Genomic DNA, 132,545 nt, shown 5'->3' with positions numbered 1-132,545 from the left:
CTCTCATAGCTGCTGAGGGTTTTACTGTGACGACGTTCGACATGCCTGGAATGTCAAGATCATCCAATGCACCGCCTGAAACATACCAAGATATCACGGCCCAAAAGCTCGCTACCATGGTGATAGGTCTAATGGACCAGTTGGACATTCAATATGCCACCTTTTGGGGCTGCAGTTCGGGCGCGTTGGCTGTGCTGGCGCTCTGCGCAGACTATCCGGAACGGGTGCGCAATGGATTACCACATGAAGCACCGACATGGCTCATGGGCCATCTTGCCGATCTTCTGGCTCAAGATGCCGACTCCATCGCGGCAACTATGGCGTTTCACTCCAAGGCCGCCTCGGGGAACCACGCGGCGTGGGATGGCCTTGGTGACGAGGTGCATGAGAGGCTGCGCAAGAATTATCCTCGCTGGGCACATGGCTATATCACCAAATTGACTCAGTCCGCGCCCATTAGCGATGAGGATCTACATAAGAGACCGATAGACTGGACCGTGGGCGCGGGAACTCCAACTTGGCAATTCTTCAACAATGTCGTTATCGCAACCAAAGCGGGCATTCCCATCAAAACTCTTCCGGGAAACCATTTTCCCTACATCTCACATCCAGAAGACATGGCCAAGTATCTTGTCGAAACAACCCGAAAGTATTTATAGTGGAAGAACCTTTACGTCGGTCAGCCTACGGCGTGGGAAGAGTTAGACTGTTAGAATGACTTGGTCTTAGATCCGAGTCAACCCGCTTTACTACATGTTTGAACTCTCATTTTAGAATGGTAGTGCTATGTCTATCGGGTAAAGCCTCGTCACTCAACATTGGGGCAGGGATAGATTTTCATGAATCATGTCTGATCGCATGATAATGAGACTGCTATTGATTCTCATCAGATACCTGGTCTTGAACAGAACAAAGCCGTCCCTCTGTCTCCGGGCTACCCCCATTTTTTCAACTGTGTGATCAGGCCCATCTGTAGAAAACGGTCGAGTCATGCCTCACGACCACTTGGAGAGCATTATTCGCATGGCTCGACCGCAGAGCCACGCTCGGGCGTACATTTTCCTCAAGCCCCTGGTTTTTGCTCTAGCTTGTGCAGCACGAGAGCCTCGCCTTTGCCTTGGCCGAGAAGGTGAGGCGCGTCGAGACGAACCGGGACTTGACTAGCAAATTCGTTGGTCTAAATGGCATCCATCTCGTTGGCTCTTGAGAAGGACTCACCTGGTAAGTTTGTCGTCACAGCTTCGGGAAAGACCAGCGGCAAGAATTGCCGGCACTGAGATCAATTAGCCTCTGTCGGTCTTATTGTGAAACTGTGAGCGCGCTCAGACATCACAAACTCACCTCCAAATGCCAGTGTGACTAGATAGAGAAGCTTATACGCGTCGGCGTAGACGTGCTTCGCTGCTGATGCGGCGGCCGCGAGAACACCTGGAGTAACGCCCTCGATGGCTTCCAGAGAAGCGGTGGAGCCGGAGATAAAAGCGACTGGGGGTCCGAGTTATTTATCCTGCTCCCAACGGTCCGGATTATGGCTTAGATGCCTACCAATGAATGCCTCGAGTTGGGACTTGGGCAGCCCTGCAGCCATCACGGCAGCTGCCAATTCCGGAGCCATATTGGCCTCGGTTTTGTTTCGAATGATCGAGCCGAAGATGGCTATGGCTATGGCACCGCCCGTGGCTCGGGAAGTGCCCATCAAGCTGTGCATTGGTTAGCTCAAGTCACTAATATACGCGCAACAAAGATGGTGATTAACCCTGTTGCTATGCCGATGTCACCGTCGGCGGCTCCAAACTGTAATTCCAGAATCCCGACCAGGCATGTCGCACCCACGAACGTGGCGGAAAACGCAAATAGGACGACCGCTCGTGCAGGTGTGTATGGGGTGGCCGATGAGACCGTTGCCATAAACGCCACCATGAGTGCGGTCATGGCAGTGAACTGGAACCTCGTGTGTTTGAATCTACTCCATGAATATCCCCCGATGGCCGCACCGACTACATAATGGTTTCTCAGTTCTGATGGAGCTTTGGCAGGTCGAGGATAACTTACTAGTGCTAGGACAGCCCCATGCTAGACTATACCATCCCACCGTTTGGGGGACGGTGGTGAAAAGCTGTTGAACCTCTGTAAACATGGTTAGTGCTATGTTACTAACAGGCAGCACTGCTTCTCAGTTACCTTGTGGCCAAAATACCGGAAGACCGATCAACTGTGTAAGTGTACACTGTCAGACTTCGGAAGCTCGCAGGAATCAAAGTACACCTACCAACATGCCCGAGGCAAGAGAGACGAACAAGGGCATACAGAACCCCCTAATATTCTTGAAAATCTGCGGTGGGAATAGCTTTGCGATCGTGTCGGGACTATAAGCCTCCCACAGTGGCAGCACCACAAGGCAACAGATAGCTACAGATCTCGGGTTAGAGGCCATTCACTTTTCTTTACCGTCGGATCTCACGTACCTCCCAGGACCAGAGGAGCTAGAACATTTGCACTTTTCCAGGAATAAGGGTTGTTTCCCCAGGAGATGCCGAGGAGAAAGGCGGTCAAACCGCCACCGAAAAGAACGAGGCCCACAAAATCGATTTCTTTGAACTGTTGCCATCGAGTCTTACCCTCTGGATGCAGGCCAAGGAAGTCTGGTGGCCAGTAGAAGACAGTAGTAAGAACCAGTGCGACGGAGTTGGCCATGATGCCCACGTAGAAGGCCCAACGCCAGTTCAAGTGGGCGACGAGGGCGTATGCTTCAAGTGATGCACCGTCAGTGTCTCTCGCTATCTTGCTTGTTTGACGAGGATGAAAAGGATTGGGCCATGTATGGCATACCTATCACCGAGCCGAAACAGGAGCCAGGGAGAGCTGCGCAATTCATGACCGCCAGGGTCTGTCCTCTCCACTTTTTGGGCACGATTTCTCCTGCGCAAGCGAACGCAAGAAGCTGAGCTCCAGCAGCAACACCCTAGCAGTCGTTAGTAGTGGTAGCGTCTACGCCGCTCCGTACCACCATACCGTCAGGGTAAATCCAGCAATGATAGCTGAGACTGCTTGTGCTCTGGACTCGAAGATTAGCTCTCAAACGAGTGATCTCGAGGGCGAGACGAAGGACCGACCGACTGGCCACAATACAACCTAGGAAATTCTCGTAAGAACAAACGACTAAGACAAGGTCTTATGTCGCACCCACCAATCAACCCAAGTGTGTTGCCAGCCAATATGAAATTTCTGCGTCCGAATATATCGCTGCAGCGACCGGCAATGGTTTGAAGGACCGCCGTCGCCAGTGACCAGGCTGTGGCTCCCCATGCGATCTGAGCCGAAGGCCCAATGTCCGCGTTGATGGTGAGGAGAATGGCCGAGGGAAGCGCAAAGGACAGAATGCATGCTTCGTAAGTGAAGGCAAGAGCCTAGTCGCAAGCATCACTTGTCAGAGTTGACCATCCCAGAAATTGACTGAATATACCCACGATAGCACCCAGCGCGGTACGCAGATCGATCTTCCGACCTTCAAACGCAGCCCTATAAAGCTCGAGACTTTGATTATGCGACTGAGTTGGGGCGATGGGCTTCTGATAAGCTGAATCGTGATCGGTGGACACAGTCTCAACATGATTGCCTTCAGCTTGAACGTCTTCTTTGAGGTTGGACATCTTCTGAGCAATAGTGCGAGGAATATCTCGGTGAGTGAAGAAGAAATGAGATTTCGAATTGAGAGTTACTGGCCGGGCTTACATGTTACCCTTGGGCGAACAAGCGACCGATGTCTACGAGTATTTAAGATCGAATATTCAACGCCGCCCTGGTGTTGAGCATTCCCTCCCCGTCTCGAGATTTCCCCAGGTCCCGCCTGGGGTTGCGGGCGAGATGCGGAGGGCACTAACCTATCTTTATCAGGTAACTTCATTTGGAAAATTGGCTCCTCTAGCTGACTGAACTTCATCCTCTACAAAAAATAGACTCCGAGGACCGATATATCCGTCGTTCAGGATGAAGTACATACATGATGTGTAACCACCAATCTCAGGCCTTTCCAGGTTTCCACCTCAGCGTCAACCGAGTTCCCAATCAGCTTTCAAACGAAGATTTATCCACATAAGTTCAAACTCAGTGTACGCACGTATGCTGCCACCGGTTAACGATGCCCCCGTCTGACCCCGCAAAATGCGGGCCGGTCGAGAACTTCCCAAAGAGCTTGCCGTGTAGGGTTGACCGACGAATAGCCGAATCAACTTGACCGTTACAGGCTCGAGGTGCGTCGGTTGATTTCAACCTACTTCCTACCGGACTGAAAGCTTTGCGAAGGAACACAATGTGACCGCGATCGCGTGTCACGCCGCATCGGAGCATCGCTGTGGCTTAGAGCATCACCTCGATCTTTGCTATTCTTCACCACGCGCGAAAATGCAACAACAGACTTCCCCTCACAGCCAAGTAAAGCGACGGACATGCCCTTACTGCTTCAAGGAGTTTGCAAAAAACGACCACTACAGTCGCCATCTCCGATCCCATACAAAAGAAAAGCCATTCCGCTGCAATATATGTGGGCACCACTACCCTCGCCGGTAAGCAGTCATCCGCAAATTGAGAGGATAGTCGTAGCAGGGATGGCTGACCTGGCACAGGGACACTCTGCTCCGCCATGTCAAAATTCACGAGAGAGAATCGGACCCACGAAGATGGCGACATGCGTTCGCAAACGATCACGGTGTGCAAGGGTCTCACCAACGCCATTCGCATTCAAATGGCACAAATCCCGCTAGTTTGCCTAATGTCTCAGAAGAGGTCGGCTTGGTAGACACGACGACCTCACTCCACATCCACCGAGCCTTGTCTGGCACGACGTTCAATTTGAAAACAGGTACCGACCTCCCCGCGTCATCACCTATTCGGGGCTCCCAAGAAGGCTCGAACCAAGTAATTTCCGAAATTGATGTCGGAAACATCAATGTTGATATCAGATCTCTTGCTGGCTCGATGTATTCGGAACCTACAGTAGCTCTGGGCACTGTGGGACAGAATCCAGACCTGGGAGTTTTCAATCAGTCTCACCAAAGCAGCAGTTGCAGTCCACTCACTATCGCGAGCGGCTTATGTGATATAGACTACTCTCTGGATACCTCGGACTGGCTTTTAGAGAATGAGTTGTTCGAGCTGTTCGACTTCAAAAACCTCCAATCAGGGTCGTTAGACGGGCAGGTTGCGAGTGATAGCGATGCTTCCCCTTGTGTCCGGGACCTCCGAGATGTATGGTACGTCCCGGTAGCGAAAATGGACTGCGATCTCGGGACGAATGCAACCGCGATATCTTCCAAGCAGGCAATCGATCTCAGAGGCGACATTGATGAGGCGTATCGCGCGGACATGGCAACCACACTACTACGCCCTGTCCGCAACGAGCCTCTGCCATCCATTGACCTCTTGGTAAGTGATTCTACATCAATCAAATTGCCGAAATCGTCTGAAGAGTTTGCAGAATGTTTGTATCCGTCTCTTCTTCACACGTATAAATGTGATGTTGCCCCTCGTCCATGGGCCGACATTCCGACCAACTCCAAATAACACTTTGCTGGTCCTGTCAATCTGTTCGGCGGGGACTCTGACAATGGACTCAGGCAATGCTGCCAAGGTGGGCTGCATGCTTTTCGAACGTGTCAACAAATCAGGCATGACCCTTCCTTGGGAAAGAATTGTTTCTCGGCAGCCAGAAATGGCGCGCAGTAACCTCAAGGTGGCGGCAATTGGGCAGATATTTGCTCTCCTATCGGGAGAGCCTGCCCATAGGATGATTGGAAATTCGTTCCACGGAGGCATGATAGCTGTAAGTGCAAACCAGGGAATCGAGAACAGAGACTGACAACGCTTTGATCTAGAGCGCCCGACATTTGAAGCTCTTTGATGACACGCCTCCTCTTGAGCTTCCTGATGACTTATCCCCAAGAGATCTTGATAAAGCATGGAGAGCCTGGGCGAGTGAAGAGGAGATGAAAAGGTAGTTATCGATGCAACAGTCAGCGTTATTGTGCCTAACATGTCATGTCCTCAGATACGCCATTATCCTGTACATTCAAGACGCTGAATTGGCCGCTTTGTTTCACCAAGAGCCCAATTTTCGCCACAACACCCGACCACTGCCCACCGCCTGCTCTGCGGAGTTGTTTACTGCACCAACGGCGGCGGCATGGGCTGCTAAATACAGAGCAATGCGGAAGCGAAAGGAAGGGCAGACCAACCTTCCATCCGAGCACATGGACGCAGACACCGATTCAGAAAGACCAGTACAAATTGATCATCGCCACCAACCAGATATGCTGAATGCCTACGCAATCCTTTCAGGCGTAGGAGCCTCTGTCTGCGAATTTCGACGTCTGGGTCTACTGTCATCGGATCTCAATAGGAAGCTGGGCGCCGACCTCGTCCAGTGGTACGCTTCTGCCAGAATTTCCTTCCACGCGAGCGAAGAATGCGGCACCCTGTCTGACCTTCCCGTCTCTTTAAGAATACTGTGGCACTACACATTCATATCGTTGACGGTCGATTTGAACACTCTCGAAGTCGCCGTGGGAAGGGAAGGGCCCAACAACATCGTCCCGGATCTCCACGAGTACGTCCGGTCGTGGATCTCGTCCTTGAACTCAAAGCGCTCTCTTTTCCACGCCTTGTATCTCCAAAACCTCGTCACCTCGACGAATTTGGGATCCTCGTCCGCCATCCATACGGCGAGGATACTGTTTTCTGCGGCTCTCTGCTGGTATTGCTACATTCTCTACCTTCCGTCCATGACGGTCGCAACTGATATGGCGGTGGTTGATTCAAACCCTGACGAGCTCCTGGAATATTTGGCACAGCTGCCGGAATCGCGGTTACTGTGCACGGAAAGCCGCTCCAGTCCGGCTTCGACCCTGTGGCACAAGACAATGACGGAGTTCCCGAAGATTCTGGGGGCGACGCCGACCGAAATGAAGGAGAACACTCTGTGTGTCATCGAATCCGCTCTTCGGGGTCTAGGCACTTGCGGTATATCAAGGCGCTTTGCAGACATCATCTACATCTTCATCTCGGGCGAGATGAACGGCTAACATTTTACCGTTACGCTGTTCGATTTGCGGTCCGAGAAATCCCATATCTTCGTGCTCGAAGTTGGTTAGACGCGGCTGACGGTGTCTAGCGTCAATTTTTCGCCAGCGTGATTATGCATAGGAATGACTTGAAAACTACGAACAAAAAAGTTGACCAATTCCGGTCTTTGGGCGAGATTTATTCTGTCCAGTACTCATGTTTGGAATCCTTTCTTGATCCTAAATCAAAGAGATGCACACGACCTCCAAAGCCCAAGTTCGCTTGATATCCTTCATCTCATGGCTTTCCCGCCCAGATATCTGACAGCCAATCCTCGGCCTTTGTCATGCGCAAATCTGGAAGCAGTTGATTCCATTCGTCGCCGATGCCGAAACCTCCGTTCAAAGCCGCCAGCAAGACGCCGGCCACTATCTGTTTGGCAAACGCCTCTCTCATTTCCGGTGGGATTGCCGGGTGATCGGCTGGGGGTAGCCACGAGGTGTTGAAACTGGCGTCCTCGAGTTGGGCTTTGGGGACTGCTTCAACAGTCATGGGGCCTGAAACCGGAAAGAAGGCTGAATTAGCAATGGGTCGGTACGCAGAAGAGGGTGAAAAATGGTAGAAGGAGGGATCCGATACCGCGCACCGACTCTGCAAGCTTCAAGAATTCCGAGTTCATGAATGCGTTGCCGCTGATCCCGCCCCTTTCTGGCCACGCGCCTTCATAGTCGATTGCCGCGACGACGACATTGACCATGTCCGCAACAGTCGTGAGAGTCAATGGAAAGTCGGCGTCGGCCGGGATGATTGCACGCCGGTGTTCCAAGTCCCACGGAGTACAAAATAGTTGAACGTGCCTGGTAGACGCGTGTGGAAAGCCCAGGTACTCCAAGAACAGACCTGGCTGGAAGAGGCAGTACTCCAGCACCTAAGGTGGCTGTATTAAGTACGTAATTTGATCAGCGGTGAGGATCGTTCATACCTTTTTGTCCTTGTTGACCTGCTGGAGATACTCGTGTACTCGATCCTTGCTTGCATAGAGTGGGTTGCCGCTGTTACTCCCTCTATGATCAGGACCAGAGTCAGTAAAAGTTTCGTATCTCAAGCGATACGAGCTGTGACGAACTTACAGTGCCCATTCACTAGGTGCAAACCTCCTCACGCCAGCGGATATACTGGCATCCACGAGATTCTTTTGCGCCGTGCCGTCTGGGTCCAGGTGGCTGACGATGAAAGAGAGCACCGTGTGCACGCCTTGCAAATGTTCGACAAGGCCGGCTTTGTCATTATAGTCGACTTGAACCGTCTCAACACCCGGAGGGCCGAGCTTGGAAGCGTCCTAGAGGTAGGTCTACAAGTTAGTGGGCTAGGAAGAATTTCTTGCACGGTGATAAGGGTTCGAGCAGCTCACGGAGCGACTGAATACGATGATCTCGTGCGATCCCTTTGCCACCAGCCCATCCAGGACTTCTCGCCCGACATCTCCCTTCAGATCAGCACTGATTGCAGGGTGAATGGTGAGATCCAATGGACTTACTGCCGGTGCCACCAGCGAGCGCGATCCGGACCATCCTGTCACTCGTAAACCTACAGTATTCTATCAGCCTGGACGAGCCTCCGGTGCTTATGGTGATTCTTCGACTTCAGTCGATATAAAGATTTTCATTTTAGTTTCTTGCTTTTGGTACCTAAAAGCTCCAGGCTTGGTCTTTGTAGTCGTCCCGCATGCAAAATACCATTTTCAGTAACCAGAGCGAACTAGTACACAAGCGGAAGGCCCCGGCGGGGTTGTTTCGTGAAGTAGTGAGTGGAGAGCTGCCTAATCGGGGATCTCGAAGGTGGGAAGGTTTCGACGCTCAGCAGCGTCGACTGACACTTGGTGAGAGGCGGGGGGAAATCGGAAACAATGATTCCTCCTCGATTTCCGCAATCTACCCCGATGAATACGGCGTCAAGTCGCTATGCAAGAAATTAACCCGCCGGTGCTTTTCGAGGCTTCAGAGCCACTATTGAATATATTGCAAGGTTCGCTGGTTGAATCTTGTTCGGCACTTTGGATGGATGTACGAAATGTATTATGTGAACAATTCGTCTTATCGAAAAGCATGAAGATTGATTCGTCCATCGAGGTAATGTTTCAGGGAGCTACAATGGCTGCACTTCGAAGTTAGATATTCAATGCCAATAGACACACTAGTCCACGCAGTCTTTCTGCTTCGCCCAAGCACTTTCTTATTGCCCACGTCAGATTTCAAACTTTTCGCCAACCAACTGCTCACTCAGTTTCCACAAATTTTCAGCATTGCTGCTGTCCTCGGCGTACTCGTACGTTGGCTCAACTTTGGTGTCGGCCAGGTAGGCCCCACTGTTCCCTTTGAGCCTGGGGTCCAAGGCCGCTATAAGCGTAGTAGAGATGCCCTGCTCGATGGGTTTGGGAATGTCCTCAGCCATCATATTGAAATGGCGGCCGGTGTTCTTGACAGCGATAGGGTCGATGCTCGCCAGAGATTTTTCAACTTCTGTGATATACCTGCCCAAATTCGTGGTTAGAATGGCGCCAGGGTGAACGGCGTAGCTTTGGATTTCTCGAGGCCGGAGCTTCTCGGCGAGAGCACGGGCGAACAGAATATTGGATGTCTTTGCTTGACCATACCCGGACCAAGGGTCATACTCCTTGCCGTCCGCAAAGTTATAGTCGTCAAAACGGACAGGACTAATCTTGTAGCAGAGACTGGTAAGATTGACGATTCGTGCACCAGGACCCGCGGCCAGAATCTTGGGCATTAGGATTTTAGTGAGCAGGAAGTGGCCCAGGTGGTTTGTGGCGAACTGCAGTTCGACACCGCTCTTGTTTGTCTTGTACTCGTCGACGGCCATAATACCAGCATTGTTGATCAAGCAATCAATCCTGTCCACCGACTTGTTTATGTCGTCAGCTGCGGATCGAACGGAGTCGAAGTCGTCCAGCTCAATGGGTACAAAGGTGGCTTTTATGGAGGCATTGATGTCTTTGATTCGCGCAATGACGGGATCAACTCGAACTTGGGCACGAGCTGTGAGAACCAAATGTGCAGGATTGCCACGAGCCAGAGCGATGGCGGTCTCTGCACCAAGCCCTTTGTCGCTTGCACCAGTAATGACAACTGCCACATGGTCAGCAAGGCAGTCTCTGAGGTCAATTGCGGAGGGAAAACCCACATGTCTTGCCCTTAATTTGATCAGCGAGCTCTGTCACAACTTCCACGCCAGTAGTGTCTCGCACGAAGTCCTTCATGTTGATCAGAGGTTCTGCTGGTTGGAAGATGATGGAAATCGTCGAGAAGGTCGGGGTTTTTGTTTGTTCTTTTTAAGTCGGGCCGTCACCGGTATCAGGATATCCTGCCAGGCTGCCCTCTCCTAAAAGCATATGGCTTATTGAATACTTCGTCATGATTATGCCGGTTGCTTGATTGCCACGCCGCCTTGATGACCACAGTGGGGCGCTCCGCATTTTACGGGGCGAGATAGCTGGAGCTGGGATATGTTGACGGAGTACGAGGTACGTAGATATACATGGTACATGGCGAGATGGATACCTAGGCATCTTCCCTTGTTCCATTTATCTTGGCGTTTATTACAATTCCGAATCTCCGAGAGAACCTCATCAAAATCACCGTGATCCTCATCTCATCGCATCCTAGTCAGAGAGATTCCGTCTTGTGTCAAAAACAGCAAGACTGCATGGAAGTAGATGATTCCTTCCGTGGCCGGTCAGTACTTCTCTGCGAAGAACATACAATGAGCGCGGCCGGATTCGATCCCCTCTAGCTCCAAAGGTTGCTCGTCTCCCGCCATGCAGGAATCCATCCTTGGTGGTGCGCCGCGGTTTCAGCGGCTGAACACATTGCTCACCTATGTGCCCGACTATGGTCTTGTGATCTGCAAACGCTGCGAGTTTGCCATACAGCCCCGAGCCTTGTCGAGTCACCTTTTGCGCCACCATATATATAGGAGTGAGCGACGACAATTGCTGGAGAGAATCAGCAGACTGAAACTGCTGGATCCGGCTGAAGTAAATACGCCACCAGCAGGTATTTCCGCGCTGCCGTATCTTCAAGTCTCAGAAGGCTACCGATGCAGCTATCCCACATGTGCTCATTTGTGCATTTCAGCAAAGCGTATGAGTCTCCACCTCCACGAATGTCATAAAGAGATACACGCTATTGACGTTGAGATTCATGCTCAGCGGGTCCATATTCAGACGTTCTTTCGAGGCAACAAGGTCCGTTACTTTGAGGTCGACGCTCTCCCCAGAGTATCAAGCAACGAGGGACCGACAGATTCGACCAGATATCCTCTTCTGCGCCTCTCGCATCTGAGCCAGGCACAACTTTCCCAGATATCAACGGCCACGGAGCTCCCGATGAACCATCTCATGTATCTTCATCACTACATCACCCGTACTAGCGAGTCACTAACCAGGGGCAACGATTCCATCCTATTTTGGGCTGATACGATACCATTGCATGCTTTGAATCAACCTTTCCTCATGCACGGCATCCTTGGTGTTGCTGCATTTCATCAAGCGGTTCTGACCTCGGACGCTCAACAACGAAGCACGCACCAGTCGAATGGCCTTATACATCAATCCGCCGGCTTAGTTACTTTTAGGAAACTAATCAAGCACCCTTCTGCAGAGACAAGCACCGCCTTGACGGCATTCGCGCGCTTACTGGGCGTTCAATTCTGTGCTCAGGCTCTGCTGGATGCAGAGGATCATCCGCTGGTCGTCGGAAACTCACCCAAACTAAACATTTCCCAAGTTATGGACTTTGTACTCTTACTGCGAGGTGGATGCGATCTCCTGGTCAAGATGCAAGGAAGTTTTCCCGAACCCTCGGGCTTTGCCATTCCCTCTGAAGTTCTTCAAGGATTGGGCCCGCCGCAAATAACATCTGACGCAGATGGTGCCTTCCTGCCCTATGTCGTCAACCAGCTCCATGCTCTACTCCAAACAAAAATCTCAGCGCTCCACGGAGATCCAATCAGGATTGTCGACATAGACGACATCCCGCACCTGGCAAAGCTCTGCGGAGAGGGATCCCTGCTCAGGCCGGGGCAATTACTCACCAGAGACTGGGTACGCAGCAGCTTACCTTCAGACACAGGATTGAACCACTACATAGACGAGATTGCGGAAGCACTTCCAGCCGCACTTGCCGTGGCCAGACTTTCATTCAGCCGAGACCGCGTGCGAAATATTCCAGTTCCTCGGCCAGTCATCGTATGCTACCCTCACATACCTCTTGGAATCTACTCGGCTCTGGCCTCCCTCCCGGAGCGACTTATCACCCGTGGCCTGGTAGCCGATTTGTCAGAGCTTGAGATGTTCGACCAATCCCTGGCGTCGTTGGTGTGCAGCTATTCCCGAAGCTACGCCGCAGACACCACTTGTGCTCGCTGGAACGGCATTGAGAGTTGGGCGTGTTCGCTTTCAGACGAGTTCCTGCGTCACATAGAAGCAGCCAACTCCCTGGCACTAGTCTTGGTTGCGCACTGGTGCGTGCTCGTCTCAAGGCAGGAGCGCTTCTATTGGTTCTTGAACGGCCAGTCACAGAGGATGCTGAATGCCGTCCTGGGGAATCTCGATTCTGAAATGCAGAGCTTTGTACGGGACAGCCTGTCCCGCCTGTCGTCAGTGTGATGCCCCGGTGGATGAATTTTCAATTGCGCAGTTGCTCTCGACAGGGTCGGTGCAGTTGAAGTCACACTTTGTGACCTTTGGGCCACTCCTGCTAACTCCTCCCTATTGCTAGCGCATGTGTACACACTATCCGAGAGACAGTGCATAAGGATATGAATGGAGGTGATGTGGGACAAATGCGATCGTGTCAGATATTCTCTACCAATCGAGCGCTCTTCGCGCTGGCAGAGGCGAGCCGGTGGGACGAATCCTTATGAAAGGACCCCGACTCCCTTTTCTCACCACCAGCATCCAGTGGGTTGAACCGCGGTTTCTTGGTCAGAATTTCTCCACAAACAGGAAGGAGTAAGATTGTACAGAAGATCCCGTCAGGAAGGGCGAATCATGCTTCGAGAGAACCTGCAAGGTCTCTGACCATGCCAGAAGAAGTAAAGAAGGAGGCCTGTTTTCCCGTACTATCTCCCCCCATCATTCAGAACATCATATGCCGTTCCATGGTGGAGCCTCGCGTAGCACCCCATCAAATGTGCCGAAGCGTCGCGATTCTCGACTTCATTGACCACAATGTCTTCATCGAACGTAGCAATCCCATGCATGCGCTATAATTCCCTTCTCAAAATGTCCCACATTGTCTTGCTGCTCTTCGGAGTCGTAAGAGCGGGCTGCAGTCGCCATGTTCGGCTGCGGGGGAAGTGGAAACAAAGAGGCTCGCCTCCAGGGTCTTGGGTGCTATATATCACCGCTTGCCCATGCACAATTTCCAGCCTCTCGCGATAACTTCTCGATCCTTTGTGGCGTGAGACGAGCAATCTCCTAGAAGCTATCTTGATTTCGAAGAGTCACGAGCCAAACCATGGTATCAGAGGAGACAACAGCTGGAACGGTTGTGGACGGCGTCCACAGACTTCCGGGCAATGGGATCCAGGTGATTGTCATCGGAGCAGGTGTGGGAGGATTAGGCGCCGCGTTGGAGTGTTGGCGGAAAGGCTGCGAGGTGGTGGTCCTCGAAAGAGCAGAGCAGCTCTCCCCGTTGGGTTCGTCTGGATTGCCCCCCTTTTCATACTTTTGAAACACTTCAGGTGTCTAACAGAATATTGTGCTAGGCGACTATTTTACTATTACCCCGTCAGCGTTGACCACGCTCAAGGACTACCCTCGCATGCACGCCGATTATCACGAGTGTATTTACGACTGCTCTATCCACGTCTACACACCCTCCGGCGTGCCCATCTACTCGACATATCCGGAATGGCGGCGGGCAGGGGCACACGCTGCGTCTGACGTGCAGATATCATTCCTCAAACGGCGCCCGGTGTACGCGCGGATGCAACTAAATCAACTTGAGAGGCTGGGCGTTTCAGTTCTGTTCGGGCAAAAGGTGGTCAGCGTCCGCGAGAAAGGCGATGAAGTCGTCGTGTCCACCGCTTCGGGGGAGACATTTGTCGGCGACGTCTGCATCGGCGCGAATGGGATAGGGTCATCCGTCGAAGGGTTCGACACCGGTCCAGATGTCGCGGTGCAAGATAGTGGCTATGCCGTTGCACGAGTGGCCTTCCCTGCCAGCACGCTCAAGCCAGACTCGCCCGCAGCGACGCTCATGAAGAACATCGACGTCCAGCCCGAATTTCGCACCTACGTGGCGGATGACGTACACTTGATCCTCTTCCTCACGCAGGATTGGGTGGCGTGGTGCTTCACCCATGCGGTGAGTGTCTCGCAGCAAAGCTCCAACTCGAGGATTATTAGGCTGACTCGTGCTTTCAACAGGATAACGGAGAAACCGCCGAGTCCTGGGGGAATCTTCAGGATCCGGACGCCATCATCCCACTGATCGAAAGGTCAAGCAATAATTGGGATCCGGCTGTCCTCGATTTCGTTCGCCAGACGCCAACGCGGGTCGTCGATTGGAAGTTGAGATGGCGCGACGGCACTGAGCAATGGACCTCGGAAAGTGGACGTCTCATCCGCCTCGGTGATGCAGCGCATGCTTTTTCCCAACTGCCGGCAACGGCGCAGTCCAGGCTCTCGAAGACAGCGTGTCTCTGGCAGAATGTCTGCGGATTGGCGGGAAGGAGAACGTCCACTGGGCGACCAAGGTGCACAACAAGCTAAGGTATGCCTCCTAGTCGCTGAATTTTTCTTTCCACAGATGACATTCTGAGCTGGAAACGTGTGCACAGGTTTCAGAGAGTCAGCATTCTGCAACAAACAGGGTTCCTGAACAGGGAGGAACTCCACCACGTCGATGTTGCTGCGATCGAACACAATCCCGAAGAGGTCACTGTCGGCTTCTTCAAGATTGGACGGTGGGTTTGGAACCACGATCCTGAAGCATACGCTCGAGACAACTACGCGGCCTGTCTGGCGAATCTCCAGGAGGGGGCGCCCTTCAACAACACCAATCTGCCTCCCGGACACGTCTACGTGCCGTGGTCGCTGGAGTCGGAGAGGATGCGGATACAAGCTGGGGTCAAGTCCAGCCTGAAGCAAAACGGGGATTGGAGTGCCTAAGTTGAGGCACGATTGAACACTGCGCCAAGGTCTTATTTGCTGAGGGTCACTGCTTCCGAGAAGGCGTATCATGGCCTGTGTGTGTGGCAGGATATTTCCAATTTTCCCACCGTTTCGATCATGAATGTTCCCAACCCAAGCAAAGGAGAGGACGGCAAGAGCGAATTCCTTACCATTTGTCACACAGACGGAAAACTCATGTGTCGAATTTTCCTTAATTGGGTGAACTTGGATGCGGACACACCCATCAGGTGGCCCTTTGCTAGGGCCCAAGACGTCGAAAGGATTTGATGATGTGCCCGGCTCTGCGTTCTAGGGCGGCCTCTCTAATCGTTCATTCGAGCTGCGCTAGAAAGCGTACAAAGGTTCTTTAGCTCGAAGGGTACACTTTTGTAGTTTCAACCGAGTTGATCACTCAACGCCTTATCATCTACATTGGTGGTCATTGGATGCGAAGGGCACGCTGTCCGACATGTATGCGTCCGATGGCCAGTACAGCAGAGCAGAGGCCCAAATCGCCTCCGTGTGCCAGGGCTGGGAACACGAATTCAGGCCAGACAGCTTACACTATGCTTGGGGCTTGACCCTCTGGGCCAGTGCTCTCCAGGGTCTCCAGGAACTCCCTACCGCGCTGGCAAAGATGCAGGTGGCTAAAGCGATGTATACAGAAAGGCTAGGCCAGTTTCATCTGGATACTCTGCATGCCAACCGACAGCTTGCAGGCATCTACGAATCGATGGGACAGCTTACCGAGGCCGAGGAGCTATTGCAGCACACGAAATATGGCCACGAGCTGACGATCACAGAGGACGAATGCCCGCCCGACTACCTCTCCACATTACTCGACCTCTCTGGGGTGCTTGCTGACCTGGGCCGCTGGGAAGAAGCCGAAGCCCTTTCCAAAAGGCCATGCCCTACGCGCAAAATCTCTACTCGGTGGAGAGCTCTCAGTATCTGGAATGCCTGCGGGCCCAGAACGACATTAAAAGGTACCAGGGCGACTGGCAGCAAGTGGAAAATATTTCAAGAGACGCACTGAGATTGTCACTGAGCCTTTATGGCAGTGGGCACTGGCAGACCTTGACGTTCCGAGCCGTGCTTGCTGAGTCGATGTGTGAGCTGGGCCTCTGGGCCGAAGCGGAGACAACTGCCTTAGAAGCCCTTGAGGAGTCACATGGTGTCGAAGGCTCGAGTCGAGGATGGAGATTGAAATGTCTGAGTGTTTTAGGCTCGGCATACGAATTGCAGGGGCGCAACGATATCGGGGTCGATACATTCCTGCAAGCCCTGGAGCTGTCGCGGGAGATATATGGCAACGACCATCGGCACACCCAGATTGCGGAGATCTGGCTTGCACAGAGCATTAAAGATCTAACCGACCGTCGCGATGTGGACGTTGGAGCTCTGGAGCCGGTTTACCGCAAGGTACGCGACACATGGATGAGAGCGTACGGCAGCGAGGATCCCAGGACGATCGAGGCGCGGGCGAGGTACGCCCATTTGCTTTCCGAATCGTGGAAAGAGAACGAGGAGGAGGAGGAGGAGGAGGAGGAGGAGGAGGGAAACTCAAGGATGCAGTCGTAGTGCGGAAGGGCGTTGTTACAATTCTTGAGAAGAAGGACACGATCGTTGCGTTGTCTGAACCGACTAATCTCTATCAGTGCCAAAGCCGCACTGAAGATGCTCGTGAGGTGGGTGAAGAACTTCAGTCAACGCCGGACGGCAGAGATCTGCTGCTTTCGGGAGGTAATGTACCTTCGATGTATCCAGTTGATGGCAAAAGCGTCCCCGGCGCTGATGAACACGAACCCTGAAGTAAACCTAGAGTAGAATTTAAAGAACCATGCTGAAGCTCCCCGGTTAACAGGCAAGGCCATACTGCGCCAAAACATGGTTTTAATCTGAATAGATGCAAGCCATCTCTCTTATGCTCTGTTAAAACAAAAAAAAAAAACCAATCGTCATCAGTACCGAAAGTTCGAGTCGCTTCCCCCAACAAGGCTTGATAGAAGGCAAACGCCTTTCCAGCAGACCTTACCCTGCAGGGCCAGTGCCAACCACGGCCGACAGTATATTAGCCCATAGTCTCGGATTGTGCTTTCGCTCGAGATATATCGGCACTGCTAACGTCAGGATCGTGGCTATCACAGTGGCCAACACATAAACCCAGAAATGCATGGGCTGTACAAGGTCGGAACCAAAGATAGTCTGTGCGCACCGGACAACAACCGATAAGCATGTATGGCTTTAAATGACTAGTGTGTAAGATCTGAACTTACCGCTAAAAGTGTGGCTGGCAAGTAAAAGATACTGATGAAGGTCAATGTCTTAACCTTTGTAGAGTCTTTGCGGCTCTCCCTGGCCAACCCCAGCATGTCTTCGTTCCCGGTTTGCACAGTGGCGGCGATGTTTCGAAGATCTATAATACTGGCCTGTAGTGCGCTGCTGCTGCTTCCAAGATTCTCAATAAGCACAAAGTACGGGATTTGGGCGAGCTGCTCTGTGTCAGTTGTCGTGGGCGGTCATGGATCAGCTCAAACTAACAAGTGCTGCTGTGCTCGCCGAGGTGTCTATCATACTGCGGATCACACTTTCGTAGTACTTCACCGACGACTGGAGTTCCTGCAAATTGCTTTCTATCGCATCACAGTGATCAGCAGAGCCTTCTGCTCCCAGTCTGCGGCGCTAAGACTCGAATCTTTGCAGGATCTGCATTATTCCATGTAGAACGACCGTTGACCGCAGCAGCTTTTTTCTGAGCTTGTGAAGACGCTGCCCGTCGGCTAGTGAGACATCAAATTGGCATCTGTTGCGGTGCTTCTGGGCGACAGTTGCAAAGCTAGCTTTGTTATCCTGAATTGCAGGTCATCGTCAGTATTAAGATGAGGCTTAGAACTCATCATATGACCAGGAGACTTTGGTCGGATTCCATACCAAGTCGTTCAGCGTAAGCCTCAACTCTGTAATGAAGCCCTTCCAGCCCTCAAGAGCCTCGTTCAGAAATACCATGTGCAAAGCTCCCATTCCGGGTTTCTCCAGAGTTGCATGTCCTAGAGTTTGGAACTTCAACCAGGCCGGCGTACTTGGTTGAATCAGGATCCAGACTGAGCATCCCTTTTGTTCGTTCGTTTTCTGGTACACAGCTGTCTGCCGCAGAGACTATGCGGAATCGTCGTTGCGCCCGTTTCGAGTATAATATCGGTAGGTGTAGCTGATCTCGCGGCTGACCAGCGTCCTCTGGTTGCCCGAGCCCTCCCACACGGTCGCTTCGTGGTATCCTTCCCACGTCTCGTCGTCGTCATGGAGTTTGAAGCCGAAAGCGCTGACAGAATCAAGGAATGGTAAGAAAACACCATGAGTTTTGAGGACATGGAGGAGAAGGTCTCGTGTCACAGACAGCTTGTCCCAGGAGTAGTTTTGGCGAATGACATAAACAATGTCACCAGATTTTTGAGACAGACTTCCGAGAAAAGACAGGAGGGCTTCCGACGAGTCGATGACCACACGAACTTGTGGCCCGCCAGCTGTCTTCGGCCATGATATCGCTTCAATGCTCCCGTCTCTGTCCTAGAAAAGCCTTCTCGAATCACTTAGAAGCCGTTGTCGATAAAACTCTGCACTTCTGTCATACGATAATTGGCTTGCTTCCTTGATGACATATGTGTCTACTTGAGAGCTCTTCATTGAATCGGACATGGTTCTGGTTCGGCTGTCAAATTTAAGGCCCTCTCAGCACAACAAGTGAACATAATTGAAGGCACAGATATGCATTAACCTTTTGCAGAGTCACCCAGATATGCACTTACTATTGATACAGAGAGAGAACGAGGAAGAGAAAGAGTACGAAGTCGTGAGGCTGAGAGAGGTACCAACGCCTTGGCCTCTAAGGCGTGAAGGTTTGTTTCGTTCAACTCCAGTCACGGTGTCGATGGAGTCCTAGTTCAGGCAGCAATTCTGGCTGGCGAGCGCTAATGCAGTGCAGTCGATGCCCAAAGGGGCTCCTCCGCCGATTAGAATCAAAGCAGTTCTCCTGTCGCCCGGTCATTGCTCTGGCATACACTCCTGTGCTCTGTGGAGCATCCCATATCTGACGGGCTCTCCTGGTTCGAATGTGCAGACTGCTACAACGGGCTATTGACCACAGGGGTGCCAACTTTGTGATGAGCCATCAGATGAAGCCGTGAGTGGAAGGGCGACGGCGATGGCGTATCTTGGGTACGTTGGACTCTGGTGAGCACCGAGGAGGCAATCTCTATCCACGGCCCGAACGTGCGAGGTAAATGGTAGGCGGTCGGCGGCGAAGACAGCGTCTCCTTACCACCTCTGAAGCCAGACCAGACGTGTATGTCCACCGACGTTGCTTTTGAGAACGTTGGTGGTTCTATTGGATGAGTCCTACGCCATCACTGGTAACTCAACGATGGACAAAGTCGAAGGGGGTCTTGGCACCCAATCAATCCTCCTATCACTCCCACCACCACGAGGCGCTGCCAACCTTCCCCGCCACGACGCTAACCTCGGACTGCCTTGTAGGTCGCCATGCGAGCTAGCTCAGCCTCACGCTGAAGCAGCCAGAAACCTCAAGATGCAGACAAGGCGTACTCTTGGTCTTGGGACGCCAATGCCCGTCCGGGCTGCACTGCCATCACACTTGCGGACCTCTTTGCTGCTTCTTCTCGAAGGCCGAATCAGCCATAATAGCGATGACCAAGCGTACACTGCCATGAGGCACCTTGCTGCACCTTCCCACCTGCGATGAACCCATGGCGCTCGACCCCGTCACAGCGCTTGCTGTCGCTGGCAACGTCCTCCAGTTCGTGTCGCTGGGCACCAAACTCCTGACTTCTACGTATGAATATTACGCCAATGGCATTCTCCGTCGACATACGGAGCTGGAGAAGGATGCGGGAACCTTGTCTCATTTGACCGCTCATCTGGAACGGGGGTTGACCTTCCACGCCCTCGGAAGAAAGCCAACATGGGCGGAGATTGGTCTACAGAACGTCATCCATGACTGTCAAGAGATTGCAAGCGAGTTAATATCCCTTGTCCGCGATCGCGGGGTCGGCGACACACACCAAGGATGGAAAAGTTTCAAACAAGCCATCAGATCAATGTGGGGAGAAGCCAAGATCAACGTCGTGCTGGAAAAACTGGCAAACGCGCGAGAGCAGTTGATGCTTAATTTATTGGTGTACTTTGGGTTTGTCCAACTGTTGTTTCTTCAGTCGTGCCATGCTGAGCCACGTGGGATAGATCGCGAGCAGCCTCCTCCACTGCGATGCTCGAGCTTCGAGGAGATCAAATGGAGGCTAACATTCTGCGTGAAATGCGCAAGCGATCGGCTTACCTACGAGACGAAATCTCGGCCCTCAAAGATGCTGTGGAGGCAGCAAAGGAAGATGGCGGGGAAGAAGCAAGAGCTATGTGGTCGTACAAGAACAGCGTGCATTTTGTCCAACTCTCCGATCACCTCAAGATTACCGTTTTTGCAAAAAAGATGGCCGCTCGCCTCTATTTCACCCAGATCGAGGAGAGGCGGTCAAAGATACCTCCGGCCCACGAACGAACTTTCTCATGGATATTCTCAGATCACGACCACGGCCTTAGCAACCATGTCCCTTTCAGGGCCTGGCTAGAAGGGGCCAGTGCTGTCAAAACGGTCTATTGGGTCAGCGGGAAACCGGGCTCGGGGAAAAGTACCTTGATGCAATACCTGTTTGAGAACGAAACAACAAGAACATTGCTGAAATCCTGGGCAGGGTCAAAACAACTGTTGATAGGACACTGCTTCTTTTGGAATGCCGGAACAGATATTCAGAAATCACTTACCGGTCTTTACCGGTCCGTGCTCCATCAGCTTATCACACAGCAGTCGTCGATTGCCACTGAAGCGTTCCCTGAAAGATGGGAAGGATTTTGTCTCGGGGCTGAACCCCCCAAGGATCTATCCGACGCTGAACTTCGTTCTGCGTTCGACAACCTTGTCCGACGGACACAGGATACTACAAGGATTGCCCTGTTTGTGGACGGCTTAGATGAGTTTGACGGCTCCGACGAACAGAGACAGGCGATGATCGACTCCCTTGTCCAACTGGCAAATGCTCACGAAGTTAAAATCTGCGCCTCCAGCCGCCCTTGGAATATATTTGTGGACGCCTTCGCTACTTCTCCGAAGCTTCGGCTAGAGCTCCTAACACGGGGAGACATTACAAACTATGTGCAGGATCACTTCCGTCAAAATCAACACTTCAAACAGCTCAAAGACGTGTATCCTGAACGGTCCGATGAACTTATGGACGAAATTGTGAACAAAGCCAGCGGCGTATTTCTGTGGGTGTATCTGGTGGTCAAGAACCTCCTTACCGGTCTTCGGGACGGTGACACCGTTGAAGTGTTGCTTACAAGGCTACGCCAGATACCTGACGACTTGGATAAATACTTCATGTCCATGATGCAGTCGATCGCCCCGTGTCATCGAGCCAAGGCATCCACTATTTTCCAGCTGATGCTGAACCCCAGTCATCGGCCAAATCTCCTGACCCTGTCTTTCATCGACGAGCAGGAGCTGGATTTCGCCACCAGCTCCCACACCAAGCATGCAACCCTCCCGCAGATTCAGTACCGCCATGCATTGGTGCCACGCAAGGTAAATAGTTTGTGCATGGGCCTGTTGGAGTGTGGTGACCCAACGAACAACCCGGCAAACATGCTCTGCGACCGTAATGTCGATTATCTCCATCGCACCGTTCATGAGTTCTTGACGAGTATGGAAGCGCAACAGGTGTTATTGCAATTCACAAACGGCTCCAGCGATGTCGAACATTATCTCTGCAACGCATATCTCGCGCAGATATTTTACTGTCGACGTCTCTTTCCTCGAGAACTAGAGGGAGATCCAGCCGGGCCGCCCGAGCGTGAGCTCCTGAAACGAGTTGAATTCGTCTTTGCACATATTTGGCGTCTGGATTCAAACACTCCTCCTCTGATTAGCCTCGTTGATGATTTGGCGGATCTCTTGACCATATATACCCCCTTACTTCTCAGGGCTTGTGCGGATGCAGACTATGGCAATATGCCTCTTCCGAAATTCTTGAAGATGTGGAGGACGAATCCGTCACACAAACCCCTGCTATTGGCCCTGGAGTGCAAGCTTTCACAGTACGCTGTCCAACGATTGTCCGACGATGTAACACGCGAGAACTATCGCGACAGGCCCATTTTGGACTATTGTTTGCGGCCTTTCCTCTCTCGGGACCAACCGTGCAGTGCTGTTGTTGCCAGAGTATTGGAGTTGGGTGCGGACCCGAATGAGGAAACTGGAGAGTCAACTGTCTGGATCCAGTTCCTGCAGCAGCTGCATAAGCTCACAGCGGCACAACGTGGCAATTGGGCCGGCGTGGCGAAGCTGATGCTTCAATACGGCGCGGCACAGAAGTATACCGATCAATATGGTAAGCGAACAAGGGTCGAAGGGGACATCGACTCCCTGTTTGACGAAGATACGGCGTGCGATCTCAAGCAGGTACTGGCTCTGTCGAAACATAAACGAGGTCTGTCGTTGATATCGGAACCGGTACAGCGGAGTCAGCCTGGTCCCGGCCGGTGGAGAAAGCGTTGGTCGTCTTTTGTCTTGCGGCAGAAGCATGAGGTGTAAGGAGACATACTCAAGAGGCCAGCCACAAAAGACCGGCTTGACGGAGGCCTTAATTGTGAATGGAGATGGGAAGTGGTAGAGCACTAAGTGGCTCGAGCTGATTGAGGTCTCGGGCAAACGGCATATTACAAGAAGGGCATCAGTCACTTGTAATGAAGACGCATGTTCTGTTCTCGAGTTTGTGTTCTGCTCTGAGCTGGCGAAGCATCTGTATGGCCATCTCCAACGGAGAACATTTACCGAGCGTCTCTCAAGTCCAGACGGTATCTCGGACTTGCACCCCGAGCGCTACAAGGCCATCTCTCCTGTGAACTCTCTGTAGCCTACAGATGGTGACCTGCGAATGTGCAAAGTTGTGCATTTCAGATCAGCATCAATAGTGTCCACATCAACAACGTTGTCGCTGCTGTTAATGCTGCGCTTCTCAGCCTGGTCGCCTATCGTATAAAGCCGCAAATATCACTAAAGGTTGAAGTCAACCACGCCTCGTCCAGCCGCTTCTCCCTTTCTGATCCTTTCCACCGCCTCTGGGAGTTTGTCGATCGGATATACCGTATGATCACCCGAGATCTTGCCTGCCGCGGCGTATTGAAGGGCCGTGGCAATGTCGGCTCTGCTGCCCACGACTGAACCGCGCACGGTCAGTCCTTGGTAAATGAATCTGGTAGGTGGTGCTTCGATGGTGAGCTCTTTGTTGTGCGCTGGTTGTCGACTTGTTTAGCTTCGTTCAAATCGTGAGAGAAGGGATAGGGAGGGATGTATGGATGAATGAGGAGACACCACCACTTACGGAGCCCTATACACGTCACAACCGCCCCGGACCTTGAACCTGTGTACGCTATGGCGGACGGATAGGAAGCGGCCGCGGTGACGAACACTCCATGTGCTCCGACTCCGTCTGCGATCCTGATTGCTTCGGCGATGGGGTCATCGACACGCTTGAAATCGACAAAGGCCTTCGCCCCTCGAGACACCGCGAGCTTCTCCTTCTCGTCTCCCGTGTCCACCACAATCGGTCGAAGCCCCATTGCCGCCGCCAGCTGCACCCCTTGTATACCCACGCCGCCACCTCCGCCGAGGAACACCGCCCAATTGCTCGGCTTGAGCCCCGCAAGACGCAAGGCGCGATACATGGTTCCCGCGGAGCACATGATCGGCGCGGCGGCGTAATCGTCCACCCCGTCGGGAATTCTTTGCGTATAATGCGCCGGGGAAGTGACATATCTGTGAAGAATGGATCAGCGGATCTTTGACGCTACAGGCGGGGCTTCGAGGTTCGAGTACTGTTGATATGTCCTATTGAGCATCAGCCTTGACACCGGGACAACTTCACCCGGGAACCCGGGGGGACAAACTTGCCCTGTTTTATGAAGGCCGCAGAGCACCGATTTTCGACAATACGTCTCCTTGTCGTCCAGGCACAGGTCGCAGTCGCCACAGACCGACCATCTCGGCTTCATCCCTGCCCGATCGCCCACCTTCCAGTTCGTCACATTCGAGCCGACCTTGACCACGACGCCGGCCCCCTCGTGGCCTGGAGATCGCACGCCGAACGTCGACATGGGCGGAGTGCCCAGGTCGCCCATGGCGAAGTGGAGATCTGAAAAGCAGATGCCGGTCACGTTGAGCTTGATCAATACTTCGTCCGGGCCTAGGCAACATGAGGGGGGTTTCTCTTCAGCGCCATTGTGGATGGAGGGAATGGGGATTTTGCCTCTCGCCCTGAGGGTGGCACTTTACCTGGCTCTGGAACCGGCACCATCTGAACCTCGATATGGAAATCAGGGCCTTCATTGACAACCACGCCCGCCTTGCACTCTTTTGGTATAGCAACGGTGATCTCGCTCTGATCCGAGGTGTTGGTGGCGTCGGGCCGAAATAGATATGCCATGGTGTTGTTGACGACGATGACGATGGCGACGACGACGATCGAAACCCCTGAATCTGGCCTGTAGATATCGGCGAACTCTGCAATACTTTGCACCGGTCTCCCAACCCGAGGCTGAATCTTGGAATAGTCTGGATATAAGAGAAATCCCGCATGTTCGAGTGCTGGAATTGGTTCTCCGAAGCAGCCATCCCCAAGTGGAGACCACACTTTCTCGCATTGCCGAGTATAACCTGTCGTATTGCGAAGAAGCATAGCAATCCACCCGGCTAACAAGGCGATTGCGGGGAAGGAGACGCTGGTTATAGTCTATTGGTCGTGATCAAGAGCACACGAACGCGTCACCTGTGGTATCGAAGCCTTGCCGTCACCCTTATAGAGCCCTTGTATCATTCAGCGCCTCGGCGGTAAAAGAAGAATAACATGTACTCGGCCGCTCACTTAGCGCTCACCCCCGACCAGACCGCTTTCAAAACCTTCCTACCTTCCTACCTGGGTAGTTCTGTCAAAAGTAATTTGTCGCACTTCAGGTAGGCGGGCATGGTTAGAGCTGTACAGTGGGAGGACTTTTCTACGGTAAAACCCAACCCAGGAACAGTCTAGTTTGTTACCTTTAATGACGATCGTGTTCAAAGCTCTAACCCTTTCCAAACATGTGTCTGCTCTCAAGGATAAGTATCAATCACTCAGCATCCTGCTTACCGGAGAACAACTCTTTGTGCCTCAATCAAAAGAGGATCACGTTCCTCCTGGCAGAGCCAAAACCGGCGACCGTTGGTCCTTGCCAAATTGCCACCGCCCTCGGGTTCTGACTTCCAGGTTGCAGGAGTAACAAGCCGGTCATTTGAGAAGTCCCAATCACTTCCTGGAATGCTACCAGGATAGAACTGATGGTTGATCATGATGTCTCGATGGAGCCCTTCTCCGTACATAATTCCATGGACATAACACGCACCTACGAGCTTGAACTTCTCGCCAGCCGGCCGAAGAATGAATGGGACGTCTGATCCAAGGAGGAGGTAGACCTGATCCCCAGGTGCGGTGCATGTGGGGCCAAAGCCGACATAATTGGTATTAGTGGCGAAGAATGCTCGCGAACTCACGTTCTCAAGACATGAGCGAGCGATGGAAAACAGGTCAGGGTCCTGGCTAGCATTTTCCATTGAGAGGATCGGCATGGGATGCGCATTGGGGCACTGATCGCACTCCTGCCTGTGAAAATCGCGCCCCGGGAGATCGTAGAAGGCCGCGAGGCTCCTCCGCTGGGGGTGTCCGGCACCGACTATATGGGGTGGCTGGACATCGATATCGAAACTGAGGGTTTGTGCCTGTCTCAAAGCGGTGGTGATTGGTTGATTGGTATGGCCGTACCTTCTCTGCAGGTTGAAGTCGCTGAGAGTGTGGAAATCGTTGTATCTTCCCGCCTGGCTCACTATCCCGATCGCAATTCCGTTGACTTGTAGTTCATCAGAATCTGCGGTGTAATCAAATTCGTGAACTGAATTCATAGTCGCTCTGTACCCGGACCTTGGATTCCTATCATGAAGAACATTTCGTATGCTTTCTCGCGGCGCTCTCCAATCAGGAACCCAGCTTGAGAGAGCATCACGCTCGACATATTTCGGACTCTCCACAGAGCATAATATTCTTAAACTGCCCGAGATGCGAATAATATATTTCGTCACCTTTGTGAAGAGTTGTTTGACAGGCATCGTATAATCTGGAGAGAGGGAAAGGCGCACGGACGAAGAAAACAGCCCTAAAAGAGAGAAGATATAATCACGAGGGTCTGACATTTTGGTCTCCCGACGGAAAGCTAAAAGTCGTTCGAGATCGTCAGTGGGAAGGCGCCCGTGCTGGTCCAGTCCATCTTCGACGCTTCTTGTTGCAAATATCAGTTGTGCATTTTCCGAATAAATTGTATGCGCTAGCTCAACAGCGGGCAAAATGGAGCTCTCGAGGAATTCCAATGGCACCGAACTACTTCCGCAGATGAGTAATGCTTTGGAAGGTAACACAACCTCCTGGAAGGTCCATGCTCGTTCGAACCAAGGCCTGTAGGTGAGTCTGGCTAGATATCTCAAACAATCGCCCACCACCGGGGATGCTGCTGGTGGACATCTAAACTGTGCTAGATGTTTTAAGGACGTCTCTCTCCGTCCAAGATCGTTCTCATAGATATAAGTAGCGCACTCAAAGGCTTCCTTTGTGATCGGATCGTCTTCTCCAAGCCATACAAGTACCTGCTGACACTTTCGATAAATGAATCCCATCAGCAAAACTTGGGAGGCTCGCTCTATCACATCACTTTGGTTGATACAAACCCGGTCAATCCAGAGGAGTCTCGAAGGTGGATTCCCGGAGGGATGGAAGCGCAGGTTGAGAAGCGCGTTGTACAGGTTGGGTCCTATGCCCAACAAGCCTGCTGGTTCACCGGTGCATTGGAAGTCGTATAACGGCTGTTGCGGTCCCCAGACATACGAGAGGGCTTCAAAGGGCGGCGCGCTTTGGAGGCGGCAAGGAAAGATCCGGCACCGAAGAGGGGCGTCGCGGGCGTCAGAGTAGACTTCAACGAAGCGTACATAGTCTTGAGGAAGACGATGGTACATATATTCATCCACCATTGTCAGCTGCACCAGGCTTCCACTTGAACAGGCGACGTAAGAATGTTTCAGCGTGTTCGGATCTTATTATTGCCGTTCTTGACTTCGCCATCTAGAGGCTCTCTTCAATCTATTCCTGCGCCAATGATATCGATATGGTACCGCAAGCTCGCGTTCGAGAAGCTCCGATTGCGACGAGCATGCGTCGACGTTTTGGACAAGTCTCAATTGGGGTGAATAGGGGCCTACACTTGAATTAAATCAAGTCAAAGGGTAGTGAGTGAACGTAGCCAGACCAGAAGAGGTCAATCTCAGGAAGAAACAGATCTCATACCAAGCTTTCGGGGGGCCCACACAAGCAAAAGGCTTGACATCCCACAAAGACCCGCCCTCCAGCCACCAGCCTCCCACCCTCTATCTAGCCCGCAGCCATCCACCCCATCTCGTACCCTACTCCCACGAAACCCACGAGTCCACGAGCCCACTGCCGAATGTTACCTTGCCCGTTGAGGGCCGTCAGCCCGGAAGGATCGTCCAGATAGCTTGCCCCTCCAATGGCAGCAGCCGGTGCTATCTCGCAGAGTTTTCCACAGGGCGAATCGAAGAGGTTCTGGACGTGATATACCGAGGGATTAGCAAGATTGGGCAGGTGGATGCGGCCACAAACACCCCGCCTGAGAGGCCCTACGGATTGAACGTGGCATGGACTACTGCATGGGATGCCACTCGATGACAAGATAAATACGACTGCAGGGCGCCACAGCCATGGGCCTCTCTCATCTCCCCGCGCAACCCAACCCCAATCTCACGCGACACCTCGGCCGTGGTCTGCCTCTTCTCCCCTCGTCGCCTCCCCAAGAGACCATACGGGCACCCGTGCAAAATGACCATCGACGAGGAGAAAGGGTTTCCGCCCACAGCGGCGGTGATGACCAGCAAGGCCTTTGACGGCGAGAAGGGCTTCGACACCACATCCGGGCCGACCTCAGAGGAGTCCCCGCAGCTGTACAACAACACCCCCGTCCGCCAGGACAATGGCGTCCTCTCCAAGCTGCGCCGGCTCGAAGCTCGCATGGACGAGAAACTGGGCGTCGAGAGCGAGGCCATCGACCGCAAGCGGCCCGAGGACAAGAAGCCGTTGCCCTGGCATGAGCAGCTCACCATGGCTCTGCTCTGGGCCAGCGGCACCATGAACACGTCCTGCTTCGCCACCGGGTTTCTGGGCTGGGAGTTTGGATTGAGTCTCAAGCAATCGATCCCCATTTACATCTTGGCCTCGATCCTGGGCGGGGCCGTGACGGGCTACTGCGCGACCTTCGGCGCGGCGACGGGCTTGAGACAGATCTCGGTCTCGCGGTACAGCTTCGGCTGGTACCCGAACAAGATCATCGCCGCCCTGAACACCGTCCAACAGATCGGCTGGGCCGCCGTGTCGTGCATCACGGGTGGACTGGCCCTCAACGCCGTGGCCGACGGGCACGTCTCGCTCGCGGTGGGGATCGTCATCCTGGCCGTCGTGGCGCTCGCCATCTCCTTTGTCGGCCTCAACGCCATCCTGGTGTACGAGCGCTATGCCTGGCTCATCTTCTTCGTCATCTTCATGATCATCTTCGGCGAGACGGGCAAGTACGCCGACAACACCACGCCGTCGTCGCTGCACGGCGCCACGCTGTCCGGCACCGCGCTGTCGCTGGTCGCCATCGTCTACGGCTCCTCGGCCTCGTGGTGCACCATGGCGTCCGACTACTACGTGCACTACCCGGCGACGGTGTCGCGGGTCAAGGTGTTCCTGATGACGACGTTCGGCATCAGCATCCCAACCTCGATCGGCATGGTCGCGGGCGCCGTGGTGGCGTCGGCGCTCAACAACAAGCCCAGCTGGCAGGACGCGTACGAGAACCAGGGGCTGGGCTTCCTGATCCAGGACATGCTGCACCCGCGCGGCTTCGCCAAGTTCCTGCTCGTGCTGCTCGTGCTGTCCGGCATCAACACCAACGTCATCTCCATCTACTCGGCCGCCATCTCGTGCCAGCAGTTCGCCCGCCCCTTTGCCCGCATGCCGCGTTTCATCTGGACCTTCCTGTGCTTCGCCGCCATCCTGGGCCTCGCCCTCGGCGGCCGCGAGAAGCTCAACACCTACCTCGTCAACTTCCTCTCCCTTTTGGGCTACTGGTGCACCTCGTACTTTGTCATCCTCTTCTCCGAGCACGTCTTCTTCCGCCGCCGCAACTTCGCAAACTACGACCTCGACGCCTGGAACGACCCCAGCAGGCTGCCCCACGGCATCGCCGCCTTCACCGCTTTCGGCCTGGGGATCGTCGCCTGGTGCATGGGCATGGTCGAGACTTGGTACACGGGCCCCTTGGGCAAGTTGATCGGTGACTACGGTGGTGACGTGGCCAATGAGTTTGCCTTTGTGGTTACGGCTGTGGTGTACACGCCCGCGAGGTATCTGGAGTTGAAGTACTTTGGCCGATAGACCAAGCGTAGTTTTCTCCGGATCAAGTTAGAGCGCCGAACGTGCTAGCTTGTCTTTTTTCTCAAAGGAGCACACAATTATATGATAATCAACAACAGTCAAGTCGCTGCCATTCCCATTAATATGTTCTTGCTCGCTATCTCAAATATTGCACACAGTTTTGCGGAGTCCGGGTAACGCCCGATTGTCATCTTCACAGGATTGTCCACATACGAGCGCCGTAGAACTGACTTAAGCAGGCCAAACTCCATACCCCCACGCCTCAGCCTCTGAGATCAGACTGTCGGCAAGCCCTGCGCCCGCTGCCCAGGTGACCATTTTGGTGAAGCCCACGGATGACCAATAGCTGAAACAGGTTCCTTTGGGAATGAAAGCAAGATCGCCAAAGATTAACTGTGCTTTTTCATCACCGATTTCGAGGTGCAGCTGACCTTCGGTGACTTGAAACGCCTGGTCGACGTCGAATTGGAGCTGAGACTGCTTGTTGTTGGGCTTGATGGCTATGCTGGCGACACTGAGCTTGTTGCTGGTCTGCTTGCCAGATGCGAGCTGAGCGATGACCTGACCGGAGCTCCGATGCAGGTATTTGGGACCGCGGTTGCTGGACACGAAGTAGGGTTTTGTGGGATCGTCGGGCAAAGATTGGTCGGCGACATGCCAGGTGTCCAAGCCATCTGCCGTAGTTCCATTGGTCCAATCTAGGTTGATAGTGTTGAATGGCTCGGGGACAATGTTGTATTGAGGCATCAGGCCCAAGACTTTGGTCACGTTGAGCTGCGAGGCATCTTGCGGGTCGAACGGGGCGGTGGAATTGTAAGGGAGACCAGCAGCAGTAAAGAACTGGTCAATCCCCCCGGGGGCCATTCCTAGGGTGAGCTGGAAGTCGAGGTCATTGGGACGATAGGTATGGTTGTTGCCCGGGGCCAGGAACACAAAGTCATTGGCACGCAGCTCGCGACCGGTGTCAGCATTGTGAAAGACCTGCACACTGCCCTTGAGGGTGTAGAAGGCCTCGATCTCTTTGTGGTAGTGGATGAGGTTGAGAGGTGCTGGGCCTGAGTTGACACCAACCAGCGAAAAGGCGCCCGACGACGTGGTGTTTGGGACCAGCGTTCGGATAATCAAGCCGCCGAAATCTACGGCGTGGCCCTGCAGATTCGGCAGCACATACGGTTGAGGCGTTCTGGGCGCCGCGTCCACCAATAAGCCGCAGGAGGCGGGTGTGGGTGTTGCCGTCGCAGCCACGGAGCTCAGGATGGCGCCGAGAGAGGCAGCCACTTGGAGAGAAGGCGTTGCCAGCATCTTGTCGGTCTGTGGATCGGAGGATTGTGTGGGAGAGAAGATCAAGGCGTGGAGGATGGTCTGGAGGAAGTTGGCGGGAAACATGGCGGTCGAAGGTCAAGGAGGAGAGCGGCTCAAGCTGCCAGTGACTTGGAAGGTTGGAGCGTGACTTCTTTGGGGGCACTTGCGGTGAACGAGCAAACACAATAAATACAAGGCACTTGACTGCACCGGCCTGCGCTGTTTTGCTGCCACGGTCAGCAGTTCAGTTCTCCGGTTAGCAACTAGTAAGCTGAGGTGGGGAGTGGGATTCAACCCTAGGCCTGATTCTCGTTTGACGAGGCATTGCTAGAGCCATACTGTAGGCAGTGTAGCGACCAGACAAGGATGTCAGTTGACTCGATGTTGTTTCCTACCTGTGTAGGTACGGCAGTGATGATGGCTTTCTGTGTCCATCAGGTGCATCCGACATCCTTGATGTGAGCATTGATTCAACGTGCAGGGTAGCAGGATGGACAGAGGATGAGTAGAGCATTGCCTGGGTTGTGACACGTGGAAGTGATTGTGAGCTGAACGTGATGAATGAACTTGTATGGCGAAACTGCGGACATCGTGCCAAGTCCCTAGAGCATACACAAGTACAGTATGATGGACTGGGGATCCAGCTATAGGCGTGTGGCATGATTGAATCGAAGAGTTGACAGGGGAAAGTCGAGTTCATGCCGCCAAGCTGCGTTTGTCGTGTCTCGGATTTCCCCAGAATTTCTGCTGCGTCGGTTTCGCAAAAGTGTCCACAACTACCTAGAACCTCGTGCTTTTCTGGTTCCCCCAATTCCCTCTCTCACGACTCGCGCGACTTCAATTGAGTCTCTCTGTCCTTTCGAACACCCTTTGGTCTCGCGATTGCTCCTCTTATCGCGCCTGTTGCTGTCTGCACAGCACGCACAGTACACACGCGGTTTCTCCCTAACCCCCTACTGGTATCCCACACTCACAACCATGGTATGAAATTCTGCTCCCTTTTCCTACCTAGACGACGAAGTCAACACTCGTGCAGTGATCTCCTCCGCGCAGCCAGTGTGTCGCACAGGGAATAGACTGACAGTGCGTCCAGGCCTCTGCAAGACCAGCATCTCCCATGACCTCCGGCCCTGAGTCTGGTCCCGAATCAACCCCCTCTGCTCAAAAAGCCAGTGGATCCTCCTCTATTGCGCGCGCCGGCTCTCCTCCGGGCGGTCCTCGATCTGCTATCCGCCGTCGTGCAGCCGCCGATCACAAGGAATCAGTCAAGAATGCCCGACCTACCTCGACACGTGCTGCCGGCGCAGGAGGTTCCTCGGGGACAATGTTGAGATTATACACCGATGAGAGCCCTGGGCTGAAGGTGGATCCAATGGTGGTCATGTTCTTGAGCTTGGGCTTTATTTTCAGTGTGGTGGCATTGCACCGTAAGTTGCTCGAGCACCCACTGGACCTATACGGCCCTGCGAGGAAAGCTAGTGCTAATTGAATCTACAGTCATTGCAAAGGTCACAAAGCGATTCTCATGAATGTATTAGAACAGCGGCTCATGACAGGATTCAGACGGAGAGACAAAAGCATTGGGTCACCGGGTATCTTCTATGTATAATATCCCATTCGAGCATGAAGAAGGGAGAGATTCGTTCAACACCAGGACTTGCTTTGTAGGAGATAGAAGAGCCCTCAGGGTTCCAGTCTCCGGTGGGTATCAGCCTGGGAAGAAGCTGCGCTATGACTTTTCTGCCTTGGCTCCTACACGTCGCCTTTGTATATGAGCCCTCTTTGTCTTCGAAAGACTGCCAGCGACATTCTCGACATCCTCGACAGGACGTATTGGTCTACATATTCTGGGCGTAAAGTGAAGTAGATCTCATCGCATGTTTCATTGTGCGGGACTTGACAAATGTATTCGGAAAGGCTGTATGCAAAATGTTTCACTCGTTCTGTGACTTTGTACAAATAGTTATGACGATCTCCAATTTTGAAGCGCGTGGCCAACCCTTGACCTTGGGCCTGACCACAACTCGACACCTGACAGGCACCATTTCCCTTGGCTGCCTGCTCTACTTGCTATTATATCTCTCGTCTTCCTAAGAGACAGCTCTGACCTCTCAAATATCCCTGCTGCGGATATCAGGCATTTGCATACTGCCATGACGGAACGAGACCAGGGTCAGGATCCTGCCCCTCCAAGCAACCCGCATAATGAAGTGGACGGCAGCGAAGAAGACAAACATGCCCACATCGAACTTCCGCCCGCCGAGTCTACGAAACAACAGTCTCCCTCTTCTGCGCCTCTTGTCAACAGCAATGGCTGGGATGGCAAACTGCGCATGCCTCCTCGCAACGCCGTCTTGAGCAACCCCGAAGTCCTCTCCGACCCTGACTACTCTGACCCCGATGCCCCTCCTGTCGAGCAGATTGAAGCCGACGAGGACCTGTTAGATGACTACCCGCCCGATTCCGAGGACGTCGACCTGGTCCATTGCCGCATATCGTCCATTCCTGCCCTAAGACTCGAGCGCTTCACAAAATTGAAAAGACTGTGCCTTCGCCAGAATGCCATTACCTCTATCCTTCTGCCCGAGACCTTGGGAGAGACACTTGAAGAGTTGGATTTCTACGACAATCTTATTTCGCACCTCAAAGGACTCGAGGACATGAAATGTCTCAAATCATTGGACATGTCTTTCAACAAGATCAAGCACATCAAACATGTCGACCACCTTCACACGCTTACCGAGTTGTACTTTGTTCAGAACCGCATTTCCAAGATTGAGAACCTAGAGGGTCTCTCGAATTTGACCATGATCGAGCTGGCGGCGAATCGCTTGCGTGAGATCGAAAACCTCGACACCTTGACCCGGTTAGAGGAACTCTGGCTGGGCAAGAACAAGATCACCGAGATCAGGAATCTCTCTCCTCTCAGAAATCTCAGGCTCCTAGACTTGAAATCTAACCGCCTCACATCAATAGGCGGGCTCTCTGACCTGACGAACTTGGAAGAACTCTACGTCTCTCACAACGCCATTTCTTCCATCCCCGCGGATGCCCTGTCCAACAACAAAAAGCTCCGCGTTCTGGACATCTCCAATAACCAAATCTCGCATCTCGAAAACATTTCTCACCTGACGGAACTGGAAGAATTGTGGGCGAGTTCGAACCAACTGAGCGACTTCCGAGAGGTCGAGAACGAATTGCGGGACAAGGAGAATCTGGAGACGGTATACTTCGAAATGAACCCCTTGCAACTGCAGGGGCCGGCGGTATATAGGAACAAAGTGAGATTAGCTTTACCGCAAGTAAAGCAGATAGATGCCAGTAAGTCATTGCCCCCTTCCATGAATCTTTTGTTGTTCCCCCCGGCCTCAGCGCTGTGCTTGGTACAAAAACATCCAAGTCTTGCTAACTTTGCCTGGTGTAGCCTACGTCAAGGTTTGAGGGTCGACCCGTGCTGGGTGCAGAAGTTGAGGCGTCCGTTCACCAGTGTCGTGTCTCATTTTGCTTGAACGTCCAGAGTCTCCAGCACCCGAACGAAGAGACTTTGCGAGCATTCCGCACGGAGGTTCTCCATCGTTTCTGTAACGATTGTTGTAAATGCATCTCGTCACAGTCTCGGGGGCTCTTACAAGGCGTTTGCATATTCCTCCTTCTCTCTTTAGCGCTGCATGTGGTCAGCTCTGCTGGTTGAGCTGAAGTTCGAAAGCATTGTGTAAGGTGTTGTCGATCCGAGGCTCTATTCCTCGAGGATGACTGTCTAAGCGCGAGTTGGACAGCTGAACCCATCAGTACCCTGGGGGAAGAGAGAAGGAACATTCAAGCAAGGATGTGGATCATGAGCATGGGAAGACGGTAAGGACGTGGAAATAACGACGGTCTTGCAGTGTGCATGTTACCAGCATTCATAACAAAGATATGCAATTGGCATCAGCGAAAGAGTTCGGGTCTCAAGCGACCAAACCCAGCCAAACGCGGTCGGGCTGCCAGCGAGCGGCTTCTGGGGTTCGCCGGCGAGTTTGGGGACTAATTCATAGCAATGCTCGTCCGTCAGTCACGGTTACACGGACACGGATGGGTGGCTAGGTGGCTACCATTGTTGCTGGCCAGAATGAAAGAACCCAAGACCGTGGAGATGGCAGAACCGCAAAAGACGCTGCCCGCCATGATCCGAACCTGATACCATCCATACTTGTCTGTTTCAACCCTCTGTATCCATTCCAGACGTTTCGTATCGTTTCATGCCTGCGTATCCTGCTCGCTCCTCTGCCCTACATGTAAATCTCGAGTCAGGGAAAATGGGTGAATTTGACGATGATCCTTTGTTGATGGACTGGGATTTTATGTTCATTGACAACAAACACCATGGGGAAGCTATGCAGCTACGGATGCATGTATGTATGTATCATCTAGAGCGACGGGCTGACATACCGAACTGCGAACCCTATCCCCACGCGCGCCCAGTTCCGTATTGAACTCAAAGCACAGCACTTCCCAAGTTACTCCTCCCTTGTCCGTCCCCGAGCCACACACGAACGCCAATGAACGCCTCGTTTCTCTTCTGGACGTGCTTGAGAAACCATGGCCGCTTCGCTTCGCCTCTGCGGCAGAGCTGGTGATGGGGTCCGGGCAGCTTCTTGAATCCATCCGAGGTGCTTGCGGGAGATTGTAGGGCTGGGACGGTCCAGAGCGGCGCAACGTGTTGTGCTATGCGCCATGCTCCATGGCCCTACCCGCTTCTGCTCCTGCTAGGGAGAAGTGATGCCGGAGAAAGACTCTCCTCCTCCTCCATCATGATACGACTTCGATGGCGCCCCTGCACGTCCTAGCGCGGCACTGTCGACGAACAGAAAGAAAAGCAAGATTCGGAAAACTCATGACATTGTTTTTCTTTTCGCAATTCTCAAGACATTAGACACCCGGGTTGACCCTTTCCTTTTTACATCATGCCACACACATCCCCCCCTTTGCGCCGAACCGTAGCACTCAAAAAGGGCGATTATTGCGGAGTGTGGTGGTAGATACCGGCGACGATGCAGTGGTCTCGCTCGAAGGGCTCTGTGACAAGACGAAGAATCATCAGTATGTGTGTTACTCACATCGGATGTAGCGGCCAGCAAGAGTGGGCTTTTTTCCCGTCCGCCAGGCTCCCCTTGTAGAGAACTGCGATGACACCGGAGCAATACATGGGGATTTGGGAGTGCAATCGAAAACTGCAAATAATGGAGATGCAAATACGTACCCAGTGTCAATTGTTCCTTTGGCTTGATCCGCTCCTCCCTCATCTTCTTCACCTCGTTGGCAAACACCACCTCCGGCTTGGCCGTCGAGTCGATACAATTCGCCTTGATGCTGACCAGCACGCCTCCGCCGACCTTCAAGAACAAGTGCGCGTTGAGGCCGACGATACGTGCTTGATCCGGCTGCGCCACGTCCGCGAAAATCACATCCACCATACCCACGAGCATGCGGTAGCGGAGCGGGTGGCGAGCATCTTCGATGATGGGGATCACGTTGGTGCGATGCGTCGCCATGGTGATCAGATCTCTTCCAGATCTGTGGGAGAATTCGACGGCGTACACTCGACCGGTGGGGCCGACAATGTCTGCGACGTGCGAGACGGAAGTGCCCGAGGCAGCGCCCAGGTACAGCACTGAGGCGCCGGGCCGGATGTAAATGTCGTCCAACCCTCCCAAGATACCGGCGGCCAACTTCGAGCGGAAGGGGTTCCAGACTCTGTACTCTGTCTTGGTAACCGGAGCATCTCCATCTGCGGCGTTTGTGCTGGGTGAGTCGACGCTGATGCGCTTCTCGCCGTAGACGCTTTCGCCCGGGGTGAGGTTCTTCGTTACGAGCAAGTCTTCCTTCCCGCCGCGTGCGACGAAGACTCCGGGATGTCGGTGGGGCTCCTGTTTTGGGTGTACAGATTTCGTCAGCCATATGGCGCTCTCTCACACTTTCCCATCTCTTTCATTGAATCATGGACGGGAAGATTCTGGTCCGGTCCGTGGAGGGGACATACAATGATGACTTTCGCTCCGCCCTTGATGCCGGGCTTCGCACCACCTCGACCACCACCTCTTCCCCCTCTGGCAGGACCGCCTCGGCCACCGCCTCTGCCACCTCGTCCGCCTGGACCGCCTGGACCGCCGAAGCCTGGAAGATCGAAAAAGAGAGATCCGTTAATCAAGCTGTCCGCGCATTGTTTCGAAGGGTGGAAATCTGCAAATCGAGTTTGCGGACGGGACTTTGTCTCTCACCTCTACCGCCGCCTCGTCCGCCTCTTGCGCCTCCCCTAGGAGGACCTCCTCGGCCACCACCACGACCACCTCGCGGCGCACCGCCAAATGCCATCTCTCTAGTGTGTTTTGTTTGAGGTTCGTTCTGGGGGGGGGTGGGTTGTCGGGCTGTAGCCTCGAAGCTGGTCGCTGAGAAGGAAACGATCGACCGATACGTTATGTGCGCAATACCGATTAGCGATAGAGAACGTTGTAGAATTGCACAAAGCGGAGTTGTGGCTGGGTTTCGACAAAACTGCGATTTTTTGGAGAGGGACGCAGCATCTTTTTCTTTCGCTCATGGAAATTTTGGAGCAGTTGGACCGAAGCGGTTAGATTGCGGACGGCGTGCCAAGGAGGGATTCTATTGGTGGAATGATTGATGCTATGGTTTTGTGCATGGTCCGTGTCTGTCTTTCCTTGATCCGGAGTATTCAGCTCATCATCTCTCACTACCCAACGGCCTTGTCTCTCCTCTGGCTTAGAACCTGCTCGCATTTGCCAACAATATCCAACTGCTGGAGAGATCGACTCTGTGTCTGCTAGACCAGGCCCACCTGGTGATGTGAGAGTGACCACCCGCTAGGGGATGTAGAGCTCGTCCCAGATGCGTCCTTGCTCCCTCAGCTCCTCCCAGTACTCCTCGTCCCGCGCCTCCTGCTCGCCATTCCACGCCGAGATCCCTTCCGCCGAACAATCGAGATCATCCAACGGGACAATCTCCTCCGGGTACACGACCTGCTGGAACTTTGTGCGGGCGCGCCCACCTCTCTTGACAATCATGCTCAACAGCGCCAGGTCGACTTCCATCTCGTTCGCAAAATCACCCGGGTCCGAGGCCCAAAATTCCTCCACCGCGCGATCGAGGCCGCGGAACGTGGTGAGGAATCCGCGCGGCAGATCTTCCAGCCAGCTCGCGTCCTGGAACGGCAGGCCCAGGTCGAACAGCTCGCCTCGTCTCAGGACCTTGTAGGGCATGCGTTGGCGCACGAGTCCATGTACGCAGATGATGTCGTCGTCCGGGGCCAGGTCGGTGTTGATTTCGTCCAGCAGCGAGACTCCTCCGCTCATCAGGTCATTTACGCCGGGGAGGTATTGCTCGACGGGGACGGAGGGCAGGTCCGTGTCGCCGCATCCCTCGCTTTGGGCCGCTTCGCCAGGAGCAGGAGGTGTGACTCTGTCGCTTTTCGTCTCGATTTCTGCACAGTTGCCATCCTCATCGTCGAATGTCAAGACAACTTCCTCTGCCGGGGGTGTTGACTGCTGTGATGCCCTGTCCTCGAAGAAGGTGACATTGCCGTTGCCGCGTGGAAGGCATGAGTGCTCCGTTTCATTTGGAAAGGATGTCTTCTCCGAATTGTCATCCGCGTCACTGTACTCTGAATTGGTCAACATGGTGATGTCGAGAGTGCGCCAATTATTGTCGCCGCGCCGCACACGAGACCGTAAACGAATAAGTCCCTAGAAGTGAGAGCAGGGTGAGTGCAGAAGTCATGTTGGACAGAAGGTGAGGAATGGCGAAAGAATCACGTTATAGCGACAACAAACACCCGCACATGGACTTCCGTGTCTTAAACAAAGGTGACAATTCAGTCAAGGCACCTGTCTCGCTGTCGTTGATCATTCATCCCCTCCTTTGTTGCAACATCTCAGCTGCATCCATGCTTGACACGCGAGACACAAAGCAGGATGCCTCTTTGTTTCTATGCCGCACCCCTGTCCCAGTCTATATTCGCAGATTGACGCAAGTCGAGAAGAGAACGAGAGGAAATCTTTCGCAGTTGCCATTATACCGCACCCTCCCCGTCACAGTTTTGAAGCTCTCAGCGGAATTTTGTCCTTCGGCCACCACCATCCGACAAACCGCTCCAACTCTCGATCGGTCACGCCGGTCTTGACATCGTACGGCTCGCATTTCCCAAGAAATGCCCTGATAGCGATCTCCGCGTCTTCTTCTGCGTCGTAGTTGTACACACTAGTTCCATGTCAGCCAGCGCCCAAGCTTAAGGGAGCGACATATTCAGTTTGAATGAGACATGGAGAGTTGAGCTGACCTCAATGTTGTCACTGGATCTCCGTACAGATTCGGCGAGCGCATGAATTGCTCGCCCTTCAATTCTGGGGCCATAGCTTTATCTCGTGCCTATACAATCTCTCGGATCAGCAACTAACCCGGCAGATTTTTCCTTCGGGTGAGGAAGGTGAGACGAAATAGAGGTGCGGCAAAAGCAATCTACCTCTTGGATCGGACCATCTGGCACCTGCCAAATGGCGCCATTGATAAAAGACACTTGCTGCTTGTAGTACGCTTTGGGCATTCGCGTCTTCTCGTAGATTTCGATGGCTTGGGCGATGGTGATTTTGTCCTCCACAACTCTCGCCAGTGTCCGAGCCAGGAAGGCGCCGTCCTCCATTGAAGTCGCAGCGCCCTGCGCCATATGGTTGGTCATGGAGTGCGCCGCATCGCTAATATGAGTCCGAGAATCAGTATGGCGACCTATAAAGAGATTTCAGACACCGGAAAGCAATATTCATACCCCATCAGCACGATATTCTTCTCCTTGCTCGACCAGCTCTCCAATGGCCCCGTAACCAACAAGGGCCACCTCCTGGCAGAGGTCACCATGTCGACAATCCTCTTGATCCTCGGATCGTAGTCCTTGTAGGTCTGTCGGAAGTCCTTCTCCATGTCAACATCCTGGACATCGTCGACGAGGTGGTCCACGTGGTGGCTCAAAACCATATTGAACTGCTTGCCGCCAGAGATGGGATAGGAGATGATGTACGACTTGTCGGCCATCCAGACTTCCATGGTGAGTTTCTCGATGAGTTCTTTGGCGATTGGATCACGCCGGATCTCGTCATAGGGGACAAGGGCTCGATATGCACAGTTCCCAGTGGGAGGCGCGGGCTTGACGTGAGGCATGAGGGCTTGACGGACGGTGGAACGTACTCCGTCCGCGCCAATGAGTAGGTCGAATATCCATGATTGACCCTTAGCCGTGGTGACTGTAACTTTATTGGAAGGAGACGAGGTCCAGTCGATTTTCTCTACCCGGGCATCGATAACGAGATTGGCGCCCTCGCGACGAGCCACCTCTGCCAGACCGGCGTGAAGATGCATTCGGTGAACTATCTCTTCGTCAGGCTCGACCGCAAGGTTTCAAAAGTGACCTGCTCACCTAACCACCAAGGTACACCACCCAAATAGCTCAGAGATGTTAGCATATACTATGCTTGCGGTTCTGGTGAGATCAAAAGCGTACTTGCGGACATTTGGTATCGTCTTCGTATACCCAATCAAGGTGCCGTCTTTCCTCCTCATGTTCAGCTCCTCGAATTCCACGAGATCATCGCCGATCACCTTGTCCACGCCCCATTTCATGAGTAGTCTGGCCACATTCGGCGTCATTTGAATGCCAGCACCAATCTCGCCCAGTTCCGGAGCAGCTTCCAGGACCGTCACCTTCGCACCGGCTTTCCTGATGGCAATGGCTGCCGCCAGACCGCCGATGCCAGCACCACAGATCCCAACATTTAACTCGGGCATGTTTGGGATTTGCGAGGGGCTGCGGTTGTTCGTTGCTTTGCAAATAACTTGCAAGCTGAGCGAGGACGACGGAGAAGTGGTAAAACTGATGTCAGACAGACAAAGGAATCGAAAGCACCAGGCACAGGAGAAGGGCTCTTCTTTCAAAGTAGTTTCCTAGTTGTTGTGAAGCTAGCAAGTATAAACACCCTTGGGTAGAGGCGTGAGCACGTGGCAGGATAAATAACCAGACAAAAAGCCATGAGAATATCTACATATTTGTCGAGAGCCGTCAAGCACCAGCATGATGATATGGGCCATGTCCCCATCTCCACGTAAGTCTGCAGTCACGAAGGGGCTCTCCGCATCAGCAGGAAATTTCTCGGGTTGATGGACATGGGGAAGAGGTAAGGTGATTGCCCACTGTCGTTGCGAGAAGGCCAATGACGGTGTTGCACTCTCCACCCTAAACGAGAAACCTCGAGGCTGGTCCGGACAAGCTCCGACTCCGGTACATGGGTCCAGCTCGGTGCACTCGTCATATATAACTCCGTATGGCTGCAACGAACTACCGACAGCAGTTCCCGGGTCCCCGGTGCGTGAGCGACGATAGGAAATGGTGCTGTATTGAGAACGGGGCCACACCAGCCACATTCGAGAGAGCACCAGAGGGACCAATTTCGAGAACCCCAATTTGGAGATCTCGAGAGCGCCTCCAACGCGGTGAAGAGCCTTGGCGAAGGCTTGCTTGCACTTCGAGCCTGTTTGACGTCACCACTTGTTGAGATCCCACTCATCCAAGCAGTCTCTATTGCCGCTCGTTTCGAAGATCGCGGATTGCGAGCCTCGCCCAGTACCAGCGCAAGACGATTCGTCGGAAAGCGGTCAGTGAATTGATGCGGCCGACTCTTACGACCGCGCGCCTAGTCCGCAGCTTCAGCCTCTGGCCCAGTCTAAGAGCGCGTGTTCTCCAAATTCCCCTGTTTGGCGCTCCAGGGAAATCGCACCCTCCGCCTCCGCCGCCAGTAGTCAGGGAGGAAAGTATGACCTCTCATTTAAATGGTGAGCTCTTAATACCAGGTTCAGTCGCAGTCTTACTGTGCAGTCTCGGCTAGCCATAATAGCGCAAACCCTACTGATCCAGCGCAGTGTTCAGGCAACCTCTTGCCTTCTTCTCGAACCGTCCTCCGACTGGTTTCTATCGCGATGGGTACTGTAGGACAGGAGCCGCAGACTTTGGCAACCACGCCGTAGCTGGTGTGGTGACGGAAGAGTTTCTGGACTTTAGTGCTTCGCAAGGAAATGACCTGCGGACAGCAGGTCTGACAGGAGGCTGCAAGTGGTGTCTATGTACAGCGAGGTGGCTGGAGGCATTTCAAGCGTACAGAGACGGGAGAATCGGTAGGAATGGTGTCCCGAAAGTGGTGTTGGAAGCAACCGAGGATAGTGCCTTGAGACACGTGGACTTGGATACATTCAGGCAGTTTGCTGCCGAACCGCAGACGAACGGTGTGAATGGTGTGAACGGCGTGAACGGCGTGAACGGGCACTAAGAGATAAGAAACATTCGAGGGGTGGACGATACGGAATTGTCAAAATGTCAGTAGTACCCTATGTCTTGGGAAACAGAGAGTCAACAACTTACGTGGAAAAGAAAAAGAGATGGGCGCCGCTCTCCAGAGTAATCGGAATCGAATTGAAACCCTATCATCCCTCAAGAGGAAATCGATAGGTTTCCGCTGCGATTGCACTAAAGTAAGGAAGGACACTTGCGTGCCCTCCAGACCATCTTCGCAACGGCTCTTCCAAAGGGAATCCCTCGAGACACAAACACCACGCGGATGCCGGCCTTGAGGCCCTGTATATTTCTGATGCCAGATTGCGAGCACAGGGGGAATCGTGCCGGGCCCTCGCGGGCAGTACCATGTACCTCGACATCACAGAGTGATTCGAAGGCAGAGGTGCAAAGTTTGAAGATTACTCCGAATTTCTCATCTGCAAGAAAGAAAACGACTGCTCGACTGTTGGAGAAACAGGAGCAAGTCGTTATATGTGGCAGAGAACGCAGCGGATGGAGAGCGGCGCACAAGAGAAGAGGAAGAAGAAGACGAAGCCGATTTGTTTTTTGGTGTTGATGAAAACCATAATCCAGACTCACAATTATTCTGCCGCGTCTCACCGCCTGGGCCGTGGCTGCGCTAGCACGTGACCGAGATCGAGGTCAGCCACCGAGACCATCACCGTTGTTTGCCTTCATGTTTGAAGGAGCACTCATGTTTAATTTACTAGATGGGGCCAAAAGTACGGAATGTGTACATGGTGGGACCCTGTGTGTATTACATGCTGTTTTCATTCCCATGGACTTGCTCGTAGCATGCGCCCATGATAGGCGATCAAAAGCAGTAGATGGCATCCATCACGCTTCGAAGCGCAGACCTGTGAATCCTTCTCCAGAATTCATATTCATCGCCATCAGCGCGCAGATAACGCGCAGAAGACATGACTGAATCAATTATTTCAGCACTGGAAAATGGTGAGACCCCAACATCCAGCCATATATTTCCCAGCTATGCCGAGTAGCCAAACCGGGTGAGAGTCGCGAAGAGGGTGCGGGAGTAGATGCCAATGGGTGATTGACCCAGGGCACACATATTGGACTGCCACGAGTATGCTGGAGGCAGGGAATAAGCAGAAATGGTGATATTGGAGGTTGCGGTCCGCAGTAAGTGAGAGGGACGCGACCATCAGACCACCATTCTGACGTGGGTGCCCGGGCCCCCAGTCGGCATGCACCATGATGGATGCCTTGCAGTTTGAAAACAGGGCCCATGATGAAAGGCCGGGAAGGACATCGCTCTGGAACTTTTGAGGCGTGGTGTCCAGCAAAGACAATGCGCGATGTCTCAAGACTGAGCATCAACGCGATAGAATCCGACTCGTATCCTAGCGCCAACGCCACAGCGCCCTTGCTCGCCAACCCTGACAATCATAGCTGCGCCGTATGGAAGAAGGACGACGTTGCCGAAGGGTAAAGTAATGATAAATGAGCGCGTGTTTTCCGGTGTCATGCATATCGACTCCACAACTCAGCTTTTGCTCATTTCTTCTTCGATATGCCGTGTTGTCTCACTTATAATTCGATCCTTGTCCTGGGGGAGGACCACCCCATCCCTGCGGAGGTCCTTGAGGAGGCATCATAGGTCCCTGACCTTGCATCGAGCCGACGTCGGGTCGATTTCTGGATTTCAAGTTAGATTGCCGGAATGACTTAGGCGCATGATCATTGTGGTCGTCGTACCTCATATCTTGACGGAACCTGCAAATCGAGCAGGCTATCTAGACTCTTGGTTAGCACGCCAACCACATGGGTCGGATGGAGTCGTTGAACGGACTTCTTGGTGCCTCCGTCCTAGCGGGATAACTGGGACAAAGCAGAAGGTGAACCAGTCCCATGATTGAATTGGATGCGCCGACCAGTTTCCGCAGTTGTGACACTGAGCAGTCACTCCTTCGTAGCCTTTCAAAGGGCTTGTAAAGTCTAGTTGAGGAAAGCCAGTTAGCGGGCACAGTTCGCGCAAAGGCAGAGGCTCCAGTTCGAAGCTAGCTCACCTTTGGTGCCGACGACGAAGAAAAAAGCCATGGTTGTCGAACAGTGCTTGGACGACTCGATACGAAATAATAGTGTTTGACGAGAGCAATGTAGGAGAAGAGAATTAGATACAACCTGCGGAACAGAGCGGCAGCAGAGGATGTGTTTTTGTGCTCTGGTGATTGATGAGGCGATGCAGGGCGCATGACGAGACACTGACGCGCAATTCAACGGAGCTTGCGCGACTTGGCTCTGGCCTCGGCCATGGCGCCCAGATGCTGCTCCAAGGTATTTTGTGTACGAGATATGCGAGGTAATACTCCCACGCTCCATATGGATTCTGGGTTCTGTGGAGCTGCGAGGACCGCGAACATTTGCTAATATTCGTATGCACTCCACGCAGTTTCTGTGGCTGCGCATCCCACCATAATTGAGACGGTGAGACCAAATGCGGTCAATGTGACCAGCAACAACCACCGTCCTTCCTTCATCCTGCTTCCTTTCATTCACCGCAGGCTCTGTCAAGTCCGTCAGTATCATCATGGCCATCAATCCTGCCTCGAAACCACAGCACTTCATGGAGCTCACTCAAAATCCTCATCACCACCACCGCGTGCTCGCCCACGACCTCTACCAACCCATGCCCAATCCTCACCTCCTACACGGCGAGGCTAAGAGCTCCGCCGCTTCCGCAGCCTTGCAGAGCGATGAAGCTATGATCTCCCGCCACCGAACCGCCTCGACCTTTGACACCGAGAGCCAGTCTCCTACGCATACCTCCCCGTCTGATCCTTTAGACCTCACTCGCCGTCTCAAATCCCGGTCGGAGCTCGACCATATCACGGCCAACACTGCCCGGAAACGGAATGCTTGCAACCCGCTTCATTTGGCGGGGCAATCCCAACAGTCCAAGATCACAAACTTCTACGAGTCGCAGAATGAACAGATCGAGAGGCTGCTGAAGCCCGTAGATGAGCATGTCAGAGAAGCAAGAGACACGCAGACATCGACCCAGCTACGCTTCCAGATTGCCGTGTACGGCTCGTTTGTGGCGAACATCATTCTTGCAATTCTACAGGTCTATGGTGCCGTTAGTTCGGGCTCTCTATCCCTATTCACAACCATGGCGGACGCAATATTCGACCCCTTGTCCAACATTACACTTATATTGTCCAACAAAGCGGTCAATAGAGTCGATGCGCGCAAATTCCCCGCCGGCAGAGCACGAATAGAAACAGCCGGAAACATCGTGTTCTGTTTCCTTATGACAGCTGTCTCCTTCATCCTGATCGCTTTCTCCGTACAGGAGCTGGTGAGAGGCTCGAATGAAGACACCAAGAGATTCCATCTCCCGTCTGTTGTCGCCGTGGCTGTTGCATTTGCCACGAAACTCGGGCTGTTCCTGTATTGCTGGGCACTCAGGAATCAATACTCCCAAATTCGCATTCTGTGGGAAGACCACCGCAACGATCTGTTCATCAACGGCTTTGGTGTGTTGACGTCGGTGGGCGGGAGCAAGTTGCGTTGGTGGATAGATCCGGCTGGCGCAATTGTTCTCTCAGTCTTGATTTCCGTCCTGTGGCTGCATACTGCATACTCGGAGTTCCAGCTCCTCATTGGTATATCCGCTGACACCGAGACACAACAACTTATCACCTACGTCTCTATGACACACTCGGAGCACATTAAGCATATCGATACCGTGAGAGCATGGCACAGTGGACCGAGATTGGTCGTGGAGGTGGATGTCGTTATGGACCCTGACGAGTCCCTGAGAGTGAGCCACGACATCGCCGAGGACCTGCAGATGAAGCTGGAGAGTCTGCCCAACGTAGAGAGAGCGTACGTCCATGTGGACTACGAGTTTGAGCATCGGCCAGAGCATTTCTTGAAAAAGGAGTTATAGAAAGGTGAAACCAAAAAAACCGGATGGGAGGCTGTATACATGTGGTGCATTTGTTTTTGGAGTGTATCTTTGAGGGTAGTTCAGACGGCTCCGACCTAGACAGCGGGTCAGGAGCCTTGAGGCATATTTGGTTGGACACGATTCATGACAAGACATTCTCCATCTCGTGGACGGGTAGTCGAGCCCGTATTTGTCGGGATGTGGTGTATAATGAAGATCACCAATTCTTCTCCCTGTTCCTCTCTCGTGCAATCCCCTCTTAACAACAATGCATATGGCCCTCTTAACTTCCCATCTCTGCGCTTCCCGAGTTAGCGGGCATGGTGTTTGGTTTGCACGGCCGCTTCTCGGGCCTCCGCTGGCTGACTGCTCTGAAAGGGAGATGAGAGGCAGGCGGCGTCTTTGCGTACCTCACAGCCGGCAAGATCCAAGGTCTCGTCTGCCCTCGTCGGCATTTGTCGCCAATCCACGCGCAAAGACGCATCCAGCCCAACCCATCGCGGTTTCAAGCAGGGACAGACAGGCTACACAAAGTGTTTGTGTACGGGGCCTCGAACGCTGCTGAGTTCTTCTCCTCCCTGTGGCCGCGTCCACTGTGTTGTGAGGACCCAGAACCCGGGACACAGTCTCGGTGGTGGTCTAGTCTTGGGACAAATGGTCCAGGACGCATGTGGCGGGCAGCCGAGTGTGGCGCCCACCTAGAAGCGATACCAAAGATTATGTCGTGATCTATGGCGGTGGCTCCGGCGACTTTCAAAAGGGGTGGGCATGAGCCCCGAACTCGCATGTTCACGGTATCTGGTCCGCTACCTTGCTGGAACACATGAGTGGGCGTTCTGTTCCAGGTTAGTTGGAAATGTACACACACACACACACACACGTGGATACTAGTAGAATGGATAGACACATACATACCTCCCAGAAGAACAGTCATTGGGTGTGTTATGTTTTCGCTTTGGGGCTGCGTGACCAGCGCGAGATGGTGGGAAAGGGGAAGCTCCAGATTTAGCGCCCGTAACTTCTGTAGCAAAGTACTTCTCACACACTTGTACCCAGTGCGAAAGCGCTTGAGGCCTCGACTTCATCCCACAGCTCGACCCCGTCGGCGTCGTTGGTGGCAGGCAGCCACAGGAACTCGAGCAAGACGTCGTCCCTGAGGGCGGTCCAGGAATCAATCCGCAACATCCGCCGGCAGCGGTCGACGAGGCGCACGTACCAGGAGCGGGTACCGTTGTCCAGGCCCTGGGCGGCAACACCGCCGATGAAGGCGGTCCAGAGCACGAGATCCGGCGCCTCGGACCACGCCCTGCCGAAGTCGCAGCGCGACAGGCACAGCCTGATGCGGCTGGCCAGCAGCTCGAACGGCGCAGCGGGCAGCGGGAAGACGCAGAGCATGCCGTACGTGAGCGCGGCCAGCTGGCAAGTGTAGAGCACCTCCGCCCCGGTAGGACGCGCCTCGTTCACGTCTGGGGTCAGCGACAGGATCCCGTGCATCACGAAGCATCTCAGCTCTTCCAGGATCGCGAGACTGGGCGCCTCGGGCCGCGCTGCGAGGTAGTCGTCCACCGCCAGCGTATACTGGCTCAGACCCCTGAGGGCAATCTGGAGATCCCGCGACTTCGGCGGGGCGTCGAAAAGGCCCAGGGCAGAAAACCCCCGACCGAGTCGGCCGAGGGGATGATCCGCTCTTCGAACACGCGCCAGAGCGCTCTCGAAGTTGACGCCGAGGCAAGGAGCGAAGGGGAGTCGAGGCCTCTGGACCGTGCGGCTGGCAAAGATGAGGTCGGCACTAAGTTGCAAACCCAGAGTCAACTTCCCTTTCTGCATGCTCTATCAGGTCTCTCAACACTTACTAGCAAAGAAGGCCTCCTAGCCCAGGCAATGTAAACTTCTCGATCCCGCCGCGGAGCTCGATCATTTTCAAAAGCCCTTCTCTATGCATGGATGCAGCTTCTAAGGGCCCGCCGTACAGATTGAGTAGGCGTAGAGAGTTCAGAGGTCCTTGCGCCGGACTCCGCGGCCGGTTTGGCTGAGGCCGAGAGTCGAGCGTCATGGAATGGTAGGCAAGAGTGAAGACGGCGAGCAGGGTGCTGTCGTTGCAGGCCGTCGAATAGTTGGACAGAGCCGTGTTGACATATGTAATGGTTTCGGAGTAGGAATGAAGTAGCTGACGTTCAGCTTTCCGGTCCAAACAATGCCTGTGCTTGTTCCTCATGAGCTGGGAAAACGTGTATGCATAGAGAACGCCTGAGTCGGACATGATCTTGCGGACCCATGTTGCAGCAAGCTCGTTCTTCCCGGAGCTGTTGGCGGGCAGTGCTTGGCTGAAGGTCTCGTACAGTTGACTGAGGAGAAACCTGACCTCGTGCTCTGAGAACAGGACTAACCGGGGTAATGGCACAGGCAGGGCCAGAGTCAGTATATCAAGGGGCGTGGGAGAAGACAGGGCGAGAAGCATTTGAGCGTGTCCCGCGTCCTCGTTCGGCTCTTGCTGCTGCTCGTCCCAACAGAGAGGTGGGTAGACCGGCATCAATGCAGCCTCATGATTAGTGAGCAGAGACTGGGATCTGTAGTGCCCTTCCAGATATGGCAAGACACAGTGGCCTGTGGTTGGCGGATGTATTCGTGGTGTAGGGTCGCCAGCGGTTCGCACAGGGCCAGCAGCGCTTGAAATGGTGCCTTTACGCCAACGCAGCCTTGATGCATTCGCCCTAACCGCGCTACGAGATTGAGCCTTCTCGCTTTTCGTCTTGGGATACCCAATGATAAAGGTGGGTGAAGGCCTGGGCGATGTCTTGTTAGCGGATCCGGGGCCCGTCATTGAGCAGAGGACGCGGCCACATCAGATGGGCCAGCCTAGTGGCCTCGATCCATGCTCCATCAAGGATATTGCCAGTTTTCTCTATTTGTGGCATGTGAATGCCAAAGGACGCGACAAAAGGGACCGCTTACATGGCTTTCGGCAGCAGTTGAGGCCGGTCCGGGCTTTGGGCTGGTGGTCGGGTCGACTCCTCCGTGGCGCTCCTTGTTCCACTGCCCCATCAAGTTTCATATGCGTGCGATGGCCCAGCCAGTTCCGATTTGGGGTATTTGGATGTCGACATGTCTGTCTTGGGCCAGAGATGCAGAAGGGTTTCGGCATCGAAGCAGGATTACTATCAGATGACTAGCAGCAAAAACCAAAAAAGGAAATTGTCTGACGAGCAAGATTTACTAATTTCCATATTTGGGACACCCAGATCCCCAGTAAGACTTAGGCAAAGAGCGCTTCTATGTGTTGCTGAATGATATACCTTGTAAGCACAAGCGGCCCCGGAAACAAGACCACGCTCAAAATTCATGGAATAGTACCGAGTACATCTTCTCCTTTGATTCTTGGAGCGATCACTAGCGTCTGCAGTGTTTAGCAAAGCACCGGATACTAACACTTCAAGGCTGGAGCACCCTCAGAAAACGGCAGCCTGCCCGACAGCAGCTACGCGAGAACCAACGGAGGAATCGTAGACCACGCACCGTACGTTTTAAGGCCCATCTTGAGGCGCTCCAGGCTATGGGCGTTGAGGAAAGGGAGCATGGATGCTTTCTGTGGCGGGCCGGTACAATAAAGCTAAGACCCAGTCTACGGTCTTTACGGTTAGACCACCTTCGCAGCTGGGAATAGTCTGTATTAAGACCAGCATAAAGATTTGGTCAGACGACGAGAAACCATAACAGCTTACACGAGATAAGTACGTACACGACATCAAGCTGAGGCAACAAGGGGACAACGCAGGCGCGAGCTTCGGACAAAAAAGGATTTTAGTATTGATGTAATAGATCTGGATACTGGTGCCAGTATGTCAAACGACTAATTTAGCAATATACACAACCAGGCAAATACTTTTGACCTGGAAGACTCTCTTGGTATCAGTATCGCCCCCTCATACAACCCAACCACATCGCAGCGCATTATGCAATCAAGACCCCATCTGCATGTCACTTGAACCCCGTTCATTGCACCCAAGCCAGAATTGCAGTCATTCTTTTCATGGACATCGTAGATCGACCCAAAGCCCTGCACGAGGCAAGCAGCAAACGAAACCCCGTGCATCAACACCAGTCCCCTGTTTCGGAGGACAATTGAATGCAATTCTCCCGTCTCGCCCAACCCGTTGTCGAAATTGAGGCGCCATAGGAGTGAAGAAAAGTGCCAAGAATCAAGCATCGCCTGTCGCGGTCCAAGACTCCGCCCAGCCGGGTTAGAAGAAATCCAGAACGTCCACCCAGTCACGAGAACCTTGAACTTGAAGCCGGGGAGTAGAGGAGAACTCGACATAAAGAACAGTGTAAGGTAAAAGCACCCACAGCCCACGCCTTCCAATCCTCAACCTCGGCCAAGGTGAAGACCCAGCTATCTCTGCTGGAACTGCATGTTTTGCTGCTGCTGTTGTTGCTGGTGTTGCTGTTGTTGTGCCGCCATCACCTGCTGCGCATGTTGCATTTGCATCTGCTGCATATGTTGCGCCTGTTGTTGTTGCAACATCGCCGCCATGTTCGGATTCACTCCCTGCATATTCTGCATGTTCATCATGGCATTCTGCATTCCCCCTCCCTGTTGTGCCATTTGTTGTCGCGCTTGAGCTTGTTGCATTTGCGCCATCTGATTCATGGCCGCCTGACGCTTCTGGATTGCTGCCTGTGCGTACCTGTGAGCTTGCACCTGTACCTGTTGCATTTCCTGCGGTTGAAGCATTTGCACGTTCCCGCCATACTTTTGAGCGGCTTGCTGCGCGAAACGTTGTGTGTAGCTCTGCAGAGTCTGCTGGAATAGCTGTTTGAGTTGGGGGTCTACCTGTGGTCGTTGTTGGGGATGAGGTGCACCTTGTCCCATCATCTGTCCCTGGGCCTGGGCCTGGGCTGCTTGCATCATTCGTTGCTGTTGTTGGGCATGAGCTAGCTGAGTCGCTTGCTGTTGAGGAGTCATTTGATTTGGCGCTGGCGATCCGTGATTTTGCGCTTGCTGCAGGCTCTGCATTTGGGCCTTGACATGCTCGGCAACAGATTGGTTGTACGCCTTCTGACTCTGGGCAGGATTGGGGGACATATGTGCGCTTTGTGGAGTCCCTTGCTGTTGCTGCTGCTGCTGCTGCTGTTGCTGCTGTTGAGCGGCTTGGCGAGCCATTGCAGCCTGCCGATCTACCTGTGCGTGATGTTGTGCCTGCATATGCGCCACTTGAGCAGGGGACATTTGCGGAGTTCCGTTGACCATTTGCTGGTGCATCGCTACTTGCTGGGCTTGTGCGGCAGCCTGTTGCTGCAGGGCATGGCGGCGTTGCATCTCAGCTAGTTGTCCAGGATTCATCTGCCTGGGCACACCGTTCGGCATCTGCGCTGGCATCCCCGGCATCATCCCAGCAGCTACCATTTGTGGGGTAGCCCCATGAGGGCTGCCGTGTGTAACGGGCTGTGCAGGAGTATTCTGTCGCATGATTGGAGTGGCATTCCTTTGAGCAGGGGTACCATGTGGTATCTGTGGAGTACCATTTCGACTTGGCCCTTGGGTACTGGGGGCCCGGGTCATAGGTGCACTGGGGTGTCCGTGCTGTACAGCCGATCCCGGTCTTGGCGGAGAACCGTGCCCCTGCTGTGAACCAGATATCGCCATGGGCACGCCGCCTTGAGCAGCGCTTGTGACAATAGGTGAGGACGCTGCATGTGGAGTTCCTTGACGGATAATGGGCGAGCCCCTCTGTTGACCGGCTATAATTTGGTTCTGCATGTTCGGAGGTATGCCGTTGACCTGTTGAGAGGGGGGCCTTTGAGCCACTTGCTGGACCTGCTGTTGCTGGGCCTGCTGCTGTAATTGCTGCTGTAGTTGCTGCTGCTGCTGAGCCTGCTGAGCCTGTTGGGCAGCCATTGCCGCCGCCATTTCTTGCTGACGAGCTCGCAGCATTCGGGCTTCCTGAGCACGTTGCATCATGATTCGCTTCTTCTCCTCTTCTTGGATCCGTTCTTGCTGGCCTCTTCTATTCTCATCTTCTTGGAGTTGCCGTTCTTTCTCACGCTGCTTACGCTCGGCAATCTCGCGCTTGATACTATCAAGAGCATTAAATTTCTCGAAACGAGGTTGAAAGAGAGCCGCGGCCGCTTGACCATCCACTCCAGCAGCATTTGCGGCGCCATTGGTACCCGCAGTACGCTCGTCCATAATGAGCATGAATCGTTCCTGCTCCTTCGCATGCGCATCATCTGCCGCAAGTTCAGCAACTGTCCGCTTCCGGCTCTTGGGTGATGGTGGTCGCTGGTCGTGAAGAGGATCCTTCAGCATGCCAAGAAGGGTTTCCGCTTCGTCCAGACTCTCAACAGGCTCTAGATACAAGGGAGGGGCCGTCGCATTGACCACTCTCCCTTCATATTCAAGCATATCCTTAGGATCGATCTTCAGCTTTATCTTCTTGAAGGGTGGGCCTTTTTCACTCGAAGGTGTCGGTGGGATGGCTGATATCGGAGTTTGCGGAGCCCCAGCTCCGGGCGCACGGCTGTTTACGTTTGCTTGTGATTGCTTCCGATTCAGTGATTTCGGATCTGGCGTCATGGCATCAATGACTAGATCCATGTGCCGGGACAAGATTGTGGGCCGCAATGCGACGTGATAGACCTTCGGTTGCGGTTTCGATGATTTTGGCACAACATCGATTGTATCGTCGGAACTGGGAAGCGCCTTGCCGTCACTCCCCGCCAGCTCATTTTTTAGGGGAGGAGACTTTGCAACGGATTGTTCCTTCGGCGGGTATGGTGCGTAGGGCGAAGGAGTAATGTACTGGTTGTAATTGTGGATGGAAAATGGTCTTTCGTCATCTGCACCGCCTCCCGAAGCCGCAGCATGCTTTGCAACTGACTTGTGGTCGACCACCCGGACAATGAGCCAGCCATCGTAGTATTTCACCTCGGACTTCCGAAACTCTTCTACCATATCATGTGGAATCGTGCCTCTGGCCAGATGTTCAATAAAGACACGCATCTCGGAGTGGTAGCTGAAACTACCATCCTGCTGATCGAACCGAAAATGCGTAGGGTGAAGATGCACGATAAGAGAAGGCGCGCAACCTTTGAACTTGCGGAGGATGTGGGATTCTTTGGGAACTAGAGCGCGCGATTTGTCAGTGTTGCTTTCTCAACAGCGCGAAACTGCAAGAGCGTACCATGCGGCTCCGGGTATTTCTTAGAAGCCCGTTTATCCAAAGATCCACCATCAGCCGTGCTGTTTCTCGTCGTCAGGCGCTGGACTCGTCGGTTCGGTCGCGCGACGGTATTTGCCACGGCGTTGTTATTGGTAGCAGATGTTGGCGTCGCGTTCTGTCCAGGGAGAGTCTTCCTCGCACTGGAAGGGGACGAAGAGGGCGCCGTGGGCTTCACACCGTTCAGATTTGTCTGGACCATAGGCGCAGGAGGTTTCTTCATCTTGGTCGCCGTCCCTGCGGGCTTCGCCATGACCGCGGCCATGATGGCGTTGATCCGGACGCGATCGAGTTTCACGGTCTCCCATGCACTAAGGTCGTTACTCCGAAGGAGATGAAACTTCCTCAAAAGCTCCTCGGCCGTGATGCGACGCAGTTGGGCAAACGCGCATCATGAGGGGCAGAGGTCGGTCGTGAATTACTTCGGAGGGGTTCCGGGGCTATAATGACTCGATCTCTGCGGTTGGCGGGTTCAAAGAGTCGCAGAGGTCAAGCAAATAGGGTATATAGGGTCAGAATAGATGAAATCCTGACTATGGGGGTTGCGGGTGATACCCAGTGCCATCATGGTCGAAGTCGCATTAAGGTCAGAATACCCATCTCTTGGCATACACCAGCTCACGTGCCCGGTCGCTTTTTAGCAATGCCGCTTTAAAATCCCCAGAGTCCCCAGGCCGGGCCGAAACAAACTTCCAACGTCGTTCTCTGACTCTCCAGGTCCGGTTCACGACTTCTGGGACTTAGAACGGATTCAACTTCTCTGTTCTGACTCGACTCATGGTCTAAACATCAATTGCTGCAAAGCTTTCCTGTGTACAGAAGTGAATAATCCTTCTACACCTGGGTACAAACGAGCAAGACCATTGGTAGCGAAATCGTGGGGTAACCGATGTCCCAGTTTCAAACCGTCAATGGTATCTGTTCCCCAGAATCCTGAGATATCATCCAGGGGCCTTTGCCGATATCCTCTGGGTACCTCAGTTCCAAGTGTTTCTTATGGAAAGCTCGCACTCAAAGCGTGCTTGTGCCTCCAGCCAGCCTCTGTGGTAGACAACATCAAGTGGCGTTGTTGGAAGTCTTAACTGGTCACTGCACTTTAGGGGGCTCAGGCAGCGCTTTTAGATAAGAGATTTGAGTCTATTCAAGGTCCTTGCTTTTGACACGACCATGCCAAATCCTGGTGGATTATATCGCGGATGCAGTGCCTGTCGCACTCGCAAGGTCAAAGTCAGTATGACCAGCTGGACTTCCCTCAGGTGACTTACTTGTCTCGACAGTGCGACCAGACATTTCCGTCGTGTCGAAGATGCCTCAAATCTCGGGTACTCTGTCCAGGTGTACCTGCAGTTGCAGACGTCATGTTCCGCCACGAGACATCGAAAGTTATGTATAGAGCAACCCAAGCAGAGAATCGCGCCCACAGCTCACTTCCTCCGGACCATAGCCAGGACCACTACCAAAAATGCTGTGACTCCGCAATGACGAATACTTATTCAGCCCTGGAGTTCTGCGATCCCTTCAGCCCTTGTGATATCGATGTACGGGTCAACGAATTGTCGGGAGAACTTTCGACTTCGAGCGTCCTGTTAAGCTCATGTGACTACCAGAATGACCCGAGGAGCTTCCTGGAAACCACACCATCTCTTTCTATATCAAGTGAGTTGAAATTGTCGAAGACGGAGATAATGACCCAGTATTTCTTTGAGCAGCTTGTCATGTCTGGGACGTGGCTTTCCCTCTTGCCACAACTATACATACGCTCCTGTGAGAACAGTGCATTGAGACACTCCATACGTGCGGCTTCGCTCTTACTACTGGGAAATCAAGCCGGTGACCATGGTGCGATTGGCTCCGCCCGCAAGTTTTACGGCCGGTGTTTGAATCTACTGAACGTTGCCCTCGACGATGATGCCCAGAAATTGAAGGATGAGACCTTCTGTACGGTTCTCGTTCTTCACTTGATCAGCGTCAGTTTTGATCTTTATGATGACAGAGAAATCAATGGCTGAGCTTTGACGAAGGATATTGCAGGGGAGCGCTCGGTCACATCCGGGTCGCACCTGAGAGCGTGCAAATCCCTCCTCTTGCAGCGAGCATCTCAACAGTATTCTGCCTCAACCAATTCTAAGGTCGCAAATTCTTTGGTTATTCAAGCTGTAGGTTTGGCCTCTCGAATCTTTTTCCAAGACTGCTCACAGATGCCGCAGCAAGCTTATGTTCTGAAGCACTATCCGGAATGGTCTGAGCTGTGTGAGGAACAAGTCTGTCATCGCGCTTCTGCAGAACCCGCGGCAGAAATCTTACGCTGCTGCTTGGCAATCGGGAAATTACGAACCTCAGTCGAGAACCTATCCAACGTACTAGTTGGGTCTGCTACCAATATCCAGATGGTGTGGCTTGACGCTTTACAGGGAGCAGAAGAGATTGACCGACGATTTGAGGAATGGGAGAGAAGCCTGACTGGTCGGTGGCTTCCAATGACGACAAGCCACAGCCTTTCAGATGTGCTTGACGCCACTATGGACTTTTACAACGATATCCAGGTTGGCAAGGTATGGAACCAGTATCGATGTGCTCGTATTGCTCTTCATGAGCTCATCATTGAAATTGTGGAGAATGTGGTCTATATTTGTCCCTCTTCCAGACAGAACGTGGTACCAAAGGTCAAGCGATCCGCCCAGACTATCACCAACATGTTGTCTGCGATATGCGACAGCATACCTTTCCACTTGCAAAGAGTCGACTCGAGGGGCCAACTGGTAACTCAAACGGCGCAAAGAGTCCTAGGTGGAGAGCATCTTTTGTGGCCGCTAGATGTCGTTCTTCACAGCCGCTGGAGTAACAATTCACAACGAACGCAGGCGCACAAAACACTTGAGGAGATTGGGACATCTCTCGGCCTGAAACAAGCGTCGAAGACGATCCAACGAGAGCAGGAAGCCCACATCACTCTTACGGAAGAAGACTTTTATACAGAGTTTCCGGCTGTGAGCTGGCCAGCCTGTTGATTCAGTGAAGGCAAGCTGCGCGGCATGACTGGAATATCATCACAAATGTGCTTTACGATCTTTCAGCACCTCCTGTATTGTCTGAGCATTAAAAGCTGTCGTACTTGACGATATGACAAGTGTACTTATGTACCGGATTTACATTCAACTACTACCATCGTCTTGGCAGAAACTCCCCCGGTTCTGCCCCAAGCCCATGCTTTTCTTAACCCCAGTCACGAGAAGAGTACATCGCTTCAGTGTGGTCATCTTCGACAAATTGCTGATAAAGTCCAACGTACTACAACCCTGTCAATGCCATCATGTAACACAAGTGTATTCACTCTGGGTCGGACGATCTCTCTAACTCCTCGCCACCATGATGTGCCCGCATGGGTAATTTTGTCACTGTTCGTCGCCTATACCTGCAACTCTTGAGAGTTTGGAGATCACCCTCTGCACCATAATGACAAGGTCTATGCTGTGTGGTCAGGGCTAGCGGCAGTGGCAGAGAAGAATAAAGTTCATCAGCTACTGCTCCATTTCTGCCACCTCATGTTCACTTCTGCCACTCTCAATAGATCATCGATCTTTGGAATGTGCTTCGATTGAATGACGACTTATTGAGGGATGGCACGCGGGACTTTCGCCCGGTTTCCGCGCGTTGGAAGCTTGTACACTGGAACGTCAAAACCTCACTCGCTGAGCAGGGCTGAGGCCCCTGAGGCGGAGAGTCCACTTGGCCCAATCAAAGAACCGAGTTACCCGGTACGCTAGCCTCCTTCGGCCAATCTCTCTTTTCCACCCTATTCCCGGCAACCACTCCTGATCCTACTCGTAACGGAGTGTCATCAAAATCCCCACTTGTACGCATGCATCCATAATTTTCCAAACCTCAGGTCGAAATGATCGACTCAACCTACAGCTTATTGTCGCGCGCTTTCAACTGCCCCGCAATCGCTGTCCCGGCAATTCGGCCAAAAGTCAGAGAGCGAAGTACCGTCGTCATAGGGGGATACTGTATGTCAATTCAGAAACGCTGCTTCGAAGAGCACTGCGGACCATCCAACGTACCTCGTGATAGAACGCTCCTGTGAGCTCTCCAGCGGCATACAATCCCGGGATTGGGATGTTATTTGCCGCGACGACCCGGGATTCAAGGTCGGTCTTCAGACCTCCGTAGGTAAAAGTGAGAGTTGTCTTCAACGGGAACCCATAAAAGGGTGGTGTTGCAATTGGATTCGCCCAGTTGGTCTTGTTAGGCGACAAGCCTGTCGTGGCTTTGCCGTCAAACTTCATGGTATCCCATGGCTTGTCGTTGCACGCCGCGTTGAACTCCTGGACGGTGCGCTCCAGCTTCGCGGGCTCCAGCCCGAGCTTTTCTGCCAGTGTAGCAATGGTCGGTGCCTCCTCAGGATCAAGATCTGTGGTTTGATAGACCCAGCCGGGACGAAACTTATCAGAGACAGGCCTGTCGAAGATCAAGTACGCTTCATTGTTCTGGTCACGCCAGGTTTCCAGGGCAATCATTTCAAATGTTGCGAACAAATGTCGTTTTCCTTCATCGTAAAATCGCTTGCAATCGCCATTAACCACTATACCATAACAGTGGCCCCAAATCACTGCATCCGGTTTGCTGGTTCGAGCATCGACAATCTCGCTATGGATGCCGTCGAAAGCGCCAGAGGTTGCGGCACCCACTTCCATAGCCATGCGAAGGCCGGCTCCACGGTTGTGCACGAGGCCTGGCGCAATAAGGGGAAGGGCCTGGGTCCGAGGCCCGACGTACTTTGCCAGCATCTCTTGGTTTCCTTCGAAGCCACCACAGGCGAGCATTACGTTTGACCCAAGAACGTCATAGAGACGACCATCGGTCTTTCTGACTTTTACTCCGGTCACCTCTCCTGTGTCGCTGGTGAGCAGCTTTTCGGCTTGTGTCTCCCACATAATGGTCAAGCCATCGTGCTCTTTCATGTGGTTAAAATAGTTTTGCACAATGGCATATCCACCGCCTTCTGGGGTGGCATAGTATTGATCTGTGTCGAGTTCAAGTAACACATTCTTCTCTTCTATGGTTTCGCTGTGTAGTCAGCAATTCACATAGCCCTTCATCACGTAGTCAATGGGACACGGGAGGTCTGTGATGCTTACTATGGTGATTGATCACAACTCCGTGCTCGAGGAGGTACACCATAGTCTTGGGAACCTCCAGATACATCTTTGCGCAATAATCTCTGTCGTGCAGACCTTGGCTGACTCTGTCCATCTCATTGATCCAGGCGGGATCGAGATTGTTGTCTTTGTCAAGCCTAAGGTAAGCTGATGTCCAGCGTGACGCGCCACACCTTTCTCCGTCTTTGCCGCTTTCCACGATAACAACTCGTCCAGGTTTCTTCTGAGCTTTGCAGGTTTCCAGAAAAGCTAGAGCCGTGGCGGACCCAGCAAAGCCAGACCCGACGACAATAAGATCATATTTGTCTTCTGACATGACGAAAGACCCAACAGTTCTTTCGTAAAGTCACGGATTCCAATCTGTAGGGCAAATTTTTCAATGATAGTAAAGTGTACAGTGAAATGCAGAGCTACAACTTATATGCTCTTCGCCTGACCCTCGGCATGGTCTTATAAACCTTTTCCCGCTCCCACTTTCGCAGGCAGCAACGACAATCTCCAGAACGTACAAAGGTATTCGGGTCCAGGTTTGCAGGTTTGAACAACTCATTTCTCTTCAGTCGCTTGCCGAACGCGGGGTTCATGCAGAAATTGGTCCGTGCTCTTGAGAGGTTCTGGGGTACTCCAAAGATCAATCGAGATACCGAAGTGGTAACTTCATCAGTCTGCAGCCTTGGCCTCTAGAAGAGGCTAGGTTACCGAGCAGTCAGAATGTGAATCCTCTTGTAGCCACCATCTGTTTGGCTGAACCCATTTTCTCCTGAGGTTACACATACCAATGCGCCGAGTGACAGGTGCAAAGGACAGAAACTCTCCAGGAAATGGGGCCATCCTCCACCACAGCCGCCAGAAAGACATTGAGGCGGCCTACAAGTCTCACCAGAAAATGCTTAGACGGGTACATCGTAGAATGTATGGCAAATCAGAGCATTGCAAGGATTATTTACGCAACGAGTTAGACTACCGAGAGCCTACTTTGGTCTCGGGCCATCTCGCACCAAGACACATTCCCGAGCTCGCTTATAACAGAACCGGTTAGGCACCCTAGAACTGGCGCAACAATCCTACGAGTGTGCTTGGAATTTTCTCCTCGGTTGATGGAATTTGACTAGGCAATGCAAGGCAGTCTACCAGTCCCTACGAGTTGAGCAGTCTTGGGGGCATTGGTGCAATGTGTCATGTTCCACGGATTTTGGGAGACTTTGGCAATCTGGTAACTCCACACAACTTGGGCAGGAAAATCCTGTAGCCACTACTTCTACTCTCCACAGCTTTTCGCAGCACCTTCCGAACAGCTGGAGAGAAGAATGTTATATATGTATTTCTGAAGGTCCATTACATGATATGACCATTATCGACAGCGTTGCAGCTCGATAACCTTGGTTTCTCAGGGTTGCAGCGATGGCCGAAACCCGCGAGTCCAGAATCCTCCTTCGGCGAGGAACAATCCTTCAGCATGACGAACATGACAGAGTTCGTGTGCTTCGAGACACGGATCTTCTGATTCGAGGAGAACACATCGCCCAGATCGGGAAAGACTTGGTGGTTGGACCAGACACCAAAGTCATAGACTGCCATGGCAAGGTGGTCTCGCCTGGTTTTGTCGATACTCATCATCACGTTTGGCAAACTCAGCTCAAGGGAAGGCACAGCGACGACAGTCTCCTCGATTACACTGCAAAAGGCAATTGGCAGCCGTTCAATTATACCGCACGAGACGTCTTCTGGGGTGAACTGGGAGGGTTGATGGAGGCCATCGATGGAGGGACGACATGTATTGTGGACCATGCTCACATGGCCTACTCTCCGAGTCACGGCTTTGCCGCCCTCGCAGCCACTCTTTGCTCTCAAATACGTTCAATCTTATGCCTCAGCGTGACCCCACGGCTTAAGAGATGGGATAATGAAGTCATTGCGGACAGCCAGCTCGTACCTGATTGGTTTTTCCCGCTGCTGCGCGACCTCCAGCAACAAACACAACGACCATGTGGAAGAGTGGCTATGGGGCTTGGCTTTGACTCCTACACATTACCACGCGAGGACGTAATACACATATTCGAAACAGCTCGGAATATCGGAGCCAAGATAATCACTTCCCACTGGCGAAGGAATAACATTGCAGGTATGCGGCAACCCCTGGTCGGCTAACATCTTCTTCCTTTCCTTCTGACTCCTCGCAGGCATGGGGCTCTCTGTGCCCAAGGCGTTAGAAGAGTATGGTCTGCTCAGATCAGACATTATTCTGTCTCATGCCACCGGGTCAACGGAAGAGGAACTCGAGATAATGCGAAAATCAGGGGCATTCGTTGCTGCGACTCCGGGTACGGAGTCCCAAATGGCTCATGGCGAGATTACCGGGTTCAGAAAAGACGTGCGAGGCTCTATTGGCGCCGATTGTGGGTTTCGACTACAGATCTTTTGTCTTTGGCTCCCAGACTGATGACGCTCGTTATAGGTCATTCCAATAACCCTTCGACCTTGCTTCATGCAATGCAGGTCGGTCTTGCAGTAACACGCTCCCACCGCAACTCTCAAATGTTGGCCGATGGGAAGTTCCCAAAACATATCGAGCCTACAACGGAACATGCCTTCAATCTGGCGACGATCCTGGGAGCTCGCGCCGCGTGTGTATCAGACAAGACTGGAAGCCTAACAGAAGGAAAAGCAGCGGACATCATCGTGATCAACGGTAATACTCCAGCTATGTGTTGCGCATTTGAGCATGACCCCCTAGTTGCGGTAGTCAGACATGCTGGCATTCAAGAGATAGACACCGTCATGGTTGCGGGTAGCATCCTCAAAGAACAGGGCCGACTTGTCAAGGTCTCCTTCAACGGGCCGAAGGTATGGGACGGCAGTGAAGATGTCATCCCAATATTTGACCATGGGAGCATCGCTTGGTCCACGGTAGCAGAGCAATTGCGCAGCACAAGATTGGACATCCAGAAGAGAATAGATTCTTGCAACATGGATGCTGCGAAAAGAGAAATCCTCAAGCTTTGGGGCTCAAAGGATGGCGCTGACTTACTAGTCTAGGAGACGACATCGGTATATGCCCTGTTGAAGGAGCACAGGGTGAGGATAGTTGGTATACTCCGTACCCACGGCGACAACGGAACAGAGGCCAGGTTTAAAGGACCCCGAGTAAATCTTTAGATACGTTCCTAGGTAGGAAGCTGAAGCCGAAGCTCTTCTAAATTTGCGCTTACGCCGGTTAAGCATAATCCTTATCGGAATGACTGCACCATAAGCCCCCCGCCACCATGATTCTCCCACACATTAATCTTTTCACTGGAGATATATAATAACTGAGATGCGCCTTTCCTACCGTTGACTATTCTCCAATCGAGTACCAAAGTATCTGACACAAGGGACTGTCATCGTTCGACACTTGCGCTACGGCAGACTGAGGTCTCCTTTCGGACGGAGGGAATTTTGTACGCATCTCGTGCTTACCCAGTCAGACCGAGCACGCCATTCAGCGGCGAAATTTCGCTGTCGCACTGGACCTTTGTAACTTCAACTTTCTACCTCAACGGATGCTGCCGTGCTCTACGCAGAAGTTCCTACAGCAGGTCATCAATTACTACCTCGTGCCTGGATATACCCATGGCTGAAATAGCACAGCGTGTCGACAAGCAGATTCAGAGCAATGTAGAACCAGTGGCACGCCTACAGCCATGTATCACGGAGGGCCCTTCTACACTCGACGAAAGTGACTTTGTGACGGTCACAGAGGACCGTGAGCTTAGGCGAGGTCTTCATCAACGACATGTGTCCCTCATCGCTATCGCTGGAGCTATCGTAGGTTTCACGGCATTTTCCTTTTCATCTCCCCGTCGGGAAGCTGATTCATGCCCGAAGGGAACAGGTCTGTTCTTAGGACTCGGAGGATCAATTCAGACGGCAGGTCCTTTAGGGGCACTGCTTGCCTACGCGACCATCGGTTTAGTTGTTTGCGCGGTTCAGTTTGCTCTGGGTGAAGTGACAGCTCTTCTGCCTGTTACTGGCTCCTTTGTCCGGCATGCTGAACTCTTGATCGATCCTGCTTTTGGCTTTGCAATTGGGTGCGTCGCCCCTTGAGTGCCGAACAAATCACTTCCTAACACATCCCCAACAGTTATAACCTGGTGTACGGCAACTGTCTCTCCATTCCCACTGAAATCACAGCAATTTGCGTTCTTTTCCAGTACTGGACGGACATCAATCCCTCACTATGGATTGTGATATTTATTGCTCTGACCGTCATCGTCGGCCTATCTTTTATCGGCGTCTATGGCGAGGTCGAGTTCTGGTTTGCTCTCCTCAAGATCCTCTTCATTGTCTTCCTGATTCTGCTCGGCTTGGTCATCGACCTGGGCGGAGTGTCGGGTACACCCCGAACTGGCTTTAGATACTGGAAGAATCCTGGCCCATTCGTCGAGTACATAGCCGCTGGCTCCTGGGGCAAGTTTCTCGGTTACTGGGCTGTTATGAGCAACGCTGTCTTCAGCTTTGCGGGAACCGAGAGCATTGCTATGGCGGCAGCCGAGACGCGTCATCCACGTGTGGCAATTCCCAAGGCATGTAAGCGGGTCTTTGTCCGTGTTTCAACCTTTTACATCCTGGCTGTCCTCATTGTAGGCATGCTTGTACCGAGCAACGACCCCAGACTTGACGATGAGTCCGGCACTGCTGCGCAGAGCCCGTTTGTTATCGCAGCCAGCGCAGCGGGCCTCAAAGGCGTTCCATCGCTAGTGAACGCCATCGTGATCACCTCTGCGTGGTCCAGCTCGAATCAAGCCTTGCTGTCCGGTACCCGTGTCCTGTACGGCCTTGCACTGAAGCATCAGGCGCCCAAAGTCTTTCTGCGCACTACACCATGGGGCGTTCCATACGTTTGCGTGCTATTCTTTGCTGCGTTCATGTTCCTTGCTTTCATGAGCCTATCGAACAGCGCGCTAACGGTATTCTGGTGGCTCGTGGATTTGACGGCGTGCGGTGTACTAGTTTCGTGGATCACGGTGCTGTTGAATCATCTCCGACTTCTCCGGGCTATGAAGGCGCAAGGACTAGAGTTGAAGATGCTCCCTTGGCATTCAAGATGGACTGGTACATGTTGAAACACTCTTTTTTCTGCTTACAACATGCTAACGTTACTTTTTTTTTTACAACAGAGTTTTCGACGCCCGCGGCACTCTTCTTGTGCGTCGTGATTCTCCTCACAGCCGGATTCCCAGTCTTCACCAAGGGCAATTGGTCCACCAGTGGGTTCATCTCGTCATATTTGTAAGTATACAGAACTCAGCACCTTTCAATATGTCTGCTGACGTCACTATCAAAGGGATATACCTCTTGTGGTCACGGCATACGTTGCATGGAAGATATATAAGCGGACGAAGATTGTGAAACTTTCAGAGATCCCTATTGAAGAGGCTCTTGCACGAGCAGCTGAAGATATAGAGCCAGAAGCCAAAACGCCAAGATGGAAGAAGATGATAGGGTTCCTTTGGGACTAACGCAGCCGTTGCGTTGGGAGACGGATAGGGCCAAGCTTACACCGCTCGCATTCATCTCCACGGCAGCGGACAGATGGAGGAAAAATAATGCGGTCCATTAGACATGGCGTGCGCTTTCGCGTCTAGACACTGTGTTAAAAAGAGTCTTACTTGATGATGCGACAAGCTGGAGAACGTGGCCCGCGAACAGGAGAAGCGGTTTGCATATGCAGTGGTTTTCGGTGCCGGCCCGGCTTTCTAGAAAACTGCCAATACTAGTTTCACCACTGCAGGAAGAGGCCGGAATACTCCGTGTGAGAGAATCTGCCGGGAATACGGATCAACGGAGAGGAGTCCGCCACTTGCTCTCGCGTTCGACATAACAAGTACGAAGCATTGCTACAAGCCCGCAAGGGTTGAGTGGCGAGCGAAATGCCCGCAAAGCAGTATCATGCCACTAGTCATCGGATTTTCTGGCCTCTAAAAATCAAGCACCACCAAGCTTTGGCTCGTGCCATGTGCGAGGTACTGGGCGGGTCGCCAAACCCTGGTAAGACTTTCGAACTACCCATATCAGTGCATAACGGCTATCTCCAACAGTGTTGTGCAGTCCACTTAGAAACCCAGAAGATCCATATCAGGACTAGATTTTCTGAAGCCAGACCGTCTGTACATGCAGGACCAAAAATGACGCGAACGATGGCTAATATCACGAACGACGGGCAAGAAGGCTTATAAAAAATTGCAATCCTCGACTTGGCCTGCCACTTCACTCCTTTCTTGGATTACATCCTCCGAATTTTATCCATGACCGTGTCTCGTTCTTATTCCTGACACCATTCTTTCCAGTTCGATTGCAATGGCCGAAAAGCTTGCGCTGCCTGGGGTGGCAGAGAAGCCCGAACCACATATCTCGGAGAGGGATGCAGACGTGACTTTCAACCTGGTGAAGGAGTATGGAGAGTCGATTGATCTCTTATTAGATCAAGGTGGCGTACGCAGACTCAAGCGAAAGCTGTACTATGGTCTTGTGCCGCTCTTGTTGACGATCAATCTGATGCTTTTCGTATGTTAGCACGAAAGGGAGGTCCAAAACCACGCAAAACTAACATGTATTGACAGATCGATAAGGCCACCTTGGCTTATGCTTCAATCCTAGGCTTGTTCGAGGAGACTGGTATTGGCAATGGACAGTACAACAACCTCAACACGCTCTTCTACGCTGGTACGGACAGAATTGACAGCATCGAAGCAACGAACCCGGCTGACTCTAGTCTCAAGGTTACATCATAGGCCAAGTGCCAGGTCACTATCTTATTCAACGAGTACCTCTCGGTCGCTTCATGGGTGTGACCATCTTCCTCTGGTCCGTGATCGTCTTCCTTCACTGCACGGCAGAAAGCTACGGCGCACTAATTGCCCTGAGATTCTTCTTGGGGTTCGTCGAGTCAGTGGTGGTCCCGGCAATTGAAATCACCATGGGCATGTTTTTCGTCCCACACGTCCAAGGGCTGCTTCAACCGCTGTTCTGGATCTCTTGCATGGGCGCACCTATCCCCGCAGGTTTCATTGCATACGGCCTTTTGTACAGCCACAGCTCGGTGCTACCTTGGAAACTCTTCATGGTCGTCACAGGAGGTTTGACCTTCTTTCTTTCGATCCTGGTCTTTTTCATCTATCCTAATAACCCGGGTGAAGCACGGTTCTTGAACCTCCAGGAGAGACTGTACCTGGTCAAAGAAATCCACAGTGCAACGACGAGTTCCATCGAGCACAAGAAAGTGAAGAAAAGCCAACTGCGCGAAGCCATCAAAGATCCTATTTCCTGGCTCTTCGGGCTCCAAGCCTTCACGCTCATGATCTCCAACAATATTGCATACCAACAGAATCTTCTCTTCGTCGCCATCGGTGTATCTGACCTCGGCTCTACGCTTGTCAGCACCGCGGGCGGTGGCTTCGCCGTCGCCTGTTGCATAGTCGCTACAATTTTGCTGCATTATTTTCCATGGCGTAAGGCTTACTGGGGAACCATATGGTGTCTCCCCGCCATTGCGGGCGGAATTGGCATGGTGGCTATTCAATGGGGCAAGACCATCTCCCTGTTGGCGTGCTTGATCCTTGCCGGCAATACCTATGGCATCACGTACATCATTGCGCTTGGTTGGACTACGTCGACAGCGGCGGGATATACAAAGAAATTAGCCCGCAACGTTTTCTTCATGGCTGGCTATGGCATTGCCAACTTGATATCACCACAGATCTGGGTCCCGAGAGATGCCCCCCGGTATTACTCAGCGTGGATCGTCCAGATCGTTATCAGCTGGGTCGGCACCCCGGCGATACTGCTGGTGATCAACTGGATCCTCTCTCGCCGGAACAAGGAGCGCCGTGCGTGGATTGCAGAGCAGCAAGCTGCCGGAAAGACGAGGACAGGAGTCATTGACCAGATTGACGCCGACGGGAATAGAATTGAGGTGGAGGTGGACATCTCCCTTCTGGATTTGACGGATCTGGAGAACAAATATTTCATCTATCCTCTCTAGATTTTGTTGGACAACGGTGATGGGAAGAAATGCTCATTTAGTCACTTTCATGGGAACATATACTGTCTGTGTATTGCAGCATCATCTTCATAGTGGAACAATTCACGTATTGGAGGAGAGAAAAGGCTGGCGAGCAAGAAGAGGAAAGGCCTTTCCCAAAAGGGCGCGTTCTGGCCCCCATGCATTTACGGGACAGGCTCTCACTGCTAATGGTGAGATCAAAGAGCGAATCAAAGTCTTAGGAGCTGCGCAATACTAAACACTGCGTGGGGTCTCGTGTCCAGAGAAGTGGATCGTTGACGATGGCGTGCCAGAATCCGAGTATTGCGATTGTCGACCATGTCCGAAATCTCCACGAATAGCAGCCAGACTACAAATGGAATCAACGCCAGACTCGAGAAATAAGATGAGTTGCGAGAGAAATTATTTGGGGATCGTCCTCACTGGGCCAAATTCAACTACCCGCTCGAAGCTGAGGCGCAAGACTTTGTATCAGTTTTATATCATATAATGGCAGAAATATCAAAGCCTGTGACATCCAATGGCGTCGCTACCGCTGGAGATACCTCTGGGAGGAAGAAAGAGTTCATCCTCAATGCCTTTGTAATGAACACTCCAGGACATCTTGCGCCCGGGCTGTGGCGACACCCTCGAAATAGGACAGACGAGTACAAGAAACTGTCCTTTTGGACGGATCTGGCGCAGTTGCTCGACCGGGCCAATTTCCACGCAATGTTCATTGCAGACACTTTAGGCCCTTACGACGTCTACAAGGGTCCAGCAAACGTCGTTCCTGCGCTGTCGTCGGGCGCCCAGTTTCCCGTGAACGATCCGTTGTACTTGGTCCCGGCCATGGCGGCGGTCACCAAGAACTTGATATTCGGGGTGACGGCCAGCCTCACTTACGAGAAGCCGTACGCCCTGGCGAGGCGCCTTTCAACGGTTGACCACCTTAGCGACGGCCGGCTGGCCTGGAATATTGTCACTTCGTACCTGGACAGTGCGGCGCGGAACCATGGGCTGAAGGAACAAATTCCTCACGACGAGAGGTACGCCATTGCCCACGAATACATGGAGGTAGTGTATAAGCTCTGGGAGGGCAGCTTCCGGGACGACGCGGTCCTTGCGGACAAAGACGCGGGTGTCTACATTGCTGCGGACGGCGTCCGACAGATCAATCACAAGGGCAAATACTTCGAGGTGCCGGGCCCCCATTTCTGCGAGCCGTCGCCACAGCGCACTCCCTTCCTATTCCAGGCCGGCGTATCCGAGGCCGGCAACGGCTTTGGAGGCAAGCACGGAGAGGCAATCTTTATTGGCGGTCAAACACCGGAAGTGACCCGTGCCACCGTCGAAAACATTCGGAAAGTCGCACAGAACGAAGGGCGGGACCCAAACCACATCAAGGTCATTGTCGGTATTAATGTGATAGTCGCGCCCACCGACGAGGAAGCACACCAAAAGCGGGAAGACTACTTGAAATACGCCGATCACGAGGGTGCTCTAGCTCTGTTCGGAGGATGGACTGGAGTCGACCTGTCAGGCTACTCGGACGACGAGGACTTTAACATGTCGGACTCTCCACGAGTTCGTTCCATTGTGCGACGATGGTCAAGTACTGTCCCAGGTACCGACAATTTACCCTGGACAAAAAAAAGAATCGTGGAATACCTCAGTGTCGGAGGACTTGGGGCAAAAGTCATAGGAAGCCCGACCACGGTGGCTGACGAATTGGAACGCTGGGTGGAGGTCTCTGGCGTGGATGGCTTCAATCTAGCTCATATCGCCAATCCTGGGACCTTCGAGGACATCATCGAATACTTGTTGCCCGAGTTGCGGCGCCGCGGGCTCTTTAGATCTGCCGTGGAGAAGGAAGGTGCCACGGCGAGAGAAGTCTTCCTGGGAACCAGAAGACTGCCAGAAGACCACCCTGGCTCCAAGTACAAATGGGCGGCTGGTGACAAGCTTCCTAGATACCAGGCTGAAGAGCCAGTTTCGGTTGCTTCCTGATAGACGGAAAAGTAGAGCTTCATATCTAATCAGGATAAACTTCGAGCAATCAGTTCCTTGAAAGACAGCTTCAAAACATTGGAGGGAAGACAAGATGTCGTCCACTATTAAACACCAAGTGGTTGAACGATAAGCCCCCTAATTATGCTTCCGGCGTTTATACTATGAAAGAGTTCCGAGAGCTCGATACTGCTTCTCGGGCACAGGTGCGTCTGCCATAACAACGACAACCTATCGACGTTTCCGCTGAGTATATTTCAAGTGATATCAACTGGACTCTCTCCTGGCACAAGACACTTGGCGTTACTATGATATTGCGCCTCGTTTGGGTGGGAGTATAGGTCATTCACTTAGCTCTGCAGACGCGAGGATGTGGTTCTCTATCATCTTCTGAGGCTATACAGTGTCTATGCTGTAGCCGGAACCATTGTCACGGCTTGAACATATCTCCACTTATGATTCGAAGTAAGGGTTGTTTACTATGGCACGTATGGATACTACCAAGGACGTACAAGAAGCCTTTGGATTGCTGTCCAAATTTACTATGATATAAGTCTCTATTACGAAATCGTGAACCCCCTAAGCGCGAATGTCCAGGTCTGCACTAAACTGTTCGCTATGTAACTCGGCAGAATAGATAGCCCAGGCCATTAGACTCCAATACCCTGATATCGGCTTTGTAACGTCTCTCCCAGCGCGACCACGTGACCCAGATAAACGTTTAGATTAGGTTTCCGAAAATTCGGCAGCGAGAAAATCGCAAGGCCGAGCGAATCTGGGACCTTGTTCCTTCATATTCCTACCGAGTATTGAGCTGAGAGGTCGTCTGCCTCTTGCTCTCGTCCAAGCCGCGAATACCAAGATGAATCAACATGATATTCTCCAGGATGCGTGGTCACCGTTTCCGATGCTGGACTTCTCCACCGGCCCGCTCTTCGATGATGACCCAGCGGTCGCTTTCTGGGATTTTTCTGCCGGACTAGAACCTCTGCTCTCCTCTACAGAGACTAGGACTGAGGTCTCCAGACGCCGTATTCCTAAGAGCTATAACGTAAGAACCGAAACCACTTATCTATATCCTGCACCACCAGGCTGACTCCTTCCCGATTCCCCACTCCAGGGTTGTATAACTTGTCGACAGCGAAAGATCAAGGCAAGTCTCTCTCTCTCCCCTTCTTTGCCACTTTTTTGGGGTGCTGACATGGCGGTGCCCAGTGCGACGAGAGACGTCCGTTCTGTGGTAATTGTGAGCGCACTCGGCATTACCAATGTCAAGGATATCTGCACGATACCCACTCAGCCGCCTCACCGAGACACGGTCAGAATGCTCCGCACAAGCGAGCGAAAACTGCCCACACAGCCGCTGTAAACTTGCAGGACTTCACCCGCAAAGGGGAACAGCGAATTAGGCATGCAACACACGTACCAAGCCCAGGGTCGCGGCTTGATCAGGAGCAATCGGAGAGTCGTGTACACAACGACGCATCTCGCTCAAAACCGGCGGAGGCGGTACTCACGACGTCCAGCACTGTCCCGGACCAGCATGGCGACAATGCCGACCGCCTGCAAGCATCCAACTCTACGGGCTACCTCGGTGATCGACGCCTGGTCCCCGATGACAGAGACACCGATCTGCTGGCCTATTTCCAGAACACGATTTGCCCGATCATGCTCCCGTCGCTGGATGCGGTCAGGAATCCTTGGCTTCAAATATATATGCCCATGGCATTGCGCAGGGAGCAAACACGTGGACGGGCCGCGCTGCGACATGCCTTGATGTCGGTAGCGGCATCTCATCTGACCCATCGTGATGAACGAGATCGCGCACGGTACCAGGAAAGAGCCAAGTTCCACCAAGACAAGGCCATCAAGATCCTCACTAGCATGCTCTTGCAGGACATGGCGCGTCTCAAGGAACTCGAGAAGTGTACAATCCTGGCTGCAGCGTTGGCGTTGATTACCACCCACATCTGGGGCCGCGACGAACGGTCAGACTGCTACACGTTTCTCAACTTGGCGAAACGGCTTGCCCACGCCACCGGAGGCGAGTCGTTCTGGAAGTCGAGCGTGCTTTCTTGCATCCTTTTGCAGCTTTTGCGGGCCTACGACCTTGTGGCGGCGACCGCGCAGCTCCAAGCAGAGACTGATGCCATAGAAGAAGATTGGTTTGGCGCGGACAGTGCTGTCCTCTCGGCGTCTCCAACGAACAACATTGACGAGGTCGATCGTCCTGACGACGGTCCAAGTCTGAGCAGCGGCGATGCAGGATCTTGTGATGGGCGTGATGGAGGCCCCAGCCAGAACATTCCCTACATCCTGGATACCTCGTTTGGGATCTCTGCTCAGACGATGACCCTGCTGCATGAGCTGATCCGACTTCGATCCTCGTACGAATCCAACAGTCAACCACCGAGCCTGGCCAACTCGGTGTTTCAAGCCACCGACGCCCTCGCCAAACGTCTCTACGCTGTTGACGTGGACGACGCTGCATTCCGGGCCCAAACCTCCTTGAGTCCAATCCTGACTCCGGGCGTCACCGAGTCGGCACTTTTTGACACGAGCAGCATCATGGGCGACGATCAAGAGCGCCTTCCGCGGCCCGTGATGGAGGAAGTGATGGAAAACTACCAATGGGCTTTCCACCATGCTGTGGTCCTCTATTTCCACCGGGTCGTGCCGCCGTCGTTGTTCTCGCTTGATGCCAACGCCCACCGCAGAATGGAGGGCGATCAGCGGGCCGCCGGATTGGCTTCCGCCGCAAGGGAGGATTGCCAGGAGCTGGTCCGGAGACTGTTCGATCGCCTGGAAAACATCGACTGCCTGACCGCCGGGACGAAGGTGCGGCCCTCGATCGCACTCTGGCCTGCCTTCATTGCGGCTGCAGAGGCTGTCGACGTCGATTCCCGACACAGAGCGCTCATTTGGTTTGCAAAGGCCGCCAAGAGAGGGATAGGGAATATCCCCCGCGCCAAAGACATTGTCATGGCGACCTGGAGGGCCACGGACCGACGGATTTGGGGCCAGTCCACGCCGTTGAAAAGAGGTCTCAGTCCCGTAGACTGGAGAATGGTCATGAAAAATAGCGGCACGGTCATCATGCTGGCGTAGAGGGCAACCCCGCAACGATGTTTGATGTGGCGAACGCTGTTTTCAAGTGCTCCACCAGCCCCTTGTCTAACATAGAACTTTTATACTGCTGCGGTGGTCTTCGTATTTAGATAGCTGTCAATAAGATCTTGCCAAAGTTATAATTCTTCACCCTGTAGAGGGAGCGAGCATGTCTACTACCTTCTTGGGGATCGTAAAAGCTTGCGCTACCCAAGACCATCTACCAACTCCATACAGGTTACATTTGCAAGCGCATCAATAAAATGTCCGTGGCTTGGAATGCTCTGCTGAAAAGTGTTCCCAGCGTTCTACGACCTGGCGTGGTCGTTTGCAGCGTACAAAGCCATAACCCAAGGGGTTCCCAAACACAGCGATCCATTTCGGGGATAGTACTGAGACTGGCCGCCACCCGCGTGAGTTCCAGGACTAATCGAAGATCCTGTCGAGGACTCTATCAAGCCAAAACCTATCGCAAGAAGCCATGTCAGCCGCCTGAGGTTCACGCACGGTGGAAAATAAAGAACTCAAGATCCTCTTACACTGATCTGACGGGGACAAAGCTGGCCTCGTAGGCCTCTATTTCCGCGACGTCCGATCGCAGATCCACCTGCTCCGAAGGGATCTGCTTGGTCCGCTTGAAAAGTTTCCAGAACAGGAAGACGCACGGGAAAACGCCGACCATGGTGTAGGCGAAGAAGAACGTCGGGACGTCCCAGTTTCCTTTGAGAAAGACTGGGGCCGAGTTCATTAGCTGAATGGTTTCCCTCCTTTGGCAGACGATGCTTTTTCTTACCTCCGAACCCGTTCAGGAGCATCATGAGAACGTTCCAGAAAATGCCGTAGTAAGCGGCATACCTGTGCGCGCATATAATGAGTAACCCGCTGACGGAACTTGCAGGTTGTCTTGAGAACTTTGGACTTACGGCTGGAAGTAACCCTTGTACGGCAGCTTCTCTCGCGCAAGCCCCTGCACCATACACGCTTTTCTAAATCTGAGATAGGTGTAACAGTTGGCCGCGTAATTGATCAACATGCCGCCGGTAACCTATTCCAGTGATCAGTAAAGACAAGCCAACGACCATCACAGGGAGAGGAGGTGGTACCAATGAGACGATCCACGAGAAGACTTTCGCGGATGAGTTGGAGACCTGCATGAACGCCAGGGTACCGATGCAAAGCACGGCCCCGACGGCATAAATTGGACTTCCCGCTTTGGTCGTTTTGGCAAAGATCCGGGGAGCTTTGCCACGCAGCGCCAGTCCGTAGAGTGTTCGGGTCGCCGCGAAAAAGTAGCCGTTTCCGGCGGAAAAGGCAGATGTCAAGAGGACGGCGTTGACAATGTGCGGGAGCACGGGGATCCCGAAGCTCTGCATCGAAATCACGTACGGGCTCGAAGATGCATTCGACCCCGACGTGGCGTACGCGTTGGCCAATGCCTCTGAATTGGCCGGGACGACGATGCCCACGCAGAGGGCACCGAGGATGAAGAATAGACTCAGTCGCCAGAAGACGGCCTTGTACGCGCGAGGCATGACCTTTCGGGGGTTCTCCGCCTCTCCAGCGGCCATGGACACCAGTTCAGGCCCCGTCACCGTCACGGTGGCCAGGATGAGAGTCTGTAAGAAGCCCAGGAATCTTCCGGTGTCCCCTGTCGTGTAATATTCGACAAAGGCGCCTCCCTTTCCCCAGTTTCTGTCCTCAAGTCAGTGTCAGGCCATATTCGCGGCTGATGAGGTGACAAACTCGAAACCATAGGCATGATGATCCGGATTCCCGCCACACATTGTCACAAGGGTATAGAAGGTCAGGCCAAAGACTAGAAGCACCTTGAGCATCGACAGGTAGAACTCGGTGGTGCCGAAATATTTCACGCCGAAAACGTTGATGCTCGTGTACAGTATGAGGCCAACAACCACTACCACGGCGACGGGAATTCGAGTGGTCCAGAAATGGAGGACGATGTTGAGGGCAGTCAGCTCAAAAGGTACCAGAAATGCCTCGAGCAGGAAAAAGTTGAACCCGACGGCAACGCCGAAAGCGTCATCGACGAAGCGGCCAGCAAGGGTGATGAATGGCGAGGAGATTGGCAGGTAGGAGATCATCTCTGACAACGCTATCGAACCACAACTATCAGCATCGAACCATAACTTTTTCCCTTGAAGCTCTTGCGTCTCACGGAGAGAATGGGAAGCGCGTTGTCATGAAAAAACTTACACGCCGTCACGGCCAGCACCACAGAAGCCCAAAAGATAAAACTGATCAAGAGAGACCCTGGACCTCCGTTGATCAATCCTCTGCCGATGCCAACGAACTATGGAGGTCAGTACAATCAAGGCTGGGTTTCAAAGAATGCAAGCAAAGCGAGAAGCAGAGAATGTCTTGAAAGTAGGAGAGAGGCTGACCAAAACGGTGCCAATGGTTCCACCGATACCCAAGAGTTGGATATGGCGAGGTTTCAAATGCCGCTTTGTGTGGTTGTACTGGGTTACACTTCCCTCGAACGAGCGCGATTCCGAAGAGTCCTGGGGCGATTCGACCCCCGTGAGCTCAGCGCCCAGTTTTTCCATGGTGTCTAGGTGGGGGGTGTGCGGTGATGAATGTCTGATGTCCTCGATAGAATGAAGGGTGGACAGGCGCGATTTGCAACCTCCAGGGAGACGTATGGAAATTTGATTTCCCTAGGTAACGCGGAGTTGCAACTTGATATCTCGTGCATGCACAGAAGTGACGCTGGGGAAATCGATATCCTCCGAGCGGGACGTGCTCGCTTTTTATCTTGGACGACTGGCGTGGTCGGATAGGCCATCAAGGTCTAGAGCTTTCAAGGCGAAGAAACTGCCCGTGTGTCCTAGATAACGAAGCGTTAGCATGCCGTGATTGATCCGAAACTCACGCCTAGTATTATCCTCCCCGGATAGCTGGACGACGGCGACGAGTCTCGTTATCGCTGGACCTTGGGGGAACGAGCCCCAAAACTCTAATCGTACATCAATTGGCGCCGCAGTCCTCTCGAGGAGCGAATTTTCGGGTTCGGGATGAATGTGGGTCTAATATATCCCAGCGAGCCAATCGCAGACGACCAAAAATGCTTCCAAAGTCCATGCGATCAATGTCGTTCTAGAGTGATTGGTGGTGCGGTAGGCTGTAGGTACAGTATACGTATACAGAAAGCGAAACTGAATCGGATGCTGCAGACTACCTGTAAGCAATCTCCATTATTGTGCTCGAGTGGTCCAAATTCTCGAGGAGACCCAGCCAACACTGACACCTCCTCTCCGCCTCCTTATAGTTACTTGTTCTTGACCACAGCCCTTCTCCGACCACGCTCTTCTGGTTGAGTATTGTTGCCGAAGATTCAGCTCCCATGTCGGCAGTCTTCCACAGATCGTTGGGCAAGGTCTATCCGACGGCGGTGGCCGGTCACGGAGTTTACATTCAAAACAAAGAGGGTGCTCTGGTGATTGATGGAAGCTCCGGCGCGGCCGTCTCTTGTCTGGGTCATGGGCACAAGGAGGTTATCGAAGCCATCGTGGACCAAGCACGAGCAATGGCGTATGCTCATACCTCCTTCTTCACCAATGATCCGGCCGAAATGCTGGCGTCAGTCCTGATCTCGACTTGCCCATCAGTCTTTGCGAAGGTGATATTTTTGAGCTCAGGTAAGCCCCAAGGAAATCAAGAGTGGAGAAACTTTATGCTCACACATTGCTCATCCGTGTTTCAGGGTCGGAAGCGGTGGAATCAGCCTTGAAAGTAGCTCGACAATATCACATTTGCAATGGGGAGCCTAGTCGCCATCTGTTCATCTCCCGACGCTTCTCCTATCATGGCAACACTCTAGGGGCCCTTTCTGCCGGCTTCAATCCAGATCGTCGACTTGCATTCGAACCCATGTTATCTCCGGCTTTCTCCCACGTCTCTCCTTGTTTCTGGTCTCGTGATGGGTTTCCTGGCGAGAGTGAGGAGTCTTATGTTGATCGACTCGTCGAGGAATACGAGAGCGCAATCGAAAAACTCGGGTCCGAGACCGTTGCTGCAATAATCCTGGAACCAATCTCTGGAGCAACCCTGGGAGCTGTGCCGGCCGCCAAGGGCTATTTGGGTCGGTTGAGAGCATTGTGTGATCAGCATGGGATTCTGTTGATTTTTGACGAAGTCATGTGCGGAATGGGTCGGACGGGGACGATTCATGCGTGGCAGTCGTTGGGTAACTCGGCCCCGGACGTCCAAACCATTGGCAAAGGTCTCGGTGCCGGATATCAGCCTATTTCGGCGGTGCTGCTGTCGCACAAGGTCCATGGCGTTCTGGAGAAGACGCATAAGCAACACACCTTCGTTAGCGGCCACACTTACCAAGGTCATGCGATTGGCTGTGCAGCTGCGCTCGCAACGCAGCGAGTTATAGCCGAAGAGAATCTTCTCGAGAATGTCCGACGGATGGGAGATCGGCTCAACCAAAGCCTGACATTACGCACACCCTTGTTGAAAGAGGTTCGTGGGATGGGTCTATTTCAAGCTGTCGAGTTTGCGACTGAGCCCGGCTCTGGCATTGCGGCAGAGGTTGCATCGACATGCCTGAAGGAGGGAGCCGCGGTGTACGTTTGCTCCAAAGCTGTCGATGCAATTCTCTTCGCTCCTCCGTTTATTATCTCTGAAATAGAGATCGACACGCTTGTTGAGATCTTTGTCAACTCGGCGACCAAGGTGATCCAGGCGCAGAAGATCAACGAGTCCTGTAACCACAAATAATCTGAATCAGCTACATAAATTTTTGATCAGTCTGCACCTGGTAATGTGCAGCTTAACGCCTTACTGTAGGGGGAGTGTATCTTGGAAAGCTTGCAAAGAAGCCGCCCCACAACTATCGCCAGCCAAACTTTGTAAAATTCACCCTGATCTTTCATGCTTCGAATACCACATTGATTGGGCGCTCGCCCGGTGATACGTTCGAGGAAGAGCTCGATTCGCAAAATTGATCGTGCCGGGAAAAGTCGATGGGCCAAAACGTGCTTGCTCTATTCTGCTAAGTGATAAGAGGCCCACCAGTGCCCGATCCCCTTCTGGTGCCGAGAATGGGAAGTCCACCTGCCGAAAAGACAGACAGACATCCTTTCCGAAGCCGAACTCATGCCACCCCCGCCGCTATCTATCAGACGCAACCCGAAAAAGAAGCCTACACATATGGAATACGGATGCTCTTCCCTTGAATCTTACCACTCCTGGCCTCGGAAACCTATTGTAATCCTTGACCAACATTGTTCTAGCGATTTTTAAAACGCCATTGCGACCTGGCCACAGGATAAGTTTTTAGTTGGTTCATGAACCTCTATACCCTATGATCAAGTGCGAGGCGCATATTTGTTAGCACATACTTATTCTTCTCTCGACATCAAGATGGGGTCTATTGGCGAAACAGCAGACCCCGTCCAAGCCGTTTCGAACACTCTTCGCAAATATGACATTGAGCGCGAGAAAAGGCTTCGCCCAGAGGGCCTTGACCAGTACGTGGACATTTACGAGACGAATGAACTCGAACACGGCGCAGAAGATCCTTGGATCAATAGTAACAAAGTGCCTAACTCTCTGGATGTTTATGATGGTCATCGTTGCAAGGCGGTGGTGATCGGGGCTGGATTCGGGGCTCTTATCTTCGCTGTGCGTCTGATCGAGATCGCGGGATTCAGGCCCGAGGATTTGATCTTAGTCGATAATGCTGGGGGTTTTGGCGGCACTTGGTACTGGAACCGTTATCCAAATCTGATGTGCGATGTCGAGAGTGCTTGCTACATGCCGCTGCTTGAGGAGACTGGTTACATCCCAAAACACCGCTATTCTTACGGGCCTGAGCTCAGGGAGTACGCTGAACTCGTTGCTGCGAAGTGGCGCCTTCAGGATCGCGCAATATTTGCAGCACGAGTCACGGAAACAAAATGGGACGACGGAGCCCATGAATGGGTCTCAACCATCTCACAAAGGGCGATCAATGGGCAGAGTGCAAGGAGCTTCAAAATCTACTCTTCATTCTTCGTACTCACCGCCGGGCTCCTCACGCGTCCCAAGATGCCGCGGGGACTAGGACTTCAGCATTTCAAACGCCATTGTTTCCATACCTCCCGATGGGACTACGAGTACACTGGGGGTTCCCCGGAAGATCAAACCTTGACAAATTTGAAGGACAAGCGTGTTGCAATACTCGGCACGGGGGCTGCCGCTATTCAGCTCGTCCCTGCTCTGGCAAAATGGGTCCAAGAACTGTTTGTAATTCAACGAACTCCCTCTTCTGTCGATGTGCGGGGCCAACGCTCGGTCGACCCTGACCACTTCAAAGCAAAGATTGCGACGGGGAATGGGTGGCAGCGAGCGAGACGTGAGAACATGGCAGCACTGGCAAGCAACATACCGGTCGAACGTGATTTGGTCCAGGATGGCTGGACTTCCTTTCCCTCCTTCTCAGGTCTTATTGGTGGGCCAAATGCCAAAGGTGAAACGAAAGAGATCGCGGCCGAATACATTGCCTCCCTTCACCTACTCGATCTGCCCAGGTCAGAAAGAATTCGTGCGAGAGTCGACGAGATTGTCAAGGATGCGACCACAGCAGAGAGCCTGAAACCTTGGTATGCCGGGTGGTGCAAACGTCCAGGGTTCCATGATGACTACCTGGATGCATTCAATCAGCCCAATGTGCACTTGATTGATACTACCGGGAAAGGAATAGATCGAATGACAAAGGATGGTTTTGTGGCGAACGGAGAAGAGACGTCGGTGGATTTGTTTATCTTGAGTACAGGGTACGAGACTTTCCGAGCAGGCAATCCATCTTCAAGGGCTCGCATGAGCGTCGTTGGTCGTGGAGGAATCACCATGGGCGAGAAGTGGTCCAACGGTGTTGCAACACTGCACGGTCTCTGGTCTCACGACTTTCCCAACCTCATCCTTCCTGGCGGAACTCAGGCTGCAGGAACTGTCAACGTGGTGCACACCATGGATGTCATGGCGACGCATGTTGCCAGCGTCATCGCGGCCGCTAGGGCAGAATATGGAAAGGAGAAGAAAATTGTGCTGGAACCTACCGCGGCGGCCGAGACAGATTGGTCTATTCGAATTGCCAAAGCGGCAGTGAGGCCTTCGACTCTGGCTAATTGCACACCCAGCTACTCAAACGCGGAGGGAAAAACCATAGAAGCTCCCAATCCCGAAGAAGATTTCAGGATTGCAAGGAATTCTGCATGGGCAAAGGGCCTTCTAGACTTCCAGCAGATCATCGAGAAATGGCGGGCCGATGGTGGACATGATGGGTTGGACATTGAGGTCGTGGATAGCTCCTAGTCTTTCACTACTCTGCAAGCTTGATTCGAGCTCGGTGATCGTTAGCTGGTTGGAACTTTCGATTCCAAAGCAAAATAGACCGCCGAAACCTTGACTGAGCAAAGAAGCTTCTCATCACGCCTACTGATATCAATTCGTCATGTGGCCTGTGAGCAATGAGCGGTGCATTTGATTGCATAGATTTCTCCTCACATCACCAAAACAAGCTCTCGCTCCCTCCCGAATAGACTGTGAGGACTGTCAAGCATTGTGACTGCCTCCTCGCTTGTTTTCCCTTCGTATCTCGCGCCGAATATTCGCGTTCGCCTCGGCGCCCCATCCACGGGTTTACCGGGATCCTGGCTGCGAGCGAGCGAACGTTGTGGGTTGTGATGTCGAGCCAATCAACCTCGGGCATCTCATGGGACCATGGACACAGTGAAGTCGACCATTTGGCTTGCGTCTAAGCATCAAGGCATGGATAAGTCCGGAACGAGATGTTAGAAAACTAAGGGACATACCGCAATAATTTGTTCTGTTGAAGTTGACAATTGCTTCATCACTTCAGCCTTGCCGTCCAGGTCGCCATCAGCATGCATTGCCTGGGAGGCCTGGTTCTTCTTTCAGTGCTTCTAACGCGATTGCACTCTGTCGGAGCCGTGTTCTATCCCGAGATATGGGCTCCCGTGTTTGGTGGCATTGCGTCTGCTGACCAAGCCTTGCTGAACGATGGACCCGAAGTCGGCCTGACTGCTTCGCTGGAGAATTGCCCCATTGCTGTGCGTTGAATCTCTACATTCACTTGTTGTGCATGTCTCTTACACAGTGTCTGGAGACTAAGTACTGCTACAGTGCGAGATTCTGAGCTCAGCCCGGCCTGGGCAGGTTCATTCTCATGGCTCAGCTATGTACGAACGTGCCAAGGGTACTTTCTGGAGTCTGACTCAGCGGGAACTCTACCCTGCCTGTATCTATCAGCCTCGAAATGCAGCGGATGTCTCTTTGGGCCTCGTTGTCGTCCGCCATAGTCGCTGTCCTTTCGCCGTCAAAAGCGGCGGCCATGGCAAATTCTCGGGAGAGTCAAACATCGACGGTGGCCTCACATTTGACCTGGTGAACATCAATCGGATAGATGTGGTTGATGAAGGTCGGCACGTTTTCATCGGGCCCGGAAATCGCTGGCTGGATGTCTACACCGCGCTGGAGCCACTAGGTATTGTGGTTGCCGGAGGAAGAGATGCTGGAGTTGGTGTCGGCGGCTTTCTGCTAGGAGGTGTGTCCAAAGTTCCTTCCCCTCCTTCTCAATTCATGATACTCACTACGTCGATAGGAGGAATCTCTTTTCATTCCAGCGAGTACGGCTGGGGAGCTGACACCGTACAATCATACGAAGTGGTTTTAGCCAACGGTACCATCACAAATGCCAGCGCAACGTCGAATCCAGATCTCTACAGGGCTCTCCGTGGTGGCGGCGCCAATTTCGGCGTGGTCACGGCGTTCAAAATGGAAGCAATTCCGTACCGGGGTATCTGGGGTGGCATGGTCACCCATTCCTTCAGCGAAACGCCAGCTCTTTTAGAAGCCTTCATGGACTACGGCCGCAACTCACTCCAACATCCCAAAGCCTCTGCGATCCTGAATTTTGGACCGGATTTCGTGGACGGCAAATCCTGGATTTGGTACAATGACATCCAGTATACGGAGCCCGAGATCATGCCTGAAGGCCTTCGAGCTCTGGTGAGCGTTCCGTCGCTGGCTGACGAGACCGCCATCTCCAATCTCTCTACGCAGACTCTGGGGCTTTCTCGACTAACAATACCGGGCCGCCGCTACTCCTACTGGGTGATGAGCACCAAACACGATGCAGACATCCTGCGCTTCTTCGTCCAGACCTGGACTCGGGAGTTCGAAAAGATCCAGCCACAGTTTAAGAGCTTCTTCCGCCCGACTTTCAATGTCCAGGTCATCACTGCCGGAATGCGCCGAAACATGCGCCGCAACGGTGGCAACGTCCTCGGCCTGTCGGGCTCTGAAGAACCGCTACTGCTGTACAACCCCACGCCAAAGTGGCTAGATGCGGAATATGACTCAATTATCGCGGAAACGGTCAACACCGTACTTTCGAAAACCAGAGCAGAGGCCCTGAGGACCGGTCAGGACAGTGATTTCATGTACATGAACTACGCGAGCGAGTGGCAGCACCCGGTTGCAAGCTACGGGACGGAGATGCACAAGTTCATGCAGGACGTGGCAGAAAGATATGATCCCTTCGGGCTCTTCCAACGTCTCCAGCCCGGGAGCTTCAAACTCCATGGCTTACCTGGGGCGCGTATGGCGCTACGCTAACAGCTATAGACCTTCTAGCTTTCAAGCAGAATAGAAAATATATCCGGTGTTATATGAGGCTTGCTACTTCCACCGGTCGAGCCTCGTGGAAATGTTCCGAAGCTCGACTAGCAGAGAGAGTATTCTAGTGTGAATATGTCAATTATAGAGATAGCCATATTCAAGAGTAACTCCTATTTAAAGAACAGAAGAAACTCAAGGAGGCTTTGGGCTCCTTGAATGCCACCACAAACCCAAGGAGGACACATATGCTAAGCGGGCACTTGAATAGGGTCCAAAAAATCGACATAGGTTGACTGCAAAAGTCAAATGTGCTCGGCTAAAGTGCCTGCAATCTTTAATGACTATATGCAGTGTGGGCGTGGATATTGAAGTATCGCGTCATCACACCGAGCACTCTCGGCTTGTTACCCACGTAGCTTTCTCAATGCGAAGCGCCCTCTGTACAAAGACTATTGTCAACCATGTCCACACCAGAGCCCAGACCGACGGTACACCCCACCCAATCCCATAAGCAACATCGTCACTGACAACCCATATCACCGCAATCAAGCCTGCGCCGACGACGGTGGCAGAGATGGACCAGAACCAGAGCATTTGCAGGAGTAAGGCCCTAAATCGAGGGGAGGCATTGTATCGTGCCATGGCGGCCTTTCTGTACCTCTTCCCGCCTTTCCCGTCGACCGCGCAAACGTCTTCCATGAAAACGAACGTGAGCGGAGGGCAGACCGTGTTTCTGACGTGGGAGCTGAGCCGGAAATGCATCAGTCTCCAGCGACGCTGGGCCGCTATGCCGTTGAGGATGAAGATCAACCCGAGATTGATCATGCCGACGGGCATCGGCAGCGCCAGTGCTTTGACCGACGGATTATGGGGGATGCTGAATATGATCAGGATGATCGTCATCACCGTGAACGGCGTCAGCAGCACGTATTGGGTGGCGTCGAAGCCCCGGAAGTATTGACTGCCGTACAGGGGTCTGAAATCGTCGCCGTATCGAATGATGCGCCACGAGCGCATGCCGAACTCGTAGCCGCTTACGAATCCGAACAGACTGGTAATCACCGCGAACACGAGGCCTGTTGCCGGTCGTGAGCCTGTCGCCGCCGCGTCAACACGCCGTCTCGAGGAACTCACCTGACCTCAGGTCTGTTCCGTATGTCAACCCATAATACAACGCGACTGGAAGGAAACAACACTCTGCAAGGGCAAGGAAGGTGAATATTGATATCGAGAGCATGTGCTCTCGAAGATCGAACGGAAGAGGCGGCGGCGTGTCCAAGCGCGTCCTCCTGTCCCCATGTGTCAAGTTGTAGAACTCCCTGGACTTCAATTCTTTGATGCTCGCCATGGCGGGCGGACTCGGAGCGCTAGAAACCGTGTTGCTGGTGGTTGACGACGCGGCCGGCGTAGCTGCATCATCGTCTGTGACTCGACCGACCGATGGTGATGAGTCCTTGTCAAACATGGACGTCCTTTTGGCCTTTGCAGCCTTTGAGATCTCCACCATTATTGTTGACCGGACTTGAGGGACCTGGGTTCAGGCCTGAAGGATGAACAGGAGTGTTGCGTCAGGAATCGTCGAGGGATCCAGCTTTTGAAATTCATCATGTTGACAAAAAAAGCTGGCAATTGAGTTTTGTGATTGTTCTCGAAACCTTGGACGGCCACCCACCATGACGATCCGGGGATCTCGAATCCCCTCGCTTCTAATGGCCACATCTCGCGCCCGCGCAGAGCAGAGAGCAGATCGAGGCGGTTGCGTGCCCTGGCACAAACCGCAGCTCGACGTCATGATAGCCTCGTTCGTCCGAATCTGCCCAATCAACAAACGCGCTGGCGGCCCACAGGGCGCCTCTTATGTCAGCGCCAAGCCTGCTCTCAAGTACCGAACAGTCATTGGCTGGCTTGCTGCCTTCGCTGGTTTAACTGTTCGGGGCATCGTATTCACTCTTCACAAACAATCAAAGACCATGGACAACGGGTGTACAAGTATTTGTCTGTACAATTACGCAAATCTCGCCAATAGCCGCAGGTATCCTTTTGCTCCTATCTCACTGGGCACTTGATTCTGTTCAAAGCGGCCACGCGGAATCCTCTCTAGCTCCCTCGAAAATTTTGGGTTGCGGCGTCACGACCAACGTGCTCTTCAGCCGTCTCGTGACATCTCTGCAGATTCAAGGATGCGATTCCCTATTCTCCTTCCAAGCTGTGCAGTCTCAGATCGGAACCATCGTTGTTGCTGTGGCTCGATCCACTCAAGACCCGAAGCGAAGGCTAATTGCCACACCACCAAGGACGCCAAACAAGGTTTCATATCACTGTCTGGACTTATTACAATGGGGCTCTCCGTTCCGGATCCTTGTAGGATCTTGATCTTCCCCAGGGCAAAAGGTATGGTGAATGCCAAGCGGTCGGCCATGCAATTGAGCAGAATAGATGATTCAAGCCATTCGCTTTGGCCATAGTGGACGCCAAGGCAGGAAGGCTGCTGACCTAGAGTAAGCAATCTCAGTCGCGTGCTGTTGATCAGCATTCTCGCTGCAAAGTATTGGCTCCAGACACTAGCATATCCGACACTCTGGAAGCTGTAGACGGTGGGACGGTAAAAGTATCTTTTGGGCCATGGACCTGGCTCTGGATGCGTGTGTCTCCGATAGGCCCATGCAGGGGGTATCGAACCTGCCCAGTCTCGTAATGAATCGTCAAGCTCCCGCGCCTGGTTCAGTAACTTTAGCACCACCGAGGCTGATAACTCATCGCCCTGCTGCGGAAGTTGCTGAGAGGCATGATGGAGACAGACGGCCCCGACGAAAACACGGTCAAATACTGACTCGAGACCATCCTCGCCGAAACGCTCGCCGTCTAGAATCCAATCTGGTAACGGTAGGCTCCGAAGCAGAGAAGATCGGATCAACCCTCTGCGACAGAACTTGAGGATGGCAGTTGGTTGGGGCGCATTTTGACTCTGGGTCCAGATCTTCAACACCGCTAGAGCCCCCTCATGGTGGAATGATTTCTGCAGCAACGCAGTGGAACAGGTTGCAGGCATGGTGGCCTCGTAGCGGCCCATGAGGAACATGGTTAGCAAGCAGGTGTCGATCTCGATGGGCGGGACGTAAGCCAAAGAGTTGAAATCTGTGATGCGCTCTTTCACCATCCGGAGAAGGACGGAGTATTTACTCGAAGCCTCCATGCCCGCTTCGGGGTGCCGTTTGACCCGCGAAAAGACGGCAAGAGATATGGACGATAAAGCAAGATCGACCATCACGGATTTCACGCCGGAAGCTTTCCACGCAGCAAAGCAGGTGCACAAGCCCTTTGCGACGTCTGGCACGTCGTCCAAAGTCAGCACATGGTCCTGCAAATAGTATGCGACGGCTCTTGCTTCTAGGTCGAAGTGCGGGCGTAGCGATGTCAGACTTGATCGCGGTCCTCTCGGCCGCTTGACCTTGCCGCTTGCATAGGCGTTCTCGACGTTGATCATGAAGCCAGGCTGCTCGACTACGCTGGTTGCGAGGCATATTTGCCCGGACTTCGTGCACCTCAGACACGTTGGCTTGGTTTCGTCACACTGAAGCTGGCGGTCAACCGTCGATCTCTGGAGGGGAACAACAGCGGACGGCTGCTTACCTTGACTCGTCGGATCTTGCATGTTTGACACGCTCTGCTTGAGAACGGCATCGGACCTGCTCAGTCTGAGGCCACGCAATGAGTGTTAGATAACCAGTCGTGTGTCGTCAAGGGGAAGGAGAAGTTCATGTGGGGTTTGTCGTGCTCGAAAAGTTTCTCCCAATGAAGCCTAGTTCGACAGAGGGTCCCGCAGCTCCACATCATCCGGATTGCGAATTGTTAATACATGATGAAATGAGAGGCTTCCTGAATAGGCCTAGAGTTCTTCCCCGGCTTCTCGTAGCCTGTGGTGTTAGCAAGGACTGGATGGTGGCAGGCTTGGGCTCGCGACTGACTATATGCTGCATTTGTGACTACGACTTCTAATCTAGTCCGTTGTCGAAGAATCTTTACGACGGACAACTCTCGCATTTCTCAGCTCTTACAAATGGACCAAGAGCTATCATGGAAGTAAGGCTGCTACCAGTCGGACAGAGATGCTACCAAACTTCGTAGGGATGTTGCGATCTTCCATAAATACTTCCGTCTAACCACCCGCCGTTGTGTGCTCTCCGGTGAGTCTACCACGGATTTCAATTCTCAACGCAGGGCTACTGCTCCAGCACCAAAAGAAAGGCCTGAAATGTCTTCGGAACTGAAAACGATAAAACTCTGGGTGGAACCCGGAACTCCAAACCCTGCAAAAGTGGCAATCATCCTCGAGGAACTGAAACTTCCGTACGACGTGATTGCGGTTCCATTTTCTGACGTCAAGAAACCCGATTACATCGCCATCAATCCCAATGGGCGCCTGCCGTCCATTTACGATGCCAATACCGGCATTACCCTGTGGGAGTCCGGCGCCGTCGTCGAATATCTCATAGACACCTACGATCCGGAGCATAAATTAAGCTTCCCCACGGGAACAAAAGAGTTCTGGCTCGCGAAGCAGTGGCTGTGTTTCCAGGCATCGGGCCAGGGTCCATATTACGGCCAGGCGGGTTGGTTCAAATTGTTCCACCAGGAAAAGGTACCAAGTGCTTTGGACCGATATCTGAAAGAGATTGGGAGAGTCACAGGGGTCTTGGAAGCTCACTTGGCTCAACAGAGGCGAGAAAACTTTGGTGACGAGGGAGATGGGCCATGGCTTGTTGGCAACAAGTTGTCTTATGCGGATATTGCGTTTGTTCCCTGGCAGCACACAGTTGCCAAAGTCTTCGACAAGGAGGAGTTCGACCAGAGCAGATACCCGCTGGTGGATGAGTGGTATCGCAAGATCACTTCTCGAGCCGCGGTCAAGAAAGTGTGGGAAGACGTCGAGGCGAAGAAGTGAGGACGATGGAAACTATTCGCAGTACAGGCATTACTGTATGTCTTCCATCGGAGTGGCGGCAAGCCTCGGCCTTTCGGGCTTCCAGTCTGGATGAAGGAGATGAATCATTTACGTACTTGCTGCGTCGGGCGAGCGTAGAACTGAAATTGGTTTGTGGGAGCCTTGCCACCCTAGTTCACGTAAACTTGATCGGAACTCTATAGTGAAAGATCTATACTGAACGTGTTGGTGTACGCCTGACCCTTGCAGGCCGATCTCGAGAAATCGGCATTGCATTTGAGCACCATCTCCCGGGTCACGAAAGCGATACGCTGCGGTAGATTGAGATATAGACAAGTACCGTTGTACACGGGAGGATAGAGGACACTCCGAATGTAGTCGACAATTTCGTCAAGAATGGCCAGGTAAACAGACCGTCACCAGCAAAAGGAGAAAGGCCGCCCGTCGGCATTATGGCCGCCGCCCTCCCGCCGGCGCCACGGAGGAAATAGATAAGGCGGCGTCGGCCAATGACAAAACCGCCCTGAGTGGCTGTGGCCGAGGACAGTGGGCCTTTGGAGATGTCCGCCAAAATAGATCTGAGTATATGCCTCTTTACAAAATAAGACCCTGGCATATGTTCGCGGGAAAACAACAACAAACCGCTTCTCGTGCGGTAAAGGAAGCCTGCATCACCGATTGGATTGCCTTCTACCAATGCTCTTGTCTCTTCGCAGAGCAACTTTCGGATAGCAGCGACGGCTGAGCAGTTTGCCGTGGTTTTGATACAGAGGTTCTGTCTTTGGGAATGGCGGCCGTTGAGATTTTCAAGTTCCCCACGTCGTCTCCGGCAGATACCACGCCCTTGGACAGGCTGAAAGACGCGGGATACGACTCATCCCAGATCCTGGCCGTGGTCGGCAAGACAGAAGGTGTGCACCTTTCGGGCCCTGTCGACAAAAGGCTCAGAATCCTGTGATGTGGCCATGGCTTACGAGGACATCTGGCAGGAAATGGCTGTGTCAACGACTTCTCTCGAACGTTGGCTTCGGCGGTGTGGGAGCCACGGATCCCCGACGACGCCGTGACTATCTTCTCCGGCGGCACCGAGGGCGTGCTCAGCCCGCACGTCACTTTCTTTGTGCGCGCAAATCAAGGCGTGACCACCGGCCTCATCACCTGCATCGGGCGCACGCGCGTGCTGGAGCCTCACGAGGTGGGCACGTCCGAGCACGCCATCCAGGTGGCGCAGACGGTGCGGGAGATGATGCAGCAGGCGTCGCTCACGGCAGACCACGTCCACCTGGTCCTCGTCAAGTGTCCGCTGTTGACCTCGGGGAAGATCGAGGCCATCCGCGCGCAGTCGCGCGTGCCCGTCACCACCGACACGTACGAGTCCATGGCCAAATCGCGGTACGCGACCGCGGTGGGGATCGCGCGGGCCCTCGACGAGCTGCCGGCCGCCGTCCAGCTCCAAGATGTCCTGGCCTCGCAGACGACCTGGAGCGCAAAGGCAAGCTGCAGCAGCGGCGCGGAGCTGGAAGACTGCCACGTCCTCGTTCTGGCGACGGACCCGGCTGCTGCTGTTGTGGCGGGACAGGGCCATGGCAATCTGCACGCGCTGTCGCAGTACATGGCGGACGCCATCGACGCCGCGGCCGTGCTCGACCTTCTCGACAAGGTGAAGAAGGACAACGGCAAGGTCGTCCAGGTGTTTGCAAAGGCTGAGGCGGACCCTCGCGGCCGTGTCCGGTCGTCGTGGCGCCACACCATGAACACCGACAGCGACATCCACAGCACCCGCCATGCGAGAGCCGCGGTTGGCGGCTTGATCGCCGGGCTCGTCTCGGACTGCGAGATCTACGTCAGTGGAGGCGCCGAAGGTCAAGGGCCGTCCGGCGGCGGCAGTCTGTGCATAGTATATCGAACTGAATAGCTATTTCCTGACTCTTATCTGCCTCTTGCATTTCAGGTAGTCCTCCACCCAGCAGACGCCCGTTGAGACAACCTAAGACCTTTGCACTCTTGAACCATCTTCCAGGTTAGATTTGCTTTTCCCAGGAAGGCTCTGACCCCTTGTCATTTGAAATGCATCTTATATGCCCTCTATCGGGCTGAAAAGACACCCGTGATGCAGTAGTCCACGAGACTGCCTTGCTTGCTTTGACAAACTGCCTCCCACTGCATCCCAGTGCGTCCGATGGTTCTCTCGAGTCTGTTCATCCTCTTCATGTATGCTAGCCAAGAACAAGCTCCTCCATATATACCTCTTTCGTGCTCATGTTCGCGTTCATCGTCCATTCTCCCTGTCCCCATTCTAGCGGGACCCCCGCTCACGAATCCTAACCATCAGCGGATCCCTTATCCTGGCAAAGAAGTAACTTTTCGAGACGGGGATTTCGGGCAGCTTCTTCTCGCCGCTCCCCCCAAAACCGCCGCCGTCGGTCACCAATTCGACGTCAAAATACAACAATAGGGTTCCGACAAGTTTGACCAGCTAAATCACAAAAGTCCCCATCAATTGGTAAGCAAGCGAACTTCAGAGGGGAATCGAGGTTGGTTGGCAGAGTCACTCACCTCCATCATGGCAACGTTCTTGCCGATGCACTGTCTCGACCCGTGCCCGAAGGGCATCCAGTACCGCTGCATCTCCTCGGGACTGATCCCACCAGACCCGTTGATCCACCGGTCGGGGTTGAACATCTCGGCGTCTGGACCAAAGGTTTCCTGGTTCAGGTGGACGGGCAGGGCGGACATTCCGACAATTGTCTAGTTTTTTCCCACCAGAAAGTCAGAGACAGAATCCAGTGCTACTTTCGATTTGAAAGGGAAAACAAACCTTGGCCGGGAAAAATGTCCCAGCAACGACGCGCCCGCCTTCTGGCACGTAGCGCGGGAGGTTGATCGTAGCAGGAGGCGTCAGACGAAGACTCTCTTTGATCACGGCTTGGAGGTAGGGCAGTTTGCCAAAGTCCGCATATGTCGGGGGTGTCTCGTCGGTCTTGTAATCGCGTTCAGGAAATGCTGCTCGCAGTTCCTTGGTCAGGGCTTCGTAGACAGCCGGGTGACCCAGAATGTGATAGAAGGTATAGCTCAGCGCCGACGATGTCGAGTCGCTACCTGCAACACTGCGTAATTTTAGTTAGCACGGACAAATCTAGTTAGGCGAATGCGGCGAGCTTACATGCTGGAGAAAGCTTCGGTCCGCAAATCGATAGAATCAAGCATCTGACCAGTCACGGGGTCCTTGGCCTCGATGAGTCTGCCGAGCAGATCTTTCCGGTCGCTGACTTTCTCTTGTCTCCGTTCGACACGGGATCTCGTAAGCTAGAGGTAATGTTAGCCACAAGCATCTGCTAAGGGGCTTCGTAGTTGCGTACCTCCTTCAACCTTTCACGGCCCGCTTGCAGACTCTGCAGCCATGGAATCGGGAGCCAAGTCCATTTGGTATACGGAATCAAGGATGGCATCATTCCTATTGTAGACCCAAACTCCATCTGATTGTTGATGAGACGAATATGCTCGTCCTCAACTCCTGTCTCGAGCATGCCAAACCCCTCGCTAAAAGCCTGGCATTGGAGAAAGATAAATCAGCCACGCTCTGAGATACGCACAGCCATACATACCAACTCTCCAATGACATCAAAGGCAAAGAAATGGCACCATTTGCCCAAGTTTATCTGGGTGCCAGAGGCTGCGAAAGTTGACATCTTTCCCATGAAGATCTGGAGTCGCTCCTGGACAAACTTCTCCATGGACTGGAGGGCATTCATGCTGTATCCGTGAGACACAATCCGTTTGCGCTGAGCATGCAGGTACGGGTCTCTTTGACCAAATATGGTCGGTCGGAAGGCGGTAAAGGCACTTTGAATATACTTAGCCCTGCACTGCAACGAGCATTTGCCAAACTCACTCATAATATGTCGTCTGTCCCAATTAGCCACTGATATCTTTCTCAACCTCGACTGGTAGACTCACCTTTAAGAAGTCTCTGCCTTGTACAGTATTGTAAATCTCCCGGATTGCCGACTTGTCAGAGATAATCACCTCGTTCGGGGCGATGCGGACAATCGGTCCATATTTCTCATGGAGAGCCAGGATTGTTTCATGGAAGTTGCCGTTGTTGAACGTCAGCAACTTCCAGAGAGGACTGAGGGACGCCCAAAATGGACCTTTGACCTTGGCCAAAGGCGAAAACCATCGTTGGTAGACGATAAATGAGAGGATGCACACCAAAACACCCGCCACGGGAATCACCCAAGAGAGCTGACGCCCAAAATCAACGACGTGGGCAGCCACCGATGTCGCTTTTCCGTGCATTTTGAGGTTCCCCGTCCCGTGTGCACTTTGTTATCGCTTCGTCCTAGTGGTTCCTGTGCTTTTAATATGCCGAGACCCCTTGTAATGGTGCCCTCCTTCTCCTCTCTTACGGCGTCGGCTCCCAGCCGCGGCTCCTTCGGATTCGTGCCGGGCGGATACTTGCAGCTTGAAGGCCCGGTTTTGTCGTCGCGTGGTCTCCAAAAATGTGGGCAACAACTCCAACAACTTGGAGTCTCCGCACAAGCCTGTTTCGTAGCGTGGCAGCTGGCGGACGGCCTTGTGCTGTTTCGTTGAAGCAGCTATCCGATCATAGAGGCTCAAAGCCTGACCAATCAGCGGACAGCAGGTCTCTCGGGAGACCCGTCCCAAAGAGCAAGTCGTCAAAGTCGATAAGATCCGAACTGAGTGTCAATTGCGGCTCGTCCTGCGGTCGTTGCCATGGGGTTCTGTCTGCCGATAGCAACGCCGGGTCCGAACCATCGGGTTGATGCTGCGTCAGATGGCCTTGGCCCGAGAGTTGACCGGGAAGGGGTGTCTCCCGACCACTCGTCTGAGTTTGAATGCGCTCAAGCAGAATCAGATACCTCGCTGCAAGGGTACTGGTACCGCTGGCCGCCTTCAAGAACTCCATGCCCAACTCGAGTGTTTCGTCGGTCCCCGTTTGACCCAGCGCATTCAGCTTCCATCGCTCCATGGTCTGAAGTGTCAAGAGAACCCCGATTGCGGTAAAGACATCTTTACATGTTAGCTGAGAGTCAGTATAGAGGAATTGAGACTTACAGTGGAGATTGTACCACAGGGAATTCAGCAGCCCGCGACGATACTGAGCGTAGATCACCCTGATCGTCTCGCGGGCAGCCAAGATACAACGGTTGCACGAGGCAATTGCAACGTCTCGGTGGAAGCTGTCCTCGATTTCCTGTCGACTGAAGATAAGGAAAGACTGGCGATGTAGCAGCAGGCGAACATTCAGAAACCTACACTTAGATCAGTTCTTTATTCAACATTAACCGTATGGCTTGCGCACCGAATGAACATGACATTACGCTGTCGCTGGAAATCAGGCCCGTCCGGGTAGTTGGGCTCCTCTTTCAGATGAGGTGGATTGGCATTCCACCAGGACACGAGTTCTCCGTCCAAAAGAACAGAGTGGCCAAAGATCTCTGTAAAATGGTCCTGCTTGTTGGGGGACGGATTTGTAGAAGTCCATGGTTTTGTCGACGATGAGTAGAGTTTGAGCAGGACACTGTCGATGATATGTGCGAGTTTGATCGTCTGAACGAAGAAGGACGTCAGAGACGGACGATTTGCAGGCTGCCGAGGAACGATTGAGTCATTCATGATATACTGATCGTCCACTGGCAACGGGAACTCAACATCTGACGCATTTCCAGTAGGAATGGACGGCGGCCTGCCAAATTTCATGCTCAAAGTGCGGTCAATAACGAAGCAACCCCACCACACACGTTTGCTGACTTCTCTTTCAACAGCCGACATAGCAGGCGAAGGGTTTTGATGAAGGCCAATGCTGATAGAGGTTCTGATCATTAGTCCGCTTAGGCTCCAGCACTCGGTCAGTTCCAAGGTGCCTTGAAGGTAGTGGCACATCAAAAGAAGTGCCTGTACAAGCTCTAAATTACCCTCTTTGAAGATGTGAGCAAACACTATGTTTCGAGCTCTTGCGAGGAACCGTGTTGCCGAGTATGATGCACTTCTCCCTTCAATGGGATCATGGAACTCGCAGCCATGGGCAAAGATGAGGTTGAGAACCGCCAGCCAGGTGGCTTTCGTGTCAGAGTGCTCCGCATCATTGATCCACATTCGTTCATATTGAGTTCTGAAACTTGGTTCGTGAACAAAGGGGTAGAGACGGTGGACGTGGTTGAAATACAGGTCCACAAGGCTGTCTGCTAGATCTCTTGAAGGCAGTCCGTAGGTGTCTTCGCAGTCCCTGGGAGTGAGGCCAGGATCTAGACTGTGGGTTTGGGAGCTTCTCGAACTCGAAAGGCGGCGGCGTTTGTTCGCTGGTGTTAGAGCTTGACGAGGGGCATTGGTCGTTTGCACCTTTGAAACGAAAGCAAAAGTCGACGACTCTCCGAAGAATGGCTCGGGATCTTGAGATTCTGAGGGAGTGGTGCCCAGCGGAGTCTGGGCGGTGACGACTTTGTTCTGGATTGTGACATCGGCAACAGCGTCGTCGTCGTCAAAGTATGGACGTTGCTGGACTTGTTCCGGGCCTTCACTGAGGACTTCGACGTTTGCTCGCGACTTGATGTCTACCAGTGACCTGAGCCTGGAAAGTAGTTAGACAATGCCAAAAACGTGAGCATCTACCGACTCCTTACTCATCAAGGCTAAGCTCGTCAACCATAGAAGGGTATAGGCAAAGGCTCCCGCGCAACTGGCATGGCGAGCATTTGGGGCGAGTCCCATCACAACGATTTTTCCTCTTCCGACAGTTTGTGCATGCTCTTCCAGACGCAAGTCTTTTCTTCAGTGGCGGGTCCGCCATGTTGGAAGGCACAGAATGGCTCGCATCCGGTGGCAGGGAAGCGCAATGCTGCGACTGAAGGGATTCTTCTGCTGGTATGGGGGCCCCTCCATGCAGTAGCTTCTCATTCGCCTGGTAGTCCGGTTGTGGTTGGTGTGGCGCAAGGGAATGTGATGGGAGAGAGAGCAAATGCAAAACCCCGCACCCAGTTGAGGTTGGAAATCCGGGGAATACACGGCACGGGGCCCATGCACGTGACGCCACAATACAGGTCGCCCAGGATCAAGAGCCGGCCATTACCAGCTTTCTAAATATGCTGTCTGTGTCCCTGCTCCGTAAATATGGGGAGATACACTGTGGCCTCTAAGATGACCACCTACACGCAACAAATAATGCTTGAAATCGTTCAATATACTCAGTATCTCAGCGCTCAGCCTGTCTACTAGCTAACCTAAGACACAGCCGCGACCAGCGAGTATTGTATCGTTGATCACAAATCCCCAAAGACAATATCTAAGATGCCATACCCGAAACTTGGCATGTGCAGGCAGCGAGCTATCATGGCCACAAGGCTAGATATCCTTGTGGAACTGCGGCTGACCGAGCCGTTTCCTCCACTCTTCACCTTTGAATATCAGAACAACAATCCCCATGGATGTCACCGCGGTGATTAGAGCAAGCGTGATCCAAGCCCACTGGATGGTGATCTCGGCGGCGAACGGGAGACTGTAGATTGTCAGCCTGGGTTTTTCAAATTCGGAAAGGAAAAAAAATTCGACAAGCACTTACGCATAGAACCCAAGGGGAAACGCAAAGGTCTGGCGCCAGAAGTTGTACAAGCTGCTGATTTCTCCCGACTGCGGCTTGTAGCAGTCGCTGCAGTAGGCGTAGCTGACTGTGGTCACCAATTGGAGACCGAAACTGGCAATCGCCATCCCCATCACAGGGCCCATCCAGTGCGTCTTGTGGTACAAGCAGACGCCGTAGACGATGATTCCCGTGGGGCAAAGGAGAAGGCTCCCCAGAGACGCGGGCAGCCGAGCTTCTGGTTTTCTCTCTCCACCGTGTTTCTTTGCGTATCGGTACATGAACCAATCTGAAAAGGGTCCGGACAGGAACTCTCCAAGAGCCGAGCCGATCAAAAGCGGAAGCCCCAGCATGAGCCCAATGGCTCCAGTCTTGAAGTGATAGATCTTGGTGAAGAGAATGGCGACCGTCACTGCTGGGAGGATTGAAGAGAAGGCGAATGAGACGATGTAGTATAGACACGTGAGTGTCACCGAGGGATAGTACATCATCTCAAACGGCCGCACAAAATCTCGCATGTGGACTCTCCGGTCCCGTAGCGCATTCCTTCGAAAGCTGAAGAGCATCTGCATGTAGGTCCTCTCCTCGTGCTGTGCGAGCACCCTCTCAGAGCGGGAGAATAGGGTTTCGGGCATGGCGAAGAACATGAAAACAAAGGTGACAGAGTTGACGATGGCGGGGAAGTAATATGCCCAGCGGACTCCAGCTGTCTGTACCAGGTAGCCTCCAATGACCGGGGCGACGTGAGCACCGTTGGTCAAGAAGACAGTAAAGACGCCCATCTTCAAGCCCCTCTAGTTCATCGTTAGCAACTTTCCGAACTCGTCTGAATGCGGCTTAGGACGGTACCTCATGTAGAAAGAACATGTCGTTGACGGTGGCAGCTCCAAGCGCCATCGCCGCACCGACGCCAACGCCACTGAAGACCCGGGCAATAATCAGAGTATGCCATGTTTTCGCAACCCCGCTGCCGACCGTTGCGACTATTCCGATGAGCGTCGAGATGAGATAGACCGGTCGTCGCCCATAGACATTGGCAAGCGGAGTCCAGAACAAAGGCGAAATGCCCACAGAGATGATGACAGAGGTTGTCTGATACGACGCCTGGCCGACAGGGATGTGGAAAAGCTTTGCAAGCGGCACCAACCCAGGATTGACAACTGCGGAGTTGAAGGGCCCTAGCATTGCGAGGAATGACGCCTGGAGGAGCACGAGCCACTTCAGCCACGATGGCCAATTCTGCAAAGCTCACATTAATATATTGAATCCCAAGGAGTCGTTCTTTTCTCTTACCAAAGGGTCGTCGCGAAAACGCGTGGGTTGTGGGAGAAGCGGAAATCCATGACGATCGCGTCGAACTTCATCAGGCTTCTCTGAGACTGCATTTTCAATCGCCTGGTCAGAGCCTTCTCTGGAAACCACAACGCGGACTTTGTCGTCAGCATCCATCTTGTAGGGAGACAATTGCGAGGGCTTCTGTGAATCTGGGGTAGGAGTGTAGCATCTCAAGACACACACATGCATGCTGTGGGGTATTATATCTCGTGGTCTCGCCTCTCCCCAGAATCCCCCCGACCTCGACAAGGAGGGCTCTGTCGGAGTGAGCCGCGGACCTTATAAAGTGGCGCCGACGAACTGGAGCCCCGGATCGAGACATTTCCCTGTTCGGGGTCGAGACCGTGTCCCAGTGGCGCCTCGCACCGGAAACTGCCCGAAGGCCATTGGGGGCCGGGAGGGGGAGTAGGCTGAAGGATACATCCATGTACAAAAAAAAGAATAAGAGAAATAGCAGGAAGGGATAATACTCTCCAGCCCTGAGGAAAAGTTCGCGGCACTCGTAGTGAAAGGTTGCTCGCCCAAAATGGTGCTCCAACTCTCCTTTGCGTGCTGGGATTACGACCGGATGAAAGCTATTGAAGATGGCAGAGTGCGAGCAGAGGGCATTGAGCTCACATTTCTCAATTACCGGGTCGAGGAGACGTATGCTGGTCCCAAATTCCTCTCACAGCGGTTGCAGCGAGGGATATAGAGTGAATGACTGACACGGTCTAGGACAGCTTCTTCCGCCAACTTCGATTCCAGGAATTCGACCTGTCTGAGCTTTCCTTGTCCTCTTATGTTCTGACCCTGAACCAAGAGAACCCGCCATTTATTGCCCTGCCGGTCTTCCCGTCGCGCTTCTTCCGGCATCAGTCGATGTATATCAATTCCAAAGCCGGTATCAAGAGACCGGAGGATCTGCGTGGGAAACGCATTGGAACTCCGGAGTATCAAAGTCGGTCACCACCAACTATCCCCCAACTGCCATTCGGGGGAGAGAGGTCTAACCGTCGCTAATCATTTTGGTGAATCGCAGTGACAGCAGCAGTCTGGCAACGAGGCATCCTGGCTGAGGACTTTGGGGTCCCTCTCTCCAGTGTGCACTTCTACACTGGTGCCATCGAGCCATCGGAGAAGCCCCGGCATTCCAAGGTGTCGCACAGTTACCCTGCCGACATCAAAGTGACGGCGATCCAGCCGGGCCAAAACCTGTCACAGATGCTTGCCGATGGCGAGCTCGACGCCATCTTCAGCGCCACAAAGCCCTCCTCGTTCGACACGTCACCGGAGACTGTAACACGGCTGTTTGACGACTTCAAAGCCGTCGAAGCGGAGTACTATGCACGAACCAAGATATTCCCGATCATGCACGTCGTGGCCTTGAAGCGCAGCGTGTATGAGGCTAATCCGTGGATCGCAAAGAGCCTAACGAAAGCCTTCGCCAGGAGCCTGGAGATGGCATATGAGCCCTTGAAGGAGCGAGCGGCGTTGCGGTACATTCTGCCGTGGTTAGAAGACCATGTGGAGGAGACGAAGAGACTAATGGGTGGGGATGATCGCTGGTGGAAAGATGGCTTCGAGGCGAACAAGCATGTGCTGGACAAGTTCTTGCAGTATTCCTTCGATCAGGGGCTGGCGAAGAAGAGATTCAACCCTGAGGACTTGTTTGCCCCGAGTACGCTCGAGGACTATGTACTGTGACATAGATGTAGCACGCCGAAGATTGCGGGCCCGTGTAGATCGCGAATGATGAATCTCGTGCAGCTTTTCCATGCCGTCTACCTTTTGGCAAAGCTTTAGGACAGACAAGTGGGCTCTTCGTCCACCGGTTGCCCTGGCACTCGGACCTTTTCGACCGAAACAAACGTCCGGACTGTCTTTGCAACAATATTCGGAGGTATCGTCCGTGTCATTCTGAGAGGAGTTTTGTTTGCCTTGCTTGATTTGTCAAGGTCATTGTGTACGAAGCTCCAAGGCAAAGGGCATTGGCCCTTACTGACGTGATGAAGCCTTGCAGGTCCGTAAGGTCTTTGGCTCTGCTCCGCTGACAAATGATCAAAAAGGGGGTGGAGGAGAGTGGTCAGGTGATGGTCTCAGACGCAGCATCGAAACGCCATATTAAAGACCAATGGCATGCTCAATAGGACCGGTATAGATTGGCTTCTGGCTCGTACTAACTAGTCGCGAATTAAGAAATGGCTTCAAAGCAGGATCCTGAGAGAGCAAAGATCCAGAAATGGCTCGAAGAAGTAAGTATAGTATCCTATGCAAGAACCATTTCCTCAGCCTTGTCCTCCCATGTCCCAACCAAATTCATATCAATATTTCTCCCTCCTAGCATCGCCCTCCAATATCACAACACCTCTTGTTGCTTCTCATTGGACTGATAGGCGGTTAACTGACGGCCACAGTTCCACGCCGCCTCCGCCACCCTCTCCGCCTCGCACTGGTGCAACAACTTCTTCTCGCCATCCATCGTCCTGCAATTCGGCAACAATCCCCCCGTACAAGGCCTGGAAAGCGTCCGTGACACGTTCTTTCCGCCGCAGCTCGCCCGCTTGGACCTGATGGAACATTACGTCGAGTATTTCGATTATGTGGCACCCAGGATCTACCAGGCCGCGCGGATCAAGTATCGCGTCAAAGGCGACGACCCGAGTGGCAAGGCGGATGTAGAGATTCCGGGCTTTGCGACGTTCTATGTCAGGGAGAGAGGAGAGGATGATGGAGCATTGGGTGACGGAGCGAATACGGGAGGACTAATTTGCTACCGGATGGAAACGTTCATCGACACGAGGCCGTTGGAGAAGAGGATGCAGGAAGTGCTTGAAGGTAACGAAGGCAAAGGCGATTGAGGAGGACCGTGTGAAGCGAGCAATAACCTCCAGTAGGCGCTACCATAATCAGCCAGATACATGATTGCATCTCCAAAACAAGAAAAAAAGGCTTCATCACAACATTACCGGTGCCGTCAATCATCACTCTTCTCGCTCCCACACCTAGCTTCAATCTTTCTCATTGATCCGTCTGTCCCAATCCTCCCCAATCTTCAGACTTTCCACCACAGCTACTCTTTTCCCCAGTCCCGTCCTCTCTTCCTTCTGCCACCACTTTTCTGTTGCCTTGTGAGTTACAGATTCATCGTCCGTATCGATCAGGCCACCATGGCCACCTTCGTCGCCAATTACAATGACAGTCTGCTTGACCCAGCCAGATAACTCTGAGACGATCTCGCCATCACGACCGCAGAGAGACTCTTGAATATACACAACCTCGGGCGAGAGGCTGCGGAGGATATGTTTATGTCCGTTGGGTGAGGTGTAGGGCAGCACCATTGTATCTTTATCCACAATACCCACAGCTTGATTGTATAGAGTCTTGAAGAGAGAAGTCGATTCGTCCATCGGGTTCGGATCCACCTGAGTAAGGATGCCATCGCTGGGGAATTCCCCTGGTGTCTGGGCAGGAGTGTGTGCATCTGCATGGCTAATGTTTGAGAATGAAGATGTCATGGATTGTGAGGGCCGTCTTGTTGCGTGGCTGAGTGGGTGCATTTTCAGTTCTGGGGCGTAGATCAGGACAAAGACTCGTGTTGCGTCAGGTTCGATATATTCCGGGAGATGTGAAAGGATCGACTGAAAATCTGTTAGCATCTAAATGTCGTGGGCCTGGAAATACAAACTTACCGCATGTTCAGCATCCGACTCGGTATCTGGTTCCAATGCAACGGCTGATACTACCACAGCCACCGTTTTTCTTTTCCGGTTGGCGATAGATGCAGACTTGGGCAGCTCGATGCTCCCCGAAAAGAACTCGTCAGCTGTTCCGCGCCTCTGGATGCCTTGTTTGATCTGACGGTCATTGTCTCGCTGTTCTGCCTCCTCACTCCATCGTTCGTGGTCCTCGTAGCCTTCACCACCTCCTCCACTTAGGGTGCTTATAGCAGCACCAACCATAGCTCCCGCCGCCGCTGTTGCGGAAGCAAATGGCTTGTTAGCCCAGTCATATGATTGAGCTTGACCCTGGCTGCGCGATCGATCGCCTGAGGGAGTAACTGATCGACCGAAACCCAGTGCACTGGACATGCGAGCGACGATACCGGTCTCTTGTTGCTCCTCTACTGCAGTTGAGCGAGTACGGTATTCTTCTTCTGTCCCGCGCCATCCTTGAGGTGGAGGTCCACCTTGAAACCCTCCAGGAGGAGGGGGTCCCTGAAAACCCCCTGGTGGAGGCCCTTGGTAACCACCCGGCGGAGGAGGTGCGCCGAACCCTCCAGGCTGCTGTGGGCCAGGTGTCATTGGCATGGGAGCGCCTCCTGGAGGAGGAGGTCCTCCTTGGAAGCCAGCTGCCATTGGTGGTCCGGGAGGTAGAGCGCCGCTCATCGATGCATAGCCTGGTGGAGGAGGCGCTCCCTGGTATTGTTCATCTTCACTCGATTCCTCGTCATCTTTCCTCTCACCCCATACCCATGCAGCGAGACCAATGGTTGCCGCCGTAACGGTGAGAGCAAGGGGAACCCAATACCCAAACGTCGACCTGCTGCCTGAGTATCCGTACCCGCCAGAGGAGGTCGTCTTCCGTTTGCGCTCCGTCACGGTGTACGAGTAAGACATGGCTGCGTCGGAACGTCACTGGAAGCTCAGGATTCGGACACGCCTGAAGGGGGAGAGCTTTGAGCTCGACCGAGGGTTTGGGCAACGACGAGTTTGAAAGGGTCCGCGTAAGGTGGAATGATGGATCGTCCTTTTGTTTACTTTTCTCAGCCGAGGCTCGCTCGTTCCGCAACACGGCGAGTCAAGGGCGTTTTCGAGAGAGCGCAAGATGCCGCACCGCAATAAACTGCGTCCGTAAATCTCATGCAGGCGGAGACAAGAAAATGAAAGGGCGAAGAGGGAAAGAAGGTAGGTGAGGTGGTGAGCTGAGCACCTCGATTCAATGAATCCGCGTGGCTGGAAGTTGCATCTCGTCCCCAGCCCACAATTTCCCCACACGGCTCACTTGCGATCGCAGCATAACAAACTATTGTTCCTGCCCACTGTTCGACCAAGAACCAGGGTTCCGCAAGAGGATGCGACTTCAGTACATGCATTGTCGCTAAAGAGCCCTTCGCTGATATAGTATAATGGCTAATGCCTCGTCCACCCGGCGGCGCCCCCCTCGAGCTCAGCCTACAACACCAAAGTCCGCTACCACCTCGCCAACAACCACGCCAGATGAGCCCGAGGACACAACGTCCCGTGTCATCTCCCCCCTCGATATTTTGCGAGTCATACTCACCTTAATATTCGCCTCTTGTCTGCTCTCATACTACCTCACCTCCGGAACGTCTCTGCTGTTCAAATACGAACCATGGTTCCTGAATCCATCTAAGCTGTCCCACTGGTGGACCGGGCCAATAGCCCTCACGCCGGATCAATTGGCACACTTTGACGGCAGTGACCCTGCGAAGCCTATTTATCTGGCTATCAATGGGACGGTCTTTGATGTTTCTGCCGGAAAGCACACTTACGGACCAGGTGGGAGTTACGAAGTGTTCGCGGGAAGAGACGCTACCCGGGCCTTTGTGACTGGATGCTTTCTTGACGATCGGACCGGGGACCTCAGAGGCGCGGAACTGATTTACATACCCATCGAGGACGATCCAGATGAAGAGATATCGAGTGGGGCAAGGAAACTGCGCGCAGAGAAAGAAAGACGAGAGGCAAAGAGAAAAGTCTTGGATGAAGTGAGAAGGTGGGAAGAGTTCTACAAGAACCATAAAAAATACTTCGAGGTTGGGAAATTGGTCGGCGTCCCAGAATATACAGGTGAACCACCGAAGCTGTGCGACCCTGCAAAGAAGGGGAGGCCGAAGAGGAAGAATATGAACTCCAAAAAGGAAAAGAAAAAGGACGCACCAGGAAAACCTGTACAGTAGAGCGATGCTACGGTTACGACAGACACGGCAAGAGTTCGACCACATGATGGTATAGACGAAATCTTCTCAGATTTGGAGTCATGGATTGTTTGTGTTTATCTGCACTTTGCTGGGACTGTAGTTGCAAGCTCCTCAGTTAGCCAGATTCACCCGAAGACCCCATTTGAGACAGAACTTCGCAAGTGCCAATCGTTGATGGTGACAATGGTATTCGTCCTCGTCCAGCTTTTGTTGGACATGTGCGATTCCCTTTCTGCAATGCGAGTCCGTAGCTCCGGTCTATCGACCTGGCATTTCCCGTCCCTGTCCCATGCAATATCATCAACATCATCTGACGGCGAAGAACGTCCTCTCAAGGAAGTCTCGGCTGTGTCTTTCGCCTTCCATTCTCTGCTCAAGCATCAACCTCCATCTTTACTGTCGAGGCATCTAGTCGCCACCGGCAGCCGCTCTCGTGTAAATGCTGCCCTTGCTGTGTGCCACCACTTTCCTGATCACGCCTCTGTCCTCGAGATCTGCGAGCGCCTTTCTCGCGAGCGACCCATTGATCTTCAATCGGTCGACCAGCACGGCGACGGTGATGAGGCGGTACGATTGGACGTCCTTGTTGAGCTTGTCGGAGGTGGCTTTGTCGAGGACAACTGCGTGGTTGGCCTTATCCTTGACTACACGTCGGCCAGAGCAGAGCGATTGTTAGCAAGGAGGTCAAAATCGGGACCGCTATGAGGTACGATGAGGCCCGGCCAAGGGGAGGGCAGAGAAATGGGCGAAAAATGGGCGGTGGAAAACGTACCCTTTCCCTTAGACCACTTCTTCTTTTGCTTCTTGCCGCCGGAGGATGCTGCGGGCGCCTGAATAAGTCAGCAATGCATTTCAAGTTGATCGATCGTTGGTTTGAAGATGCGCATACCATTTTTGCGTTGTTTGATGGTTGATAGCAGAGATGAGCGAAGAGTGGAAGTTCTCTGTCTTTGAGTGATGGACAGACTTGTTGCGCCCCGCAGGGTCCCGATTCGGCAACTAGGGCAAAGGTCTTGGCACTCTTGAAGGCCAAAAATTCTTACCCAAGTGCCACAAGCGTGTCCAACAGTTTTACGGTAAAGGCCTACAATGTACGGAGTCATGGTTTGAGACGATTTTGGTTCATTCAGGGAGATGGTCCCCTAGATCTAGCTGCAATCATCTGATTTCTCCATGGAATCAGGAGCTGAATTCGAAGTCAAGACTTTTCCGGGTATCTCAATCCCCTCGCTCATGCGTACCACATGCAGAAACACGTTTCAATGTGCCATCTAGTAGAAGAAGCCAATGACCTTTCCAGAAACATGCTTCCGTCTGGCCTCTTCGTGATCCATGATACCCGCGCTGGTAGTGAGAACAATGTAGCCGAACTGACGAGATGGCAGCAACTTGACAACCCACTTCTCGAGGTCACGGAGTTGAACGTTGTAGCGTGGGGAGATGACACCGGTCTTGTTGAGACGGCCATTGAGTTGGATAACAATTTTGCCGCTGCGGTGGTCGTCGACCTCTTCGAATTCGCCGATGTAGCCTGTTGACAAAACACAACCATCAGTCGATGCTTGAGATGAAGTTTGGTATGTTGCGACCGAATAAACATTAATCAAACATGGATGAAACAAGAAAGCAAATGTGTAAGACTCAGTCGCAAAAAAAAGTCAATCTTTCGGGCACTTAAAGGGCAAAGGTCGTGGGGTGCAATGCGTTGAAACCGCCGCCTAGTTATCAACCCGACAAATTTATGTGTGCAGTGTACCAGGATCCTCCTCTTTGCGAACCAACGAGAACGTAGGATGCGAACGTACCATGTTTCTGCATGACGGCCAGGAACTTGATGATGACCTTGGAGCTGGGTCGGATCATGACCTGGCGCTTGCCGGCCTTTTCGGCGTTGTTGATGCTCTTGAGAGCGTCATTGAGCACAGATGTCTTGACCATTTTGGCGGTATTTGAGGGCGAGGGAGATTCTCAAGTTCGTTGGGGGCCGGGGAACTTGAGGTATCTGCAAAGGTGAGGAATCTCGTTAGTCTTCAGGAGCCTTCGAGCCAGAAGAGTGCCCAGCGAAGGGTTCTTCAGCTCGGGTCGCGAAAGATGGGCGTATCCTAAACCGCAGTGACCCTGGAAATGCTACAATCCAGGAGTTGCAGTCGGATTGCTCATCCTAGGCTAGCTGAAGAAGGGCCGCACGGTGTACATACCTCGTGGTAGAGAAAGATGTTGAGAACGTGAAGTTGTCGTTGTCGTGGTGTAGAGAAATCTTGACTGCGCATGCTGCAGATCGATTGAATTTCGGTTGTGCACCGCGCCAAGAGTGCTGGGCACTAACCCCAGTTTGGGAGGTTAATGAGGCTCGATCACAGCCTCGCCACATTAACAGCCGACATTACAAGGCTATGTTGGGAAGGGCCCTTGAACATCCGTATTTTGCTCGAAAGAATTAGAATTTGAGTCACGAGGTCACCCATGGATACATTTTTGAACACAAGACAAATCCGCAGGTCGTCCCATTTGTGCAGGGTGATGAGGTCTGTCGCCTGATGAAAACGCAGGGGAGGGCCTCTCCAGGCACTTGGTGGCGGGATCAGGGCTCTATGTAGGGAGTCCAATCAAGGAGCTGAGCCAAAAGTAGCAATCTCTGTGACAAGGGATCCCGAGCAGGGCCTCTTTCTTCTCGTAATCGAGAGCTGTGTCACCTGTGGTTGCACAGTGTATCTGCTAGCCAACACGGCCTCTTGGCTGACTCTTTTGCAGCTGAATTCGGCATCATGTATTGGGATTGACGATTATTGTGAGGATTAGGAGTACCAAAAGCAGCTGATGAAGTCGTTCAGGAACAGCCTCTGTCTCCATGGAAAGGGTGTTGCCGAACTTACCAGAATTAAAACCGGAATAAAGACGAGCACCACCACCCCGCTAGTGACAATCTGCTTTTTCTGAGCCATGGCGCTCTGACAGGCGAAAAACCTCCACGCTCCTGCGAGAGTGATGGCCAATCCTATGACTAGCGTCACCACCGTAAGCGGGATCCCCAGGTTATAGTCGCTTAGCTTGCCCGGGGGGACTGGGTCGTGCTTCAACCTGTAAAGCTGAAGAATTGTGATGGCGAAGTTGGCGAAGGCCGAAGACGTTCGAACGTAGCCCAGAAAGACCCGTTCGTTCGCAAGATGATCCCTGGCGGCGCGAAGGGGTACGTGATGAATGTACGTGGGGAAGAGGTGTCTCGCCCAGGCCCACCATTGGGACTTGTGGTTTTCTGTCGACACCGTCCTGGAAGGAGCGACACTGGACGATGGATCTGCCTGAGTTGCATCCCTTCGCAGCATATTCAATTCATGTTCCTCAGGGTGGTCCCCGCTCCGCCTCGCCGTGTCGGTCAAAGTATCCCTCGCAGTAGCCATGGCTCGGATGTGTGTCGCATGCAATCCATATCGTGGTCGGTAACTGAGCGATGGCGGAGGATATAAGTTCTGCCATCCAGGCTAAAACTATATCAGGAGTGATCAGGCTCGGCTGGAGGCTTTTTGTGCTACTGCTTGATGCGCACCTTGATTCTCCGTAAGAAACATAGTACCCTCTACGACGGAGCATTTGATCAATGCAGCAATATCTCCCAAGATTTCACAGGTCTCACATGTTTGACATTTATGAATGATTGTGTAAAAACGTATTGGAAACATGTATCACTTCTCACAGAACCAATATGTCTGGACTTTTGGAGCTATGCAATTTACAGTTCGGAAATGGTGCTGACTGCGCGGACTATACCAGCAAAGAAGGAGGAGTAACCAACTCCAGGGTGAAATGGAACCAAATAGCCTGAGAAAGAGGAGTGTGAGGCACAGAAGAGATAATGAGAAGTACGAAAGAAACACCAGATGAGGAACAGAATACAAAGCCGCACCAAAACAGATGTGGCTTCGGAGCTAGACTGTGAGTCCTACAAAAAGACATGATTTGGAGTCGAGGCTGGATACGAATCGATACCGGCGTAAAATATTGCTCAAATCGGACTATCCTAGGCACAGCGAGGTATGCCAAGCGTTCCATACCGCAAACCACGGGCAAATCAGGTGGAATTCTGTTTCATGATATGCGGAATGGCTCGAAAGTATAGTAACCACGAAAACTGCTCGGAAGTCATTCGAATGTTATTCGAATTTTTCTAATCGCTTGCGTGTGGGCCGCTCGAGAACAGGCTCTATGCGATGTGATATGACTCTTGGATTGCCGCTCCTTTCATGTGTCTGGTCAGGGGAACATGTTGGCCAGGAAGCGGTGAAGCTCAAAAATTAATGGCGCGCTCCTTGGAAACAAGCTTCAAGGCAATGGCATCCTCTTCATGAAGTGTGTTCCATCCATACAGAAGCCACACACTACGAGGTCCACAGGTAAGCCGATAGCGAGTAATTGCAATTTCGGGACGCTCTCCTCAACTGCCAAAGACGCGTACGTGATAGCTCGCCCTTGAGACCACTCCTCGGCTAGCAGAGCGATGATACGCTTCACTAAGTGAGTGGGACAGTGAGAATGTTCAAAGCCACGTCCTCCGGCCTCTAGTCGAGGCCAAGTGACGTCCAGGATCAGTTGGAATGTAGAGGCGGAATGCCATGCGAGACTGAGTTGCAGCAAAACTTCACCCAGACTAAACGTATACACGTCAGAGGTGTTTGACGTGGAAAAATTCAGAGTGTGGAGGATTGATAGCATCGTCTGCACCATCTTCTGGACGCGGCCGACGTCCGATTGACACGACGGCGTCGGCAAGTCTTGCATCGGCTCTTCTTCTTGCAGCGTTGCAATTATAACCCGACAGAGAAAGTAGTACAGAGCATTCATTGCATCACGGTGTGTCGGAAACGTCGGGAAGTCAGTACTCCCCGTCATTGAACTGTCGTCACACGGGGAGCTTTGGCAGTCCCATAGCTCTGGCGGTAGCTGAGCTCTATCGAGCCTGGATTTCCATACTGACAGCCGGTCTCGCTGAGTCTGCAGGAGGCCGATCAGATGCGGGCCCCGGACAAAGCCTGTTTCCGCTTCTTTGCACTCTTCTGCCCTGCTACGCCTGTGAAGCAGCATGTCCAGATGTTCATGGGCAAGGCGTCCGAGGTGCTGCGATTCATCCGATACATTGTGAATCCGCGCAACTGTGCGAAAGACGACCGCTCGCTTCCGAAGCTCGATCGTCTTGATCAGGATGTCGTATATCAGATCATCCGGACTCATACCCAAGATGCAGGTCAGGTACAGATGCTCAATCGCACTTGGTGAGGCGAATTTTGCCTGGGAGCATTCGTCGCTCTCCCCTTCAATAAGGAGAGGGGGACGCCGCGAGGTCCGAAATGATACAGAAAGGCGGTGCCACAATTGCAGTGCCTTTTGCCCTTCTGGCGACTGCAGGAAGGCCGTCCGGTGCTGATGGACGAACTGATGAGCATCTTCTACGGCCAGTCGAAATCTTAGGTGGTCAGTCGATGCGTGATGATAGATGGCGAGAAGTACTTTCGTAGCCAGCGCCATTGCCCAGCCAGCTGGATCTTTGCCAGCCTCTTTGGAGTCGCAACACGTAACTGCGAGGTCGTGATATTTTCGTGCCTGATGGTGGTGTGCTCTATTTGCTATTGGGCTGAAGACTGATCTTCTAGAATCTTTGTGAATGTGACGCGACTGAATCCGTGCGTCGAGCATGGCCAAATTAGACGCCGAAAGGCAGAGAACAGCATAGCGTATTGGAGCGGAGGACATTTTGGTGTCGACCAAACACCTGAAAGCTCCTGGTAACACGTGGCGAACATGACTTTCGAAGTGCTTGAAATACAGACCAGTGGTGTCTTCCTCAACAAGTGGAGCAACAGGAGGGACTGTCGTTGATCTTGTTCTTGCACAGCTTAGACTGGACCCCGAATGCGGCCATTTGTTCTGGGACAGGGTTTCAGAGACGTGCGCTGATCGAAGTGTCGACGTCTTCCTTGAACAGTGTGCTTGATTCTGGCCGGCATTATAATGGCGGAAAGAAATGTCCAATCCATATTCGCAAGCTAATGAGAGCCTGTGGCATGCCCGACACACTGGCTTTGCCTCGTCGCACTATGGAACGTTAGAAGACGTACAATGAATACCAACGAAACTTACACGCTTTCCCCTGCGACGGCATGCCTTGCACCCGCTATGGCCACGACGGATCTTACCAGAGCGCGGTTTAGCGGCAACTGTTCTTGCAGCTGCCATAGCTTGGGCAAAATCGTACCGGAATAGAAATGAGGAACAGATGGGCGGGTGATGATATCAAGATAGAAATGGCCCCGCCAAAAATCCAAATGAAGCCAAATTTTACGCCCAAATACAAGACGGTCATTTTCGCTTCGGATTGCGACGCTTAGGCGAAGTGTTTTGTCCCCAATCATTGAAGCCAAGGTGCTCGTTTGCCAATTGGAGGCGGCGAAGACCGGAGCGCCGTCTCAAGGCCCCATCATGAGAGATCGGCTTGGGGAGATGCAGATCGTTGTGACGTGTATTCTACATATCAGAAGTCAGAACTATTTTGTTCCAGGAATGAAAGATTCGGTCTGCCTTGACCTTTTATGGCAATATTTTACGCCACAAGTCCCCTGATGCATTCTCCAATCCGCTGAGCATGACTTTGGGTGGGCTCCGACGACGAACCGCTCCCCGCGTGATGAATATTCTATAGAACGTGGCTCTGCTGCCCGTATTTTGTTCCCAGCGCGAGTATACATCAAGGCAACATCCTCCGAAGCATTTCACCGCCTTCTCGAGTCGAACTTGGCTCAAGACATCGCCAAAATGGTGCTTGGAACATGGAAAAAGTATGTCTCGAGCTCATTAATTCGCCGGTCGTCGCAAACACTGGCAGTCATAGAGAAGACCGCCTATATCTATGGGGGCGAGCTGCATCCTCGCGAGCCCGTCGATTCAGGCGTCTACGCCTGCTCGATTGTTCAGGGTGAGTGTATCTCATGGTGTTGGCATACTAGTACATCCGCTGCTCTGAGTACTCATGATTTTGGAAACAGGTTCATCTTCCCCAGAATGCCAAGTCTCTGCTGCCACGGTGCCACAGGCGCCGCAACCTCGCGTTGGCTCGGCTTCGACGGCGCTGAAAGGCAAGGTCTATGTCTTCTCGGGACGCGGCGGCACCGCCATGGCACCAATCGAGGAACACGGCGCTTTCTGGAGCTTTGACCCTACCACTCAATCCTGGTCAGAAATCACGCCGCGAGACCCTCAGTCACCGTTCCCTCCCGGTCGCAGCTACCATGCTCTTGCAAACGATGGCAATGACATGATATATCTGCATGCTGGCTGCCCGGAGAAGGACAGGCTAAGCGATCTGTGGTCGTTTAGTGTGTCTCAGCGGAAATGGCATCAGCATGCTGCAGCTCCGGATCCAGCCAGAGGCGGAACCTCGATTGCTTTTGCGCGGGGGAAGCTGTGGCGCATGAACGGGTTTGACGGGGCAAAGGAGCAAGGCGGAACTCTCGACGTCTTTGACCCTGGGAATGTTCATTGGAACACAATTTCGTTTGCTGCAGACGGCCGAGAGGGGCCTGGGCCGCGGAGCGTTTGCTGTCTGCTGGCATTGAAAATAGGTGGCCGCGACAGTCTCTTGACCATGTTCGGAGAGAGTGACCCCAGTAACTTGGGACACCAAGGCGCTGGCAAAATGCTGGGAGATATATGGGTCTTTGACATTGAATCTGGACATTGGCAAGAGGTCCGGTTCCCGGACGGAGAAGACAAGCCCATGCCCCGTGGGTGGTTCGCGGCCGACGTGGTCGCCGACTCCAGTGTCATAATTCAAGGTGGGCTCTCGGCGTCAAACGAACGACTTGACGACGTTTGGCTGTTGGAATTTGAATGAGTCGATTCCACGCAAAAGATAGCTGCCTCCACACGACATGTGAGCCAGAAGATGATCCTGTATCCTCCGCAGGGTGAACAAGACCAAAATGTCGGTGCGACCCAAATAGTATTTTCTATTCTTCCCGAACGACATAATTTGTTTCCCTGAAGTTTGAAGGTCGCAACATCGCTATTGTATCCTTGGTAGCAAAAGCCTGCAGCGTCAGTGCAAAGCACGGCTTTCTGCAGTCAATTGGATCTCGGCACCTGGGACTGGAAGTATGTGGGTGGAGCCGCTTGCCAAACAAAGCAATATTTTACGCCAGGGCGCCGGCCGTCACACGATTTCATGGCCCGGTTTTGACACCATTTTATGGGCGCCTGGTCTGGGTGTTTTCAGAGCTTGGGGTCCTCGTATGCGGAAACGAGCTGGAGTCTGCTGTACTTTCAAACGCTGCAAAAGGGGACTGGAGGATAAGTTAAATCATGACGTCAGTGACATTTGAATTTCCGTCGCCCGCGCATCTAAGGCACAGTAACGAATGCCAAAGTACACGCTATGGCTCTCCAAAATGCTCAAGATTTCCGGCTGGTCCGAGACTCCAGTGCTCCTTGCAGCTTCGACAAAATGCAGAGCGCGGCGACATAGACGCAAACCGACTCCGCGCCGTCAATATAGTTGGCGAAGGTTGCGCGACGAACAGATATGCAGCGCTCCCAGTGTGATAGCGTGGTCATAAAGGTTAAGTCTGGTTGGCATTGACAGCCGATTTGGAGGTATGGTGGAGGATCGTATCCTTTTCGTTGCAGAATCGGTGCTGGACCATTATCTTTGAAGCAGGCTCATGTCTTGCTCACCTCTGTTGCTGCTGCCAGAGATGACGAGGGTAGGCTACCACGACATATCTTGATTGGGAGCTCACAGAACCGGAGGTGATTCTTGGTCGTCGCAGCCAGTATATAGGTGCGTCAGCACCAACCGGGGTTTGTCTAGACCGCTGACCCAGTACAAACTCTGTCCATACTCTTTGGTGATTCTCATGCTCTGAGAGTGAGGGGAGTTCTTTTGTAGCCCGACAAATTTTAGGTATCTGTCATCCTTCTCTTGTGTTGCTCTATCGTCTGGAAACTCCAGTCTCACGATGAGACCGTGTGACAGGAAGAGCTCGGCGTTCCAATGCTCCAGTGTACTGTCAAGAACTCTGGCGAGAGTCGTGTTCTGGAGATTCTCTTGCTCTATTGCTCGCCTCGCAGATCGCCAAGTATAGAAGCCCATTATAGGACCTAGGGGACCCACGATGAAGGATAAGGTCACCCCAACAAAAATACCGGAACTTATGGCAGAACGGCGACTGGTACGGGCAAAACGCATGCAATGAACCAAGTCTGTTGTGAATATGTGCCATTCGCTGGGTGAAACACCGAAATTTCCAAGCCTTTCGTTGAACAGAAAATCTGGTCGTAGAAGTTGTGACGTTGAGCTTGCTATGATGATCGAGAGGTAGCCTCCATTAGGCATTGGAGTTCTGGATTGGATAGATCCGTGAAACAATGATCGAAGCCGCTTAAGCTGAGGGTCCTGTGATCTTGCGTGTAATTGATAGTGACCGAAAGTATTACTCTCCTTTCACCGGAGTACATGCAGAGATGGCGAAAGATACGGCCCGACCGAGACCACGATGAGTTTATATGTCGGACTCTTTTGTACAATGGCTTGCGAGGGCGGGTTCTGCTAATGACCTAAAACTGGACTTACGCTGAAAGGCAGAAGCGCCGCTCAGCAGAACGATATCATTGCGACCAGGACCTCGTAATTTACCACGTATTTTCCAGCGTAAATTATTCCCACAAAAGGAGATTGGCTAGCCCAATTCACGGATCACACGAGACCGAGCCCTAGATGTCTCAATTAACCGAAAGGCGCAATAGATCTCCGAGATGTAATGCCTCTCTCTACTGACACACTTTCATTCTCCCTTCCATCCAACCTGTAGAACCTCGCTCCACAAAGGAGCCGTATCGCTGGCTAGCTGACGTACATTGAGCAAGAGAAACCCTGGATCCCTCGGATCAAGCCGTGTGTTCGATGTGCACAATTCCAGTCGCTTTGACCTCCAGTGCCGCGCCATCAGCAAGGACGTCCTGCTCCTGAATTTCAACGACACGGTCTCCAAAAGCTGCAGCAATCTCTTCCAGAGTCTTCTGCTTGGTCTCTCTATACATCTGTCAGCACGCGACGGTTTGGCCGATGTGATGAGGGACGAGCGTACGGGAACCAAAGATAGATCAGGACGAAGTACACTGCGCAGGCGCTGACGAATACATAGTAAAAGTTCTCTTTGATGTTCTTGAAGGCGCTAGGGCCGGCCTCGGTCACTGAAGCAGCACATAGTCAGTAGCTGTGCGGTCGGCCAGCAGGATTGTAACAGGGGATACGCACGGGCAACGTTGGTGATGTAATGTGCAGCAGCGGCAACGCCCATCCACTTGTTTCGCAGGGAAACTGGAAGAACCTCTGCTCCGTAGTTCCAGGTGATGACCCCGATCAATCCGACTGGCAGTGCAACTTGGTCAGCAAAACTTGTGTCTTGCCGAATCATGGGCCGACCGCACTTACAGTAACCCACGGCAAAGAGGTAGATGCCGACAATCGCAAAGGCCTTGCCGACCGTGTTAGTCGTGTTCTGGAATTCACGTTGCATGACGGCAGCGTAGATTTCGGTGACGATGATCCAAGCCACACCAGTCAGGAGCATTCTAGATAACGTGAGCAACGACCAGGCGGAGGAACTCCTATATCCACTCACTTTCGACGACCCCAGCGATCTGGAAGGAAGAGAATCGAGATGGCGCTCGCCACAAACCCGATTGTGGCCCAAACGCCCGAAAGGGCAAGCCTTGTCCTGCTTCCGACGCCCAATCCTTGATAGAGTGTCGCTAATGGAGCTGTGAGCAAGATACAATGTCCTGCCCGGTGACTCGAGACACTTACTTTGGTAATACTATAGCGGGGGAGAGAGCATCAGCGAACTGAATCACAACACACTGGTCCCGAAAAGAGAAGGGAAACATACCTGAATGACGTTCGTGCCAGTGAGAGCCGTCAGAGTCTGGACGCCGATTGACCTAGAGGGACCATGCATGTCAGCCACCTGTGGACCCGAGGATGAGCCAGGGCCACGAACACCAAGATACGGTGACGATAGAGCCTGAAAGCCTCCCAAAACGACGGGAGTTTCCTTTCCATCTCAAATTGAATCTGGCTTTTCATCAAAGTAAACTCTTCCATCACCTCATGGGAATGTAGATCTTGGCGAATGCGGCAAAAGGCTATGCGGGCTTCTTCCACCTTGCCTTTCTGGATCAGATATCGAGGCGAGTTCGGCATGAACGTTGCCAGCCCAATGAACATAATGATACCCCATGGAATCTGTAGGGCGAGCGGGAGGCGCCACTGTAAACTGCCATACGGGGCAAAGTTGCAGGCGTAGCCCACCCAGTTAGCAGTCATCATTCCGCAGGTCAAATTTGATCCTACTAGGCCACCAATCAAGCCACGGTACCTTGGACTACTGATTTCGGAGAGATAGACAGGAACAGTCGAACAAAGGGCCCTGTTGGTACTGTCAGCCTCTTGCTCTCTTCTGGACTCGTGCCGCGTCCCTGAGTAGAGGTCGGGGAGGGAGGTGTGGCCTTTACCCGACAGCGACGCCGGTGATGACGCGCCCAGCAAGGAGCATCCCAATGTTGACCGCCGCAGTTTGAATGATACAGCCGACGGTACAGATAGCGCACAACAGCTGCATGAAGCCAATGCGGCCCAGCTTGTCTCCAATGAAGATCTGCACGACGGCACCCACGGCTTCGCCAGCGATGTAGATGGACCCTACCTAGCCAGACGTGTTAATATCGTCGACCCAACCACCTCCGGGACCATGGGTGCTCATCACTTACCGAGCCGAGCAAGCCGGGGTCAGGATGGTTCATGTATTCGAGCCAGCTCTCGTGGGCAATAGCTGTGGTCGGTCCCCGTTAGTCGTCTGCAATCCTCAGAACGCATTCGGCTCTGACTGACTCGTGGTCACGATTCCCGTGTCATATCCCTAACCGTCGACCAACTGGTTAGCCAATAAATACATAGCCATAGCATGCTGCAGTAGCTTACGTATAGGAATGTCCCCAAGGAGGCGAAGAGGGCAATGCCAAACGTCTGCCAGTCACCAAACATGGTGGCTGGAGGATACCCGGGCTGAAACAAGATGGCCTTCGATAGAGAGGACAAATTAGTGACTCCTGCTGTCAGGTCGAAGTGGGCGTTTGGGCACTTTTATCTTGGAGAGGTTAATGTTAGCCCCACAACAGGTATCGAGACCTGGCTCGACTATATGCCCAATGTTCAGAACAAACCAGAACTCTGGTCAATCCGGAGCTTTGGTCGGAGAGTCAACCCGACCTCCCTCTCCCCAGGGAGCCCCGGACCCCCGGACCCCGCGGTGACCGGACGGGGCGGCGGAAAACTTGGGGAAGATCTTGTTTCTCACCGCTTCCGTCACCTACTTATTCTTAATTAATTGTTCCGGCGGCGCATCATTATGCCTAGGAGAAGACTTGGACGATGTCAATGAACAGGGAACAGCATCTGGCCAAGAACCGGAGGAAAGTGTCATCTCGTGTGTTAGATTATGGTGGTAGCAAAAACAAAACAAACAAAAAAAAAACACATGCGTTGGGAACGATTATGGCACTTGATACACGGCCCAAGCACTGTCTACCCTCTGGCTATTCATTTGCGTCTACGGCCATTCATTGTCCATAGATGGCATCAAGGCACCGAATCCAATCTCGTCTGCCCCGATCGGTTGAAGTCCTGGAAATCCTCCATCCTCAAGCGTGGGCATGCCCAAGAACTCGAATAACGGGCCGAGCTGGTGCGTCGTATTATGAGCTGCGATAAGATTGCCCAGCCGTTGTCTCAGACCGTAGACCGTATGTCTCGTGTCGTTGAAAATGTTCAGTCCAGTGCGGCCGTCAGGATTGTTCTTGGTGTCGAGCACGAACTGTATGGTGTCGGCGTAGTGCTGAGCACATTGCCACCGATGTGACATTTGGCGTAGGAGAGCGAGTAAGGAGAGGAGGTCCGGAGGAGTCGACCCATATGTATTCTCATATCCAGCTGTCCATAAGATGACAAGAGCCCGCGCAGCACACCACACAATAAAGGCAAAAATAGGCCCCAGTTGATCGGTTTCATGAGGTTGGAGCCCACTAGCCAAGGATTGTAGACTGCGGATCGCCTGGCGACAGCGGCCGCAGGACGACGGATATGGTCTGAAATAAGGAGAGGTCGTGGGGGGAAAGGCGGCAATTGCATGCATGCGCATAACGACGCTACCATGGCGGCCCCGACAGTCAGCATAGATGTCTTCATCAAGGGTAGAGGGGCAGGTTGGAAGGGGAGGGGTTTGGCATACGCTTGGTAGGTGGCATGCACCATGATCCACATGGGGTTGAACTCAGGCGGCGCGTCTCGGACAGGCTGGGGCAAAGTGTCGAACCAGGTGGTCAGAGCCGTATCTAGGAGTCGAAAGCTGCTCTGCCATTCTTGACATCGTGCGGGAAGGGAAAAGTTCACCGGCTGGAGAAGGAGTTGACTGGTGCGGTCGGACAGGGCGAGCACCTCGATCTGGCAACGCCAAAGATCCCTGGTACCGTCGATAGAGGGTCGGAGAGGCGCGGTCGTGTGAAACCATTCGGCCGTCGAGGTCTGACCCCAATCTTTGTCGGGGACGGGAAACTGGACCGTGATGCGTTTCGCGTCAATGCCACATGGGCTGCCGTGAAAGAAGCTCGAAAATCGATCAAGGACGTATGCCGACCAGAAAAGACGTCGCTTCTCTTCGACTTCGATACTCGGCTGATCCACGCATTCGTCGGGGTCTTCATTTCGCACCATGGGGTGATTTGGTTCGAAATTCGCGTCGCCGGCAATCTTGGCTAGTCCCAACTGCTTCACGGCGGCCACCAACATAGCCATGATACTCCATGTCTGAGGACCAGGACCTTGACCACAAGCATCCAGGGCCAGCAGGGCCAGCGCTTGCGTCGATATTATAGTGCAGTTGTCTACGTTGTGCAGGAGGATACGTTCTCTCGCCCTCTTGACGTACTGCTCACGACTCTCGGCCAAAGGAGTGGACTTGTTCCAGAAGGGAAACGAGATCACCACAATCCCGCAGACGAGTATCTCACGGTCAGGGCGAGTCAGATTCGCCATGAAAGTGGGCTTGTAGAAAAGCTTGAACGACGGATATATGACCTCAAAGAACAACTCAGCGAGTTCTCGCACCACTGAATCCGGGGGCAGGCCATTGTCGGGTTGAGGTTGGGGCTGCGGCGGGAGACCTGGCCATGTGGCGGGGAGCGGGTCGACTACAGGAGTCGAGGTGAGTGAGAGGACTTCATGGGACTGAAGAGTGCGTGGTGTCTGCTGAGCCCGAGAATCGATGGCCTGGGCGTCGAGAGGATGAGGCGCAGAAGGATGAGGAGGAGCATCTGGTCGATGTGGATGTGGTTCACCCAGGAACTCCGTCCGCCCACGGGCAAGGACCGCCTGGAGATCTCGATGCATCCTGTCGATACAATCTTCCAAGAACGCTACACGCGTTTCGATGCCCTTGCCGTAGCCTGGACGTAACCCGGGTTGGCCCTTCTCTCGATAGACACAGTCGATGCCTTTTTTCCACTTGAGTAAGCAAAATGGGCGGCCAAACGTCGAGACCATGCATGCAAACCTCTTCGCCGACACGAGTCACACCGTGGGCGAGCGCTGTCACATCGTGACTTCCTGGCTTTGCAAGCCTCGCACCTGTTCAGGAAGCATCATCCATCTGGACATCCCCAGGAGAAAGAACTGCAGAGACCTAGGGGACAGCGTACGCCTTTGAGAGGGTCTTCGCCCGTTTCGGCGCAGGGCCATCTTCGACGAGCATCTCTGCGGTCTGCAGGGTCTCTTGCTCTGGGCGATCATGCCTCGACATGACAGGAGTATGTTATTGAAGAGCAAGATTTGGAAATGAGTGGTTCAGCAGGGGGGATGGATTAGGCTGCAACAACAGACCATGATCATTTTCGGTAGCAGGAAGAACATGTCGGCTTTTCTTTCGTGGAGGAGAGAGTCAAAGTGTCAGTACAGGTCTAAGGTGAATGCTAGATCCAATGCATGCAGGCGGTGTCCTTGTGTCTTCTAACAAACCCCCACCTCCCCGCTAACCGGGGGTGGTGCGGTTCTCAGCTCATCATCCACCACCCCTCTTCTCTTCCTCCATCGTAGCCACCATCTCTAAGCCTTCCCCGCCCCTCACCGAACCATTGCCTATGCAGAGCTCGGTTCCCCCTTTCCTGGACATTCGCTTATTGCCGAACGAATGAACCAGCTCGCATAACTGGAATGTGTCCGACATCCAGGTGCTTGGGTCCTATAGAAATGGGTCTACAGCGTGTTCTACATTTGCACTCACCTCACCTTTCAGAGACATGTCTGTGACAGATGAGAGCCCGGTCCTTTGATTTGGACCCATTGTGCTCGAGCAAAGAATGCCCATGCCATCTCCCGAGAATTTTACAAGTTACGGGAAGAGGCGAATCCACTTGGCGACTCGGGGCTCCGTCTCTCGCATCACGAGATCGGGGCCAGAATCCCGCCTCCGCTGCTTAGAGGGCGCTGTGAACCTTCGCAGGCACACTGATAAACTCATCTAGGAAAGCTAGGCGCAATGATGCGCCTTCTCTCAACCGAGGGTCGGACCATGTTGCCCAAATTCTGGCGAAATAGCAACTAATTTTCGGCGGGCGGATTGGTGCCAAGACCTCCGGGCCCCAGGGGGCTGGTGGACCCCCACGTGACCCCTCAGAGCACAGGGTTCTCCTAGACCAGGCGATAATGCCGTGAAACAACATCCACCAAGAGAAGCTCGCCAGCAGCTCTATCAACCCCTTCTTGCTTGGTACCTCGCTCCACAGGAGGGAGGAATCCTTCCACCTTCGACCACGAACCTCTCGGATGGCATGTTGAAAGCGCCAAGAGCTGCTCGGATCGGAAAGAGAGTAGGGTCGATGGTCACAATAGATGACTCTGGTAGCCAGGGAGACCAAGAATACCACCAGTCACACACGCCTAGATGTACAAGTTGTCGTATACACTGCTGCTGTAGCCTATGAGAACTTCTCACTTTCCGGAATTCCCCCATAGTCTCCTGATCGAATTGGGTAGTAATGCTAAAACTCAACTATGCTCGGTGTTTCCTGGCAACCGCCGTACTGCTAGTACAGTATAGACGCCGTACGAGTGGGGAGTCATGGATCTACATTTCGTTATCCAACTACTCTATCCAACTACTCTGTTTTTCTCCAGGGTTCAACCGTCGGATGTTGTTCGAGCATCTAATGTTCGGAGTCTAGTTTCCCTCCTCCCTCCCCCCCCCCCCCAAAAGCAGACAGTGTGTAGCGCAATGATGTCCCGGTACGTGGTCTCCGATGGTGCTCCGTCCCTTGGAAAGTAGTGGGCAAAGCGCGCTACAAACTCATCGAGTCCCGAGAACCACCCCGCCGCTTCGCAGTGGCGGCTAGGGTAGGTCCGTGAGAGAATACGGGCCGCCTTCGGGGCGCTCAAAAAATAAATGAAAAATTATATAGGCAGCAAGTGACTTTTCTGGCCCTCTTTTCCCCGGTCCAGGTATGATCGATTCAATGGACAAAGTTCGTTGTCAGATCTGCATGCTCACAACCAACCCAGAAAAGGCCCGGAAAGAGAGAACCTTGGATTTGCATCATGTTGTCGACAGACCCTGCCGTGCTCATTGGACTCCTATGCCTTAGTATTGCCGGCTTGACGGGCGTTGCGGCCTTCTTTTTCATCCGAGCGGTCTACCGGTACCTTACGGACCCATATGACCTGAAACGCTTCCCTGCTCCCAGCATTGTCGCCGCCGTTACCCCCCTCTGGTGCTTCAAGCACTCTGCAGTTGGGAATAGATTTCAGGCGTTGGACGATGCCCACCAAAAGCTCGGAGAAATGGTTCGGATCGGTCCCGACCACGTTTCCATCAACATGCTCGAGGCGATCAAGGACATCTACGGGCACGGGAGCATGGGCAGACTGATGAAGGCGGATTTCTATGATACACTCGCAGGCGAATACCACAACATTGCCAACACTCGCGACAGAGAGGAGCATCAGCGGAAGCGCAAATATATCTCCAATGCATTCGCGCTGTCGAACATCCTGGAGTTGGAGCCCAAAATTGCCGGCACTCTTTCGCTGCTGCTGTCGAAGCTGGACCAGATGGCATCCACAACAGAGCGCTCCCGAGCGCTTGATGTTCACGACTGGCTCAGTTTCTTCACGTTTGACGTCATCAGCCAAGTCGCCGTTGGCGAGACATTCGGATTTCTGCAGAATGGCTCAGACCAGTTCCGGGGCCAGACGAAATACGGCAAACCTGGGAAGTGGCATGTAGTACCCTCGACCATAACCAGTCAGCGCGCGGCCTTTCGGTTCAAAGTGGCGCTCGGTCAAATGTCCAAGGCGTGGTACGATTTTTGGACTCGAATCCTGTGGTTCTCGCGCGGCAAGACCGACGTCGACATGTTCACGGCCGTCGCCATTGGCCAAGTCCGTGAGCGCATCAGGAAGGACAAGGATCTGGAAGCGTTCCCGCCAGATTTCATGTCCCGACTTCTCAAGGACAAGGAGGGCAAGCCACGGAACCTCCCCTTCATGGAACTGGTATCGGAAGCCATTGTCCTGCTCAATGCAGGAAGTGACACCACCTCCTCCGGTCTGACGAGTGCAATCTGGGAACTCGCCACTCACCCCGCAGCCCGAAAGGAATTGCAGAAAGAGTTGGACGGTGCCCTTGGGGAGGTCGAGCTGGACAACGGTTTCCGGGTCGCAACGTATGAACAAGTGAAGGACCTCAAATACCTTCAGGCATGTCTGACCGAGACGCTGCGCCTGAATCCGCCCATTCCGTACGGCCCTCCGCGCCTCATCATCGACCCCAAGGGCGTCATGGTTGCCGGAGAGCACTTTCGGTACGGCACCACGGTCTCGGTGCCCACGTACTCCATAATGCGTCACCCTGACATCTTCCCCGATCCCAATGCCTTCAGACCGGAGCGCTGGTTGGAAGGCGATGAGATTCGGAAGGAGATGATGCAACAAGCATATATCCCATTCAGCACGGGCCCTCGAGCGTGCCTAGGCCGTAACCTGGCCACTATAGAGCAGCATATTGTCCTGGCCACCCTTTTCCACAGATATGACCTCGAGCTTGTCGACAAGAACTTCATTCCGCATTTGAAGGAGGGTTTCAATCTAGATCCCGGTCCCCTACCGATTACTATCAGGCGTCGCAAGAGGAATCACTAAATCAGGCTGAGATGAAGCCAGATTGAATGACTACGTATAAAGCCAATTAGCTGTTGGCGAAACGCAGTTGACAAAGTACTTCTTCAACCTTACGCTAGTTGGCCCACGTACTGAAGATAGAAGACAAATAAACAATGCACGCCCCTCCCCTAGACCCTCAAGCAAGCGAGATATGACTTTCCGGAGCCAGAAGCATCGAACTGTGAACTGTGAACCTCTTGAATGTGTCCCCTCAACCCTGTACGGCCTGGAAGCAGCCTGGTGTTCCGTGACTCTCTTCATGCGGGCTGAACATCTCCGGCATGTCTTTTGCTGGACCTTACCCGAGCCGGAGGCGGTGTCACTCCTTGGGGGTGGAATAGAGATTAGTTCTCGAGTAGATTTCCCACGATCTCGGTGGCTTCTCCTCGCTGGGAGTATTATATTCGAGCTGTCCCAAGAGGGTACTCACTGAAGTTATTGAGGACGCGGCGTTGAGCTGGCCCTTTGGACCTGACATTCTGGGCGTTCGGGTTCAAAAATCGTGAATTCATGGCAAAAAGCAAGAAGCCCAGCGCCGAAGAGAGCGGTGCATGTCCATATGTCGGCAATATCATGGTCGCTTCTGTCGCTGCAGGTCAGGAGGATGGGAGGAAACTGTCTGAGCGCACTGCAGGTACTAGCGCAATCGATTCACCAACTGTATGAAGAACAACCCGCATTTCGATTTCAAGGGCCGACTATTCATTACCTGAGCCGGCGGGTGGAACACTCCCGACACTTTTGGCGGGGAATCAATGCTCCGCCACTATGAGGCAAACGTCCGTCCTCCGCCGACAGGCCCAAGGTCCCAAGCGCTCTGGGTTCTACGCGCACATTTGAACCGTATTCAATACCCTTTTAAAACGAGCAGAGGGATCTCTCCAACCTTGTCGGGTCAAGAGTAACCAGAATTCCAGAAAGTGCAACCATGTCTCTCGGCAATACACTCACCCTCAATACCGGTGCTAAGATCCCGTGCGATACATCTCCCTGTCTCTAGGATCCTTGCCGACACTGCTAATTGGTCCCTTAGACAACGAGGTTATGGAACCTGGCAAGCCAAGCCTGGCGAGGTCGAGGAAGGTGTTTTCCAGGCTTTGAAGGCTGGTTACCGCCATTTGGTGAGTTTGACGATCGGAACACCATGTCTTCCCTTTCCATGCGCTGTGATGCGGCATGCTCATCTACAACTAGGATCTTGCGAGAATGTAAGAATGGCATTCCCGGGTTCGTGCCAATCCTGCCAGGCGTGGCTAAACTTTGTTTCCGTGGATCAGATATCGCAACCAGCGGGAAGTGGCACAAGCACTTCAGAGAGCCTACAAAGAGCTCGGGCTCGAGAGGAAAGACATTTTCATCGTATGGCTTCGCGATTCTCCTTCTCGACGTTGGATCCTGGCTCTAATATCTGTATACATGCCATCAGACCTCGAAATTATGGAACAGGTATTTCGGGCACGGCAAATTACACCTGGCATCAGAGACTGATCCGTGGCAGTGCCCATCATCCCGATACGGTACCTGTGGCGCTCGAGGACACTCTCAACGAACTCGGCCTTGAGTATCTAGATGTTGGTCCTTTCTCTTTGAGACTCCTTTGCTTGTGCCTTGCTTCCCCCAGTATCGAGGTTGACGGGAGGATCTCTCGAATATCCAGCTCTATCTGATGCACTGGCCCGTTGCCTTTAAAACAAACAAGGATATCTTCAAATTATTCCCGACGACTTCAGAAAATCCGGACTTTGTCGAAATTGACGACGACATCTCTATTGTAGACACGTGGAGAGGTATGTTGGGACGGGTTGACTACAAATTTCACGTGCTGAATCGCGTTCTGACATGCTCCTAGCGATGATTGAACTCCCAAAATCCAAGGTCCGCGCCATTGGCGTGTCAAATTCACTGATTGAATACGTATACTCTCCGCAAGAATCCTTCCCTACTTCTGTGAATGTTTCCAGAAGACTAACAAACGTGGAATGTGTCCTGGAAAACAGATTGAAGTCCTTATCAAGGCGACCGGCATCGTTCCGGCTGTTAACCAGGTCGAGAGACATCCTACATTCCCAGACCCTGACTTGTGTGATTATTGCGCAAAGAAGGGGATCCTCATCACATGCTATTCGGTACGTATCAGTCCCACAGTTCTGGCTATTATTGAGCACATCCAGGAAAACTCTGTCTGACTGAATGATTCTTTCTCTTTCCAGGCTCTTGGAAACAACCTCCAGGGAGTCCCGCTGGCGATTGAGCGGCAAGAGGTCAAGGATGTTGCCGCCGCAGCAACAAGGCGCCTCGGTCAAACTGTGACACCAGCACAAGTTGTGTAAGTGGGAACTCTGCATTATTCCACGCTCCACTCTCACTCTCCCTCTCTCTCTCCCGGTGCCCGGAAACACCCTGCTTCGACGACTAAGTGCTTACACAATTTTGTGTCCAGGCTTGCGTGGGCGGAATCTGGAGGACACATTACGATCCCCAAATCCGTGAACTCGGCCCGCATCAGAGAGAATTTTGTTCAGGTCGAACTGGCTGCTGAGGAAATGGAAGCAATCAATCAACTGGGGAAGCAAAACAAGCGTTTGAGCGTGCCATACAAGGTCCTCAAGCCAAGGTGGCCCATCAATATCTTCAAATCTGCAGACGAAGTCGGTGCCCCGCACCAGGTAAACTGTTAGAATAAATTCCGTCACTAGAGCCCCTTCGTAAGGCACGGGGAACCTAAACAGATGTCCTAGGAACGAAAGCCACATATCTACAATGGCCGTACAAGTTCAGAGGAAACGAATTTAGCTATTCTGTAAGCCCGGCCTCGCAGAGATCTACGGCAGGGCTCTCCTGTAATGTCCGCAAAGACACGCGCCCCGGCCATTTGTTGGGTTCAAAATGGGGATGGATGTTTGGATAGCCGGGGGTTGAGTGAGGGGTCTCAAGACGGTGCAATGATGTTCCTGAGAAGCTTCGGTGTCCAGGACTTCGTTTCTCCAATGAGTGTTCCGAAGCCTCTACTTTTTGTCCCTGGTTGGTGAGGGGAGCAAGAGGTTTGCCCAAATTTCTTGCTCGAAGCTCGGAGGCTTCTCCGGGCCCACGGCTATTGGGACTCGGAGAAATCGGTATATCTGTTCAACAACCAGACGTCAAGGCGCACGAGAGAACCTTTCTAGGAGGCGCTACATACTCGGGAGCCTTTACGCCGAGGAAGTCATTCGCCGACGGAATCACTCGAGAAAAATTGGCAGTGTTGACGGCGAGGCTCCCTGTTATATGTCTGGTGAGTTCTCCAGTTGACGCTGCAACCACTAACTTCCGCCCTTCCTGAGTACGCTGATGCTGGATTTGTCACCGGTCGATATTGCTTTCCTGTCATTTTGAAGACTCCCAACAAGAAATGAAAGACCTCAGCCATAACCGACTTCTGCAAATCGTGGCGAAAGCTGCCCGGGAAGGGTATGCAGTGCCGGCTTTGTGCTGCTACAATGTCGAAGCAATTATTGCCGGCGTGCGTGCCGCCGAGGCCAAGCGCTCGCCGGTCATCATCCAGTTATTCCCCTGGGCCGTGACGTACGCCGATGGCTTGCTGGTCCACGCGGCGGCAGAAGCGGCCGACAAGGCCAGTGTGCCCGTCGGGGTGCACATGGACCATGCACAGACACCGGAGATCGTCACGCGAGCGGCCGACCTGGGCGGGTTCGACGGAATCATGGTGGACATGAGCCACTACGAAAAGGAAGAAAACTTCCAAAAGACCAGAGAGCTGACCCGGTATTGCAACGACCGAGGAATCATCACGGAGGCAGAGCCCGGCCGGATTGAAGGCGGCGAGGACGGCGTCGGCGACACGGCCGACTTTGCGCTTCAAGGCCTGTTGACCAGCCCCGAGCAGGCTGAGGAGTTTGTGGCCTTGGGCATCCACTGGCTGGCCCCCGCGTTTGGCAATGTCCATGGCAAGTATGGACCGAAAGGACCCCAGTTGGACCTGGACCGGCTGCGAGCGATTCACGCCAAAGTGGGCGACCGGGTGAACCTGGTGTTGCACGGGGCGTCCGGGGAGTATTTTCACCAAGAGTTGTTCCGCGACGTCATTGCGTGCGGAATCGCAAAGTGCAACGTCAACGATGCCATGAATGATAGATTTGTCGAAGTTCTCCAAGACAAGGCGGGCAAGGCGCCTCTCACCACCATCATCGAGGAAGGGACTCTAGCCATGCAAAAGGCGGTCGAGCAGCACATGGATTGGATGAATTCCACCGGCAAAGCATAGCGAGCCGTGGGAGGATGGACGCGAAAACAAGCGGATTCAATATGGTCGACGACCTTCGAGCCCAGGTGCGAACTACGACCACAGTCATTAGATCAGATTTTCCCGGCTTCTTTTATAGTCTTGGACAATGTCATCAAAAGAGAAGTCTCGTCTGAGACCCAGCCCGCGTGCCTTTGTGCTGTTGTGTTCCGTTTAGCCACGCGTAGAGAATCGACTTCAGTTTTGGGTCTGTTTATTGTCAGGGAAATGCTGGTTTATCATGCCCGCCAACACGAGACGAAGAATCTGTGGGCCATCATGTCTTGAATCGAGACACCAATATCAGGATGATTGTGGGTAGTATTACTCGGTCTATGTATCTACTCCGCTCTCCGTACTCAGGGCCTCTGTGCCTTTTTCCGTGAGAATAAGGGAGGTCACACCGGGGAAGGCCAGCTTATCAAGGCGGGCTGATGTGGCAAGTTAGCCGAGGCATCGATCATATGTGAAGTAACGACATGGACACTACGGGAGCTCTCCTGACTCCATAGCGATCGTCACAGATCAACTTCTGTCGCTCTCCAGGTAACGCCGGCTGCACAAGTCGAACCTAATTCAAGCCATGGTGCTATTAAACCCTCCTAACCATGCTGTCAATGGTGTTGAGGCCTCGTCCATTTTGGGCACTCGACGGACCTCTCAAGTTTGGTACTTCGAATTTTGATCTTTTATTCTTGTTGCCCGCTAACTCAACTTCCAATAGTGACCGATGCCGACTGTATGCCCGTTCAAAGCCCTCAGTCGCTGGTGCCGAAGCGATCTAGGTCAAGGGAGCTGCTAACTAGGAGACAGGAGAAGGATCAAATGTGACGGTCAGCGGCCCAGGGTACGTATGCGTGGACTTGGTGTCTCACACAGGCCTCTTCCAGACAGATTGACTGAATTTGAAGGACCTTCTAGTGTGGAAAATGTGAGAGGGCCAATGTCAATTGTGCCACTACTGCAACGTTGCGGCGAAAGACAACACGTCGAGGGTTAGCCAAAGCCCCAATAGGTCTCCAAGTTCATTTACCATCAGTGTGGTTGTAGGAAGTGGAGAAGTACTAATGTAGACCGCAACAGTTATGTCGAGCCGACACAGACTATCATCGCAACTCTGGAGGGGCGTCTAGAAGAAGCCCAGGCAGAGCTTCATCGAACTCAAGCCTTGAACCAACAACTACTGCACGAAGTCCAATTTCTCAAGGCCCAATTCAAAAAAGCCACTTCTGCTTCTTTATCTTCTTCTTCTACAGGTGTTGTTACTCACCAGGGCCCAGGTAGCTTTCCATGTTCCACATCATTGCCACCACCACCACCACCACCACCACCACCACCACCACCACTGTCCTCCACCGTGGACGTCTCGGGCGGCGATGCGTGCGAGGACTCGATAGACGAACCCGTCTTGCGACACCTTGGGCGTCTGGTCCAGGACGGGTATGGCTCTTTCTTCTTTGCCGGTTCGCCCTCGGGAATCCATTTTGTCCTGTTGGCCCAACGGCAGTATCAGAAACTATTTGCTACCCAGGAAGTGTTTCCTGAGTGGATGTTCCGACTAAATCTGACCCCTGTCCTCCCCAGCCAAGGCCGGGGCAGTGTCTATCCTGCAACATTGCCATCCACTAGCAACGTCTCTCACTCCAACACCAATTCGACCTCATCAACTGGGTTTATGTTTGGCTCCCTCCAGGGGCCGGATTACCCCCGAGATTTCTACTCTCGCCATGTTAGCACGTTCCTCGGCACCTGGTCGTCCTTGTATCCCATTTTCCCTCCCGACCAGCTCGCCGATGTGGATATGATCGGTGATGTTGTCCGGACCTCCATTGAGAATGGTCGTCGAGATTTACCTCGCCGATTCAGTTTGATGGCGATTGTGGCCTTGAACGCTTTGGCCGATCTATACATCAAGAAGACGGATTCTGATGCCATCCAATATTCCGTCAATGCACACACGCAAGGGAAGATACGCCAATTTCTTGCCGATACTTATCTACAGGTTGCAACCATAGGCAGCTTCTCGAGTCTTCAGGGAATCCTCGTATATCTCTTATTCCTTCAATCCATCCGAGAAAACTCGTTGGCCATCCAGATCAATGGCGTTTCTGTGAGGCTAGCCCAGTCTCTCGGGCTTCATCGACACTCGAGACGTTTCAAGCACTCTCCAGATGAGACGGAAATGCGAAAACGGGTCTGGTGGTGTGTCTATATTCTCGACGTGTGAGTTGCCCCTGCTACCCGGGGAAAAAGGTCTCTAGGTCGAATTGAATCCTAACTGGCATCTTTGTAATCCTAGTCATACATCCATCAAACATGGGCTTCCTAGATTGATCCAGCAGAAGGATGTCGAAGTCGACACATTTGCGGATGCCGATTTTCCAGAGATGTCAATCCAGCAGCTCCCCTCGAATAATACACTCGGCGAACCACAAACTCTCTACTGGTTCATCCAGCATATTCGCATTGCACAGATTTTGGGTCGTTGCCTGGACGAACTCTACAAGACACACTCTCGTAGAGGGGGGCCGGCAAAGATTGCCCGACTGGAGCTGGACCTTCAGAGGTGGCGCCAGAACCTCCCCTTGTCGACCGCCACGCCTCCACTTGGCCCAGATGTCCCGAGATTATCTCCAAATGAAATCAGGGGAGGAGACCTACTTCCAACGAGGTGGGCTCTCCTCCTGGGGGAGCTGGCGACTATTCTGATTCACCGACCGGCATTGACGTTTAACCACCGGGTCCCGCAGTTTGCCAACAGCTTACAGGCATGTGTCCATGCCTCGGAAAATATCCTCTCCATCTTTAAATCGGGAGCAGACCAACAACAACTACGGCAGCTGTGCTTGTTGCTCCAACCTTGGCCGTCAGGAATTGACTTGATTGCACATAGTGCACTCATGCTCTTGTACAGCCGGTGGGTCGGACTCGACGAGCTTTCCATTGCCAATTCGTCACACCGCTTGGACGCGGAGCCTGCAGGACTTCCACGCAGGGAGCATCACTCCTATTCCTGCGGCACCACGAGCCTGAGCAAGTCCGTGGACGGAGTGCGAGCAGCAATAGACCTGGCCTCCTTGTTGCAAGCTCGATTTCGTGATACACAACTCCCAAATGATCCGGCGTCGTCGTCATCGTCATTATTGGTGAACAACTCCAATGGTCACGGTCATGGCCATGGCGCTCCCCTAGCCAGAATGACAATTCTCCTCGAGTCTCTTCTGAAACTCACCTTACAACATGAGTCTCTCCATCTTTTTGGCGCCGCTCCCGAAACCCTGCTACCTCCGGGATCACAATCGGTCCTCTCCACCGAAAATTTAGCATCCCTGTCATCACCAACATCAACACATGTAGATGGTCTCGGTCCCCTTGGTTCGACCTCGTATCCCTCGTTGATGTCGCCGTCGTCGTCATCAGCACAACACCTCGTTGCGCCCCAGCCTGAATATCCGGCCGACGACAGCTGGAATGTGCGCCAACTGAGCCTGCTGAACACCATTGACGACTCCCCCAATTGGATGGCGTGGGATTTGGAGGCATTCAATCAGATGGATCTTGACCCCTGGACCGATTTCCCCCTTTTATCATGGGACTATGGTACCTACGAGTAGTCATCCTTCTCCAAAGAAGGAGCAAACAGACAAAAATCGTGACTGCCGAGTTGCCTCCTACTAAAATTCGAATCCATGACATTCGTTCGCCTGCTCTTCCTCTTCTCACACCCCATCTGGTCTTTGGCTAGTCTCCTCTGCCGTGTGTGGCTGGCCACCTACAGGGGCCTTTTCCAAATGCCAGTTGAGCGACGCTACGTGTAGCCTTCTAGGCTTAGACGGCATCCCCGAGTTTCGGCATTGGAACGACATGGGTCGCACGTTTTGGACTTCGGCACTTGCGATTGGAAATTCTGGCGAATACAACGAAGTCCTAGATCATGGATCCCGCAGTTCTTCAGCCCACCGCCCCACAAGGGGCGCAGAAACAGCGGGATAGTGTCTTATTCCGCCACTATCTCCTGCTACCCCTCAAGTATACAATGGAGCGCAGCGGCCTCGACTTTGACCATGTGAGATGGCGGACGTGACCGTGGTTGTAGATGAAATTTTTTTGTACGACCTTCGTCGATCGATTGCTATCCAATCTTGCAAACCTGGTCCTCTCTAGAATACAATGGGTGAAGAAGGAATTGCTGGCCGCCAGACCAACGGGGTCACCAAACCACTGGTAAGTGGGCAGCTCAGCGCATGCGCTTCACTCTCCTTGCATCAAAATTGGCTGGCTGTGGGAGTTGCTACTACACAACATGATGACTGACTGACTGTTTCTGTTTCCTCTTGAACTAGGCACGCGTGAATGGGCCGCGGATCAAATCTGTCGCGCCCCTCCACGTTGGACAATTTATGTTCGCCCGGGTGGAAACCGACACTGGGATTGTTGGTTGGGGGGAAGCTGGAATCTGGGGCCATATCCAGGCAGCAGCGACGGCCATTGAGCGATTTGCGGAATATCTCGAGGGCAAGGCGGCGTTCACGATCGAGCACCACTGGAATGTGATGCACCGGTTCAGCTACTTCCAGGGCCTGGCGATCAACGCGGCCATCTCAGCCATCGACATCGCGCTGTGGGACATCAAGGGCAAGGTGCTCGGAGTGCCAATTTACGAACTCCTCGGGGGAGCCTGCCGTACCAAGGCGCGCGTCTACGGGCACATCTACGAGAAAACGATCGAAGGCGTGCTGGCCGAGTGCCGGCGAAAGATGGACCTCGGATTCACGGCGTTCGGGCACATCAACCCGTTCCTCGACGAGGGTAACGATCAAGTGTACTTTAAGACGCACGTCAAGAAGATGAACGACGCGATCGACAACGTCAAGCGCATGCGGGAGGTCGTCGGCGATAAGGTGGACCTCCTCATCGAGCTCCACCGGCGCCTCACTCCCGCGGAGGCGGTGACCTTCTGCAACGGCATCAAGGACACATGCCCGATGTTCGTCGAGGACCCCATTCGGCCGGAGAACGCGGACGCCATGGCGCGCGTGGCGGACCGCATCTCGGTCCCCGTCGCGACGGGCGAGCGCTTCTGTACCATCTACGAGTTCCAGGCCCTGCTGGCGCGCGACGCCGTGGAGTTCGCACGCATCGACGTCGCTGTCTGCGGCGGCATCACTGGGGCCAAGAAGGTCGCTGCCATGGCCGAGGCCCATCACGTCCAGGTCGTGCCGCACAACCCGTTGTCGCCCATTGGCCTGGCCGCCTGTCTTCAGGTCGCCGCGGCTATCCCCAACTTTGCCATCCAGGAGTACGCGACGGGGTTCGAGTCCGGCTCCTTCACCTCGACGACCACCCACCTTGGTGCCGATATCGTCGACCTGGTGCCCGTCCCCAAAGACGGCTTCGTCGACATCCCCAGCGGGCCGGGCTTGGGCGTGAACGTCGTCGAGAAGGCGCAGGAGATCCGGCCACCATTGGTCCAACCCATCAGCATGAGGCCGCATTTTGATGGCTTTGTCGTTGACCAATAGATAGATAAGCCACAAATGCTCTATACATATAATCGATTGGTTTGCCGAACAGAATAATTCCCGGTCGGTACTTGACTCGTTCTGCGAAGAGAGGCGAGTCCGATTGCTGGCTCCGCAGTGACTCGACTTCCAAGACCTCCGTTGATGCGACGATTATGAAAGTCCATCAGTTCGATTAGAATTACAGTATTCTGTCTGACCACTCTATTTGCTTTGGGTCCTAACCAAACAAGACTTGTTATATTCATTCATCTTCAAGAACACGGGGGACTTCCGTCCCGTCTGGCATGTCGCTAGGCCCCTTTCTGACCCCCAAGACCGAGTCGCGAGACCGGTACGAGGTCCTCGGTACAGGTCGCGTTCTCTTTAGCGAGGCGGAATAGCCTGTTATCCCGCGCCTCTAGTGCCACCTAATACTATTGGCTTTTGGGCGGGTGGAGAAGGCGGAATAAGAACTTATTCCGTCCAACCTGATGGTAGGAAGGGGGCGACCTCACTCAACTTTGTCAAAAATTGAGACCTCTTCGCTGGAAAAAGAGGTCTCTCAACCAGGCTCGCAATAAGCGGGAGGAAGGAGATACCGCTCCTCTTTTCGCCAGAGGCTAGACTATCCCACCCCAGGGGGAAGCGGTTTGATCCTCAAGGGTCGGATGGAGGGCGGCCCATGCAAAGCTTTTCTTTGGGGTGCGTGAGTGGCTTGCAATATATAAAAGCAAAAAGAAAAAGGGGGAGGCCCTTGGTGGTTCATTTCCACGCTGCCTTTGAGTGAGCGACTGACAGGCCTGCTTGACTATTCAACTTTGAAGGCCCTCCAGAATCATTCCACTCCAGGTTCCTTCCTTCGAGTCATTATCAACTCTCCCCACTATTTGGTTCTGTCTTACATATACATCACTTATCAACCCTGCCTCACAGTATAGAGACGTATCGACCAATCTCATGGACTCAAGCGAACAGCGGCTCGAGCCCGTGACTGTTGCGCCTGAGGCGGTTCACGACATGGAGCGCAAAGGAGCTGGACACGTCGAACTGCGCGAGCAGGGTCGTCCTGATCCCAACTCGGATTTCGTCGAGCTGCCTCCCGACGTCAAGAAACGGCTGATGTGGAAGGTCGACTTGCGGACGATCCCCATGCTCGTCTCCCTCTATCTCCTAGCGTTTTTGGATCGGTCAAACATCGCCAATGCCAAAATCGAGGTGCGTCGACATGCTGCCCGCTCCGGGACCTCTTTGCAGCAACCCAAAGTGCGTTTTGTAATGCTCACTCACTCATACTGGGACCGTGTGCCCTGCAGGGAATGCTGGAAGACCTTCACATGGCTGGAAATCAGTACAACGTGGCCTTGTCCCTGTTCTTTGTCACCTACATCATTTTCGGTCAGTGAGGAATCCCGTCAGACTCAGCCCTCCCTCCCTCCCCTCTCTCTCGCTTTCCCCATCGACTGGCGTTTTCATCGGGAGACTGATCGTTATACATAACCCACATACAGAGGTTCCTAGCAATGCCGTCCTGGAAAAGTACTTTGCCTTTCGTCCGTCATGGTGGATTGGGGGACTCACAATGGCATGGGGAGTTATGATGACTCTTCACGGCGTGGTCAACAACTATGGCGGACTCCTGGCAGTGCGACTCGTCATGGGCGCCCTCGAGGCTGGTACGTGTGCTCTCTTGGATGGACATCAATTCCATCCATCCTCCTCCACTGGCCCTGACCCCTACTTCATCCGTCTTTGGCACCCCCTCCGTCTCTGCAACTTGAGCAGTTGCTGCATACCCCCTCTCTGAACCCCATCCCGGATGGAGTGTTGACCAACGGACATGGATTGACCTACAGGCTTCTTCCCCGGCGCGGTCCTGCTTCTCAACAAGTGGTACACGAAGTTCGAACTGTCGGCGCGGCTGGCCATCTTCTACGCCGGGGCCGCCATCGCTGGGGCCTTCTCCGGGCTCCTCGCCTACGCGCTGGTCAAGATGGACGGCCTGGCCGGCGTCGCGGGGTGGCGGTGGATCTTTATCATCGAGGGCATCGTGACCGTCGCTGTCGGCGTCCTGGTGCCCTTCCTGCTAGCCGACACACCCGAGAAGCACTGCAGCTGGCTCACCGAGGACGAGCAGCGCTATCTCACCGCGCGCCTGGTGTCCCAAGACGGTGGTCAGCACGTCCACTCCAAGGGCCGCAACTTCAGCTGGGCCGTCTTCTGGTCCGTCATCGGCGACTGGCAGCTCTATGTCATGGCCGTGGTGGCCTGGTCCGAGTCCATCCCGGGTTACGGCTTGAAGTTCACCATGCCCCAGATCATCAAAAATATGGGCTACACCTCCAGCAATGCTCAATTGATGTATGACCCCGTCCGCGAGGACAAACCCTTCTCCCTTCCCCGAGAACCCCTGGTTTCGTTCTTATGTTCTACGCCCCGTCTGTTGCGGTGCCACAGGTTTTTATGTTTATGTTTATGTCTATTTCAAGGTGCATGTATGCATGAGTCAATATGCTAACCCTCTCCCTTCTATTGCTCAAACCAGGACGATTCCCCCTTATTTTTGTGGCGCCATCAGTGCTTATGTATTTGGTCGCTTGTCCGACAGATTCAAGCGGCGATCATATTTCCTGGTTATCCCGCTGGTGCGTCGGTTCCCTAGTGTCCCTTTTGGTCAACTCCTTGCAAGGAAGCTAGACCGGCATTCAACTCTTTCTCTTGGCTTGTTTCTGTGCCTCAATCATGACAACTGACTGACGACTGTGTTTTTCCCGTCTCCAGGTCTGCCAAATTGTCGCGTACAGCATCCTGGCTGCCCTATCCACTTCGATTAAGCACCATATCGGCGCTTGCTTCTTTGCCGTCATCCTCGCCGCCGTTGGCAGCTATCCCCTGACGCCCGGGAATGCCACGTGGATGTCCAACAACCTGGCCGGCCCGTCCAAGAGGGCCATTGGGCTGGCCTACCTCTTCACCTTGAACAACTGCGGTTCCGTCGGCGGGTCCTACATC

The 132,545-nt window shown here is 53.2% G+C and overlaps 37 protein-coding genes across 38 annotated transcripts in view; 19 read left to right on the top strand and 18 right to left on the bottom strand.

Moving 5' to 3' along the window:
* Positions 1–4,401: 4,401 nt before the first annotated feature.
* On the top strand, positions 4,402–7,076 carry PV07_01498 (uncharacterized protein; the record flags this gene model as incomplete). Its single annotated transcript, XM_016388028.1, has 5 exons — positions 4,402–4,562; positions 4,623–5,421; positions 5,474–5,818; positions 5,871–5,989; positions 6,044–7,076. 5 exons carry the CDS (start codon positions 4,402–4,404, stop codon positions 7,074–7,076), a joined length of 2,457 nt encoding a protein of 818 aa, XP_016254956.1.
* Positions 7,077–10,888: 3,812 nt separating this feature from the next.
* On the top strand, positions 10,889–12,739 carry PV07_01497 (uncharacterized protein; the record flags this gene model as incomplete). The annotated part of the gene is made up of 1 exon (XM_016388027.1): positions 10,889–12,739. One exon carries the CDS (start codon positions 10,889–10,891, stop codon positions 12,737–12,739), a length of 1,851 nt encoding a protein of 616 aa, XP_016254955.1.
* Positions 12,740–15,722: 2,983 nt separating this feature from the next.
* Positions 15,723–16,834, top strand: PV07_01496 (uncharacterized protein; the record flags this gene model as incomplete). The annotated part of the gene is made up of 2 exons (XM_016388026.1): positions 15,723–16,106; positions 16,157–16,834. The coding sequence occupies 2 exons, from the start codon at positions 15,723–15,725 to the stop codon at positions 16,832–16,834; spliced, it is 1,062 nt and encodes a 353-aa protein (XP_016254954.1).
* Positions 16,835–17,284: 450 nt separating this feature from the next.
* Positions 17,285–18,946, bottom strand: PV07_01495 (uncharacterized protein; the record flags this gene model as incomplete). The annotated part of the gene is made up of 6 exons (XM_016388025.1): positions 17,285–17,458; positions 17,530–17,745; positions 17,795–17,872; positions 18,185–18,332; positions 18,411–18,812; positions 18,882–18,946. 6 exons carry the CDS (start codon positions 18,944–18,946, stop codon positions 17,285–17,287), a joined length of 1,083 nt encoding a protein of 360 aa, XP_016254953.1.
* Positions 18,947–19,828: 882 nt separating this feature from the next.
* On the top strand, positions 19,829–23,292 carry PV07_01494 (uncharacterized protein). The gene is made up of 2 exons (XM_016388024.1): positions 19,829–20,453; positions 20,507–23,292. The coding sequence occupies exons 1-2, from the start codon at positions 20,014–20,016 to the stop codon at positions 22,905–22,907; spliced, it is 2,841 nt and encodes a 946-aa protein (XP_016254952.1). The 5' UTR covers positions 19,829–20,013; the 3' UTR covers positions 22,908–23,292.
* A 2,201-nt stretch (positions 23,293–25,493) lies between these two features.
* On the bottom strand, positions 25,494–26,507 carry PV07_01493 (uncharacterized protein; the record flags this gene model as incomplete). Its single annotated transcript, XM_016388023.1, has 1 exon — positions 25,494–26,507. One exon carries the CDS (start codon positions 26,505–26,507, stop codon positions 25,494–25,496), a length of 1,014 nt encoding a protein of 337 aa, XP_016254951.1.
* Positions 26,508–27,819: 1,312 nt separating this feature from the next.
* Positions 27,820–29,999, top strand: PV07_01492 (uncharacterized protein). The gene has a single exon (XM_016388022.1). It carries the CDS (start codon positions 28,282–28,284, stop codon positions 29,875–29,877), a length of 1,596 nt encoding a protein of 531 aa, XP_016254950.1. The 5' UTR covers positions 27,820–28,281; the 3' UTR covers positions 29,878–29,999.
* Positions 29,784–31,843, bottom strand: PV07_01491 (uncharacterized protein). Its single transcript, XM_016388021.1, has one exon. The coding sequence runs from the start codon at positions 31,261–31,263 to the stop codon at positions 30,109–30,111; it is 1,155 nt and encodes a 384-aa protein (XP_016254949.1). The 5' UTR covers positions 31,264–31,843; the 3' UTR covers positions 29,784–30,108.
* Positions 31,838–33,140, top strand: PV07_01490 (uncharacterized protein). The gene is made up of 3 exons (XM_016388020.1): positions 31,838–32,160; positions 32,273–32,606; positions 32,677–33,140. The coding sequence occupies exons 1-3, from the start codon at positions 32,158–32,160 to the stop codon at positions 32,706–32,708; spliced, it is 369 nt and encodes a 122-aa protein (XP_016254948.1). The 5' UTR covers positions 31,838–32,157; the 3' UTR covers positions 32,709–33,140.
* A 26-nt stretch (positions 33,141–33,166) lies between these two features.
* Positions 33,167–35,413, top strand: PV07_01489 (uncharacterized protein). The gene is made up of 2 exons (XM_016388019.1): positions 33,167–34,500; positions 34,604–35,413. Exons 1-2 carry the CDS (start codon positions 33,333–33,335, stop codon positions 34,618–34,620), a joined length of 1,185 nt encoding a protein of 394 aa, XP_016254947.1. The 5' UTR covers positions 33,167–33,332; the 3' UTR covers positions 34,621–35,413.
* A 66-nt stretch (positions 35,414–35,479) lies between these two features.
* On the bottom strand, positions 35,480–37,724 carry PV07_01488 (rRNA 2'-O-methyltransferase fibrillarin). Its single transcript, XM_016388018.1, has 4 exons — positions 37,437–37,724; positions 37,199–37,332; positions 36,419–37,085; positions 35,480–36,234 (listed from the first exon to the last, which is right to left on the bottom strand). Exons 1-4 carry the CDS (start codon positions 37,528–37,530, stop codon positions 36,176–36,178), a joined length of 954 nt encoding a protein of 317 aa, XP_016254946.1. The 5' UTR covers positions 37,531–37,724; the 3' UTR covers positions 35,480–36,175.
* Positions 37,725–39,000: 1,276 nt separating this feature from the next.
* Positions 39,001–41,004, bottom strand: PV07_01487 (uncharacterized protein; the record flags this gene model as incomplete). The annotated part of the gene is made up of 5 exons (XM_016388017.1): positions 39,001–39,429; positions 39,509–39,597; positions 39,692–39,920; positions 39,992–40,586; positions 40,653–41,004. 5 exons carry the CDS (start codon positions 41,002–41,004, stop codon positions 39,261–39,263), a joined length of 1,434 nt encoding a protein of 477 aa, XP_016254945.1. The 3' UTR covers positions 39,001–39,260.
* Positions 41,005–41,140: 136 nt separating this feature from the next.
* On the bottom strand, positions 41,141–42,748 carry PV07_01486 (uncharacterized protein). The gene has a single exon (XM_016388016.1). The coding sequence runs from the start codon at positions 41,635–41,637 to the stop codon at positions 41,176–41,178; it is 462 nt and encodes a 153-aa protein (XP_016254944.1). The 5' UTR covers positions 41,638–42,748; the 3' UTR covers positions 41,141–41,175.
* A 2,142-nt stretch (positions 42,749–44,890) lies between these two features.
* PV07_01485 (uncharacterized protein) lies at positions 44,891–46,714 on the top strand. The gene has a single exon (XM_016388015.1). The coding sequence runs from the start codon at positions 45,114–45,116 to the stop codon at positions 46,476–46,478; it is 1,365 nt and encodes a 454-aa protein (XP_016254943.1). The 5' UTR covers positions 44,891–45,113; the 3' UTR covers positions 46,479–46,714.
* Positions 46,715–47,197: 483 nt separating this feature from the next.
* Positions 47,198–49,557, bottom strand: PV07_01484 (uncharacterized protein). The gene is made up of 4 exons (XM_016388014.1): positions 49,431–49,557; positions 48,332–49,261; positions 47,394–48,267; positions 47,198–47,314 (listed from the first exon to the last, which is right to left on the bottom strand). Coding segments are annotated over exons 1-3 (1,683 nt in total). The 5' UTR covers positions 49,433–49,557; the 3' UTR covers positions 47,198–47,314; positions 47,394–47,516.
* A 705-nt stretch (positions 49,558–50,262) lies between these two features.
* Positions 50,263–54,236, bottom strand: PV07_01483 (uncharacterized protein). Its single transcript, XM_016388013.1, has 2 exons — positions 53,660–54,236; positions 50,263–53,600 (listed from the first exon to the last, which is right to left on the bottom strand). Exons 1-2 carry the CDS (start codon positions 53,958–53,960, stop codon positions 50,869–50,871), a joined length of 3,033 nt encoding a protein of 1,010 aa, XP_016254941.1. The 5' UTR covers positions 53,961–54,236; the 3' UTR covers positions 50,263–50,868.
* A 937-nt stretch (positions 54,237–55,173) lies between these two features.
* Positions 55,174–56,774, top strand: PV07_01482 (uncharacterized protein; the record flags this gene model as incomplete). The annotated part of the gene is made up of 3 exons (XM_016388012.1): positions 55,174–55,662; positions 55,717–55,851; positions 55,903–56,774. 3 exons carry the CDS (start codon positions 55,174–55,176, stop codon positions 56,701–56,703), a joined length of 1,425 nt encoding a protein of 474 aa, XP_016254940.1. The 3' UTR covers positions 56,704–56,774.
* A 5,539-nt stretch (positions 56,775–62,313) lies between these two features.
* Positions 62,314–64,881, top strand: PV07_01481 (uncharacterized protein). Its single transcript, XM_016388011.1, has 5 exons — positions 62,314–62,658; positions 62,719–62,921; positions 62,975–63,945; positions 64,011–64,122; positions 64,178–64,881. Exons 1-5 carry the CDS (start codon positions 62,464–62,466, stop codon positions 64,350–64,352), a joined length of 1,656 nt encoding a protein of 551 aa, XP_016254939.1. The 5' UTR covers positions 62,314–62,463; the 3' UTR covers positions 64,353–64,881.
* A 2,503-nt stretch (positions 64,882–67,384) lies between these two features.
* PV07_01480 (uncharacterized protein) lies at positions 67,385–68,884 on the top strand (the record flags this gene model as incomplete). The annotated part of the gene is made up of 1 exon (XM_016388010.1): positions 67,385–68,884. The coding sequence occupies one exon, from the start codon at positions 67,385–67,387 to the stop codon at positions 68,882–68,884; it is 1,500 nt and encodes a 499-aa protein (XP_016254938.1).
* Positions 68,885–69,790: 906 nt separating this feature from the next.
* Positions 69,791–72,076, top strand: PV07_01479 (uncharacterized protein; the record flags this gene model as incomplete). Its single annotated transcript, XM_016388009.1, has 3 exons — positions 69,791–69,935; positions 70,005–70,037; positions 70,100–72,076. Coding segments are annotated over 3 exons (2,071 nt in total), but the record flags the coding sequence as incomplete, so codon positions are not given.
* A 342-nt stretch (positions 72,077–72,418) lies between these two features.
* On the bottom strand, positions 72,419–74,559 carry PV07_01478 (uncharacterized protein; the record flags this gene model as incomplete). Its single annotated transcript, XM_016388008.1, has 8 exons — positions 72,419–72,458; positions 72,532–72,724; positions 72,786–72,847; positions 72,916–73,037; positions 73,096–73,684; positions 73,736–74,105; positions 74,207–74,303; positions 74,395–74,559. The coding sequence occupies 8 exons, from the start codon at positions 74,557–74,559 to the stop codon at positions 72,419–72,421; spliced, it is 1,638 nt and encodes a 545-aa protein (XP_016254936.1).
* Positions 74,560–88,884: 14,325 nt separating this feature from the next.
* On the bottom strand, positions 88,885–90,887 carry PV07_01477 (uncharacterized protein; the record flags this gene model as incomplete). The annotated part of the gene is made up of 8 exons (XM_016388007.1): positions 88,885–89,064; positions 89,145–89,336; positions 89,407–89,695; positions 89,752–89,894; positions 89,948–90,136; positions 90,194–90,431; positions 90,481–90,494; positions 90,546–90,887. The coding sequence occupies 8 exons, from the start codon at positions 90,885–90,887 to the stop codon at positions 88,885–88,887; spliced, it is 1,587 nt and encodes a 528-aa protein (XP_016254935.1).
* Positions 90,888–91,194: 307 nt separating this feature from the next.
* Positions 91,195–93,258, bottom strand: PV07_01476 (uncharacterized protein; the record flags this gene model as incomplete). The annotated part of the gene is made up of 4 exons (XM_016388006.1): positions 91,195–91,622; positions 91,668–91,864; positions 91,915–93,180; positions 93,233–93,258. The coding sequence occupies 4 exons, from the start codon at positions 93,256–93,258 to the stop codon at positions 91,195–91,197; spliced, it is 1,917 nt and encodes a 638-aa protein (XP_016254934.1).
* A 692-nt stretch (positions 93,259–93,950) lies between these two features.
* On the bottom strand, positions 93,951–95,634 carry PV07_01475 (uncharacterized protein; the record flags this gene model as incomplete). Its single annotated transcript, XM_016388005.1, has 4 exons — positions 93,951–94,104; positions 94,168–94,979; positions 95,035–95,424; positions 95,479–95,634. 4 exons carry the CDS (start codon positions 95,632–95,634, stop codon positions 93,951–93,953), a joined length of 1,512 nt encoding a protein of 503 aa, XP_016254933.1.
* Positions 95,635–97,655: 2,021 nt separating this feature from the next.
* On the top strand, positions 97,656–98,464 carry PV07_01474 (uncharacterized protein). The gene is made up of 2 exons (XM_016388004.1): positions 97,656–97,754; positions 97,917–98,464. The coding sequence occupies exons 1-2, from the start codon at positions 97,701–97,703 to the stop codon at positions 98,358–98,360; spliced, it is 498 nt and encodes a 165-aa protein (XP_016254932.1). The 5' UTR covers positions 97,656–97,700; the 3' UTR covers positions 98,361–98,464.
* Positions 98,163–100,415, bottom strand: PV07_01473 (uncharacterized protein). The gene is made up of 2 exons (XM_016388003.1): positions 99,192–100,415; positions 98,163–99,140 (listed from the first exon to the last, which is right to left on the bottom strand). The coding sequence occupies exons 1-2, from the start codon at positions 100,116–100,118 to the stop codon at positions 98,511–98,513; spliced, it is 1,557 nt and encodes a 518-aa protein (XP_016254931.1). The 5' UTR covers positions 100,119–100,415; the 3' UTR covers positions 98,163–98,510.
* A 121-nt stretch (positions 100,416–100,536) lies between these two features.
* PV07_01472 (uncharacterized protein) lies at positions 100,537–101,633 on the top strand. The gene has a single exon (XM_016388002.1). The coding sequence runs from the start codon at positions 100,628–100,630 to the stop codon at positions 101,420–101,422; it is 795 nt and encodes a 264-aa protein (XP_016254930.1). The 5' UTR covers positions 100,537–100,627; the 3' UTR covers positions 101,423–101,633.
* PV07_01471 (40S ribosomal protein S25) lies at positions 101,215–102,546 on the bottom strand (the record flags this gene model as incomplete). Its single annotated transcript, XM_016388001.1, has 4 exons — positions 101,215–102,087; positions 102,216–102,273; positions 102,333–102,464; positions 102,487–102,546. 4 exons carry the CDS (start codon positions 102,544–102,546, stop codon positions 101,852–101,854), a joined length of 486 nt encoding a protein of 161 aa, XP_016254929.1. The 3' UTR covers positions 101,215–101,851.
* Positions 102,546–103,704, bottom strand: PV07_01470. 2 transcript variants are annotated; one of them, XM_016388000.1, is made up of 3 exons: positions 103,642–103,704; positions 103,249–103,445; positions 102,546–102,974 (listed from the first exon to the last, which is right to left on the bottom strand). In XM_016388000.1, the coding sequence occupies exons 2-3, from the start codon at positions 103,379–103,381 to the stop codon at positions 102,715–102,717; spliced, it is 393 nt and encodes a 130-aa protein (XP_016254928.1). In that variant the 5' UTR covers positions 103,382–103,445; positions 103,642–103,704; the 3' UTR covers positions 102,546–102,714. The 2 variants fall into 2 exon arrangements, with proteins under 2 accessions (XP_016254928.1, XP_016254927.1); XM_016387999.1 differs by having other exon boundaries at positions 103,249–103,704.
* A 231-nt stretch (positions 103,705–103,935) lies between these two features.
* Positions 103,936–104,910, bottom strand: PV07_01469 (uncharacterized protein). Its single transcript, XM_016387998.1, has 2 exons — positions 104,317–104,910; positions 103,936–104,257 (listed from the first exon to the last, which is right to left on the bottom strand). Exons 1-2 carry the CDS (start codon positions 104,839–104,841, stop codon positions 104,207–104,209), a joined length of 576 nt encoding a protein of 191 aa, XP_016254926.1. The 5' UTR covers positions 104,842–104,910; the 3' UTR covers positions 103,936–104,206.
* A 3,334-nt stretch (positions 104,911–108,244) lies between these two features.
* Positions 108,245–109,393, top strand: PV07_01468 (uncharacterized protein; the record flags this gene model as incomplete). Its single annotated transcript, XM_016387997.1, has 2 exons — positions 108,245–108,404; positions 108,475–109,393. 2 exons carry the CDS (start codon positions 108,245–108,247, stop codon positions 109,320–109,322), a joined length of 1,008 nt encoding a protein of 335 aa, XP_016254925.1. The 3' UTR covers positions 109,323–109,393.
* An 829-nt stretch (positions 109,394–110,222) lies between these two features.
* On the bottom strand, positions 110,223–110,579 carry PV07_01467 (uncharacterized protein; the record flags this gene model as incomplete). Its single annotated transcript, XM_016387996.1, has 1 exon — positions 110,223–110,579. One exon carries the CDS (start codon positions 110,577–110,579, stop codon positions 110,223–110,225), a length of 357 nt encoding a protein of 118 aa, XP_016254924.1.
* A 3,517-nt stretch (positions 110,580–114,096) lies between these two features.
* On the bottom strand, positions 114,097–116,084 carry PV07_01466 (uncharacterized protein; the record flags this gene model as incomplete). Its single annotated transcript, XM_016387995.1, has 2 exons — positions 114,097–114,691; positions 114,775–116,084. 2 exons carry the CDS (start codon positions 116,082–116,084, stop codon positions 114,097–114,099), a joined length of 1,905 nt encoding a protein of 634 aa, XP_016254923.1.
* A 2,046-nt stretch (positions 116,085–118,130) lies between these two features.
* Positions 118,131–119,732, top strand: PV07_01465 (uncharacterized protein; the record flags this gene model as incomplete). Its single annotated transcript, XM_016387994.1, has 1 exon — positions 118,131–119,732. The coding sequence occupies one exon, from the start codon at positions 118,131–118,133 to the stop codon at positions 119,730–119,732; it is 1,602 nt and encodes a 533-aa protein (XP_016254922.1).
* Positions 119,733–124,615: 4,883 nt separating this feature from the next.
* PV07_01464 (uncharacterized protein) lies at positions 124,616–127,678 on the top strand (the record flags this gene model as incomplete). Its single annotated transcript, XM_016387993.1, has 5 exons — positions 124,616–124,701; positions 124,757–124,800; positions 124,846–124,879; positions 125,116–126,255; positions 126,332–127,678. 5 exons carry the CDS (start codon positions 124,616–124,618, stop codon positions 127,644–127,646), a joined length of 2,619 nt encoding a protein of 872 aa, XP_016254921.1. The 3' UTR covers positions 127,647–127,678.
* Positions 127,679–128,202: 524 nt separating this feature from the next.
* PV07_01463 (uncharacterized protein) lies at positions 128,203–129,554 on the top strand (the record flags this gene model as incomplete). The annotated part of the gene is made up of 2 exons (XM_016387992.1): positions 128,203–128,256; positions 128,376–129,554. 2 exons carry the CDS (start codon positions 128,203–128,205, stop codon positions 129,552–129,554), a joined length of 1,233 nt encoding a protein of 410 aa, XP_016254920.1.
* Positions 129,555–130,493: 939 nt separating this feature from the next.
* PV07_01462 (uncharacterized protein) overlaps positions 130,494–132,545 on the top strand; it is a gene marked incomplete at both ends in the record, with an annotated part of 2,271 nt that continues 219 nt past the window's right edge. The window contains 6 exons of the mRNA XM_016387991.1: positions 130,494–130,751; positions 130,850–130,931; positions 131,045–131,209; positions 131,390–131,894; positions 132,079–132,178; positions 132,315–132,545. The exon at positions 132,315–132,545 is cut by the window's right edge and continues 219 nt beyond it. Of these exons, the coding sequence (XP_016254919.1) occupies positions 130,494–130,751; positions 130,850–130,931; positions 131,045–131,209; positions 131,390–131,894; positions 132,079–132,178; positions 132,315–132,545 (1,341 nt within the window). The remainder of the gene's footprint in view (positions 130,752–130,849; positions 130,932–131,044; positions 131,210–131,389; positions 131,895–132,078; positions 132,179–132,314) is intronic.

The sequence above is a fragment of the Cladophialophora immunda genome, assembly GCF_000835495.1.
Source record: "Cladophialophora immunda strain CBS 83496 unplaced genomic scaffold supercont1.1, whole genome shotgun sequence".
Lineage (NCBI taxonomy): Eukaryota > Fungi > Ascomycota > Eurotiomycetes > Chaetothyriales > Herpotrichiellaceae > Cladophialophora > Cladophialophora immunda.
Note: the sequence above shows the minus strand (reverse complement) of the source record. Positions and strands in the feature narration are given on the sequence as shown.

What these genes read in the sequence shown, in the direction of transcription:
- PV07_01494 (XM_016388024.1), top strand. Translation starts at nt 20,014, where the DNA reads ATGGCGCTCGACCCCGTCACAGCGCTTGCTGTCGCTGGCAACGTCCTC. An exon ending in AATTTATTGGTGTACTTTGG is followed by an intron (nt 20,454 to 20,506) that starts GTTTGTCCAACT and finishes CACGTGGGATAG; the next exon opens with ATCGCGAGCAGCCTCCTCCA.
- PV07_01492 (XM_016388022.1), top strand. Translation starts at nt 28,282, where the DNA reads ATGACCATCGACGAGGAGAAAGGGTTTCCGCCCACAGCGGCGGTGATG.
- PV07_01491 (XM_016388021.1), bottom strand. Translation starts at nt 31,263, where the DNA reads ATGTTTCCCGCCAACTTCCTCCAGACCATCCTCCACGCCTTGATCTTC.
- PV07_01490 (XM_016388020.1), top strand. An exon ending in CAGTGTGGTGGCATTGCACC is followed by an intron (nt 32,607 to 32,676) that starts GTAAGTTGCTCG and finishes TTGAATCTACAG; the next exon opens with TCATTGCAAAGGTCACAAAG.
- PV07_01489 (XM_016388019.1), top strand. Translation starts at nt 33,333, where the DNA reads ATGACGGAACGAGACCAGGGTCAGGATCCTGCCCCTCCAAGCAACCCG.
- PV07_01488 (XM_016388018.1), bottom strand. Translation starts at nt 37,530, where the DNA reads ATGGCATTTGGCGGTGCGCCGCGAGGTGGTCGTGGTGGTGGCCGAGGA. An exon ending in CGGACGAGGCGGCGGTAGAG is followed by an intron (nt 37,333 to 37,436) that starts GTGAGAGACAAA and finishes TCGATCTTCCAG; the next exon opens with GCTTCGGCGGTCCAGGCGGT. An exon ending in AAAGGAACAATTGACACTGG is followed by an intron (nt 36,235 to 36,418) that starts GTACGTATTTGC and finishes GTCTTGTCACAG; the next exon opens with AGCCCTTCGAGCGAGACCAC.
- PV07_01486 (XM_016388016.1), bottom strand. Translation starts at nt 41,637, where the DNA reads ATGTGGCTGGTGTGGCCCCGTTCTCAATACAGCACCATTTCCTATCGT.
- PV07_01485 (XM_016388015.1), top strand. Translation starts at nt 45,114, where the DNA reads ATGGCCATCAATCCTGCCTCGAAACCACAGCACTTCATGGAGCTCACT.
- PV07_01484 (XM_016388014.1), bottom strand. An exon ending in CTAGGAGGCCTTCTTTGCTA is followed by an intron (nt 48,268 to 48,331) that starts GTAAGTGTTGAG and finishes TTTGCAACTTAG; the next exon opens with TGCCGACCTCATCTTTGCCA.
- PV07_01483 (XM_016388013.1), bottom strand. Translation starts at nt 53,960, where the DNA reads ATGGCCGCGGTCATGGCGAAGCCCGCAGGGACGGCGACCAAGATGAAG. An exon ending in GAAATACCCGGAGCCGCATG is followed by an intron (nt 53,601 to 53,659) that starts GTACGCTCTTGC and finishes CGCGCGCTCTAG; the next exon opens with TTCCCAAAGAATCCCACATC.
- PV07_01481 (XM_016388011.1), top strand. Translation starts at nt 62,464, where the DNA reads ATGGCTGAAATAGCACAGCGTGTCGACAAGCAGATTCAGAGCAATGTA. An exon ending in TCGCTATCGCTGGAGCTATC is followed by an intron (nt 62,659 to 62,718) that starts GTAGGTTTCACG and finishes TCATGCCCGAAG; the next exon opens with GGAACAGGTCTGTTCTTAGG. An exon ending in GCTTTTGGCTTTGCAATTGG is followed by an intron (nt 62,922 to 62,974) that starts GTGCGTCGCCCC and finishes CATCCCCAACAG; the next exon opens with TTATAACCTGGTGTACGGCA.
- PV07_01474 (XM_016388004.1), top strand. Translation starts at nt 97,701, where the DNA reads ATGGCTTCAAAGCAGGATCCTGAGAGAGCAAAGATCCAGAAATGGCTC. An exon ending in TCCAGAAATGGCTCGAAGAA is followed by an intron (nt 97,755 to 97,916) that starts GTAAGTATAGTA and finishes TGACGGCCACAG; the next exon opens with TTCCACGCCGCCTCCGCCAC.
- PV07_01473 (XM_016388003.1), bottom strand. Translation starts at nt 100,118, where the DNA reads ATGTCTTACTCGTACACCGTGACGGAGCGCAAACGGAAGACGACCTCC. An exon ending in AGTCGGATGCTGAACATGCG is followed by an intron (nt 99,141 to 99,191) that starts GTAAGTTTGTAT and finishes ACAGATTTTCAG; the next exon opens with TCGATCCTTTCACATCTCCC.
- PV07_01472 (XM_016388002.1), top strand. Translation starts at nt 100,628, where the DNA reads ATGGCTAATGCCTCGTCCACCCGGCGGCGCCCCCCTCGAGCTCAGCCT.
- PV07_01470 (XM_016387999.1), bottom strand. Translation starts at nt 103,381, where the DNA reads ATGGTCAAGACATCTGTGCTCAATGACGCTCTCAAGAGCATCAACAAC. An exon ending in GGCCGTCATGCAGAAACATG is followed by an intron (nt 102,975 to 103,248) that starts GTACGTTCGCAT and finishes TTTTGTCAACAG; the next exon opens with GCTACATCGGCGAATTCGAA.
- PV07_01469 (XM_016387998.1), bottom strand. Translation starts at nt 104,841, where the DNA reads ATGGCTACTGCGAGGGATACTTTGACCGACACGGCGAGGCGGAGCGGG. An exon ending in TTATTCCGGTTTTAATTCTG is followed by an intron (nt 104,258 to 104,316) that starts GTAAGTTCGGCA and finishes CGACTTCATCAG; the next exon opens with CTGCTTTTGGTACTCCTAAT.